This window comes from Delphinapterus leucas, chromosome 20 (genome assembly GCF_059928025.1).
Source record: "Delphinapterus leucas isolate spDelLeu-1000000601 "Yukka" chromosome 20, BTC_Dleu_Yukka2, whole genome shotgun sequence".
Lineage (NCBI taxonomy): Eukaryota > Metazoa > Chordata > Mammalia > Artiodactyla > Monodontidae > Delphinapterus > Delphinapterus leucas.
The window spans coordinates 17,176,395-17,320,573 of NC_143148.1; the positions used below are offsets into that span (position 1 = coordinate 17,176,395).

Consider the following 144,179-nt stretch of genomic DNA (forward strand, 5'->3'; position numbering starts at 1 on the left):
TTTCCCAGTCATCGTATTTATCTCACAAAACAGTTAAGTTTTGCCCCTCCTGGACTGTGAACTTCTATGATATTCATCTCATACCCAACTGTATCTCCAGCACTTGGCACCGCATATAGCAAACAGCAGGCATTCATAAAGTAACTTGCTCACTTATTCAACAAGTTTCTAAGCACCCACCAGGGGCCAGGCATGGTGCCAGGTACTGGGAATGGAGTGGTGAATAAGACAAAAGTGATCCTTCCCCAAACAAAAATGACAAAGGTAAAACATAGACATGCAAGCATAGTGAGAACATGTTGCATTGAAGAAAAATAGTCAAGGAGAACTTAACACATTCTGGAAGGTCCTGAAAATGTAATGTTTAAACTGACATTTGAAGAATGAGAAGCAATTAGTTGGGGAAGAGACCTCCAGGTGAAAGGAATTGCAAAGGCCTTTGGAATTTGACTCATTTTGGAATTTGGAACTAAGGGAAAGCTAAGGGTAGTTCCCCAGGGACTAGATCATATAAGGCAGGCTGGGAAGGATGAAACTCTTTCTTAAGAGAAACAGGAAATCACTGGAGAGTTTGAGGCAAAAATTTGTGTTTCCATAGCGCTGGGGTGGGGAGGGCAGAGGCAGAGGGAGTTATCAAGACACTCAGGGGTCTCTGTGTGGTCTCAGAGGGCAGAGCAATGGAGAGAATCTAAGGTCCCCTTCCATATATCTTTTATCTTGATGTTTAATTTACATAAAATACACAGGTCTTAAGTGCACAGTTCAAATTTTCACTTATGTACTGTACCCACCCACCCAATCAAGATATAAATACTTCAGCAGGCCCTGTCTCCTCCAAATATAACTACTAATCTCCAACACCAAGGTTACTTTTGCCTGTTTTTGAGTTTCATGTAAATGTAATCATACAGTATATACTCTTCTGTGTCTGGTTTCTTTCACTTATCATGATGTCTGTGAGATTTATTAATGTCGTGTAGAGCAAGTTTTTTTTTTTTTACTGTATTCCATTGATAAATATACCACTATTTATTCATTCTACTGTTGTTGGACATTTATTTCCAGGTTTTGGCTATTATGACTTACACTATGAGCATTCTTACATGTCTTTTGGTGGACATAAGCCAATCACTTCTACTGAGTATGTACCCAACAGTGAAACTGCTGGGTCATAAATATACATATTTAGCTTTAGTAGATCCTGCCCATTAGTTTTCCAAAATGGTTATACCAATTTACACTCCTACCATTAAAGTGTGGAACGCTCAGTTCATCCATGTCCTCACCAACACTTCACATTATGGTCTTTTTTTTGGCTGCGCGGCTTGTGGGCTCTTAGTTCCTTAACCAGGGGTCAAACCCGTGCCCCCTGCAGTGGAAGCATGGAGTCTTAACCACTGGACCACCAGGGAAGTCCCAACATCATGGGTCTTTTATGGCATCTCATTGTGGTTTTTTTTTTTTTTTTTGGTGGCACCCCTCAGCTTGGGGATATTAGTTCCCCAACTAGGGATGGAACCTGGGCCCCAGCAGTAAAAGTGCAGAGTCCTAACCACTGGACTGCCAGGGAATTCCCTCCTTGTGGTTTTAATTTGCATTTTTTGATGACAAAAAGTATTAAACACCTTTTCATATGTTTATTAGATATTTATTAGACAGAACTTATTGTCTGTTCAAGATTTTTAAAATTGAATTGTTGGTCCTTTAAAAAAAACTGACTTGTAATTCTTTATATATTCTGGATTATGAGCCCTTTGATGGCTAATATTCCATAATGCAAGTATCTTCTCCCAGGCTGTGGCTCCCATTTTCACTCTCTTGATATCTTTTGATAAAACAAATTTTTAGTCTTAATGAAGTCCAATTTCTCTTTCATGGTTATCACTTTTTTCATCGTTATCACTTTTTGTGTCTTCTTTGCCTACTCCAAGGCCTTGCATATATGTCCTTATTTTTTCTCAGAAATGTTTTGTAGCTTTGTAGTTTCCAGTGTAGAGGTCTTGCACATCTTTCATTAGATTGCTAGATATTTGAGTTTTTGGCGGGGTACTATTATAAATGGTAATATTTTAACTTTTCATTTTCTAATTACTTGTTGCTTGTGCATAGAAGCAAGCAATTTTTGTAGCTGTTGATAATTCACCTATTAATTGCAGCAGTTTGTAGATAGGTTTGGATTTTATACATACCCCACTGTGTCACGTTAAAAATGATAGTTTTCTTTTTCCCAATCTTTATACCTTTATTTCTTTTTCATTCCTTATTGCACTAGCTAGGACAGCCAATACAATGCTGAATATAAGTGATGCTAATTGACACCAGTCACGAGAGGAGTGTTCAACATTTCACCATTACATGTAATGTACATTACATTACATGTACATTTTTTGTAAATGTCTTTTATTAGATTAGGAAGTTCTCATCTATTCCCAATTTCCTGAGTTTTTAAAATCTCTTTTTGAAAGGCTGAAGACTGTGTGCACACCCAGTTTGTTCATGAGGTGTGTAGAGAGGATCCAATGTGAAAAGATGTCAGCCTGCTCCATTAGGTGCCCTGGGACTCATGCCAGCAATTTTTGGGATACTGCCAGCCTTTCCACCAACAGTCTCTGTGGCTCATCATTGCCAGGTCATCTGTAGCTGGCTGTTACAGACATTACTTGCACCCACTAGTATTGGTTCTATACTTCCCTGCCTCCTTAAGTGAGAACAAGGGAAGTTTAAGTTGGGATAATGCAAAAATGAGCATGTCTGACAGTTCCTTTCTATTCCTGGGAAAAGAAAAAGCAGCTATCTTCTGACTGTGCTAGGAATAGACACCAGGACAGTGGCCTATCTCCGTTCAATGGAAGTCTGAAGACTGCAGGATTTCCAGATTTAAACCAAGTAGCAGCTGAAAGAAAAAAGTAAGCTGGCTTAGACACTAGGTATGTTTTGAGCATAAGTCATGACCTGGGATGATGAAAGCTGCAGAGAAAATCCATTGACAGTCTGGAAACCAGACATAGAGAGGCATCTGACCAGGAACACATCCAGGGAGAGGAGATAAGTATGGACAGTCTTGGCATTTCTTGCTTTGTCAAGAAGCCCTTTTAGATATTTGCATAGAATAGGCCTGAGGTTCTGATCATTCACAACTACAGATAAACCCAGTGCCAGGTTACAAGCAGCTCCAAGGCCTAGTCCCTGTGGGAGCTGAGCTGGATCTCCAGGCTGTCTGGAGCAGTAGCAGTGCTGGACACAAATTCACTGCTGCTGAACACCAGCTAGCCACAGAACCAGAGGTGCGCTGCTGCCCTGCTAGCTCACAGCCCTGCGACTTATTTTTACATCTGTGACTCAGAGGTCTAGACCAGGACTGAGGCCTTGGGGAGAGAGAGGCCCTGCTTAGGGGTTGGCTCTTGCGAGCAGCATGGGTCTGGCTGTTTGACACCATGATCACATCCGTTTCAGACCGTAGTTGCAGTGATACCATTTCCAGTAGGACACAATCTCTTGAGGCCTCCATATTACATGCCTTCTCTAAGACACGTGATATAACCTGGCAGTCAGATTTGTATTCCCAAAAATTCATTCTGGCTACTGCATAGAAAATGAATTGGAAGAGTGTAGTATGGGTGGAGGGTGACCAACGAAGACGTTATTACAGTAGTACAGGCAAGAGTTGATGGTGCTGGACTTCCCTGGTGGCGCAGTGGTTAAGAATCCGCCTGCCAATGCAGGGGACATGGGTGCAAGCCCTGGTCTGGGAAGATCCCACATGCCTCTGAGCAACTAAGCCCACATGCCACAACTACTGAGCCTGCGCTCTAGAGCCTGTGTGTTACTACTGAAGCCCGCGCGCCTAGAGCCCATGCTCCGCAACAAGAGAAGCTACCGCAGTGAGAAGCCCCCGCACTGCAACGAAAAGTAGCCCCCGCTCGACACAACTAGAGAAAGCCCGCGCACAGCAACAAAGACCCAACGCGGTGGGGGGGTGGGGGTGTAAAAAAAAGGGTTGACGGTGCTTCACATTCGAGTAGAGGCAAATAGATTTCTGGCTCAAGACAGTAAACCAGGGCTTCCCTGGTGGTGCAGTGGTTGAGAGTCCGCCTGCCGATGCAGGGGACACGGGTTTGTGCCCCGGTCCGGGAAGATCCCACATGCCGCGGAGCGGCTGGGCCCGTGAGCCATGGCAGCTGAGCCTGCGCAACGGGAGAGGCCACAACAGTGAGAGGCCCGCATACCGCAAAAAAAAAAGACAGTAAATCAACTACAAATGTTCACCTTTTCCTTTAAGGCTACATTAAATTGTCAGTAAATGACTAAGATGATATTTATAATATAAATAGAATTGGGCAGGGAGGAATCTGTGAGGTATTTTTTCAACAAATTTCTAGACTGATTAGAGCAGATGAAAGAAGTACGGTGACCCAGGGCAGAACAGAGGGTGCTGCCACCTGGACCACACCCGGGGGTGCTATTGTACACGAGGAGCCACTTGCCCGAAACTCTGAAATGCTGCAGACTCTGAAGCAGGAGGTACGACAGAGGGCAAGCGTGAGAAGGGGGCTTGAAAACAGGAAAACTAATCTAAGGTCTGTCTGCACAACAAGCAGTGAACAATCTTGTTTCTCACTGGAGTTAGAATGACCTATAATTAGACAACACACTCCTAGGAAAAACAAACAAGTACAAGGAAGACTCTTTCCTGCAGGTACAGTGTTTCTGTGGATCTGGAAACATTGGCACCTCTGAACAAGTCCTCAGAGACCTCAAAGATAAAGATCACAACTTAGAGCATTTGTCAGATGACAAATCCTGGCCACACCCAGAGCTCCAGGGCAACTCTTCTGCTTCCTTCCAATAAGAGATAACCAAGAATTGTCAGATATTTGAATAAAGTCTACTACAGGAAGTCTACTACCAAGATTAACAACCTTGGTAAAAAAACTAAGAAACACAAAGCTTCGATTCAACAGCTTTTTTTTTTTTTAACCTTATTTATTAAAAAAAAATTTTCTGGCTGCACTGTGCAGCATGCAGGATCTTAGTTCCCTGACGAGGGATCGAACCCGTGCCCCCTGCAGTGGAAGCGTAGAGTCTTAACCACTAGACCACCAGGGAAGTCCTTCTCAATTGGACAGCTTTAACATTTGAGTAAGAGGGAGATCTAGTGCAAGAACAGGGTGGGTAACATCAAGAAGTTATCTAAGAAGTAATAAGAGAAAGAGCTAAAGGAAAGATACGAATCTTTAAGTCAAAAGGGTCTACATGGGAGTTCCCTGGTGGTCCAGTGGTTAGGGTTCAGCGATTTCACTGCTGTGGCCCAGGTTCAATTCCTGGTCAGGGAACTCCCACAAGCCATGCCGCACCCCTCCCCGCCCCCCCCAAAAAAGAGGAAAAAAACACGTCATCTACCATGGGAAAAAAAATCAAATTTGCATCAGACTTGGCACCACTGCATGTAAGATGAACAGTCAGCAATTGAGCTAAGAATGATTTTTATATTTTTAGAAGGTTGTTAAATAAAAAAAAAAGAGGAAGATGTGACAGAGAACTTACTATCTGGCCCTGTATACTTTTTTTTTTTTCCTGTATACTTTTTAAGAAAGCTCCCTAAGTAAGCATTCTAACAAGAAAATGGAAAACATCGCATCCAGGAAACTGTGACTCTAACCCAGGAGAGCAATGAAGAGAAATCCCAGGATCCTAAGTTTCCTGAAGATCTCGAAAGCAACATGTTTGTATAACCTTTCGCAGAATGGCGAAAGTTTATAGTACAATAGTCTCTAGGAAAAAAGTAGACTTCATAGACTAAATCAAATGTTAACAGTTTGGAAAAACTTTATTATATGATGAAGGCAACAAATACAAGCAAAAAAGAACATTCAGAAACTCCAGGAAAATCGAAAAGCTGTAGGGAAAATAATGGTCCAAGGAAAAAGTGGTCTAAATGAGATTTGAAAATTGGTGAGCTCAAGAAGAATGGAGTAGATTCCAATTAATAGAGGATATGTGAGAGAGCACAAGAGAACAAATACACACGTGCAAGAGCCAATCAGAAATTCTACAGATGGGCTTCCCTGGTGGTCCAGTGGTTAAGGCTCCACGCTCCCAGTGAAGGGGCATGGGTTTAATCCCCGGTTGGGGAATTAAGATCCCGCATGCCGCTAGGTGCAGTCAAAAGAAAAAAAAAATTCTATGGAAAAATATTGTGAACAAAAACAAAACCAAGATAAAATACAAACTTCAGGATAGTGGTTTCCTTTTGGGTGAAGCAGAAATGGAATAGGGGAGTGGTAATACATAGATACAGGTTGTTGGTAATGCTCTAGTTTTTGGGTTAAGTGACAGGTTCAGTTACTCATATTATGGGTCACACATCCTTTTGCATGTATTAAATGTGAAAAAGGAAAAAGATAAAGGAAAAACAATCTAAAAATTGAAAAAAGGCAAGGTCCAGTCACGAAGCAAATTAAAATGTAGATGATCTTAAGAAACTGATGGAATCCAGAAAAAGACAATCTATTTAATCTTGATCATAGTAATACATATTTTTGAAAGGTACAGTATTTATGGTTCTAGAACTGTAGAGAAGGCATATCACTTGGCTCTGTGCAGAAGAATTCTTATAAAATCATATCAGAATATTATTGGTTTTCAGCTTTTAAAGTCAATCAACATGTGGAAAAAAAGGCAATTTTTGGTGGCAGGAAGAATAAAACATTCTGTAAAAAGGAAACACAGACAGCGTCTGTGCTACTTGGCTCATCCATAAAAATTATTTACTTAGTTGTAATGAGTATTCCTAGCCGCAATTAAGTGTTATAGTAAGTATATTAAGAGGATACAGAGCAAGGATGTGTGAATTTCTGTGTGTGTGTATGGGGGGAATTAAGAGAGTAAATCTATATATCAGGAGGTCCGTAGTTGATAAACACATGAAAATAACAAAGTAAAGAACAGTTTACACAGGCTCTTCCTACTGACACATTAACAAAAGGGGGGATGTGGGTATGGTGCGCACACATATATACACACACGATCTGGAGAGGGACACTTTCTGGAAGAATACAGATAAACTGTTAATAGTATTTGTCTTTAAGGAAGAGAAGTAGACAAACTCTATACTATTTTGTTTCATTTGTAGTAACTATGCACAGGTATTATTGAATTAAAGAAAAACTTTTTTCCCTTAATAAAAAAAAGAGCTCCTGTAAATAACCAAGAACACTAACATCAGAGGAGACAAATAAAGAATATTTATACAAAGTTCACAGAGAAGGAAATATTAATACCAAACTCATTTAACAATGTTCAACCTCCCTCAAAGTGAAATGCGCGGGGTACTGAAATAATACTTTTCGTTCATCAGACTCGCAAACGTACTCAAAAGTTTGCTAATGCTGTACTGATGACCATATAGGGTAATAAGCACCCTGAAAAACCAGGTGAAGTGTAAATTGCTATAATCTCTGTCAAAAGGGACATAGGAATATTCATTAGAATTATGAAGTTATGTCTCCAGTTATCCAGAATCTCCAGTTATTAGTTTATCTCACAGATACGTTCATCTATTTATGAAATGACTCATGAAGGGTCATTCCAGCACTGCTTGGACTAGCAAAATTTGGAAACAACCTGGCTCCATGTGAAGAGGGTAACTGTAGGGCTGAGGGACAGTGAGAAAAGGGAAGCAGCTTTTCATTGGAAATCCTATTATTTTTTAACTGTTTGAATGCATACATTAAAGCCTCAGCCAGAGGAACAATCCACTGAGGAGACCAAACCACAAAGGCCTCTGCAGCAGATTCAGTACTGGAAGGCTAGGCTATTATGTTCTAACTATCAGGGGGCAGGGAGAACCACTCCGGGTTACTGCACTGGCTTCCTAACTGGCCTCCCTACTAATTTATTCTCAGCACAGCAGCCAGAGATTCTTTTTATTTTTTTAAATTTATTTATTTATTTTAAATCCAAAGATGTGCATTTGGAAGAGATTCACTGACAGTTGTAGCAGAAGTGCCAATTTTTGGGGGGGGGGCTGCACCTCGAGGATTGCGGGATCTTAGTTCCTCACCCAGGGACTGAACCCAGACCCACAGCAGTGAAAGTGCCGAGTCCTAACCATTGGACCACCAGGGAATTCCCCAGAGATGATGATGACGATGATTTTTTAAAATATTTATTTATTTATTTTGGCTGCACCAGGTCTTAGTTGCAGCACACAGGATCTTCGTTGCGGCATGCAGACTCTTAGTTGCAGCATGCAGGCTTCTTAGTTGCGGCATGCGGGCTTCTTAGTTGCGGCATGCATGCGGGATCTAGTTCCTCAACCAGAGATCAAACCTGGGCCCCTTGCATTGGGAGTGCGGAGTCTTACCCACCGGACCACCAGGAAAGTCCCAGAGAATCTTTTAAAATGTAAGTCAGATTGTCACTCTTCCATTCAAAACCCTACAATTGCTTCCCATCTCGGAACAAATGACAATCATTACAGTGGACTCCACTATTCCTTCCCTGTCCAGTCTCCACTGACACTCTAACCTCACATTCTACAAGCCTCTCCTCCCTCACTCCACTCCAGCAATACTAGGTTCACTCCTGCTTCAGGGTCTTTGCAGCTAAAATTTCTTCTGCTTGAACATCCAATCAGCTTCTTGTCATTTCTCAAATGTCAGCTTCCTAACCTATTTTAAATTCACGCAGCAATCCACCCTCAAGCCCACACACCCTTTCTTGTCCCCCGCTTCTTGGCTTTTTCTCCATAGAACTTAAGCATCTTTTTTTTGGCCACACTACACAGCTTGCAGGATCCTAGTTCCCCGACCAGGGACTGAACCAGGGCCCCTGCAGTGAAAGCGCAGAGTCCTAACCACTAGACCTTCAGGGAATTCCCTTAAAGCATCTTCTTAACATACTTTATATAAATTTTACTCATTTCTCTCCTCCCAGAATACAAGCTCCAAGGTTTATTTTGTTCACTGTTGCTTACCCTGCAAATGAACTATATCTCTTCTACATAAGGGCTCAATAAAGATCTGTTGAATAAATAGCTTCCCCTTTTCCACAGAAAATCAGTAAAACTAAAAACAAAAGACTAGGGGTAGCAAGGGATGATTGATTGTTAGCATGACTGAGGGCTTTCATTATAAGCCTTTGTGAAGCATTTAGATTAAAATACATGCACACACATCTCTTACCAAAATAATTAAACGTTTTAAAAATAAAAGAGGTATTAGATATATTGAGAAAGTAGAACTTGGGACTTCCCAGGGGCTTCCAATGCAAGGGACGCAGGTTTGATCCCTGGTCGGGCAACTAAGCCCACGCGCCACAACTACTGAGTCCGCGCGCTCTAGAGCCTGTGTGCTACAACTAGGAAGAAGCCTGAGTGCCACAACGAAAGATCCCACGTGCCACAATTAAGACCTGACGCAGCTAAAAATAAATAAAATAAAATAAAAGTTAAAAAAAAAGAGAAAGAATTGATAGAAGTTGGTAACAGGCATGAAGCTGGTGCAGAACTGAAGATAAATGGAGTGTCAAAGGTGACTTCCACATTTCCAGCACAGTCGGGTTAGTAGATGGTGTTGCTACATAACTGGATCAAGAACACTGGAAGAAAAGCAGAGGGAAGATCATCACTTCAGTTTGGGGAACATTACATTTGAGAGGCTATTATAAGACCTTCAAGCACAGGTATCAAGAAGTCAGATCCAGGGACTTCCCTGGCGGTCCGGTGGTTAGGACTCAGCGCTTTCACTGCTGTGGCCCCAGGTTCAATCCCTGGTCAGGGAACTAAGATTCCGCAAGCCTTGCGGCTCGGCCAAAGGAAAAGTCAGATCCAGACTCAGGAAAGATCTGTGCTAGATAAGTGAATGTGAGAATAACTCCATGTAGCTAAGGCCAGAGAGAGTATGCAGCTTAAAAAGAGGGGGGAAAAAAAGCAAACTTATCTGGCAGGAGAGATAACAAGAATGTGGGAAACTCCACTGCATAATTTGTGGTAGTGTTGTGTGTGGGGAGCAGCGGGGAGAAGGAAAAAAAGCTAAAGTTGAACCCTGAGGAACATTATTATTTCAAAATGGGGTGACTGACGAATTAGAATTGGGCAGACCGAGGATCTGGCAGCCAGGAAGACAAGAGTATTTTGAGAAGGGAGAGGCAGACTGCATGGAATGCTTCTGTAAAACAAGTAAGAGAGGAAAACTTTGAAAGGCTCACTGGAGATCATTAGTGACCTTACCAAGAACTGTTTTAGCGGTGTATGAAGTAGAACAAGTGGGTTAAGAAGTGAAAGGGAGATCAGGCATCTAGATAGTTCAAGAGCTAAGGAGGAACTGGTAGGAGGTAGGATCCTAGGATAATTTTCTTAAAAAAGAAGTCTAACATAATAAATGCTACATAGTTACAATTATAGGCATACTTCGTTTTATTGTGCTTTGCAAATATTGCGTTTTTTACAAATGGGAAGTTCTGTGGCAACCCTGCATCAAGCAAGTCTATCGGCACCATTTTCCCAACAGCATTGTTTTAAAATAAAGGTACGTATACTGTTTTGTAGGCATAATGCTATTATTGCACATTTAATAGACAAAAGTACAGTGTAAATCTAACTTTATATATACTAGGAAAGAAAAAAATTCGTGTGACTCACTTTGTGATATTTGCTTTACTGGGGTCTCGATCTAAACCCGCAATATTTCCAAGTTACGCCTGTATATATAAATATATGAATACTAACACATTAATATGCTATATAATATGCTAGCATTATAATTAAATGCGAATGGAAAGGATCCTTTATCAAGGAAGAAGTTGAAGACACAGAGAAAGAGGTAATTCAGTAACGGGAGCGGTGGGAATTAGGGAGCCAGAGCACAAGCAGTTTTTTGATACGTGATATTTTCTGTTTTTAAAGGACAGCCAGGAAAAGGCTGGATGCATATGCTAGAGAGTGTGCTAAGTGCCTGAGGCAGTTTCCATCCAATGTCTTCTAGTTCTCTTTGAAATGGATAGCAGGGCCATTTGCTGACTACAGAGAGGTGATTACAGAAAAGTACTAAGTTTTGCTGGCAATGTTGAGGGCCAGGAGAGAGCAGTAATCAGATTTACAGTGGTACTAATGTATTCAATTGTGATTCTCTTCTGTAGGACACAACCCTCTGAGTGAATACTGATCATGTGGGTGGTTGGATGCTTTCAGGGTTGAAGTTTCTCTAAACAAGAGCACAAAAAGCTCAAAAGAGGTGCAAGGGAGTTTAAGGTTATTTGTAAGATAATGATAGTTCAAGGAGTCTAGGCTGGTTGGAGATGGTGGTAGGGAAAGTAGAAGATGGAAGCTAACGAATCCAAAGTAGAAAGATTCCTGACCTGGGGGTCTGCACCAAGCTAAAAGCAGTTACTGAGCAAAGGAGTGGTTAGGTCACTCTATGTGTGTATGTACTTATTTATTATTTCTTGAGCAAGCCAGTTGGAAGATCAAAGCGTAGGGTGTCTAAATCCATGATTCAGAAATGATGCAGTTGAGGTTGATAGACAAGGTCCAGGTGTGTCTACAGGTTTGGGTAGGAGGAGGTGAGAAGAAAAGGTCACAGGGAAAGGAACAGGGGCCAGGGTGTAGGATGGGTCCAGGAAAGTTAACACAGCAGGCCTGACTCCTATCCTTTATAAAGACTGCTTACAAATTTGGCCCTTGGCTGACATCTGGAAACTAGGATTTGAGGAGGGTTTCCATCATTCCCAGAACTGATAAAAGAGTGGCTCACTGTGCCTAAACTGTACAGTCAATGATGTGTATTTGTGCTTTACTTCTGGGAGTCTGGGGTTTTAGTATGTGCCACGCAGAAGATGCCTGAATAACCAGACCCCGATCAAAACCCTGGGCCCTCAGCTGCTGGTGAGCTTCCCTGGTAGACAACATTCCACACATGTTGGAACAATTCTTTGCTGGGGGAACGAAGGACGTGACACCACTTTCAAAGTCCCCTCTGAAAGTCTGAGCCTGGTTCACTCTAGACTTCGCCCATACACCCTTCCCTTTGCTCAATTTTGCTTTGCATCTTTGTGCTGTAAGAATCATCGCCATCAGTATGATTATCTTGGGGACTCCCAACACAGATGGGTAAGCCACACAGATGAAGTCATATGGAAGGATGGAGGTATAGAGGAAGAGAAAGGCAGGAATAATTTTTTTAAGATGGGAGTAATCAGGTAACCAGGAGAGTGAGAGGATCACATAAGCCTGAATGGAGTTAAGTAGGGGTTTTACCAGAAAGGGAGGGAGCAAGGACACGAAGTCTACATCCTGAACATAGTTTGCAGGGCAAGAAATACTCCAGTGCTGCCACTGGGAAGGGTGGTAGGTGGAGCAGCGTCCTTCGGGAAAAGGCTAGGCCCACAGAGGAGGATTAACCCTGCATCTGCTCTAATACACACACCAATGTCTACATCTACAGCACATCATAGTTTGCTGGTACTTTTTGCTTCATTACAAATTCCTTGCAGCAGCACGCTAGTGTGGAACAGCTCCATAGCCGGGCACTACTATCTGTCACAATATTCAAAGTCCGCGTTCCTCTTACCCACTCTAACTTCAGCTTCTCTTGTGGAGGAAAAAACTGTGCCAGCATTTTTTTAACAGCCAAAAGCTAGAAATGATGCAAATGCGGTATCAACAGCAGAATGGGTAAAACATGGTCTGTTAACACAATGGAATACTATACTGCAACGAAAACGAACGGTCCGCAGCCAAATGCAACAATATGGATGAATCTCACAAACACAATGTTGAGCAAAGAAGCTAAGTACAAAAGCATATATGCTGTTTAATTCCATTTATGTAAAGAACAAACACAAGCAAAAGCAATCTAAGCTGTTAGAAGTCAGGATAGTGGTTACCCTTGATGGGGTGGGGGCTACCGGAAGGGAGTTTTGCTTTTTTTTTTGCGGTACGCGGGCCTCTCACTGTTGTGGCCTCTCCCGTTGCGAAGCACAGGCTCCGGACGCACAGGCTCGGCGGCCATGGCTCACGGGCCCAGCCACTCTGCGGCATGTGGGATCCTCCCGGACCGGGGCATGAACCCGTGTCCCCTGCATCGGCAGGCAGACTCTCAACCACTGCACCACCAGGGAAGCCCCTGGAAGGGAGTTTTAAGGGGGCTTCTGGGTACTGTTTACATAAGTAATCATGATATGTGTGCTTTTCTGTGTGCATAATCATGCTTTAAAACAAAACAGTGCTACTCAATACACGAAGTGAAAAAAGCAAGTTTCACAACAGTACGTATACTATGAATCTATCTTTGCTGAGAAGCACATGCCGGTACAGAACAATGCCAGGTTGAATATATAGCCAAATAGTGTTACCAATGGTTAGCCCTGAATGGTGGGATGGTAGATTTTCTTTCTTCTTTTATTTATCTATTTTTAAAAACCATCTTCCATACTGCCCATATCCTTTTTACAGTGTATTACTTATACAAAAATGAAACTATACCTCATTCCTCTGTAAACTGAAATCTGCAAAGCTCCAAAACCCATTCTGGGACAAAAGAAATGCTATTAAACACTGGGGAATGGAGTAAGGGATAACTGTCACCCAACTAACCCAGTAAAAGAAATTTACAAAACAATTTCAGCACAAGCAAAATCCTGAACTGCAATGTTGGGATTTGCATTCTCATCAACAATCCTGTGTGAGGCCAGCACCCGAGGATTATAAGGATTAAGTGAGTACCAGGATAACAGAAGCACACTCCAGACATCTAGTAAACATGTTCCTGTTCTCTGTGCTGGGATGACTGTAAACCATTCACTGGAATTCATTACAATCTCGCCTTGGCCCAGGCTTCTCACACCTCCTCAAACTGGCATTCTTGGCTCTCTGCTCTTCCACTCCCAGGCTGCTCTTCAAGTTTAGAGGCAAAGGCAAGACTTTCTGGGCCATGAGCTCCTTGCTGGCCGCTCTCAGTTGTTTCTGTGCACCTAAACTATGAGTCACTCTATGAAAGCCTTATTATTAAACTGAAATATGCTTTGGCCTCACAGAGCTGCTATGTTTCTTTATAAACCACAATACAGACACCAGTGCATTTTAAAGCATTTCCCTAAAAATCAACATTCATTATGAACTAGAATCAGATTCAGGTTGATTTTGATATGTTTATGAGCTAAACGTGAAAACACTTTTATCAGTCAGCCAAGTCTGTTAAAATACGAACCGAACTGGAATTTAAAGAACACCCATATAACGGGCACAGCTTGGCACCATCACTGAGAACAGAAACCACATTAGATTCACAGTCTCATCATGTGCTCTTGGAGCCAGATTTCAAACTGTCTCAAAAACCACAAGCTCGCTTTTACTAACCGTGGCTTTGAAAAACAGGATAAAAACTTCTGCGTCACTCCTCCTCAGGAGGTTGGTTTGACCCCCACAACAGCAGGGCCTGGGGCCTGCATCTTCAGCTTCCCAGTGTACACGCTAGCTGGCCGACAGACTGCTGCTGGCCTCCAGGGCTCTGCTGCTCAAAGCTACACTCTCCCTTACTTCCCTCACCTGACTAGCTCCTATGCCAAGAAGTTGTCCCAGTGTCTCTATACTGGGAGAAGCGAAGGCAGCCTGCTCTGAGCGAATCCCCATTAAGCACACCCAGATTCAGAGATTAACGGTGCTACTTTACTTCCTTAAGTTTGATTCCGATTGTACTCATACTTGTCATCTTTTAAAATCACAGTCAAAGGAGGTAAACTAAGCAAACTGGTTGACATCTGAGCTCCTCTAAGAGCTTACTCGCCTTCATTACTTTATTCTGTGACACTCTCCCCACTGTCACTACTTAAACCAGCTTTTAGTCTCTGAACTAATAGGGCAGGGGGATCCTGTAACAATGAATCCAGACACGATCAGATGTGAGCTATTACCACAGGGCTGTGCAGAAAGAGCAGCTTTTCTTTCAGACTGACAACCCATGGAGACAGGGACAAAAACTATGTAAAACTGAGACACAGAAACAACACACACTCATTTCCTACATGCTAGGAACGGAGCCTCGGTACTCAAAGCAGCCAAACCCTAGAGGAAACAAGTCTCAATTTTCCTGTTTCCCCTTAGATTCTATCCTGCAGAAATGCACCCCTGCTCCATTTAGTTCTTTCCCACTCTTCGTGCTGGAGTCACAACTTAGATATACTGAATTTGGAAGGACAGAGAAATGATAAAATAGTTCTACATGGAAACATCACCAAGACCCTTACAAGGAGGGGGGGCTAGATTAGATGAGTCAGCTGTGATGTTTTAAAATTGGCTTTCTAAACCTGGCTGATCAGAACTACTGGTGGGACTTAGGCAGATTCCCGGGTTTCACTGCAGAACTTCAGAATCAGACTCTCCAAGTGTGGGGCATGGGAATTTGTACTTTAAAAAATGCTCCTCAGGTGCTTCTGGTATGAGATTTATGAACTACTGACAGAGAACAGGATGAAATGGTAATTCCTATGTGATGATAAATGAGTTTCCAAAATGTTGACAGTACTCCTGCAAGTAAGGTCCTTTTCCTTTCATATACCATGTAAAGATTCTTTAGTAAAGTTTTATTAAAAATTTTTGGGGAAAAATTAATTCCCCACTCATTGTCTTTCCATGTAGAGGGACTTTAGTCAGTATTTCTCAAAGTGGAAGGGTCACTGCTGCACTTGGGCTGGATAATCAATTATGGCACTGTCTAGCATAGCACAGAACATTTACCATCCTGGCCCTTACTCTTAAATGCCAGTGGTGGTCCCCGAGTCATTGTGATAACCAAAACACCTGCTTTCTCATTCCTAAATGCTCCCTGGACGGCAGTTCACCCCTGATTAAGATCCATTGAGCTGAATTAACATTCCTGACCACTCTCCCTACCCCTCACATTAAGTCGTGCTTTTGGAAGGAGAAATGGTCTATCCAAAGACAAGTTTCAGCGGAATCAGCCCTTCCCTTTTTTGTCTTTTGCATGTGCTTGCCCACAGAGGGTGCATTCTAGCCTAAGGTTTCCAGCTTGGCCTGTGCCTGGTTGGCTTAGTCTCCTCATGTCATGGATGGTAACTCAGGAGCTTTCTGTACTCTAGGAGGGGGAGAAAGGGCTTCCAGCTTTAAACACAACACTGTATAAATCCTAGGAAAACAGAAATTTATTTAGCTATTTTAGGGAATATAAACATGACCATAATTCCATTCTTACATGTTAAAGATGCCCTTCACTATACTTCTTTCTACTGTAAGAAAATATTAGTGTTTAAAGAGAAAGAACTTTGACGAACATTTTTTATTGAACAGTTTTATTCTGTCTTAGAATAAAAACCTTTTTAATATTGTAAGGTGCACTGCAGGTATGTCACGCTGCCGGTTATTACTGGGGTACCAAATGCCCTAGTCAATGACGCAGAGGGCTTGGAAAATGCATGAATTCATACTTTCAGAGCGTGTAGAACTGGTATTTACAGTTTTTTTTTTTTTCAAATCAGCCCAGGACATCTCTAATAGTCTACACAGGTATTGCCATAGCACTTGCTTTGATGTTCAGAATGCCTCAGAAATGTGTTCAATGCCATGATTTATGGGTCCTCCAAAAGATTTTGTTGTTAACATGCGAGCAAACAGTATTAAACAATATTATCTAAACTATGGCTGCCAAGTACTGGACCTTAATAATGAAACCAAATTACAAAACATTTTCTTGTAGAGCTACACAAAAGATATAAAATTAAAATTATCAACCACCTTTATATACTCCAATTCTCCTACAGTGCAATTTTCCATATCTTTATCACTACTGAATATTTTAAGGAGAAAGTTAACAAAAATCAAAATAGATAAAAATATTTAATCTTTGGATGCCTTTATTCCACGGCCTTCATAAAAACACAAAGTGGCCAGATTTTTTTCCACTATAGCTTAAAATATCAAAAAGATTTACTAATAATTTTAGCAATTAACTCTATACTGAGTCATTTGTGGGTCACAGGCCTAAGGACCAGTGTTATGATATCTTATAGGTTGCCAAAATAATTTCTAACACTCTGAATCATCTTGAAATATAATGGAAAGAGTCAAGGTATCACAACAAAACTCCAGGCATATCAGGAAGAACAGGTTAATTGACACCTAGTTTTATTGTCTTAAAAAAGGGGGGGGTTACTTATTTGAAAATACAGCTAAGTACATTCTTATCTATGATTATTTACATTTGTATACTGAAAATATCTATTATGTGGATAAATCCTGTGATATGCCATTTGCTACAAAATAAAGTTCTTACAATGAGCATAAGTAATTTACCCTTTTTAGATAATGAAAGAATGTATCAAATCTTCATTTACGTTCCAAACATTTAAAAAAAAAATCAAAATCAACAATCTTAAGCCTGAAAAGCTATGAAAAAAAGACCCACCCATACTTCTGCTCCTCAGCACATCAACTTCTGCAAGGACACAGTATGTTTGCTGACTTTAAAATGTTTATTCTTTAAAAAATTAGTTGCTTTTTATACAGCTATACAAAGTTCTTAATGTTTCTTTGGCAATGGAATATAATGGAATTTTACAACTATATAAAAAAGTTACCTTTGCCTAAGAAACAGTATTTACTGTGTGTACATAGTTGACTGACAAAATTCTCTACCATCCAGCACCCTAATTAATTGACGAAATAAGCTACCTCAGAAGGGTTATTACAGGATTTCCAAAAAAAGAAAGAAAGAAAGAAAGAAAAAGAAAGATATAGACAGACACACAGACACATAGACACACAGACCCTTCCTTCTGTGGCTCAAAACAGTATCACGGCCCTATCTGCAGGCAACTCACAATAATTGCCAAATACAATTTAGTGATAAGAAAAATCCTTTCAGTGATGAAAAAATACTTATAAGTTCCACTGGAGTACTGCTTTAGTTTAACTATACATAAGAAATCACTTAACCTTCTGCTATTCCAAATATATTTAATGCTCATTTATTAAGATGAGCCTTCCCTCCCACCCCCAAAATTAACTGTATTGTATCTTTGAAATTAAGCAGAAAAACAAACAAACAAACAAACAAAAACCCAGTGCTGGTGACAAATATACAGCAAATTCACTTTCTCATTCTTCTCAAAGACTGAAACCAATTCTCAGGACCACGAAGAGCTAAAAATCCATCTATTTTCAAAGACTTGTTTGCAGACTATGCAGCAACTTTGTTGTCTTTCTAAAAAGGAAAAAAAAAATTAGCTCATGTTTCAAACTATTGGGGTTTATTAATAAGTATTTCTTTTAAATCTGCTTTATTTTAAGTATATTTTTCATAACCTTTAAATATATCCTCCTCTTACTTTCATGTATAAACTCGTTTCACTGATTTCCAGGAAACACTTTTTATAACTTACACACCCAGCAGTAGCTCATTATTTGTTAAGTATATTTTCCAGTTAGTAGAGGTTAAAGCAGTGGTGCTGTGGGCTTGTCCTAGCAAGAAGGCCCCCTACTAAGATATAGGCACACCCTACTACCTTTGGTGCTGTCCTAATAATTAAAAAAAAAATTAAGCCTTCATCATAGTAGTCAAACTCATCAAATACAACTGACAACATTTTTTGGAAGAAGATAAATAAAATTCCCGAGTCTTTGATATCTTTACTAAGCAATAAAATATCCAGGTGGTAAAATAACATTTCTCTTCTCCACAGTTTCATGTCAGGAGAAAGCAATGATTTGGAAATTCATTTTAAAAGGACAACTTTTAAATCTGAAATAAGTTCTGAAAATCAGAGCGCTGCCTGGGAAATGTTTTTAAAAGCAACCAGGGAGAAAGCAATAAAAATCTCAAGGAGCCTCTAGCTTTCCAGTGAGATTAATCCTAAACCAAATGCCTGTACACAGAGCCAAGGGCTTCTCTTTTCCTCAGGACTAGTTGCTACCTGATTTTTACTGCTGATTCTCACCCTGACTGTTAGAAATACACACTGCCTATGTTAAAAACTTAATTTTATCTGTGTATACAACACCAAACCATTTGTACAATGTTATTAAGTTAGAATACAAACGGCATGGTGTAAGTTGATACAGAAAGAAATAAGCTGAAGATGATCCTGATGTCTGTCCCCCACCAATGCCAACCTTCACATGCCCTGTGTTTTTTTTTACCTTTCAGAAAGCTGTATGATCAATCCAGACCTTTTAGGGTTCAAAAGCTGTGATTTTCTGAAAGGTAAAAAAAGAAAGCGAGATAGAAAGGGAAAGAGGGAGGGAAAGGGGAGAAGGAAACAGAGAAGTAGCAGGAAGGAAAGGAGAAAATAAAAGGGGAAAGGGAGAGAGTACCATGCTGAGTCATTTCAGATACCTTGTTGTCTCTGGACCCTCTCTGAAGAAACACAGACTCAAATGAAAGGCAACCTGTCTCACCCACCATGGCAGCTTAACCTCCTTAGCAGCAGCATATAAAATAGGAGTGGGCCACTCTCTCATTAGCCCCAGCCTGATCTCCCAGCCCCCAAAAAAGAAAGAAAAGAAAAAGCACCATAGGACCAAACTCACCACAAGTTTATGTTTCTAACATTATCCTAAGGAAAACTCAGAAGCCGAAGAGTAAATTTTGGCTAAGCTTATACCTAGATCAAGAGAGTTAACTCCTCTGGGTCCTTGGTTTCCTAACTATCTATTGGAGTAGGGTGGGAGAGAAGTTCTAGTTTGACTGATATTTCTAAGGAGTTCTAAAAAAATATATATGATCCTATCTTTACCCATGTTTTCATTAAACAACCAGATCTGCTCATAATGTTCATGTCAGTGGAGCATAAAGAACAAAGCTAACCCATTACATGAAGGCTGCTGCAAATGCCACTGTACTTCATCTCTGAGAAGTATTAGATGCTTCAGAAACAAGTATAATCTTAGAAGGTAAATTTCCTTTATGCAGTAGTGGTCAATCACTACTTCCACCTTTAAAGGTGCCAGATGCTATGATTTAGAAGGAACAGGCTGCTGAGAAGGTCTGGGATCTAGTGGCAGACAGAAGGATCATTCAACTTTGGAATGGACAAGCAATGGCTAGCCATACTGATGGACCTTCAGCCTCACTGAAGTAACTTATTCCTAATCAACATGCTAAGTACTTACTTCAAGCCCACTATGGCTCCATGCTGAGATAGGTGTTCTGGTGGAAAGAAAAGTAAAATACATATTCACTAATGCCAAGAGGCTCCCATCTAGTTGGCGATGCAGAACAAAACAAAACACATGAAATAGGGAATATAAGTATATGTAAAATGTGTGGTGATGAAAGCAGATACCACAGGAGGTCAGAAAAGGAAGAAATCAGTGGAGGAAGGAAGAGAAGTTTCTAAGGATAGAGCAAACCTTAGGCAAGATTGAAAGGAAGCCCCTGTCTTTCAGCTGGGTCTGTCTTCCCACTGGACCATAAACATCAAGAAGGCTGGGACTGCATGTGTTTTGTTACCACCAATGTCCAGCATAGAGCTTGGCATATACGAAGAATTCAATATATTTGGTCAATGAATGAACTCAGAGTTGGAATCAAGCAGTGTGTATAAGAGATGACCATGAGTCAACTGCTTGAATCGGACAGGTTAAAGGATAATAATAAATGGGGCTGGATATATCCAGTGGGACCCTTACAGAGTAAAACGAGCAGGCAGTGCAATGTCACATTAGAACCTTCTAGCCATCAGCCTGAGGTCTAGTGAATCTATCACTCCTTGAAACACCCAAGCAGAGGTTGAACTATCTGTCAGGGATACATTAGTGCGGATAAAGACTCATGCAGACAACCTCTACAATGCATTCTAATTCTACAGTATATATGATAGGAGTTTTAACTAAAGGCTCAAAATGGCTGAACAGTGAGACACGGCCTCAAAACGAAGGTTTGCATTAATAAGTGCATATTCTATGCACACAGTGGTTACTCAAAGGTTTACTGATGACTGCTCAGATAAAGGGAATTAATGATCCAGTCTTACACAACATGACAGCTAACTTTTTCAAATATATGAAAAATCATTATGAAGAAGAGTATATATTCTGTGTATAGACAAGGGTAGAGTTAAACTAATAAGTTTAGAAGGTAGAGGGAAAAAGATTTTGTTCAAATTATGTGTGTGTCTGTGAAATCCTAATAATTAGAGCACCCTTGGGGTGGGATGGATGCTCTTAGAAAGTGTAATAAGTTCCCAGCCCTCATAAAGGATACCAACAGAAGAGGTTTTTGGTTTGGCCAGGAGGTCACAACTCTCAGATGCTTTCCAACTCTGAGACTTTAATGGTGTGTCTGAAATAAAACTGTGCAAAACTGAGGGCCAGAAAGGTTTAACAACTCAACTGAGGTCATACTAGCAAAAATTACTAAAATTCTCATCAGGATCAAGGTCTAATTTAAACGTACTTTTTCTCAAACCAAGCTGACTCAATGTGGTCTTCAACAGGAGTTGCCATAGGTTCTTCAACAGGTAGCTGATATGCCTGAAGTGAGGTAAAGAGAAACTGAAGGTCTAAACACCAATCAGTGGGTTATTATGGTAGTTGGCAGAAACGCCTCAAAGGAATGAATGTGGTGATGTGGAAATGGCCCATGATCATGGATACCTCCACAGCCTGGGAGACAAAAGAATACCAAACTGAGATGATGGGAAAGTGAGAAGATGAGGAGGACATTCTGAGGAAGGTTAAGTTTAAGTTAATCACAGGACACAATGCAAGTAAATATAGAAAAATGTAAGTGAAAGCATACAAGGTCCACGTTGAAAAACTGATTAGAAGCTATGAATAGACAAGCTCAGAAAGGGGAGGGGGAAATTGCTGCAGGAGAGGAGAGAGGGAAAGCTCGAGCCTATGCTAGAGTGCAAACATGAACACAATGGAGCAAACTGAACATTGCAGGCAGAAGGAATGGGTAAAAAGGTCGTGAGATAGGAATAAGCTTGGCACTAAACAAGAGCAAGAAGACCCACATATGTGTAGCAGAATGAATGAAGAAAAGGGCAGTCCCACTGGCAACAAGATCTAGAGCAAGTACTAGACCTCTCATCTGGAGAAACAGGCAGATCATGAAGCACCTTATAGGCTGTGTTAAGGAACATACGTTATTTTTATAAAGAGAGAAATATCAAAAGTGTTAAAAAAACAAAAAGCAGGAAGAAAGACTCCACGTTGGGTGGGCAGTTATCAGTGTCAAATATTGCAGAGTAGTTAAGGGCAAATATTTGTGAAAAGGCTACTGAATTCTATAAGCAAAGGTCACTGGCAACCTCAAGAGGAGTAACAGTGGCAAGGAAGAGGAGTTCTGTAGTTCCTAAGACACAGTCCCCTAGCTGAAATGGCCATTTTGCAAGTTAGAAGTGCTGAAGCTACATCAGGCTGCATCCACCATGGCTGGGTACCCTGAGCTAACGACTTGAGGCTAATTTTCAGCAGCCTTGGATGTGATGACACAATATTAAAGGCATCAAAATTAACAGAACAGATCCAAAAGCCACTAACAATGACCCTTCAAGAGGGATCTCAACAATGACCAGTTTTAAATATTGAATAATGAAATTCCTGCTAGTAGGTCTTTTTGTTTCTTTTCCTTTTTTTTTTTTTTATTTTTTTTTTTAAATTTATTTTTGGCTGCTTTGGGTATTTGTTGCTGTGCGCAGGCTTTCTCTAGTTGCAGCGAGCGGGGTCTACTCTTTATTGCAGTGCATGGGTTTCTCACTGCGGTGGCTTCTCTTGCTGCAGAGCAGGGCTCTAGGGTGTGCGGGCTTCAGTAGTTGTGGTATGCAGGCTCAGCAGTTGTGGCGCACGGGCTTAGTTGCTCCGCAGCATGTGGGATCTTCCCAGACCAGGGCTCGAACCCATGTCCCCTGTGCTGGCAGGCGGATTCTTAACCACTGCGCCACCAGGGAAGTCCCGGTCTTTTTGTCTCTAGCTGCCCTATGTAATTCCTAGTAGACTTCTTTATGATAGGATTTTGATCGTTTCTTTGATTATATACTTTCCTCTCCACTATCCCTAAAATCGATGACTAGGATAGTAACACTGACTTAAAGACCCCTTTAAATATGTTCTTCCTAGATTCTCTTGGTATTGAAGCATACTTTGTAATATGAAATAAAGGTGATACAATATGGCTCTTTTCTGTACCGTATAATATCTTTTAGTGATCCCCTGTGCCTCCAACAACAACAACAAAATTTTTTTAAGGAAAAGAAATTAATCCTAAGTCAGTCTCTTAACAGGTTTTTGGAAGAAATTTTACCAGTCCATTAAATGTGAAACCATGGTTTTATAACAGAAAGATAAAAAAGAATATCACATTTCTATCTCTTTACTTCCTCCAACTGAAAAGAAAATAGTTAAAAAAGAATTAGATGCATTAACCAAGAAGTTACTGCTCCTTAAAATTATATAAATATCCTAATCAGGTACATCCTCCACTGAAAAGTCAAATGGAAGTTATACAAATGCCCTAAAAATATTCACCTCTAAGAGATAAGAGTTTAAAACATTTTGAATTTCATACAACTGCAAGCCAACCCCAAAGCACATAATAATACTTACCCTATATTCGAAATCTGCAAACTCCCTGCCCCCACGACCTCCTCTGAATCCACCACGAAATCCTCGAGGAGTGGCAAAGTTACCACCTCGGCCGCTACCACGTCCTCGGCCACCACGGAAACCAAGACCTCCCCTGCCTCTGTACCCTCCACGGCCACGGTTTGGACGAAGTGGGATTCCAAATGTTTCTGCATTTAATCTTCTTTCTTCAGCCCAGGTTGGTCTCCGTTCTCTATTATGAGAACAAATAATCTTTAGTGTATCAAGTTTTAAAGAACATTTTCCAGCAAAACTATGCAGCACTGATTCCCAAATTAAGGCTAAGTAATTCCTAAGAATCAAATAAAAATAAGCACCTTATCTAAGTCATCACAAGCTGTCCATGGCAATATGTTCCTATAATTCATGTGAAAATATGACTGGTATTAAGCTTCTTGCAAACGCAGTTGATAATACAAAGAAACTGACAACAGCCCCAATAAATGGGATTGGCAATTGACTCTACCCTCCAATCAGCCCCAAAGGAAGAAAGGGCAAAGCCAGGAAAGGAAACCCTGTCTCAGGATGTGAAGAGATGGAGGATAGATCCCTGAGTTCCTAGTACGCTCCTGGCCCAACCTCTGAACCTGACGCCTGAAGCGTCTGAATTGCTGCTGCTGGCCCACAGCCCAGATAATCAGAGGATTCAGAATCATCCCCGTCCACGTTTAAAGTGAAGTAGAAAACTGCCACCAGGTGGCACCAAACTGCAGCCTGGAGGACAATTAGGATCAGGCAGCAGAAACCCTGGAACTCTTAGTTTGTTATGTTGGATCCTTTAATTAACCAGTTTTCTGGATCCACATTTACTGCAATATAGCAGAGCTTTACTGTATCAGCAAACTTCATCTGAACTACATTGTAGAGGGGTAAAGTAAAAGGTGTTTAGGTGTTAGATGAACGCCTCTATTTTTATTTACTAATTTTCAAATGTGAATGCATCCCCAAACAAAAGTATATGATTATTTATTTTTCTCAAAGAGCAATATCATTTAAAATTTTAGTATAAATTATTTTCTTTTAGCAAAATAAATCATTAAACAATTGTAGTCATTAGATTTTTTTTTTTTTTGGCCACACATTGCCGCATACGGGATCTTGGTTCCCCGACCACGGATTGAACCCGTGGCCCCCCCACCCAGGGATTGAACCCGTGCATTGGAAGTGCGGATTTTTAACCACTGGACTGCCAGGGCAGTCCCTAGATATTTTTAAGTATTCATTAAACTTTGTGAATTTATAAGAATTCATTTCACACTTCAACCTCCTAAGAGCATAAGAGCAGCTTAAAAGACTGTACCTGTTATCATCACAAGAAATATTATCAAAGAAAGATTTAGTTTTGTCATAATAGCAGTTAGGTCCAAGTGGATCTTCTTCATCTGCATTTCCTTCACTGTTTTGGGTATCAACTCCTGAGTCTCCTTTATCTTCACCATTTACAGGCTTCTCCTGTTTCTCAAGTTTATCTTCTAATGAAAAACAAGCACATACCATAAAAGTCAAGACTTGTACTAAACATCCATAATTCACAAGTCAAATAAGAGTATTTTTTGAATAGAAAAATAAAAACTCACCTTTCAATTTAAGTTTATTATGAAACTCTCTGTCGATTTCCTCCTTGTTAAATTGTGCATTTGCACTTTCAAAGTCAAAGTCTTTCTCAAATTTCATTGGACCATCTCGTCGAATACCAAATCTTCCCCTGCCACCTCGATGACCCCCACGCCCTCTCCTTGGAGCTGAAGGAGCACCTGGAACTATATTAATAAAGAAAGAACAAGCTGGTTTAGAGCAGAAGCTATTATTGTGGTCTTTATGGTCAACAAGAGAAATGCTTACAAGTCTCTATACACATGACGATATTTGTATTTTTTAATATAAAAAAGATGAAGTTTCACAAACATTTAATACATAATAGACTGAGAAGAGCACATATAAAATTTATAAACATGAAATTTATAAATGGCACACATGAAATTTATATCTATGGGGTTTACACTCATACATGCTACTGATACAGTATACAACCAAACAATTTGGAAGACTTCTGTACTAAATTACTTTGTTCTTCTTATATCCCTAATACCTACAAAATGTCAAATATATATTGGGTTCTCAAAATTCAGGAAGACTTTTATGGAAAGGATCATAGAAATCAAGATTTATAGTGAGAAAAATAGATGAACATTTAGCAGCACAAATTGCAAGATAACACAAAAGACAAGAAGAAGTACATGGTCTCGGATTTCCCTGGTGGCGCAGTGGTTAAGAATCTGCCTGCCAATGCAGGGGACACGGGTTCTATCCCTGGTCCGGGAAGATCCCACATGCCGCAGAGAACCAAGCCTGTGAGCCACAACTACTGAGCCTGTGCTCTAGAGCCAACGAGCCACAACTACTGAGCCCGTGTGCCACAACTACTGAAGCCCACGCGCCTCGAGCCCGTGCTCCACAACAAGAGAAGCCACTGCAATAAGAAACCCGTGAACAGCAATGAAGAGCAGCCCCTGCTCACTGCAACTAGAGAAAGCCCGCGTGCAGCAATGAAGACCCAACGCAGCCAAAAATAAATAAATAAATTTATATTTTTTTAAAAAAAGAAAAGACGTACATGGTCTCAACCACTCCAACCACTTCCTGCTTCACCTTTACTGTCTCCCTCTAAATGGCTCCATATTTTTCAAGTCTTCCTGTATCTATTTTTCTCTACAATTTAATACAATATCAAGATTTATGAGGTATGATAAAGCAATACCAAAGTAGCATAAATTATAGTGAAAACTTGAGAACCCAAATATCCAACACAAGAGGAACAGTTAAGAAAAAAATTAAAAGAGAAACATGGAATAGTATTTGATGTTGGTTAACAGAAAAATATAGAGCACAAAGCACTATGATTTCAATGATTATAATTATGTGAAATGTTTAACACATACTGATAAAGATCAGAAGTGACTACAGAGTAATAGACAGGTTTGTGCTCACTGTTCACTAAAATTTGGCAAATTGTCTAAGTTTGAGAAAACAAACCTCAAAAACCCACAGCAGTATATCCAGACACTTAAATCTAGACAAGCAGGATGTTTAAATATTCAGCTCTACTACTGAAAATGTCTTGGCCAAAAGCCAGAAATTACAGCACAGTATTTCTGTCTTAAATTTTGAAGGGCAGTGAGAGATACTTTTATTTATTGCTTTACATGATTTATATTTTATTTTTTAAATTGAAGTATAGTTGATTTACAATGTTGTATTAGTTTCTGGTATACAGCAAAGCGATTCAGATAGACACACACACACACACACACACACCACACACATATATACACATATTCTTTTTATATTAAAATATGCAGTGCTTCATGAATTTGCATGTTATCCTTGTGCAGGAGCCATGCTAACCTTCTCCGTATCGTTCCAATTTTAGTATATGTGCTGCCAAAGCATGCACTACTTTACACGATTTTTGAATGATGGAAGCATGGCAATTATTTTATCTTGAGAAGAGAGGGGTTCTTTTTCCAAATTAAAAAAAGTGAAACATAGTAAACCAAACCAAAACCTGTGTAATTCTATGGCACACAGCACAAATAAAATACATATAGGGACTTCCCTGGCGGCCAGTGGTTAAGACTTTGCCTTCCAGTGCAGGGGGTTCGGGTTCAATCCCTGGTTGGGGAGCTAAGATCCCACATGCCTCATAGCCAAAAAAACCAAGACATAACTCAGAAGCAATATTGTAACAAATTCAATAAAGACTTAAAAAAAAAATGGTCCACATCAAAAAACAACAAACAAAAACATAAACATATAAAAATGTACAGAAGAAATAAAGTGTTTATACATTTAAAATTGTACCTAGCTTTCTAAAATTAAGTGAAAGAGCATCTTCCAATTATTATGTAATTAAAGAGATCACACACTGCTTTTATTTTTTAATTTGGAAGAGTTTATAATTATAATTTATTCTCTGCTAATAAATTTGAGAAGAATAAAATGGATGGATTTGGGGTAAATGTCATAGATTACAAAACAGATAAAGTATACAATCATATTAAATCAATAATAATGAAAGAAAGTTAAAGTCCTTGAATAATTACTTCAAAAAAAAAAGGAGCCCAGACCTTAATTTTAATGAGAAAACTTCTCAATTTTAAAGGTACAGGTAATTCAATTCTTTTTTAAAACATTTATTGTATTGAAGCATAGTTGATTTACAATGCTGTGTTAACTTCTGTTGTACAGCAAAGTGAGTCAGTTATATATATTCTTTTTCATATTCTTTTCCATTACGGTATATTACAGGATATTGAATATAGTTCCCGATAATTCCATTCTTTTTTTTCTTTTGGCCATGCCACGCGGCTTGCAGGATTTTAGTTCCCTGATCAGGAATTGAACGCAGGCCATGGCAGTGAAAGCACTGAGTCCTAACCATTAGGCCACCAGGGAACTCCCAATTCCATTCTTAAAAGCATAGAAAACAATTTTATAATGCTAACATGAAACTGACACAAAAACATAAAAAAATACAAAAGACAGTACAAAAGAGAAAGCCATAAAACAATGTAAATATAAATATACAAGTCCTACTTGCAGATAACATTCAAGAATATATCAATAGACAACTGCCTACCATCAAGTAGGGTTTATTCCAGACACGTGATTAAAAAAAAAAAATCTTTTGAAATAATTAGGTTAAAAAAAATTGAAATAAAAGTAGAGTGGTCCTATGTGCCTATCACCCAGCTTCCCCTCCAACAGTTACATCTTGATTATCTATTGTACATTATCAAAAACCGGGAAAAACCAGGACACTGGCACAATATAATTAACTATACTATAGATCTCATATTCAGATTTCAACAGTTTTGGATGTTCTCATTTTTTCATATGTCTTTATGTACAGTTCTATGACATTCTGCTACGTATGCAGATCCACAGTACCCCCACCATAAGATAAAGAACTGTCTGTTACCACAATGAAACTCCCCTGTGCTACTCCTTTATAGTCACCAACCCTTGCTATTCTTTCTTTATAGTAATTATGCATCATACATTTCAAATGTTCCCTCTATTGAAAAGCATAGGATAAGGCTTTCAGATCCAAATAACAACTTACCAATTTGTCTCTTGCTATCATTTCTGAGTTGCTCATTTTCTGGTCTTGAAACCTTGTGTACTTCAGCTATAGAACACACAGAAAGTGACAGTTAACTTAGGACACATAATCAAGAACTTCTGGAAAGTCAGAAATGGAAAAACAAACAAACCCAGAACAAAACCAAAAATCTATATATCCCCACCACCATCACTACTTTGAGTCAAATTTGAAAGACTGAACATTCTATCAAGTTCAGTTTAAACTGTCTAGGATCATTTACATAGAGTAAATGTTTTTAATGAAAGTAAGTTGAATGGAAGATGTCGACCAGTCAATTAAAAAATAGTAAATAGCTAAAGTTCTACCTCGCCTGTGCTCTTGATTCTCTATTGCTTTTTGGCTGGTTGATGGTAAAGGCCTGGTTGATGATACAGGGCTCCTTCTCCCAGCAGGTGCCGGAGCAGGTAAGTGGGCCGAGGCTGTCTGCACTGCTTGTTCCATGGTTGGGCTTTTTCTCAAAGGGTCTAACTGAGGGCTTGAACGACCTGAAACGTAACCAAAAGATAAGAAACTATCACTATCCTCTGGGGGTTTCAAAATCACCTAGATCCTAAAAATAGGTCTAGAGTTTTACTTCTACCAATTCAAATCCTCAGCACAATCTGAATCCATCTACTCATTAGACCAGAGTTTAAAACTGTTTATCTTTAGTGGGCTGGTCACTTGATCAGTAAAAATAAATAAAATAAAATAAAATAAACCCCAAAACAAACAAACAAAAAAACTCTGGTACAAAATCCCCCAGGAATATTATCAAAGATAATTTAGGCAGGTCAGATGTAGGCTTTCCCCAATAACCACAACCACCAGATTACACTGAGACTTTAGCCATTATTTCTAGAGGCTTTAACTTCTTTTAAAATTTATTTTTGGCTGCTTTGGGTCTTCCTTGCTGCGTGCAGGCTTTCTCTAGTTGCGGACAGCAGGGGCTACTCTTCCTTGTGGTGCACGGTCTTCTCATTGCAGTGGCTTCTCTTGCTGTGGAGCACAGGCTCTAGGCGCGCAGGCTTCAGTAGTTGTGGCTCCGGGCTCTAGAGCGCAGGCTCTGTAGTTGTGGCGCACGGGCTTAGTTGCTCCGCAGCATGTGGGATCTTCTCAGACCAGGGATTGAACCCGTGTCCCCTGCTTTGGCAGGCGGGTTCTTAACCACTGTGCCACCAGGGAAGTCCTAACTTTTTTAGTACTTTCTGAAGATATGTCTAAAGTGATACCCTTATATCTATAAGTATTATCTGCATTAAATTTCTATTATAAAGGAAGTAAAGAACTAGAAAGTCAGGTGAAGTTCTTCGATTCCTTAGAGTCTTGGGTAATTAAACATCAATACTAAAAGGCCAGCAACAAATAAACCCTTCAGATAATTACACAGTAGCCATACTCACCCTTTGCTGTTTGAATGATCACTTGGCAAATTTTTGCTTAATATGGGTTTTGTACTTACAAATTCCATTTTTTTCTTCCATGAGGTCAGAGCCTGGTCACAGTATGAACAGAAGAATGTAACACTGGGCGCTCCCATCATGCTTTTTGTCTCTAATGTTTGCCATAAATCTCCGCTCAAGATGCTCTCACATCCCATGATATTGCACCAAAATAGGTTTTGCTTTAAAAAATTGTCCTCATTTTATGTAAAAAAAAAATATTCCCAAATATGCTGCAAATGTTACTACCCACCTGTGCTATCTGCACAGGCTCCAAACTGGGGAACTGGTGAGTACTGACAGCACATTGGTTGTTGTGCACCAGGTGCTTCAGGGACTGTTTATTAGTAATACTCCCCAAATATATGGTTAACTAAAGTATGCAATTACAAATGTGTGTCACCATTTCCAGCATTAATGACAAAGTTTACTCTGCCATTAATAGAAACACTGTAATTTTCCCACTGATTATAATGGGAAATCATAGTGGTTTATACAAGTTTTGGTCTAAGAGAAAACATTTTGTAATCACTTATCACCTTATAAACAGATTTATTTGTCAAACAAGTGTTAAGTTTTTGGAAAAGCCTATTGTTTAGGTAATTTTATAATAGTACATTAAATGATCTTATAAACTTACAAAACTTTACTTCACTAAGGCTTTTCTTTAAGATCCTGTGACTCACAATATTACAGAACTGCAAGTGATAGGGCAATCACAGTAAGTAATAACTCACTGCTGTGTGTTTTTTTTTTTTAATATTTATTTATTTGGCCGCACTGGGTCTTAGTTATGGTATGCGGGATCTTTTAGTTGCAATATGTGGGATCTAGTTCCCTGACCAGGGATCAAACCTGGGCCCTCTGAATTGGGAGCACGGAGTCTTAGCCACAGGTAAGTCCCTGTATTTTGAAAACCTTTGTAATTAAAGTCTGGTACTACATCATGATGGCAATTTTGTTATAAATAGGGAAATACAGGTGATACTGGACATATTAGGAATAAACTCAAAAGCTCTTTTATAATAAACACACCCCCTCGAGTTATCTTCACATTCTTATTCTTACAGTTACAAGAAAATTCTAGGTGTTAAAATTTTATAAACTTCAAAAATTTTAGTTGGTGAAATCAAAATGCAGATTCCCAGGCCGCCTCTCCCATTGTTTTATTTAAACATACCTCTTTCTTCTAATAAATATGTAATTAAATTAAAAAAAAATTTTAATCTATTCAAAACTTATTTTAGCCTTAAGTATGAGGGAAGGATTCTAGAGTTACTTTTCCAAGTGATCAGGCAGTTGTCTGTTCACAACATCATTTATTGGACGGATCATTTAGTAGTCTTTCTCTACTAATTTAAAAATAATATCTTTATCATATACTAATTACTTATTTATACTTGGATCTATTTCTGACTTTTGCTCTATTCATCTCTAAATTTATTCCTGTACTGCTTTATTTTATGTATACTTTATTAAGGAGGTAAGCCCTATCTAATTACTTTTTTTTTTTTTTTTTTTTTTGCGGTACGTGGGCCTCTCACTGTTGTGGCCTCTCCAGTTGCGGAGCACAGGCTCCAGACGTGCAGGCTCAGTGGCCATGGCTCACGGGCCTAGCCGCTCCACGGCATGTGGGATCTTCCTGGACCAGGGCATGAACCCGTGTCCCCTGCATCGGCAGGCGGACTCTCAACCACTGCGCCACCAGGGAAGTCCTCATTACTTTTATTCTTAAAACATATCTAAGTATACTTGCATGCTTATTTTTAAGATAGTCTGTGTATCTGTTTTATTAGGTTCTCTTACTATTCCATGTAGATTTATTGAAAGTACAGTAAATTTAATTATTATGAGAAATAAAGTCTTCCTAATACTAAATCTTTTTATCTAGGAATAAGATATCTTTCTTTGATTACATGTAACTTCTTTTATGTCCCTCTATTATATTTTGTATCTTTCATCATAGAGACTGGCCATATTTCCTATTATGTATTTTACATATAATTTCTATTTCTCATCATTGTGAACATCTTCTTTTATCCCCATTAATAATCAGTGGGTTAGGTTTTAGGATATCTATTTTTTTTTTAATTTATTTAATTTTTGGCTGCATTGGGTCTTCACTGCTGTGCAAAGGCTTTCTCCAGTTGCAGTGAGCAAGGGCTACTCTTCGCTGTGGTGCACAGGCTTCTCATTGTTGTGGCTTCTCTTACTGCTGAGCATGGGCTCTAGGCACATGGGCTTCAATAGTTGTAGCATGCGGGCTCAGCAGTTGTGGCTCACGGGCTCTACAGCACAGGCTCAGTAGTTGTAGCTCACGGGCTTTGCTGCTCTGCGGCCATGTGGGATCTTCCTCGACCAGGGCTCGAACCCGTGTCCCCTGCACTGGCAGGCGGATTCTTAAACCACTGAGCCATGGGGTAAGCCCTAGGACATCTACTGATTTTTATACTTATTCTCTACATTTTACCTCTCTCTAATTTAAGTCTCATATTAGTTCTAGTTTTTCAGTGAATTCTCAATTCCAAGTAGGAAGTCAGCATTGGCAAATAATGCTATTCTAATATTAATACTTCTTATTTCTTTTTCATGTATTCCTGACATAGCTAAAAATTCCAGAACAATGCTGACTAGCAATGAGAAAGGGAATCCTTACTTATGATTTTAATAAGAATCCTTCTGGTGCTTCAATATTAAGGTTAATGTTGGTTATTAATTAAGATAGCTAACATCTACTGAGCACGTTCTATGTGTCAGGCATTATGTTAAGGACACTGATACATTTCAAAAAAATTTAACCCTTACAATAAGTCTGTTGTTTTATCAGTAAAGTCCTGTTTTATAGTATGGAACACTAAAGCTTAAAAAGATTAAATATCTTCTCTAAGAAGGAAATCTTAAAAAAATTAACAAACCAATAACAAACACACACAAATATACACTTATGTTAACCTAGATGAAAGTCTGGATGTAAATATTTGTTATTTCTGGGTGGTGAGATTATAGGTATTTTTATTTTCTTCCTATGCTTAGTGTATTTCTTTTTTAAAAAATTTATTGAAGTATAGTTGATTTACAAAGTTGTGTTAATTTCTACTGTACAGCAAAGTGATTCAGTTATACATATATGTATACACATATATATTTTATATATATATATACATTCTTTTCCATTATGGTTTATCACAGGATATTGAATGTAGCTTCCCGTGCTATACAGTGCGCTTAGTGTATTTCTAATTTACCTACAAAAAATCTTTAGAATGTTAAAAAATTAAAAATTAAGTTTTTTTTAAATCAATATGAATAAAAGTAACTACAACTATTTCAAAATATCTAAAGTGAGATACAAAGGATTATGTTTAGCATTGGCTTGATTTTACCCTCAAGTGCTTTAAAAAATACTGTCCTGATCATGATAGCATCTTTCTGAAATGACTTTACATTGTTTTATTTAAAAGTAAACATCCATATAAAGCAATGGGCCAGTTTCACCCACTTTAGCAGCAGATAAAGAATCCTGGGACCACTGAAGGTTATGAGACTGGTTGGTGGAAAAACAGAATTAAAAAGAAATGAAACAGGATCCTTTAAGCTTATTAAAATGCAGATCTCCAAGCTCCAGGGATTCTGATGTAGCAGTTCTCAGGACCTACATTTTTAAGAAGCATTCCAGATCAGATGATTTGATTGTGAGTGGTCCACACTGAGAGCCACTGCTCTAGATTCTATGAGGATGCTAGGAAAGATGCAACAGCATAATGAATAGTTTGTTTCCTCAGCTACTATTTCAAATTCATCAAGGATAGTTCATCCTCAGTGGTGAGTCTGAGATTGACCAGTAATATTTAAGTATTATATACAAGTAATATAATTGCTTTGTAAAAAAAAAAAAGGTCAAACTTAGACAATGTTCACCATTTCAGTTTTATGATCTAAGAATTATAAAAAGTCTGAACAGTGGAAGTCATTCAATAATGTACTTATTGAACAACAATTTAAAATTTTTTTTAAAGAACTAAGTAGAAATTATACATGTGAGTTACAAGCTGCAAAAGCTCTTACATTCAGAGAAAGACTACTATCTATAGAAATTTAGAATGGAAAATTTTGAAGGAAAAAACAGCTTACCTTGAGATAACTGTGTTTTTAGAGATCTTGTATCCTGTGTAAAGGCAGAACCAACTGCACTACTTTGGGATAGGGCACCGCTGTTTGATGCTTCTGTTCCAAAGGATGTCAAGGAGCTTCCAGCTTTAAGAAAATTTTTTGAATGACAAAAATTTTAAACCTTTCAATTATATAAAGTAACACAGCATTTTAATGATAATTGTCCCTCCCTATAGCACTTGTGTAAATTAATAATACTGGAAATTAATGAAACTGAATCAAAAAATAATTTGAGAAATTTTTGACAATATATAAAAAGCAAGCCCATATATACTCCAGCATCTTTGGATGCAAACAATTTTTTTAACATATGCAATACTCTCCTGGACAGTTATACAGATGGGACAGCAAGGATGTACATCAGATAGAGAAGTAGCAGAAATGGTACATTCAATACCAACATTAAGGTTCAATTATCTTCACACCAAGTATCTGCACAAATAGCCAAATCAGCAGACAGGTCTATGAAGAGCTTTTCCAGCATTTCCAAGGCAGTGGACAATGGACTCCAGTCCATTTTAATGCCTCCCCTCAGTACAGTATTGTGGGCTGCATTCTGCCTAAAGCAACCACAACAAGTTCTGGTAATATGAGGAAAGGACCTTTGCTATACTAGGTTATGTCAATCTTCTTTTCTACATTTCTTCAGAACTTATGGATCAATCACTTTCCATATGCTGTGCTCTCTTCTTAATATTTAATCTACATAGGTTTTCTCTAGCAGGAACTGTTTCAATAGCCCCTCTTCCCCCACCTCTAAATCCAATATGAAAGTGGTACTGAGAATAATCTTTTATGAAACAGAAAAATAATCACATCACTACAGTGCTTAGGGCTCTCTGATGGCTTTCCACTGCCCTCAAGAAAAAAGTTCAAACTATTTACCTTAGTTTATAAGGTCCTCCCCCTTATCTGCCTACCTCTTTTCTCATTACTCATTTACACCTCTTTGTTCCACAACAGAAGTTTAACTACCTGCTTTTAAATTACTTGAAGATTATGATCATGTTCCTCACATCTTCTAATTTCCAAGCTAAGCAACTCTAGTTCCTTCAACAATTACTCACCTTCACATGCTCTTTAAGCCTTGCCTCTTTTGACTTCTCCTAATTTAATGAATTCTAGTTGTTCATATCTCTCTTAAAACGGGGCATCAGAACTCAGCAAAGTACCTCAGACAATAAGAATGAATGGGACTCCTTTAGAGGTGTAATCCATTCAGGCTGCAGTCCCAGCCAGCTAAGGAGAGGCCTAACATAGCCTCCCACAGCATCCCCAGAAATGTTGAGGCTACTGCTCTCAATAATTCTGTGGGATGCTGAATCTATCCCATTATCCCTAGTATTTCTGGGTAATGACCAAGACATAAACCACTCTGATGATGTGTATTCAACCTCCATCCTGCTCTGACTCAACCTCCCACTGCTTGTGCCTGCTTCCCCACCGCCACCCAGCCCCATGAGCAAACTCTTCTACATCCTCCGTCTCTTTCCTGACTTCCCAGTCATACTACACCCACCTCCCTCGTGCCATTGCTGCTATTGATTTATCTCAAGTTATTTTTCGTGTAGAGTGTGAGGCAGGGGTCATTGTTAATTTTTTCCAAATAGATATCTAGCTGCTGCAAGATCATTTGTTAAAAAGATTTCCCCTTCTATCCACAGGAAAATAAAAGTGAAATTTATAATCATCATTCACACACACAAAAAAACAAAACAAAAAAGATTTCCCCTTCTCCACTTAACTGCACTGGCATCTCTGTCTTAAATCAGCATTTAAGTAGGTCTATTTCTGTACTCTCTATTCTTTACCCTGGTATATCTGTGTATTCTTATATCAATAATTCCCTGTTCTGAATCTTGAAATTGGGTGTATACCTCAAACTTCCTCTTTCTTCAAGAGTAGTTTGGCTATTATAGATTTTGTATTTCCATACAAATATTAGAATCAGCATGTCAATTTCTAGTTTTAAAGTGTGATGGGATTTTGATCAGGATTGTGTTCAACCTGTAAACCAATTCTGGGGAAAGTGTCATCATAAAAATAATATTGAATATTCTAACCCATAAGCATGGATTAACTCTCCATTTATTTAGATCTCTAAATTCTCTCAGCAGTGTTTTGTGATTTTTATTGTAGAGCAGAGTTTTCTCAACTTCAGCACTACAGACGTGTTGGGCCAGATAATTTTTTGTTGAGAGGGGTTGTCCCATGCATTGTAGGATGTTAAGTAGCATCCCTGGCCTCTACCCATTAGATGCTAGTAGTATCACCCAGTTGTGACAAACAAAAATGTCTCCAGGCATTACCAAATGTCCCCTGAGGGAGGGGGGTAAAATGAACTCCCCTCCACTGAGAACCACATAGAGACTTTCAAATACTATCTTTTGTTACATTCATTCCCGGGTATCTGATGTTATTGGTGCTATTGTAAGCTTTGTTGCACTTTATATTTCATTTACCAATAATTTGTTCTAGATCAGCAAACTTTATCTACAAGTAGCCAGATGGTAAATAAAATATTCTAGGTTTTTCAGGCCATATGCTCTGTTATAACTATACAACTCTGCCCTTGTAGTGTAAAAGTAGCCACAGACCACATGTAAATAAATGGGTATGGCTGTATTCCAGTAAAACAGGAGGCTGGTGGGATTTGGTCCACAGGCCACACAGTTTGCCAAACTGTCTGTTCTGAATACAAAAATACAGTTGATTTTTGTATATTTACCATGTATTCCCTTACTATGCTAAATTCACTTATTCATTCCAGTAGCTTGAATATTCCTTTGCATTTTCTACATACATAATCATGTCACCTTCAAATAATGACATTTTTAGCTCTGCCTTTCCAATCTCTAAATCTTTTATTTATTTATTTTTTTCTTGCCTCACTGGACTGACTAGGACCTCTAGAACAACACTACATGAAACAAGACAATTCTTTCGCTTTATTCCTTACCTCAAGGGAAAAGCATTCATTATCCCACCATTATGTGTGTAAGCTTTTTTTTTAAAAAATAAATTTATTTATTTATTTATTTATTTTTGGCTCTGTTGGGTCGTCGTTGCTCTGCGCAGGCTTTCTCTAGTTGCGGTGAGCGGGGGCTACTGTTTGTTGTGGTGCGCAGACTTCTCATTGTCGTGGCTTATCTTGTTGCAGAGCACGGGCTCTAGGCGCACGGGCTTCAGCAGTTGTGGCACGTGGGCTCAGTAGTTGTGGCTTGCGGGCTCTAGAGCTCAGGCTCACTAGTGGTACACCGGCTTAGTTGCTCCGCGGCATGTGGGATCTTCCCGGGCCAGGGCTTGAACCCGTGTCCCCTGCATTGGCAGGCGGATTCTTAACCACTGTGCCACCCGGGAAACCCTGTGTGTAAGCTTTTCATTTCACTGATCAGATTAGGAAATTCCCTCCTATTCCTTAGTTGTTGATAAAGGGGTTTGAATTTTACCAAATGCCTGTTCTGTATCTCTTGGGATTGCAGTTTTCCTCCTTTATTCTGTTAATGTGGTAAATTACTAATGATTTTCAAACGTTAAAACATCTTTGCATTCCTGAGATGTCATTATGTAACATCCTTTTTATGAACTGCTGGCTTCCACTGCTAATACTATGTTAAGGATTTTTACATATATGTTCAGGGAAATTAGCTGTAATTTTATTTTCTTGTATTGATTTCATTTAGATACCATTTAGGTTTTGGTATCTCAGCTTGCCTTGGTTATCTGGTTAGGAAGTGTTCTTCTTTTATTCTCTCAAAGAGTTTGTGTAAGATGGGTAAAATTATTTCTTCCCTAAATGGTAGAATTTATCAGTAAAGCAAATAGTCTAGAATTTTCTTTACAGAAGATTTTAAATTAGTTTCAACTTCTTTAACAGGGTGATACTGAGACTGTACTTCCTCCTGTGTTGGTTTAGGAAAGTTGTATTTTCAAGGAACTTGTCTATTTCATCTGTCAAATCTGTTGACATAAAGTTGTTCACAATATCTTCATATTATCCTTTTAGGATCTATAGTGATGCCTACACTTTCTTTTTTTTTTTTTTTTTTTTTTTGATTTTTTTAAAATTAATTAATTTATTTTTGGCTGTATTGGGTCTTCGTTTCTGTGCCAGGACTTTCTCTAGTTGCGGCGAGCGGGGGCCACTTTTCATCATGGTGCGCGGGCCTCTCTTGTTGCGGAGCACAGGCTCCAAACGTGCAGGCTCAGCAGTTGTGGCTCACGGGCCTAGTTGCTCCGTGGCATGTGGGATCTTCCCAGACCAGGGCTCGAACCCGTGTCCCCTACATTGGCAGGCAGATTCTCAACCACTGCACCACCAGGGAAGCCCTATTTGAGTCTTCTTTTTTTCCTTGTTTAGTCTTGCTAGGGGCTCATTAATTTTATGAAATTTTTCCAAGAACCAGCTCCTGGCTTGATGATATTATATACATATTTTTGACTTGTTTCTATTTCCTTGATTTCTGCTTTAAATTTTTTCTTCCTTCTAGTACTTTTGGGCTAATTTTCTTTCCTTTTTTTAGCTTCTTAATAAGCTGGCAGCTTAGAGCACTGATTTTAAAATATTCTTGTTTTGGGGGCTTCCCTGGTGGTACAGTGGTTGAGAGCCCACCTGCCGATGCAGGGGACACGGGTTTGTGCCCCGGTCCGGGAAGATCCCACATGCCGCGGAGCGGCTGGGCCCGTGAGCCATGGCCGCTGAGCCTGTGCTCGCAACGGGAGAGGCCACAACAGTGAGAGGCCCGCGTACCGCAAAAAAAAAAAAAAAAAATTCTTGTTTTCTTATATATGTATTTAAAGGTATGAAATTTCCCCTAAGCAATGCTTAAGCTCCACTCACAAATTTTGATATGCTGTACTTTATGATCATTATATTTAAAAATATCTTATTTCCCCTATGATTTCTTCTTCATTAGTGATTTTTGTAAGTTTGCTCAATTTCTATATTGAGCAAACAGAAATATACTATTTGTATATTTTTCAAGTTATCTTTATTAATTCCAAATATAATTTCTTTGTGGTTTGAGAAGATACCACATATGATTTCAATCCTTCTGAATTTAATGTAACTCATTTTATGGACCAGGATTTGATCTATCCCATTGATTGATCAATATTTACTTAAAAGAATCTACTTTCTGCAATTGCTGGTGTTGGTGTACTATTTTATAAAAGTTACATACACATCTAGGATTGTTACAGCTTCCTGATGTACTGTTATGAAGAATCCTTCTTTATCTTTGGCAGTACTCCTGATCTTTAAGCTGCTTTGTCTGATGTTAATTTTCCTAACATAGTTTTCTTGTTATCAGTGTTTGTATGGTATGTCATGCCTTTTTCTGTTCTTTAACTTTCTTTTAATTCATCTCTTATAAACATCACATAGCAGGGTCTTTTTAAAAAAAATTCAGTTTGATGATCTCTGCTTTTTAACTGGAATGTTTAATTCCTTTATACATTACCAAAGTAGATATATTTATTTATTTATTTAGGCTGTACCACGTGGCATGAGGAATTTTAGTTCCCTGACCAGGGATCAAACCTGTGCCCTCTGCAGTGGAGGCAGGGAGTCCTGACCAATGGACTGCCAGGGAATTGCCCCCAAGTACATCTTTAACAATCCTTTGTCTGTCATCCTTAATGCATGAAACACCCTCCTGGTTTATGCTAACTTTATTTATTTATTTTATTTTTGGCTGTGTCAGGTCTCAGGTGCAACACATGGGATCTTCGTTGCAGCATGTGGGATCCTCCGCTGCAGCGTGGGCTCCTTGTTGCAGCGCGTGGGCTCCAGAGCATGTGGGCTCTGTAGTTGTGGCATGCGGGCTCTCTAGCTGTGGCCCGTGTGCTCAGTAGTTGCAGTGTGTGGGCTTAGTTGTCCTGCGGCATGTGAGATCTTAGGTCCCTGACCAGGGATCGAACCCGTATCCCCTGCATTGGAAGGCAGATTCTTAACCACTAGACAACCAGGGAAGTCCCTATGCTAACTTTAAAGTTCATAAGCATGTTAAGTATTCATTAAACTCAGTGATTAAAAATTAACGTGTACAAAACACTAGAGACCTAAGAGAATCACTGTCCAATACAGTTCTGTTATTTAAGCAGCTAAAATGTACCCACTGGCTGAACCCATGTTCAGCCAATATGCCTCCATCTTGCCCACAAGAGTAGTATGAGACTTAGCATGTCACGGCTATTTTGATGCTTCAGTTTATTGTGAGATAATTAATTTTTCCTAATTAACATCAGTAATGACCTAATCTTTGTACATAAAAATTATTTGTGCATCTGCTTAAAAAAAACAAAGTATGAGAGTATCTCTTTCTTCACAATCTTGCCAAAACAGAATATATTCAAACTTTTGTGTTTTTGTCAAATTGATAGTGAGAAATGGTGTCTTGGTGATGACTTAAGTTGTATATCTCTTATCATGAGCAAGACTTAAGCATCTTTCCATGTTTAGGCGCCATTTGTATTTATTTTTTTCTGAAAAAGGCAAAGTCAGTTTCTAATCTTTACAAATTTTTCTGTTGGATTGTAGAGCTTAATTTTTAGAAGCTCTTTAGATATTCAGGATATTAACCCTTCATGATATAAATTGCAAATAAAACTATGAAAATTAAAATAGAAAAAATTCCCCCCAAACAGCAATAGTGTAATCTTGATTTATTTAAACTTTCTCTTTACATCAGAATATTAGGCACAGAAAATGAAAACAAGAGGCTTAAATTAAAATCTGGCTTAATTTTACCAACACAAATTATATCTGAGTTAATTCCGTTTCTAAAATACATCTGCCACCTTAATCAATGCTACAGTTTTCCTCCTCCTCGTTTTACTTCTTCTAAATACTATATATAGTTCTCTAATTAGCGACTCCAAAAATTGTTCTGCCAGTATGAAAATCAAACAATCAAAAATAATCTGTCAGGGCTTCCCTGGTGGCGCAGTGGTTGAGAGTCCGCCTGCTGATGCAGGGGACACGGGTTCGTGCCCCGGTCCAGGAAGATCCCACATGCCGCGGAGCGCCTGGGCCTGTGAGCCATGGCCGCTGAGCCCGCACGTCCGGAGCCTGTGCTCCGCAACGGGAGAGGCCACAACAGTGAGAGGCCCGCGTACCGCAAAAAAACAAAACAAAAAAATCTGTCACTGCAAAAATTAAGTCTACCCACATGGAAAGCACAAGCAAACCTTCTACCTTTTTGACACCCAAAGAACACTAAACCAGCAACCTCCAATATCAAAATTAGATAAAAGCATTTATAAGGAATATATATTTCACCACCACAAAATACTTTGATTAGAGGAGCAGGATGTGAAGAATAGCAGAAGCAGTATTTATTATGTAGATACTTTGTGCTAGACCCTGTTCAAATGTTTTATACATATTAAGTTATGCAAACTTCACAGTAATGTAGAAGGTAAGTACAATAATCCAAATGTTAGCTAACTATTCAACTTAGTGAAAGGAGTCTCAAAAGGATAATATAATTTGCAATTGTCCCTTATCTGAATCCTCAGAATAGGATTCTAACAGTTATAACTAACGTAGAGTATATCTTGATTAACATGTATAAGCAACATTGATCTTCACTTGACTAGTATTAGAAGGTACGTGGACCAAAGCTACCCTATTTCACCAATCCAACAATAAATCTGAAAGTAAGTAAATATTTAAATTTTGATTAGGGATGAATGTCTGGGTTACAACCCACCCCCCAACAAAAATAAATAAATTTGAAAAATGTCAAACCTGTGTCAAAATTGAAAGAGGAGTACACTGAATATCAATATATTCCTCCATCTAGCTCACCAACTACTAACATCTTGCCACGCCTATTCCATTTCTTCATGTTGTGATATACACAATTCTCTTTTTCCTATATAGACTACAATCAGTTTGCCTCTTCACCCTTAAATACTTCAAAATCATCTCCCCAAAACAGACATTCTCTTATATGGTTAACCACAATACCATTACCACATCTAAGAAAATAAACAATAACACCATCCAACATTTAGTCCTTACTCAGAGTTCCTCAGTAGTCCTAAAACATTCTTTGTTATCAACTTCTCCTAAAACTTGTGATCCAATCACATGTTATATTTGGATGCTATGTCTCTTCAGTCTTCCCAAGTCTAAAACAGTCCCAGGACTTCACTGGTGGCGCAGAGGTTAAGAATCCGCCTGCCAACGCAGGGAATATGGGTTCGGGCCCTGGTCCGGGAAGATCCCACATACCGCGGAGCAACTAAGCCCGTGCGCCACAACTACTGAGCCTGCGCTCTAAAGCCCACTCGCCTAGAGCCCGTGCTCCTCAACAAGAGAAGCTACCGCAATGAGAAGCCCGCGCACCAAAACGGAAGAGTAGCCCCCGCTTGCCGCAACTAAAGAAAGCCCACGCACAGCAACAAAGACCCATCACAGCCAAAAATAAATAATAAATTAATTAAAATAAAATAAAATAAAGATCGAATGCAATTAAAAAATAAACAGTCCCGCTGCCTCTGTTCTTTACAACACTGAATCCTTTGAAGAGCCTGGCATTCTGAATATATATCTCAATTTCTTCATGATTAGAGCCTGCATTTTCAGCAAGAATACCACAGAAGTGAAGTTGTTTACCCCCCTTCCCCCATATCATCACATCAGCAGACATATAATCATTAATTATGGCAATGCCAAACTTGACGACTTAATTAAGATGGTGACCATCAGATGTCTCCATTATAAAGGCACATTTTCTCCCTTTGGAATTAATAAGTAAACTGTGGGATGATACTTTTAAGATCGTTTAAATATCCTGTTCCAACACCATTCACCCAATGATTTTAGCATCCACTGATAATCCTTGTTAATTATTTCACTAGAGATTACAAAATGGTGATTTTCTATGTCCACCACTCTTTCTATTTATTAGCTAGTGTTATTCTAAAAGCATTGTTTCCTCTTTTTCCTCTTCTTTTTAAAAGGGACCTAGATCCCTTTTAGGGAGGAGAGGTATTTAGAAAGCAAGAACTGGGTTTATACATGTTCTTTGCTACTGGGTATCATTGCTTCCAGGTCCTTTCTATGAACAGTCAGGAAACAACCAGTTTTTAAAAAATGAGTTCACACCCATACCTCCAATTCACATTCACCACCACAGCATTCTTCTTTACCTTTCCCCATTCCATATTTATATCTCCCTTCTCCAAGGTAAGAATACCATTTCTCAACAACATCAATATATTACTCATTTGCCCTATCCTGTAATACATACAAAATAGTTTCAAAATTAAAACCACCAATACCACTACCAATAATAAACCCTAAGTCAAGTTTTTTTTAATAGTTGTATTTATTCCTACAATATATCTTACTAAGAGTGTAAAAATTTACTTGAGTTCTTATTTCTGTGTGGTTATGTTATCTGATATAGTTGTTTCTGTTTGTATTCATTCAATTTTTGGATTCACTTTTTTCCCATTGTTTTTTATTTTGTGAATAAGTAAAACATTTACATACTTGGAAAGTCACAACTATATAAAAAATATTCATAGAAAGGAATTAATTTTAACAAAACCTGTTAACATACTAATGAGTTTCAAGATAAACCTGAAACTGGATTTGTGATCAGTGAAATAAACTGATAAGTGATTATTTCAATGGAATTAAAAAAGATTAAGGGCTAGAGCTTGAGATTTAAAACTCTTCTTTATTGTGGAAATTTCAATGAAGGTGTACTTAAGAGCTAAAATGCACAATTATAAAAATAAACACAAAAAAATCTGATCTGATTATACCTAGCCTTTGTACATGATAACCTTTGTCCTCCAATCATAAATAGGACTGTTATTAGCCTAGTCCTCCTATATTTTCTCCTTATAGTGTTATATATTGATATTGCTCCCTAATAATGGCATTATCTCTACTTCCCTTTTTGAAAACCCACAATGTTGGAAAAAATGCTTATTTTAAATGGATATATCTTATGTAAATTTAAAATAACAGTCAATAAAATTTGGTAATTGGATATATCTAGATTTTTTTAAATGTTAGCATTCTAAGAGATGGCCTTTATAGAACCACTAATCATTAAGGACATTAAAATAAAGTCTTTAAAATAATAGGCTACAAAAGGAACACCAAACAATATGCCTGAAAATTTGTGGTTTTATGTATCTTTGTGGTAAAGACAGGGAAATATACAAAAAAGAAAGAAAAAAAAGGAAAAAAGCACAACATACCAACACCAACAGCCCCAAACTGCTGCCCGACTAATGAACTTGGACTGAATTGACTGTATGTTGGCATCCTGCCGAAAGGTCCATAGGAGCCCACTGACTGGAATGAAGAAGTAGATGAGCCTAGTGAAGACTGAAGAAAAGATCATGGGTTAATTTTCCAGGCTCTAAACAATATGTACATAATGGAAAGAAATTCGGATATTTACATTTTAAAGAAAACTATTAAATTACAACTACTAGACACAAAAGCAATTATAACAACTTGCAACATGCATTTAACGTTAAAACAGCTGAATAACCTGATTGCAGTATTTATATACATGTGTCAACTGTACGCAATGTGATTTATAAATGCTTTTTTCTACAATGAACTCCTCCTCTGAGTTCAGTTTTACAACAGATTTAGGAAAGAACCGAAGAAAAGTTACCCGAATAAGTAAACTAACTTTGCTTAAAGAAAAAATATGAGAACAACCAAATTTCGTTATAGTACTAAGTTTCAGTCTGGTGGTGACATAAGTAAGACATCTCACTTTTGATTTTACTCTTATTTTCAATCACTTGAGGTATATTATTAAATTTATGGGAAAGAAATGCAGAAACAAACTATCCTGTACAAAACCACTTACTACTTACACTTTTAAATACAGTTATTATTATGTTAAAGAGCACTTTATAAAAAGCTTCTTACTAAACCTAAAATACATATATATAAATATATTAATATATATACATATACATTAATTTATCTTAACATAAAATGTTGATAATATAAATATGAAGTGTACTAACAGCCACCAGGATACAAGTTCACTGATGGCAGAACCCTGTCTGTATGTTTGCTGCTAGTATCAGACACATGGCAGGTATTCAATAAATACTACTGAACGAATGAATCAAAAGATCAAAAGCCAAAATTTACAGTGGTTGGAAGAAGTTTTTAAAAATCATTTTGAATTGTGCTCTCTAGGTTATTGTCATTCCATAAAACTGACTGATTAAATAAGTTGTTCTCTGGAGAGTTATCAAAAGATATGAGAGTCCGATAACATCGCTCTTTGGTGTAGGCAGCTATTTCTATGAGAATGTGTCTCCTCTCCCTCCATTTAAGAAGTTCGCACTTTCTCAGGATTCTTTCAGACTTAATTCCTCAAAAGTAAGACTTAAAAAGCAGGGGATAGGTAAGAGTAGAGAATTTCTCCAGTTTATGTTGCAAGAACCAAATTTATTATTTCTTAAAAAGCTTATCTTATACTCAGAAAAATAGTAAGTAAATGTTAAAAGGTACTTTCTCTTTTTTTCCCCCATTTTAATTTTACATAGTACTTAATATTTTCTTTAGAAGAGTTCATTAGGTATTTCCTTTTAATAGCTGGAAGGCACATTCTATGCAAGATAATATATATTTTAATAGTCAGTTTTGTGAAAACCTAAGATTTTTATCACTCACAGCATAAAAAAGAGGAAGTTAAAAAAAACCCAACAAGCATATTTTACTGCAAATGACCAAAGACTTTTGACAAGAAAAAAACTTGAGAAGAAAATGGATTCAGCAGGAAAACCATATGGGGGCCACAAAGTTTTTAATCATCTATGCCAGTAACTAAAAACACTCATGTTAACCTGCTTCCTCTGCTGCTCTAGTAAAAATTCAGAGCTTCTATGTGCTTCCAATTAACATATAAACAGGTACTATAATGAACATCTTCTTTAATTCATAATTTACAATCTTTTAGACATCATGTGTTTCTGTTTTAAATAAAATACACAAATTTTATAATTCCTCAGGATTCCCTGGTGGCACAGTCGTTAAGAATCCGCCTGCCAATGCAGGGGACATGGGTTCAATCCCTGGTCCGGGAAGATCCCACATGCCATGGAGCAACTAAGCTCATGCGCCACAACTGCTGAAGCCTGTGCACCTACAGCCCGTGCTCTGCAACAAGAGAAGCCACAACAATGAGAAGCCCGTGCACCGTAACGAAGAGTAGCCCCCACTTGCCGCAACTAGAGAAAGCCCGCACACAGCAACGAAGACCCAACACAGACAAAAATAAAAACAAATAAATAAATTAACTGATTTAAAAAAAACTTCTCTTAATGAGAATACTTAGGATCGTCGTCTTTAATACTTTATTTGGGAATTGAACAACGTATCCGTACATGTTAAAATCCTTTTATGTTTTTGCATTGCATGTATACTATGTAACAAACATATAATATATAATGTGATTTAGCATTTTTTTCGTTAAACTTAGTCATCTTACCTAAGAGTAGCCATCACCACCCTGGTTTGTAATATGATCCACGTGTGAATAGTATAGTGGCATGGATCCTGGATTCTAGAGCCAGAATTCCTGGGTCTGTTCGAATTATGGGTCTACTTCAATTTCCTCACTTATGAAAATGAGGATTATAAAAATGAGAATAACTCTGGCACCAAGCTGAGAGGGTGCTGTGAGGATTGCCCTATTATATGTGCAGTGCTTTGAATAGTGCTTCTTATAAAGTCAGATCTCAATAAATGTTAGCTATTTTAACCATTGTTGAAATCAGAAAGTATCTTATGATAAAAATTAATTCCTCAGCTATTTCTTAATCTATTTAGTCCCAACTTATTATCTAAAGAGAAAAACCTGGGTGAGAACATTATCCAGTTATTTTGGGTATCCAGGTAACTAGAAAACAGTAATAAGCTTATATGAACATTTAATGGAGAAAATTTAAAAAACAAGGAGAGGCAAAATCCAAGGCTAGTTATGTGCATGAAATTTACTTGAACTCCAAGACAAATTTACTATGTTACCTGAACGATAGCTGGGTCCTGAGGCAAAGAACATTGTGGCTTTGGTGGCTCACAAACAGTGAGGTCTTTAATATCACTCCCACGGAATATAATGTATTCAAAGACTTCATCTCGAGGCGGTATTGGACGATCTGTTGGTCTGTCTTCTGTACCAAAGGACCGAACTGGTGAGAAAACAGAGGATATGAGATACATGTCTACTCACTGTATTCAGGTAGTGCCTCTTACAATGCACTGTTTCAAGTACTAAAGAGCAGTTCTTAAATGCCATCCATAAGAAAGTATTCATTAATTTGTAGCTAAGTAAATTCTTTTTCTTAAGTGGAAAACAGTGGGTTTTGCATAGAGCTAAATGTGTTCAATTTAAAAGACTATTGGCGGGGCGGCGGGGCTTCCCTGGTGGCGCAGTGGTTAAGAATCCGCCTGCCAATGCAAGGGACACGGGTTTGAGCCCAGGTCCGGGAAGATCCCACATCCTGCAGAGCAACTAAGTCCGTGCGCCATAACTACTGAGCCTGCGCTCTAGAGCCTGCGAGTCACAACTACTGAGCCCACATGCCACAACTACTGAAGCCTGCACGTCTAGAGCCCATGCTCCACAAGAGAAGCCACTGCAACGAGAAGCCTGCGCACCGCAACAAAGAGTAGCCCCCGCTCGCCGCAACTAGAAAGTCTGCGCAGAGCAATGAAGACCTAATGCGGCCAAAAACAAATAAATAAATAAATTTATATATTAAAAAAAAAAAGAATCTGCCTGCCAATGCAGGGGACACGGGTTCGAGCCCTGGTCCAGGAAGATCCCACATGCTGCGCAGCAACTAAGCCCGTGCACCACAACTACCGAGCCTGTGCTCTACAGCCCGTGAGCCACAACTACTGAAGCCCGCGTGCCTAGAGCCCGTGCTCCACAAGAGAAGCCACCGCAATGAGAAGCCGCGCATGGCAACGAAGAGTAGACCCCGCTCACTGCAACTAGAGGGAGCCCGCGCGCAGCGACAAAGACCCAACACAGCAAAAAAAAAAAAAGTTATCTTTAAAAAAACAAACAAGACTATCGGTATTATGAGGTTGTGCTCTTCCTACATTTTTATTTACTTATATCTTTGGTGGTTGTGATAAGAGGAGGTGTTAAAAATGTCCTTCATTGTTATTTATTTTTAATGCCCTCATTCAGCAAAATAAAAAACTGGCAGCATTTCGTGTGTGTGTGTGTGTAGTAAGTGAAGACGTGAAGACATTTCGTGTGTGTGTGTGTGTGTGTGTGTGTGTGTGTAGTAAGTGAAGATGTGAAGATTTTCCCAATCTACAAAAATCCCAAAGTTTTGGAAACTGAGCTTCGGGTTTAAGAGAAGAAAATGGAAAGAATATCCATCTTGGTGAATAGTACGTCCTCTAGAAGCCAAGGAAAGCAGCTGTCAAACTATTCAGCTCCATGGGATAGCCTGAAATGCCCTAGTTACCTGAAATATCTATCTCATAATTAAATCTGATTATTTTAACATTACTCAAAGGTGAACTGTGGACCACCTGCATCAGGGTAAGCTAGAAAGATTCTCAAGTCTACTGACTCAAATCTTCTGGGAAGAGGGTATAGAAATCTGCATTTTAAACCAATTCCTCAAGAGTTTCTTATGAATACTAAAGTTTCAGGTTCACTATCTTAGGAGACTTCTGATGTTGACATCCCTACAGAAACTCCAAATAAGAAAGTTTTCAATATCAGATATTATTCACTTAAAGAGTGTCCTAGAGGAAGTAAACACCTTAACATTGTGCAAAGTTTTGAATGTATGCATTTTTCTGCAGAATTGATCCACAGCTAGATAGAAAATAAAGATTTCAGTTTAAATAATGCCTTTTTTTAAATCCTAAAAATTCTTTCTAGTACTTATGAGACTTCCAGGAAAGATGATGGCATGGTTGTAGGTTTGCAGAATATGCCTCCCTAAAAACTAAAGAAAATTAAAAAGTTAAAATATCCTTAAACCAGGAAAATACCTCAAACCTATACCATAAAGCTTTATTAAAAACTATCATTCAGATACTGAATAAGTTAGTACAAACCAGAAGACCAACTCCAGAATCCACATGTAGCATGCTGAGCAATTTTCCCAGGCACCCTCCAACCAGGTGGACGGGGACACAGATGTGATAAAGGAAAAGATGTAGGACGTCCTAGCTGAAGCATCCCTTCCTCTGGTGGCCGACCAATACTTTATCAGGGTGGGAGCAAGTGACAAGGTCCTACATCTTGTCCTTTAACCAAAAGGAAGGCCAAAAAGAATTAGAAAAAGCAAGACTAATAAAATTACAAATAGGTCAATCTCACTCCTAAACTTAGCACCACCACTATCGCCAGCATACAATGCTTTATAAAGTCCCAGACCTCCAAAGTAACAGATTAGCTCATCCTGAAGCTGCAGGCAGGTGGGGTGGGGTTAAAGGTCTTCCATCTATTTACAAAACCAAAGAGAAGCTCTACTAGGCTTTCTAAGGCATAACAAAACCATTCAAACTATACCCATGTAGTCAAAAGAAAGATGAAAAATCCATTCAGGATTAATATTTATCACAGGAAACAGAAGAAAATTTCAGAAAGAACTGCTTTACATTCTCAAGAAAAATAAAACTCTTATGATCAAAATGATACTGAAAAGAAAAGGTAGCATAGTTAAGGAAAGAAAAAATAGACAAGGCAAATATAACAGCAGAACTAATAAAACATATCAACAATAAGCAGAACAGTCTCTGAGAAAGACAACAGAACAAATAAGAGAAAATATAACTAAAGATATAACAAGTATCCTGACATAAAGACCTAAATTTGATCAGGTTTCATTGTACTTCCAGGAAAAAAAAAAATTAGTGCACTATAAGCCATACAGACTTATCCTTTGCTACATCAAAATAAAGAACTCACAGAAACAGTGCCATCAAAAAATAAGAGATGGACAACAAATCCATTTAAGCACATAAATATACGTGACAATTTACTAAGGTGCTAGAATAGAATGTAAATTTAATAGTTCTGAAAAAGACTACAAAGTTACAAAGTGTTGCAAAAATTAGGATGGTACCTATTTCACACAGTATTCTAACAAAAATTGGGAGATGAAAATGACAAGAAACAGAGGAAACACAAAAGGAAATTCATAAATTAATACTCATCTTTTATAGTAGGAGTCACCTCATAACATTTTGGGGGAAGTTGATAAATTAACATATGTAGGCTTAAAAATTTGTTATTCGCAGTCCTAAAGGTAACCAACAATAGAGTTGAAAACTAAAGGCATACTTTCCAAAATATGGTATGAAGAAAACCGTTACCGGGCTTCCCTGGCGGTGCAGTGGTTAAGAATCTGCCTGCCAATGCAGGGGACACGGGTTCGAGCCCTGGTCCAGGAAGATCCCACATGCCGCGGAGCAACTAAACCCATGAGCCACAACTACTGAGCCTGAGCTCTAGAGCCCGCAAGCCACAACTACTGAGCCCTTGTGCCACAACAACTGCAGCCCGCATGCCTAGAGTCCGTGCTCCTCAACAAGAGAATCCACTGCTATGAGAAGCCCACGTGCCACAATGAAGAGTAGCCCCCGCTCACTGCAACTAGAGAAAGCCAGCGCAGCAACAAAGATCAATGCAGCCAAAAATAAATAAATAAAAATAAAAGTTCTCTTAAAAAAAAAAGCTACCATACAGCAAAAGAGGGAAAATGAAAAAGTATGAAAACAGAGACCATGAAGAATGATTTGCACACACTAAGAGTTTGAGAAACAGGCTCTAATGATGGAAACCGATTTGATCAGATTTAATGTTTTCAACAGACAGTTCTTGTAGCATTATAAAGAATAAGTTAATTAGAAGAGCAATCAGAAGGGAACACATGTCTGGAAGATAACAGAACAAATGAGAGGTGGTGAAGGTTAAAACCTGGACATTGTGAGTAGAAAGAGAGAAGGCCGGACAAACACAGAAAAGGTAGAAAATTACTAGTACTATTCTGCTACAAAACATTTCAATACATGAATTAGCTCATGTGCAACTGGTTAGTAAGGGAATTATGTCAGTACAGTCAAAAATCACATTGTTTCATCCCTAAGTTTTTTAACCTGTTATTTTTATTTATTTATTGCACTTTAGGGGGCAGCAGCTAAACACAGAAAGCCACAGAGTAACAGTATATGATGTTCAATCACCCCAAGTTTCCTCTTGGCTCAATTTGGCTATGTAATCAGTCTTATAAGTGTTTATTGCATGGTTCTCCCTGATCCTGATGCACTCTTTCATTGCCTCCAACAGCAGATTCAACTCTTTTTTATACCTTCTTCCATCAGGCTACCTTACATTTTTTTCTTTCAAGCTGGCAGACGACTTCATTGTTAGGTATACTTCACCAGCATTTTTGTTAATGCTATCATTTCCATTCATTTTCTTTTTCTTCTTTTCTTTTTTTTTGGCCACACCACTTGGCTTGCAGGATCTTAGTTCCCAGACCAGGGATTGAACCTGGGCCCCAGCAGTGAAAGCGCCAAGTCCTAACTAACCATTGGACTGCCAGGGAATTCCCTATTTTTCTTAATTGTGGTAAGAATACATAACATGAAATCTACCGTCTTAACAAAATTTTAAGTGTACATCACAGTATTGTTAATTATAAACAGAGCTCTACAACTTTACCACCTTGCTTAACTGAAACTTTATACCCATTGAACCACAGTGTATCATTTCCTCCTACCCGTAGCCCCTGGCAACCACTATCCTCCAGTATATTTTCTTCTGTGACTTGGAAAATAAAATCAAAAAGAGCAGTTTGGAAATTACTGGGCAAGTGCTGGTGAAAAGGTACCTAAAGAAGGAGGTCAAAATATAACATTATTTATCAAATGTAATTTCTTACTTAGAGTTCTACAACTCTGTCCACTTTTTTTCAAAATAGACTGCTATATTATTTGTTACATCAAATAATATATTTGATATACAATAATATATTGTATATTAGGTAAATATACAATAACATTAAACATGCTATGTATGAGGCTGATTATAAAACTATTATTTTCAAAAGATTACAACTATCAAAAATAAAAATATATATGTGAGTGACATCATGGAAGATGGTAGAGTAGGAAGATCCAGGAATTGGTCCCTCCACCCAAGCAACTATTGGGCTGGCAAACAGTCTGAATTAACCTTTGTGGAACTATGGAATCTAGTCAAATGCCTGTAGCATCCAAGGGAGCATCTAATGAAGAAAGAGGCCAGTAACCTTTGGTGAATTTTGGCATTTTGCAGAGCGGCTGGCTATTACCATTCATCATCTCCCATCTCTGTCAAGGGCAGCTATGGGGACAGTGGCCCATGTTTCTGGTGCAGCTTGCTGATGCCAGGTGGGCAACAGGGATCCTGTCCTCCAAAAAATTAGGGTTGTATGACATGATCTGCCTGAAAATTCACTGAGGGGCCAGCACAGAGGCTGGCCATTGTTTCAACCCTCAAGGGCAGGGCACAAGTGGCTTCCCTAGTAGTGCTGGTGAAGGCATTTAGAAGAGTTAGCATATCCTTTCCCACCTCAACAACAGCAGAATGTACATTATTCTAAATTGCACATGGAACATTTTTCAGGACAGACCAAATTTTAGGCCAAAACCAACTCTCAATAAATTGAAAAGGATTGAATTTTATGAAGTATTCTCTGACCACAGTGGAATGAAGCTAGAAATTAATAATAGAAGGGTAACTGGAAAATTCACAAGTACGTGTAAATTAAACTGACTCTTAAAGAACCAATAAGTCAAAGAAGAAATCACTAGGGAAATTAAGAAAGATCTGAAGACAATTGGAAAAGAAAATACCACCTGCCAAAATCAGGGGATGTAGAGAATGCCATACTCAAGCAGGAAATTTATAAATGCTATACTAAAAGAATCTCAAATGATCTTTATTAAGAAACTAGAAAAAGAGCAAACTAAACCCAAATCCAGCAGAAGGAAGGAAGGAAATTATACTGGATTAGGGCTGAGATGAACAACATAGAGAACAGAAAAACAGAATCATCAAAGCCAAAAATTGGTTCTTTGAAAAGATCAACAAAATAGACAAACCTTTAGCTAGACCAGACTGACTAAAGAAAAAGATGAGCAGATGTAAATAACTAAAATCAGATGAAAGCAAGGACATTACTACCAACCTTACAGAGATTAAAAGACTCAGGAGAATACTACAGACAACGTATGCCAACAAAATAGATAAACTAGACAAAAAAGAAAAATTCCCAGAAACATACAAATTACCAAAACTGACTCAAGAAGAAATAGAAAATCTCAACAGATCTTTAACAGGTCCAACAAGAGACTGGACCAGTAATCAAAAACCTCCAAAGAACCAGGTCCAGTTTCACTGGTGAATTTTACTAAACATTTTAACATCAATCCTACTCAAACCTCTCCAAAAAAACAGAAGAAAAGGGAACACTTCCTAACACATTCTATTAGGCCAGCATTACCCTGACACCAAGGTCAGACAAAGATACTGTAAGAAAACTACAGACCAGTATCTCTTATGAATACAGACACAAAAACCCTCAACAAAATACTGGCAGACTGAATCCAACAGTACATTAAAAGGACTATAAACCATGACCAACTGGAATTTTATTCTAAGAATGCAAGGGTGGTTTAACACACAAAAAAATTCAATGTAATATGCCACATTAATAGACCAAGGTAGGGGGGAACCCCACAGGTTTACTGCAATAGATGCAGGAAAAGCGGTTGTTAAATTTAACACCCTTTCATGGTAAAAATACTTAGCAAACTAGGAAAGGAAGAAAACTTACTTTACATGATAAAGGGCATATATGAAAAACCCACAGTTAACATCACATTCAATGGTGAAAGACAGAAAACATTCCCCTAAGAACAGAAACAAGACAAGGATGTCCACTTTCACCACTGCTATTCAACAACGTACTAGAAGTCTTAGCCAGCACAATTAGGCAAGAAAAAGAAATAAAAGGCATCCAAATAAGAAAGAAGTAAAACTCTTTTTGCAGATGACACGATTCCATATATAGAAAAGTCCATAAAATCTATTTTTTAAAAAACTACTAGAGCTAATAAATGAAGTCAGCAAAGTTACAGGTACAACATCAGCACAAAAATCAGCCGTGTTTCTACCTACCAACAATGACCAATCCAAAAAGGAAACTAAGAAAACAAGCCCACTTACAACAGCATCCAAAGGAATAAAATATCTAAGAATAAATTTAACCAAGGAGGTAAAAAACTTGTACACTAACAATTACAAAATGTTGCTGAAAGAAACTGAAGACCTAAATAAATGGAAAGTCATCGCAGGTTCATGGATTGGAAGACTTAAGATTACAATGCTCCCCAAAGTGATCTACAGATTCAGTGCAGTCTCTATCAAAATTACAATGGCCTTCCCCCTTCCCCCAGAAATGGAAAAGCTAACTCTCAAATTTATATGGAACTTCAAGGGAGCCTGAATAGACAAAAGAATTTTGAAAACATTGGAGGACTCATACTTCCTGATTTCAAAATCTACTACAAAGCTACAGTAGTCAAAATAGTGTGGTATTGGCATAATGACAGACATATAGATTTATGGGATGGAATACAGAGTCCAGAAATAAACCCAAACATCTATGACCAATTAATTTTAGACAAGGGTCCAAGACTGTTCAACAGGGATAATAGAACAGTCTCTTCAAAAAACGTTCTGGGCTTCCCTGGTGGCGCAGTGGTTGAGAGTCCGCCTGCCGATGCAGAGGATACGGGTTCGTGCCCTGGTCCAGGAAGATCCCACATGCCGCGGAGCAGCTGGGCCCGTGAGCCATGGCTGTTGAGCCTGCGTGTCCGGAGCCTGTGCTCCACAACGGGAGAGGCCACAACAGTGAGAGGCCCGTGTACAGCAAAAAAAATAATTACAATAATAATAATAATAAAAAAATAATAAAAAAGTTCTGGGACAACTGGATAAATGTGAAAGAATGAGGGTGAAACTGTACCTTACTCCATATACAAAAATTATCCCTAAGTGGGTGTGATATTAAGATATCATAAGAAATACATATATATATGTCTTTATCTCTAGCTCCTGGCCAGAGTGCCTAAAACTTCTGTAATTTCCTAAGAGATAAAGGTACTAAGAGCATCTTTTGCTCTAATGTTTGGTCTTTGACCCTGGCTTCTGACATAGAGCTCCTAAATCTCTTGGAATTTCCTGGGTGATATCAGAGCATCTTTTGCTCTAATGAGGAGACTCTTGGTGAACTCCTGGATAGCTTCAGGAAGGGGGCTGGACATCAGAAAGACGAAGCTATGATAAGGAGCTTGAAACTTTGAGCCTCACCTCCCACCCTCTAAGGAGGGAGAGGGACTTGAGATTGAGTTAATAATTGATCACGCCTATGTGATGAAGCCTCCATAAAAATCTGTAAACTATGGGGTTTGGAGAGCTCCCTGGTTGGTAAAGATGTGGAGGTGCTGGGAGGGTGATGTGCCTACAGAAGGCACGGAAGCTCGGCACCACTTCCCACATTTTGCCCTCTACATCTCTTTCATCCGACTGTTCCTGAGTTGTATCCTTTTATAATAAACCAGTAATCTAACAAGTAAACTGTTTTCCTGAGTTCTGTGTGCTGTTCTAGCAAATGATCAAACCAAGGAAGGGGTTGTGGCAACCCCCAATTTATAACCAGTTGGTTAAAAATACAGGTCACAAGCTGGGCCTTGAGACTGGTGTGGGAAGTGGGTGGGGGGAAGTCTTATGGAACTGAGCCCTTAACCTGTGGTATCTGACACTAACTTCAGATAGACAGTGTCAGAATTGAGTTAAATTGTAGGACACCCAGTTGGTGCCCAAGGAGTTGGAGAATTGATTGATGTGGGAAACCCCCCCACCCATCCACAATTTGGAAGCTAGAATGGAAGAGAAACACAGAATTTTTCTTTTAGTGGGTCAATGACCTAAATATAAGAGCCAAAACTATAAAAATATTAAGAGAACATAGGAGTAATCTTTATGACCCTGAATTTGACAACGGATTCTTAGATTTGACACTAAAAGCAACAGCAACAGAAGAAAAAAACAGATGAATTGGACTTCATAAAAATTAAACCCTTCATAAAAATTAAACCCCTTCTTAAACAGTATTAAGAATATTAAAAGACAAGCTATGAAATAAGAGGAATGTTTGTAAGTCATATATAAGCGTTTAATATGTAGAATATATAAAGAACTCAACAAATTGTTAAAGACAAACAATCCAATGAAAAATGAGCAAAAACTTGGAGACACTTCTCAAAAGAAGATATACAAATAGCCAACAAGATCATGAAAAGATGTTTAATATCATAAGTCATTATGGAAATGCAAATCAAAACCAACATGAAATACCACTTCACAACTACCAGGATGGCTTTAGTAATAAAATCAGAAAATAACAAATACTGACGAGGATGTGGAGAAATAGGAATCCTTGCACACTGCTGGTAGAAATGTGAAATGGTGCAGCTGCTGTGGAAAACAGCTTGGTGGTTCCTCAAAAAACTAAACATATAATAACCAAATGACTCAGCAATTTCACTCATATATAAAAAACCTATGTCCACACAGAAATGAATGTTTCAAGTAGTATTATTCATAATAGTCAAAAGTTGGAAACAACCCAAATGCCCATCAACAGATGAACAAATTGTGTTTTTTCACACACACACACACACACACACACAAACGAGTATTATCCAGCCATAAAAAGGAACAAAATGCTGATACAGGGCTTCCCTGGTGGCGCAGTGGTTGGGAGTACGCCTGCTGATGCAGGGGACACAGGCACACGGGTTCGTGCCCCCGTCCGGGAGGATCCCACATGCCGCGGGGCGGCTGGGCCCGTGAGCCATGGCCGCTGAGGCTGCGGGTCCAGAGCCTGTGCTCCGCAGCGGGAGAGGCCACGGCAGTGAGAGGCCCGTGTACCGCAAAAAAAAAAACAACCAAAAAACAAAATGCTGATACATGTTACAGCTAGAAAGAAGCTCCAAAGCATTATGCTAAGTGAAATAAGACAGACACAAAAGTCACCTATTATACAATCCCTTTTATATAATATATCCAGAATAGGAAAAGCCAGAGAGACAGAAAGCAGATTAGTGGTTATTGAGGAAAGGCGGGGAAATGGGGAGGGAATTACTTAATGGGTAAGGGGTATTTTCCCAAGGTGATGAAAAGTTTTGAAATTAAGGAGAAGTAGCGGTTACACAACACTGTGACTAAACTAAATGCCACTGAATCATACATACATTTTATAATGGTTAATTGTATGTTATATGAATTTCACATCAATAACATACACAGGGACTTCACTGGCAGTCCAGTGGTTAAGACTCTGCACTTCCACTGCAGGGGGCACGGGTTCAAGCCCTGGTCTTCCTGGTTCGGAAACTAAGATCCCACATGCCACATGGTGAGACAAAACAAAAACAAAAAACCACACACACACACACCCCTACAAATATAGCTGGTAAGAGAATACACAAAATGATAATAATAGTTGGATGAGAATGTTAAAACTAGGTGTGGTTGTCCTCTATATTCTCAACTTCATCATGTTGTTACCTTGCTTTAATAAGTATTCTAGTTTTTCTTATTCCCCAAACTAGAAAAGCCCAAATTTTAGGCCAGTGTTCAAAAGAGGGGGAAGTAGGGAAAATACTTTTTTTTTTTCTATTAGTCTTAAAAGAATATAATCAATTCCCCACTCTGGCTACAAATAGCAAAGATTTATTAATAAAAATGTATACCATGATACTCTTTTTTAAAAAAAGAGATAGGGTCAAAGTTCTGGCAAAATCATTTATCTAAAATATCTCTATCTCTAAATCAAGGCAAGCTCAAATATCACATTGTCAAACCTGGTTAACAGTATATTAACACCCATACCCATAGTCACAGTACATGACTACAGGGAAGAGCTATAGTGACCAAATTCCCAATACAATACGTCCATTATAAAATACCAAAGCTTTCTAAGTTTAAATGATAAATATGTCCATAGCTAAGTATGGTTACCATCCTCAAAATAACATTAATATTTTCCAAAAGCCTTAACTTTTTTTTCTTTAAGTCTTTACTGAATTTGTTACAATATTGCTTCTGCTTTATGTTTTGGGTTTTCAGCCCCCCTGAGGCATGTGAGATCTTAGCTCCCTGACCAGGGATTGAACCTGCACCCCCTGCAATGGAAGGCGCAGTCTTAACCACTGGACCACCAGGGAAGTCCCAAGGCTTAACTTTTGGACACAAACTAAAAATTATAAATTAGGCTCTAATACTGACTGATGAAGAAGAAAAATAAGTCTGTTGAATACTAAAATGGGAGAGCAATAAACAAAAGGTTGAATTATTCAAGAAATGTCCAAAAGTTAGTTGTGAAACTAAGGCTAAGTTCAAATGGAAATCTAGAATAACATTTATAGTGTAGTTTTTTAAAATATATATTATTTTTTAATTAATTATTTTTGGCTGCGTTAGGTCTTCATTGCTGCGCGCAGGCTTTCTCTAGTTGCGGTGAGCAGGGGCTACTCTTTGTTGCAGTGCATGGGCTTCTCACTGCGGTGGCTTCTCTTGTTGCAGAGCACGGGCTCTAGGCACATGGGCTTCAGTAGTTGTGGCTCACAGGCTCTAGAGTGCACGCTCAGCAGCTGTGGCACATGGGCTTAGTTGCTCCGCGGCATGTGCGATCTCCCCAGATCAGGGCTCGAACCCGTGTTCCCTGCATTGGCACGCGGATTCTTAACCACTGCACCACCAGGGAATCCCCATGATGTAGTCTTAAAGTTAAAACTCCTGTCAAGTATCAGTTGTAAGACCTGGTCCCAGACACTTACCCAAACTTAAGTTCCAACCAAGCTCATTATTCTCCATACACGGAGCAGGTTTTCTGTCCTCTACCAAAACTCCTCCCCACATCTGACCTATCCTAAATTTCAGCTTGGATACTACTTGTATTCATCATGGTTCTCCAGAGAAACAGAACCAACAGGATGCACGTATACACACACAGACACAGAGAGATTTATTTTAAGAAATCGGGCTCATGTGAAAATCCCAAATGTGCAGAGTAGGCCAGCAGGCTGGAGACATGGAGAAGAGTTGTGTTTGAGTCCAAAGGTGGTCTGCTGGCAGAATTCCTTCTTGCTCAGAGGAGGTCAGTCTTTGTTCTGTTAGGGCCTTCCACTTGACTGGATGAGGCCCACCCACGTCCCACATCATGGAGAGTAAATATGCTTTAAAGTCCAGTAATTTAAATATTAATCTGGTTTAAAAAACACCTTCAGAAAGGTCCAGAATATCTGACCAAATATCTGGGCACTGTGGCCCAGCCAAATTGACACAACACTAGCCATCACACAACTCCACCAGTGATATTCCCAGATGGAAGTAACACATTCTTCCTCTAAAAATCACACAGTATTCTACCATTGGATATACCTACCTCTTCTAAAAGTGAAAGATCTTCAGGACAAAGATCTGTATCTTTGTAACTACCACAGTATCTAACACAGTGCCCTACATATTGCTGACATTTGAATATTTCTTTTTTTTTTAAACATCTTTATTGGAGTATAATTGCTTTACAATGGTGTGTTAGTTTCTGCTGCATAACAAAGTGAATCGGCTATATGTGTACATATATTCCCAAATCTCCCTCTTGCGTCTCCCTCCCACCCTCCTTATCCCACCCCTCTAGGTGGACACAAAGCACCTAGCTGATCTCCCTGTGCTATGCGGCTGCTTCCCACTAGCTATTTTACATTTGGCAGTGTATATATGTCAATGACACTCTCTCACTTCCTCCCATCTTACCCTTCCCCCTCCCTGTGTCCTCAAGTCCATTCTCTATGTCTGCGTCTTTATTTCCTGCCCCTAGGTTCTTCATAACTTTTTTTTTTTTTTTAGATTCCATATATATGTGTTAGCATACGGTATTTGTTTTTCTCTTTCTGACTTACTTCACTCTGTATGACAGACTCTAGGTCCATCCACCTCACTACAAATAACTCAATTTTGTTTCTTTTTGTGGCTGAGTAATATTCCATTGTATATATGTGCCACATCTTCTTTAGCCATTCACCTGTCGATGGACACTTAGGTTGCTTCCATGTCCTGGCTATTGTAAACAGAGCTGCAATGAACATTGTTGTACATGACTCTTTTTGAATTATGGTTTTCTCAGGGTATATGCTCAGTACTGGGATTGCTGGTTTGTATGGTAGTTCTATTATTAGTTTAAGGAACCTCCATACTGTTCTCCATAGTGGCTGTATCAATTTACATTCCCACCAACAGTGCAGGAGGGTTCCCTGTTCTCCACACCCTCTCCAGCATTTATTGTTTGTAGATTTTTTGATGATGGCCGTTCTGACTGGTGTGAGGTGATACCTCATGGTAGTTTTGATTTTGAATATTTCTTGAATAAATTCCACAGTGGAAAAAGCTACTAAATAAGCTATTTCCAAAATTGCTGAGCATTGTTTAATACCAAAGGAATTGAATTAAGTTACACAATAAACCTACTTAGAATAAAATGGGAAAATGACTATTTACAGCAAAAAGAAATAGCTGGACATCAATAGGATGGGCAAACAGAAAAAACAGCACATGGATTTAAAAGCTGCACTTGGTATTTTTTTTCTCCTTCTGATATTTATCCTTAAGTACAGTTCTTGGTGCAAATCCAATATCCAGTATTTATCCTTAAGTACAGTGCTTGGTGCAAATCCAATATCATATATAAACTTTTGCTGAAACTATTTGAGATACTATATATTTGGAATAGCTGTTGTATAAGGGTTTAATACAAGGTTTAATTATTTAAATATTAAAAGATCTTCACTCATCAAGCTATCTCTTCTACAACGTACTACCCTGCACAGACCCTGACAGCAGGACAGTAGTAAGCAGGCTCTGGATTTTTTTTACTTGGGCGGGGAGCTTTAAAAAATAAGATTCCACAGGCCTGGACTTTGAATCACACCACAGCCTGTCACCACAAACCTCCGCTTTCTGCACACCTGCACTTTCTCCTTTGGTCCATTCTTCACACTACTTTCCTTCTATGAGGGAATATTACTGTGCTGAATAAAAACATCTGTCCCCAGCCTCTGTAATCTCTTCCTGTACCCACTATATACTTGTCATCCCTAATAGAGACATTACTACTGACCTCTCCACAATATTCTCAATCTCCTCAGCGCTGTCGCATGCCAGTCATTGGTGACTCTAAGATAACAGAGTTCACAGCCCAGATGACTTTCCTCTCACCTTTTCAAACATATTCTTAAAACCAACTCCTTATCACTCAATTCTAAAAGTAAACTCCTGTTTGACTAAAAAGACTCCAAATGGTCTTGTCTTTTTCATTAATACATTTCATTATCTTCACTCATCTTCTCCCCTCTTCCTTGCAGTCTTGGGGGAAGTAAGACCCATACCTTTCTTTTAACCCAATGTCATCTTCCACGATTATAGGTTTGAGACCTTGCTCAGTCTTACTTGCAACTTCACTTGCTTCCTCCTGTTGGATTACTAATACATGCAGATTTGCTCAGACATATCTTTGCTCAACCATGAGAATTTCAGACTGAGCTTAAGGGAATAACGACTAGTGAGAATAAGAATTTAGAAAGAGTGCCATGAAGAGAGAATTGTAAAACCAGAAAGCAATTTGAAAATTTAGATAGTGATGCAAAACAACAGTAATAATGCAAAACACACAAATAAGGACCTCTTTGAAATTGTAGATCCTGAAACATTTCTATAAAGCACAGGATGGCAAAAGAAAATTTGTTTATACTTATTATTACTAATCTGAGAGAATAAAATATTCTCAATACTGTCTTAATTTATCATACTGTCTTTTCCTATTAAATGTCAAGTTCAACCACACATTTTCTGACCGAGGAGAATTTTCAGAAATAATAATTCTTTATGTGATCAACAGTTAATTTGCTATGCACAAGGAACACAAGGGGGGGAAAGATGCTGAGGTCTAGTAATGAAAAATAAGAAAAGCTTGATAAGCACAAAAAGAAAATAGAAGGTAAAACACGAACACAGAAGATGCAATGAACACTTCCTGACTAGGGTAATCAAGGAAGGCTTTGCAGGGGTGGTGATACTGAAGCAGAATCTAGGAGTATAAACCTGATTCCCTCCTGATCCACTCCCAATTTTGGTCAATAGGAACCATTATAGGTACCATCATTCGATTCCTCCCTGTTCCTTGTTCAATTCTTTAAAGGCCAACCCATTCTCCTAATTTCTCATGCATCTGCTCTTTCTTCTCTATTTTAACTAGCTTAGGTCTGTATTTCTTCTTTCCCAAACTCTTAAAATATTCCAACTGAACTCAATATTGTCCACTCATATTGTCCCTCACCCTCAATTTTTGCACAATGCTGTCAGCATAAACTTCCTAAACCTGGACTCTGACACATCACTTCATTGGCCAAAAACTTTCCGTGGCTCCTTACAATCCACCAAGAAAACTCAGACTTGTTCGCATGTCATTCAAATGACAAACGGAATAAACAAAGATAAATGTAGCAGTGGAAGCAAAATAAAAGGGGACGGAGTGCTTGAATCTGTCATCTGACACATTTTCCTTGGGACTTGAGCCTTCCAGAGCAGTTAGTCCTTCTCTTTCGTTTGTGATTTCATTATCAATCTGTTGCTTTGTTCCATTTCTTCAACAGCCATGTAAGAAGGAAGAACATTCCAGTCAAGAGAACCTTGTGAAAAGGCCACAAATCTGAAGGAACTTGACTGACCTGAAGCCCTAAATGACAACTAGTGTGGTCCTACCTTAGGTGAGTTGCAAGGTGTTGTGGGTAAGGGTAAATCTTGGACTTTGTGTTGTAGTTGTCTCTGTTCACTTCTCTGACAGACTGCAAACCCCCTGTGACCAAGGACTGGACACTTCTTCCTAGATATCCTCTTCATGTGGCTAATTGTGACTATCTGTCAGGTCCTAACTTAGCTGCTGGGTCCTCAAGAACCTTGTCTCTGTTGCTCTCTTTTGTTTACTAGCACCTAGCACAGTGTTTAACATATAGTCATAGTAGGCGCTCAGTAATTCTCTTGAATAGATATAATAAGCACCAGGCAGATACAAGCTTCCCTTATGCCCCATGTGCTCCATGCTGTCTTTAGTGTGGTAGGTATCTCTGCTCCCATATGTGCTAAGGTTTCTCCAGAACCTCTAGTTTACCCCCACCAGAGAGCACCAGGGTTGGAAAGGAATGGCTATCCAGTTGTATAAAACGGGCTTTGGAAATCTGACCACTGTTGAAACAAATTTCAAGTTAATCTTCCAGTTTTTACCTCTATCTTCCCTAATTACTATAGTCCTTGTTTCCATTGCACATAATGATGCCAATTCCTGAGACTTTTAGGAGTTTGGATGCAAATCAGGTTTACTTTGTGGCTTTACCCACTGCCTACTTAGTCTGCAGCTTTCTAAATACTGCTAAGAAGACATTTAAACTCATCCATTTGTTTTCAGCCTCCAAAATTTTGTGGCTGTTGTCTCCTTTCCAAATCTACTTTGTCCTTTATGGGTTTATGTCTTTAAAAAAAGGCCTTCTCATGTAGTTTTAGTAGGACTTATAAACAGGAAGAAAAAGTAGAAGCATGTCCAATCTGCAGTCTAAATTTAATCTTGACTCTCTAAGCTTGCTTTGTTGGGCATTCTTCCTTGTGGTTGGTTTTTCTATTTTAATCTTCCAAACATATAACCCACAGACAGAGATATAAAAATATTTCTAAGAGCAAATTAATTGATTAAAAATAAATGTATCCAATAGGAATTAAAAAACAAAACAAAAAACACCGGGGTGGAAGAGAAACTAATCTCAGAGTCAGACAGAGAGAGTAAATTTATTAGATTACAGTAAATTTATTATGGTACAGATGAACCGGTTTGCAAGGCAGAAATAGAGACACAGATGTAGAGAACAAATGTATGGACACCAAGGGGGAAAAGTGGCAGTTGGAGGGGTGGGATGAATTGGGAGATTGGGATTGACATACATACACTAATATGTATAAAATAGATAACTAGTAAGAACCTGCTGTATAGCACAGGGAACTCCACTTCGCTGTACAGTAGAAACTAACACAGCATTGTAAAACAACTATACCCCAATTAAAAAAATAAAAAAGTTTTTTTTCAAGATTTACAAGATCCACAGAGAATCACTCAGGAAAGAAACATGCCAGTGTAGCAACATTTCTTAACTCAAGAATAAAGCTTCCAGAGAGAAAAGTGACCGAGAATCAGACTGGCATCAGCAACACCAGCATGTGAGAACACAACATTCCAATAACTTCAAAGTTTCATAGAAAAAAAATTCTGAATTTGTAACAATATAGCCAGCCAACCAAGTAATCAACAAAAAGATAGGTTCACTAAGAAAATTTTCCACCCACACATCCCCCCACCCCTGCCCTGCAATACTAGGGGAAAAAGAGAGTCAACTAAGAGGTCAACTTGGAAACAAGAAACAGGAATCCCTGAATGTCTCTGAATAGACTGGTGAGAGATAATGGAACAGAGTAAAGCAGTAGAGGTCGTAAGAAGTAAAATTCTGCATATATTTTGAAATTAGAGCTGACAGAATCAGAAACACGTATGAGCTGTGAGAGGCAGAGAAATTAAGGATGACTCAAAGGTTTTTGATCTTACCAACTAAAAGAATAAGTTGTCATTCGATTAGATGGAGAAACAGGTTTGGGACATGCTGAATGGGAGATGCCTAGTAGACATCCTTCCAGGTGGAGATGTTAAGGAGGCAGATGGATATACAAGTCAGGAGTTCAGAGGAGGGGTACAGGTTGGAAATAACAGTAATCTATAGATAGTATTTGAAGTCATGAAGAGAAGAGTCATCAAGAGAAGAGTGCAGATGATAAAATAAGGAAATAATTTGTAGACAACAGAAAAGAAAAAAGAGAGAGGACAGAGAGAACAGGAGAGTGAAGTTACGAACTAAGCCCTGGCATGCTCCAACATTTGGAGGTTTAGGAGTTGAAGAATCAGCAAAGGAGACTGAGATGCAACCAGTGAGGTATTAGAGAAAACTAGGATAATATCAAGTGAAAAAACTGTTACAAGAAGAGATCAATTGTGCCATATATTGCTGATCAGTCAAGTAGACTGAGAATAGGAACCAACCACTGAATTTAGCAACATGGAACTCTTTGGTAACCTTAATGTAGACAACTCCTTCAAGGAGTTCTGGTGCAAAGGGAAGGGGAGAAATGGGGCAGTAGATAACAAAGAACTGCATTAAGAGTAGTAGTGCTTTTTTGTTGTTGCTGTTTTTAAGATGGGTGAAATAACAGCATATCTGTGAGTAGACAGGAAGGATCTGGTAGAGAAAGAAAAACTGAATACATAGGAGAGAGAGAGTAGAGAACTGCTAGAGCAATGTCCTTGAATCATCAAGAAGGGATGAAATCTTGCACAAGTGGAAGGGTGGCCTTAGAGAGAACAGTTTATCTATATCGACCAGAGAAAAGGAGAGGTTTGGGGCAGATGCAGGTAACTAGGTACATGTGGGATGAGTTGATAAAAATTCTCTTCTGTTTGCTGTTCTCTTCTCAATTAAATAGGAAGCAAGGTTCACAGGCTGAAAGTGAAGATGGGGGAAGAGGTGGTGGAAGTCTGAGGAAAACAAGGAATGGAATAGTCATGCAGAAAAATGGAACGAATGGACTATGGAAATATAGTATATATATATGGGAAGTAGCCATGACCGCTGGGCTTAGTGAACATAAACGTACAGTGAAATTGGCCAGCATGTCTGTGTTGACACTTGTACAAGAAAGTGGGAGAGGGAAAGGGGGATTGACAGTATATGCTCTGTACTGACTGTAACAACTCCTTGTGGAATTAAAGCAGGAAGTAAAGTTATGAGGGGAGTGTGGGGCAGTGAAAGGTAGTAAGATCAACAGACTATAGACTACAATAGATCTGAATGACTGATGGAGTTGGGGTACCTAGACAAAGATGGAGACAGTGGTTGGAAATAACAATGAGATAGCTACTCTCTGTTAAGCACCTACAATAAAACAGTTAACTTTTTTTTTTTTTTTTTTTGCGGTACGCGGGCCTCTCACTGCTGTGGCCTCTCCCGTTGCGGAGCACAGGCTCCGGACGCGCAGGCTCAGCGGCCATGGCTCATGGGCCCAGCCGCTCCGCGGCATGTGGGATCTTCCTGGACCGGGGCACGAACTCGTGTCCCCTGCATCAGCAGGTGGACTCTCAACCACTGCGCCACCAGGGAAGCCCAACAGTTAACTTTTGATATTATCTCATTTAATTCTGAGAATGACTCTGAAAGATGGGCGTTATTATCCTTATTTAAAAGATGAAGTTAAAGCTAACGTTAAATTACTTGTCCAAGGTCAAAGAGCTTCTAAGTATTCCAACTGGCCTTTTGAGTCACATTTTCTTTCAGGCACAAACACCTCACAAAACTAGAATAAAATCCTTGTGAATAAAATATTTTACAGACTAACTCACACTTTATCCATTAAAAAAACTTACTTCAAGGATATCCAGTTTTTAAAATGGCTAACTGAAGTATTACTTTAAAGCATCATAGAGAAAATAAAAGGTAAATTGTTTCTATAGAAAACACCTTCTATCATGGAGTAATAAATTCAAGTTAAACTATCTACAGTTACTGCTATTATTACTTTGGCACTGAGTTAAATATAAAATTCTTGCTATGTGTCATGCACAGGTAAGATCTCTTTACTCTTAATATTTCCTTCCTTCTACTATTATTTTCTTCAGGCTTTACGTTGTTTTCTTTACTTCTGATTCAGAAAGTCATGGCTTATTTTACTCCACTGGAAAATGTACAGTTAGTTTTTGGCACTTGACCCGAGACTCCCAGAATTACCAAGAATTTCTGCGGACTATGTATGCAACAACAACAAACTGTTTCCAAGGCTCCAAGTTCTGGCAACCTCACTAAATAGGGCGACCAAAAGAAATTGCAGCATTAAGTTTCACTGGATCTTTGCTGTTCTAGGTAGTGATTTTGTGAATTGCTAGATTTGGATCCCCAACTCATGCGAGAATGCAAGAAATCAATAAAGCACTTCACAGGCATTTCATCCATCATACAAAACTCTCGCACTCTCTGAAGTTTATGACTATGTGGCTAATCAACAGTCAAGAAGTAGGTAAGCTATGCCAATGGGCAAGACTTAGCACATGAGTAAGGAAATAATCCATTAGCAATTTACCCACTTTTATATTCCTCCACCAGTCACTCGATTTTAAAAACAAATCATTTTTAAAGCAGCTGGCTTATATAATCATTCTTCTTCACAAAGTCTCTTTTCCTAATTCAGTGGCAACCTGGTTTTCACTTGAGGGGTATGTTATCCAGGTACAGCTAACTAAATATATATTACATAAGAATTTCATTTAATTTTATTTAAATACTTTTAAAATCTACGTATATAATGCTTATAGGAAATGTAAACTTCCTCCAACTTTGAGATTCCCATAATTAGAAACCTTCAATAACTACAAGTATCCTTTTCATTTATTCAAATATTTACCAAGGGTCTGCTATGTGCCAGGCACTATTCCAGGTACTGAGGATAGAGCAATGAATGAGACAAAACTCTCTGCCTTCACGAAGCTTCCATTCTGTGCAAAATCTCTTAGTATCCAGGATCTAGTATGTGTCTGGGCGTCATATTCACAAACCGAGGTGCAAATACAATTGGAAGTATCCCACAAACTATTGATGCATGTCATCACTTTGCAATTCCCTCAAATGTCCTGAACTGATTCTTCTCTTAAATTTTAAATGAAAACTATAATTGAGCTTGAGTCATAAGGTGAAACTCTGTCTCCCCAACAATGTCATTTAAATCATGTCATAAGATTTTTTCCTCTTATATCCCTATTCTCCAAAATTTCTTACTGTTGGGGGAGGGAACATACCTATGTATTTTAATTTTAAAGAGAGATACAATTGTGAACATGGAATTTGGAGATATCCCCAAGAGACTTCTATAAGATTAATAAACTAAAATGCTAATTAACTTCCATTTATTCATTCATTTAATAAATATTCGTTCATCCCAGGAGCTCAGACTCTACGTGGGGAGCGAAGGTGGAGACAATAAACACATGCAAATAAACAAAGATGATTATGTGTAGGTCATGATCAGTATTAGGAAGAAAAAAAATGCAGAGCTATGACAAAGACTATAAGAAACAAACTACAGCCCAGGTTATCTACTAACATACTTAGACCTACATTAAAGTCTTTCTAGGTTGCCTTTAAAACTTCCTGACATTGATTTAGAAGACTGAGTATTAAAGTTCATCAAACTTACCTCAATTTCACTTTATAGAACTAGAGCTAGTCTGTGAAATCTCTAGCAGAAAATAAAAGACATCACCCATTCAGCAGTACCTCTGGGATTGGGCTTTTGATTATATACAGTGTGACCATACAATTTATTATCCAAAATGCAACATTTTCAAGAGAGAAAAGGGATGTTTTAACCATTATGCCAGAATAACAGGCACAAACAAGGACTTTCCACGAGGGCAAACCAGGCCATATGGTCACCCTAATTACATACTACATCAAACAGAAATAGTCCAAAATTTCAGGACTATTTTATAGTTCCAGATGGATTTAAATTGTAAGTAACATCCAAGTAAAGAATCTAAATTATAATCTGGATCACATAAGCCAAGTGATGCCCTTACCAAATTTAAAGATTTAAATACCTCACAACATATACAAAATTAATTACAGGTATATTATAGACCTAAATGCGAAAAGGCAGAATAAAAAAGTTTTGAAAAGATAATCGAAGTAACTTCATGACTTGGGATAGGGAAAAACTCCTTAAAAAAAAAGGAAAAGAAACACTAGCCATAATGGAAAAGAGTGATAAACATGTCTACATTAAAAGAACTTCTATTCACCAAAAGAAACCATTAAATGGGAAAAGATACTTGTAACAGATACATCCAGCAAAGGATTCATATTCTAAATATTGAACTCTAGAAAAAAACATGCAATTCAATAGGAAAATGGGCAAAAGATTTCAAAGGCACTTCACGAAAAGATGAAATCCAAATGACCAAGATATGAAAAGGTGTTCACCTCATTAGTAATCAGGGAGATTAAAACCAGGTACAAATACATACCCACCAGATTGGATAGAACTAAAACATAAAATACCTTATACTAAATATTATTGTTGAAGGATGTGAAACAACTATAACTTTCATATACTGTACTAATAATTGAAATAAAAACTAGTAAACAACTACTTTGGAAAACTGTTTGTCATTATCTAATAAAGACACACAATCTCCATGATCCTGCAATTCAAAGTATACACCATAAAGACAATTACGTAAACATGCATCAGTAAACTCAAACACAAATGTTCACAAAGGCATTGTTCATAATTGCCAAAAACTGTAAACAATTTAAACAACTGCGGAATATCCAAAACAACTGCATTAATAAACATATCATATGCATGAAGGAATACTATCTCCCAACAAAAGCCAAAATAAATATATACAAGATGATTCCATTTATATAAAGTTCAAACACGGACAAAACTCTATCATTCAGAGATGTAAACTTAAGTGATAAAACTATGAATGTCAGAATAACATTTATATCTAGCTTAAGAGGGTAGTAGTTGATGGGAAGATGCAGGGGGTGGAAGGCTTGTGGGATGTTGGCAATGCCTGTCTTACCCTGGATGGTAGTTACAAGGATCTTTGTTTAAAGATCTTTGTTTATCTACTTATCTTTTCAACATGTGTGGTTGTATTTCACAATAAGAAAAAAAAAACAAAACAGCTCCCTAGAGGGGAAAAATATTAACATCCTAAAAAGAATTCTAAGAATGTTAAAGAGATTAACTCACTCCATAGTTTAAAAAGAGTTAACAAGGATCTCTAAATCCAAATACACACTGTATTCTAAACATACAGTATTCTAAAATCCATGAATAAACTTCTGGCTTCAATCTGTTATACTGCCACTCTTCATCCAAATTTTGAAAAAGGGGGAATTTCAGATATCAAATTACTCAACAAGTCATGTAAATTCTAAAATTTTAAGACCAAACACCCCACTTCTAATTTTGAAATTTGAAATAAGTGCCCGGTTGTTGACTGGACAGTTATAAAGTAGTTTTAGATTAGATACCGCTAGGTAGAATAATATCAAGATTTGATAACTCCAATTTTTTGCAAACACAAATTCCCAAACCTCTGTTACACATTAAATAACTCATATTTCTTAAGAAAAAAGAATATATTATGTATGTGGGGTTAAATATCAAAGCCATAAGTAGAGACATAAATTCAATGATTAAAAAAAATCTTTTCATTGCTGTACTTATATAACATATTTATCAAGTCATGATAAAAAAGACAAATTATGTTTTGCATATGATTTTAACTATTACAGACTAACAAAATGTTCACTGACCCTAGAAGCTGTTGAAAGGATAATTTGTAAAAATGTGGATCGTTATTAAAATACAGACTTTTTAGGTTCTTGCATAAAAGAGTATACAGATTTTTTTTAAAGACTGAAATGAATACATTAGAAATCTTTACAATGTACAGACTTTTTTCTTTGTGAGGAGTGAAGGAACTGGCAAGACACCTTAAAATTCAGATTAGGTAAAACAATGCCTTTTTAAAAAGCTATTAAACCACTTGAAAGAGAAATACTGTTTTCAGCTTGTATGTGGCTCTCACCAAGAACTTTAGAGGACCTTTTTCACAATTTCACAAAATCACAAAAATTAAAACATTATACAGCTAAATATGCACGCGGGGGGGTCGGTGGGAGGGGAGAGGAAAGAAAATTAAGATTAAAATAAGGCTCCCTACCCAGATATAAGATTTGTCCCAACACGAGTGCTATTAAAAAGGATGTACCAGAGAATCCAAAAAAAATGTCACTAAATACTTGTGTGATACCGCGAAATGACTCTCCTGGGTCAAAGATTAATCTTTTTTAAAAAAATAGATTTAGAAAAATTTTTTCTTATCACCGTACCTCTCTCCTTACCATGCTATTCATTCTATAATTCTACCATGTGCTGCGAAAATTATCAATACCTTAGTTATCTTGCTTCCCTCTCCTAAGTGTTCCAAAAACTTGTGAGGTTTCTTTCAAGATCAGGAGCTAAAGTTTATTTTCTTCCTGCTTTCCCGGCGGAGCTAAAGCCCAGACGTGTAAACGGAAACAAAACCCACAAGACTGTGGCGATGCTAAATATTTGGGGGAGAACAACTTCCTCCCCGACCCCAGAACTCTGTCCCAGGGAGCCTGCATGGGGGTCGGTCAGCGCCCACTGACCACTCAGATCTGCCTTGTGAACAAGGGTCCCGGAAAAAGCTTAAACACTTCTTCCCCCCGGGCTTCCAGAAACAAGGCCGAAACGAGAGCAGCAAACATTTTTAAAGAGATGGTTGCACAACAGGTTTGGAGAAGGATTCCGGTCTAACAGGTAAATACCACACAGGAGACAAGTGGGATGTGATCTGCTCCATGGTACCAATGGCATTTCGAGACTGTCTGCGTCGCAGAGGAAATCCAAAGTTTGGGCACATCACTTACAGTTCACCTGAGGGATATGCAGCGAATTGAAATTAAGAACGCGAGAAAATGGGTGCCGGAGAATCAACAAATCACTTTAAACTAAGACTAGGCGGAGAAATTCTTTGACTACTCAGGCTTTGTTTGATGCTAAGACCGAATTTCGGAGTCGGAAGACGCGTATCTCCGTGTTCTTCGGCCCGTTCTCGGACTTCAGGGCCGCCGTGCCCGCCCAGCTCCCGGTCCTTAGTCCCCGGATTGAAGGCGCGGACCTTGGGGCAGAAGCCTGGGAGCCCGGGGAAGGCCGCGGCCCGGCCCAGCCCGCGACGCCTGGGCCCGGAAGGAGGGAAGGGGGCGGCCCCGCTCGGGAGGACGGCGGAGGGAGTAGGGAGGGAGCGAGGAGGTTGCGGGCCGAGAGCCGGGCGCAACCCCGAGCGCCCGGCCCGGCTCCACACCCAGAGGCCCGGCTCCACACCCAGAGGCCCGCCCCGGCATACCTTTGGCGAGAGCTACAGTAGAGTTCTCGGTGTCGATAGTGTAGAGGATGCCCTCGTAGCGGATCTCCGCCTTGGAGATAAGGCTGATCTTGCTGCCGATGTAAGGGGTGCCCCCGCTCATGGCGCCGCCGCCGCCGCCGCTCCCGGCCGCTCGCAGAGAGGCAGATCCCGCGCCGCTGTGGCCGCTCAGCACGCCCGCTTGCTCCGTAGGCGCCTACAGCAGCCGCCTCAGACCCAACATGGCGGCAGCGCCGGCTCCGCTACCCTCCCCCAGCCTCCCGCCCTCAAGCCGCGGCACGGCGGCTGCAGCGGCGGCTGCGGCGGCGGCGGCTGCGGCGGCAGCACCAGCGGCGGCGGCGCGAGGCATGCTGGGCCGGGGAGGCCGCGCTCTCGCGATACTCGGCCGGCTGTGGGCGGTTTCGGACGCCTCGGCAGCCTCAGTAATTCTATCTTCGCCGCTTGATCTGGTCTGTTGCCACCGTTCCCGCGCGGCCTGAGAGGAGATTCACGGAGAGGCCAAGTTCCTCGAGACGCGAGGACACTGTGGGCTGGAGTGGCGGCGCGCGCGATTCTGTTGACCTCAGCTGCGGCCTCCGCCATTTCCAGACCCATTGTCTCTTGTCCTGAGTCCGGTGTCATTGCAAAAGAGGATCCCTCTACCTAGAAAGTTTCCAATCCGCCTCCAAGCTCCTGGTGAGCCCCTTTAAGACCCAGGCACTTCGTCTTTGAGGCAGCTGCGCCCCTCATGGAACCCTCATGGCCCCATTACAGCATGTTACCCAGCGAGTCTCCCCTCTTCTCCCCTTCGCTGCTCCTGGAGGTGGGATTCTGTCCAGCACTTTCAGATTGCCTCATCCAGGCTCATTGCTTTCAATGCCGTTGCACACAGACCAATCCCAAGTGTTTGTCTGCAATTTTGTTCAGTCCTGTGAACTCTGGATTCATGTAAGCCATAGCCTTGTTAACTAAAAAAAAAAAAAGCACAACCTAAAGGTTGAGAATTGTGTTTTATTTCGGGATTTTGCTGAGGATTTAAACCTGGAGACAGCCTCTGAGATAGCTCTGAGGGCCTACTGGGAAGAGGTAAGGGAGGAGCCAGGATATATAGGAGTTTTTGAAAAAACGAAAACAAAATAACAACCCAGGTAGCCTAACATCAAAAGATTACTCTTAACTGAAGAAAAACCAGACATCTCAAGTTAATGAATTTACCACTTTTCTATGTACGGGAAGATGTAAGAGTCTGGGCTCATTGAAATCATTCTTTTGATATGCACCTTAACTATCTAGGGTTAGTAAACTGTTTTTCTCCGTCCTGAACCCCCTCAGGGTGCACAGTTGGGGGTGGCTACTGTGACTGACGGCTTGATAGCTGTAAAATCCTTATGTTTACTTATACGGCAGGGGACGTCCACAGCCTCTTCAGCATCAGCGTCTCCAGTTGAATGTCTAATTGGCAACTTTGTGTGTCCGAAGCCATAATCCCGATTTCCCCTGTAAACCCAACCTTTCCACTCTACTGTTCACGCCCACATCTGTTCTGACTGCAAAATCATGTTCATTTCACATATAGAATATATCCTGAATCTGAGCACTTCTCACCATCTTCACCCCTACCCTACAATAAGCCACCCTTACTCTGGCCAGAATTATTGCAGTAGCCTCCTAAAAGGTCCTTCTACCTTTGCCCGTGTCCCCAATAGTTTATTCTCAACACAGCAGCCAGAGGGATCTTGTTAGAAAATCTAAGTCAGATCATATCCCTCCTCTATTCAATACTCCTCTCCCCAGTGATCTCATATCACACAAAATGAAAGCCAGACTCCTTACTTTGGCCTATAAGGACGTACATGATTTCGTCCCTTGTTACCTCACTTCGCCATTCTGTTCTAGCCACTCCTTTTTCACCCAGAACTTTCCCACTTTATTCAGATCTCTACTCAAGTGTAACCTCTAGAGATGACTTTCCTTACTGTTTTGTTTAAAATAATACCACCTAGGACTTCCGTGGCGGTCCAGTGGTTAAGACTCTGCACTTCCACTGCAGGGGGCACGGGTTTGATCCCTGGCTGTGGAACTAAGATCCTGCATGATCCCATATGCCGCATGGTGTGGCCAAAAAAAAAAAAAAAAGGTAAAATAATACCACCGTCATCACTTTACATACCCTTACTCTGCTTGCTTTTTCTTCATATCTCCCTCCAATATCTCTAATTATTTGTGTCTTTCTCCTTCACTAGAATGTAAACGTTTTGAGACAGGGATGTGACTTTGGTCACTGCTATATGATCAGAACCTAGTACAGAGGAGCTTTTCAGTAAATTGGATGAAGTTGGATAAAGGCAGAGCACAGGCAGGATGTCTGGTGAGCTGAGTGAACAAATGGTGAGAAGCCTGGCAATAAAGAGCGGGAAGCAGGAGAGAAGACTAGAGGCTGCGTTGGGTCTGGTGCACAATAGCTTCAAAGGAAGGCTGTGAAATACCTGCTTCAGTACAAAGTCCCTGCCAGGGAGCTGAACTCTTATTTCTGTTCTTTCCTCCCCCTTCCAGGCCTGGAACCCAGCTTATCTTCTCATGCTTCTTCAGTGAGCTCATGCTGTTCCATATATAAGCTGATTCCCAAATTTACATCTTCATGCCAGATCTCCTGATTTCCAGGGTCGCACTAACTACGTACTTACTAGATGCAGTTGCTTGGGTGTCCCTCAGGCACTTCCAATTCAACATGTTCAAAATTATCTGCCTCTACTCCCCTCCATCCCAAAAATAAACCTGCCCTTTATCCATGCTCCCTGGCCCTATCACTGGTCCCAGGACTCACTCAGGTGTCCAGTCTTGAAACCAGAGTCCTTATCTGGCTACATGTAATCGATCACCAATCTTGGTGATTCCAGTTTATGTTTTTCAATTCATAGCTTCCTGCACCCTAGGGCACCAGGAACTGTGCATAAATGCAGCTGATCAGTGTGGTAGTCCATAGTGTACTATGCATGTGAATCTCTAACTTAGGTGCTAGAAAAAGGTTGAGAAGGTGACAACTTTCACTACCATTGCTTCTGAAAACCAAAATCTCATGTTGCTCCCCTGCTTAAGACCATCAGTGATTTCTGGTAGCCTACAGAAACAAACAAACAAAACTACTTCTCCATTGAATGTTTTCAGCAATAGAAACTCTAGAATTTCTACATTGGAGGGCTTAAGGAGAGGCAATCAAGTTGAAAGAGGAAATGAAAAGGATGGGAGGCTTGTCCAAAGCTATGTTTCTAGCTGGTACACTGTTTTTTTTTTTTACATTTGTGTTTGCTTGGTGAGGCTGGGGAGTGGCTGATGGAGAATATGGGGGAAATAGACTCCTGCCACTCACCGTCTTTTGGTGTGGCCACAGTTATTCACTGTAACTCCCAACATACTCTCTGCATGCCTTAGGCTCTGGCCACACTGAATTCATTGCTTATCAGAACATATGTATCACTCTCCCACTTCTAACCATTCTTTCATCTCCTGTTTGATATGAAAGACTCTCTATTCCATCTCCTCTTGACAGGCAAGATTCAAAGTCACCCTCACAGTATAGATAAAAATTAGCTCAGAATAGATCAAAGATCTAAATGTAAGAGCTAAAATTATAAAGCTCTTAGAAGAAAACATTGGGGTAAATCTTCTTGACCTGGATTAGGCAGTAGTTTCTTGGCTATGCCACAAAAAGCTCAAACAACCAAAGAAAAAATAGTTAACTTAGATTTCGTAAAAATTAAAAACTTCTGTGCTTCAAAGGACATTATCAAGAAAGTGAAGCGACAACTCACAGAATGGGAGAGGCTATTTGCAAATCATAGATCTGATAAGAGATTCAGAATATGTAAAGAATATATTGATATAAAGAATTCTTAAAACATTAAATTAAAAAACACAAATTAAGTTGCCCAATTAAAAAATGTGTAAACCATAATGGAAAAGAATATAAAAAAGAATGTATATATATATATATGTATAGCTGAACCACTTTGCTGTACAGCAGAAATTAACACAACATTGTAAATCTGCTATACTTCAATTAAAAAAAATAAATTAAAAAAAATGTGTGAGGGATTTGTATAGACTTTTCTCCAAAGAAGATATACAAATGGCCAAAGAAGCACCAAAAAAGATGCTTAACATCATTAATCATTAGGGTAATGCAAATCAAAACCACAATGAGATGCCACTTCATACCTACTAGGATGGCTAGTAATGAAAAAGATGGTCAAGAACACGTGTTAGTAAGGTTGTGGAAAAATTGGAATCCTCATACATTGCTGATGGGAATGTAAAATGTAAAATAGTGCAGGCTGTTTGGAAAATAGTTTGACAGTTCCTCAAAAAGTCAAACATAGAGTTACCATGTTACACAACTGTTCCATTCCTAGGTATATACCCACAATAATTGAAAATAATGTCCCCACAAAAAACTTGTGCATAGATGTTTATAGCAGCATTATTTATAATAGAGTGGAAACAACCCAAATATCCATTAACTGATGAATGGATAAACAAAATATAGTATATCTATGGAATGGGATATTATTTAGCCATAAAAAGAAATGAAGTACTGGTACATGCTACAACATGGATGAACCTTAAAAATGTTACGCTAAGTGAAAGAAATCAACAGGAAAGACACATATTGTATGATTCCATTGATATGAAATGTTCAGAATAGATTAGTAGATTAGTGGTTACCAGGGGCTGAGGGGTATGGCTGGGGAGTAGGAATGGGGAGTGACTGCTAATGGGTGCAGGATTTCTCTTTCAGGTGATGAAAATGTCTGGAATTAGATAGTGGTGATTGTTACACTACATTACGAAGATTCTAAAAACCAGTAAATTGGGCTTCCCTAGTGGCGCAGTGGTTAAGAATCTGCCTGCCAATGCAGGAGACACGGGTTCGAGCCCTGGTCTGGCAAGATACCACATGCCGCGGAGCAACTAAGCCCGTGCGCCACAACTACTGAAGCCTGCACGCCTAGAGCCTGTGCTCTGCAATAAGGGAAGCCTGCGCACCGCAACAAAGAGTAGCCCCCGCTTGCGCAACCAGAGAAAGCCCTCGCGCAGAAACAAAGACCCAATGCAGCCAAAATAAATAAATAAACAAATTTATTGAGAAAGAAAAACAAGGGCTTCCCTGGTGGCGCAGTGGTTGAGAGTCCGCCTAACAATGCAGGGGACACAGGTTCGTGCCCCGGTCCGGGAAGATCCCACATGCCGTGGAGCGGCTAGGCCCGTGAGCCATGGCCGTTGAGCCTGTGCGTCCGGAGCCTGTGCTCTGCAACGGGAGAGGCCAGAACAGTAAGAGGCCCACATACCGCAAAAAAAAAAAAAAAAAAGTCTCCTCATATTATCATTCTATTACACTAAGGTTACATAGCCGAACGGACACATGCTTAAAAGAGAATAATTTTGTTTTATTGCAGTATAGTTGATTTACAATATTGTGTTAGTTTTAGGTGTACAGTAAAGTGAATCAGTTATACATAAGAGAATATTTAAGTTAAAAAGCTAAATACAAAATTGTATGAGTATAAAGACTTTTTTAAAGGAAAAAAACAGGCAGCATATGAAAATAAAGCAGGAAAGTAATAACTTCAAAATGCTATTGTATCAAGGTATTAGATATAAGATTTTATGTTAATTTTTTCTTTCTGTATTAGTTAGGAGACGTGCTCTGGTTATCTATTGCTGTATAACAAACCACCCTAAAATCCAATTATTTATTTATTTATTATTAATATCTTTATTTATTTATTTTATTTATTTATTTTGGTTGTGCCGGGTCTTAGTTGCAGCAGGCGGACTCCTTAGTTGCGGCTCGCTGGCTCCTTTAGTTGCAGCATGTGTTCTCCTTAGTTGTGGCATGTGAACTCTTAGTTGTGGTGTGCATGTGGGATCTAGTTCCCTGACAAGGGATCGAACCTGCGTCCCCTGCATTGGAAGGTGGACTCTCAATTACTGCGCTACCAGGGAAGTCCCTAAAATTCAATAATTTAAAACAATTACCATTTTGTTATATTTCATAATATTTAGAGCAAGCCATGACTAAGTAATTCTATTTCATGTAGCATCATCTAGGATCATTGGGTGGCCACTTGCCTGGTCTAACAGATCCAAGATGGCTTCATTCACATGTCTGGCAGGATAGAAGGCTGGGACTTTTATGACACTGTGAAGCCACCTTACCAGCTTGGACTGTCAACTATCTTATTTGTGTCAGTGTTTTATATATATATATATATATATATATATATATATATATATATATATATGCCGCACAGCATGAGGCATCTTAGTTCCCAACAGGGGTTGTACCCATGCCCCCTGCAGTGGAAGCAGAGTCTTAACCACTGGACCGCCTGGGAAGTCCCATGTCAGTGTTATTTTGTCTCTCTTAACTAGCAGTCAAATACATTTCCTAAGTGATGCAAAAAGAAAGGCAAATGATTGGGTCAGTCATTTTATATACATTGGAGGAGCCACATCTTAAACAGGGTTGAGTTCTAAACTCAGCATGTGTGTCAGCTGGTTCTCCTTAGAAGTAGATTCTGAGACATAAGTGAAAGAGGTTTATTGGAGGTAATGCCTGTGAAAGATAAAAGGGAGAGGAAGCAGGATTCAGCAGGTAGAGTTTGCAGATCTGACAAAGTCTCAGGCAACCTAACAGGGGGTCCTTGAGCAAAGATTGCTCTTTAGAATAGACCCACATCAGGCAGAAACTATCAGGCCCTAGGACCCTTGCTGTGCTCTGTCATTGGCCTGGGCTACCCAGGAAGAGCAAGGACTTGGATTGAAAGCTGTCCACTAACTTCACTCCTTGCAGTAGATTGCAAGTAAAAATTAGGTAGAGTCAAGTAAAAATTAGGTAGAGTCAACAATTCCCTAAAGTCTTTTTATGTGATCACATCTCACTTTAGCAAGTGTTAGTGAATTTGATCCCCGATTTAATAAGTTTCTCTTCTATAAAACTTTACATTCATAGACTAGAGTAGAACCTTTGAGATTTTCTATTTCTTCTTATGTCGACTTCACTAAGTTTTTTTTTTAAGGAATTTGATCTGAGTTGTGAAATTGTATTGGCATAAACTTATTCATAATACCCTGTTAATGTGCATTTAATGTTTGTAGGCTCTGTAGTGATATTTCCCCTATAATTTGAGTCTTCTTTCTGTTTTCCCTTGATCAATCTTGCTAGGGTTTATCAGTTTTATTAATCTTTTCAAAGAACTAGATTTGGTTTTGTTAATTTTATCTATTGTTTGTTTTCCATTTCATTGACTTCTGCTGTTATCTTCAATATTTCTTCCACTTATTTTGGGTTTAATTTGCTCTTCTTTTCTCAACTTCTTAAGGTAGAAGCTTAAATTATAGATGTTAAACTTCTTTTTTGTATAAGCATTTAAACCTGTAAATTTCCTTCTAACAACTACTTTAGCTGCATCCCACACAATTTAATATGTATTGTTTTTATTATTATTCTGTTAGAAACATTTTCTAATTTCCTGCTGTGACTTCTTCTTTGACCCATAAATTATTTCCAAGTATGTGGCATAATTCCAGACTTTGGAGAATATTCTAGATGTCTTTCATTAATAATTTTTCATTTATTTCCATCATGGTCAGAGATTATGCTCTGCATGCAATGCTTTGAATTTCCTGAGACTTGTTTTACAGCCCGACATCTTGATGAATGTTCCATATGCAATTGAAAAGAATGTGTATTCTGCAGTTACTGGGTTTAGTATTCTATAAATGCTAAGTCAAGTTGGTTGATAATGTTCTTCAAATATTTTGATTTTTTTGGTCTGTTTGATCTGTCAGTTACTGAGAGGGGTATGTTAAAAGTCTCTGTGATTACAGATTAATCTATTTTTCTTTTTATATCTATCAGTTTTTGCTTCATTTATGTTATGAAGTGCATGTGCTTTGGATTGTTACTCTCTCCTGATGAAGCAACCCTTTTATCACTATGAAATGTCTTTCTGTAAGGTGCTTTACCTGATACTAATAAAGCTATAACTGCTTTCTCATGACTAGTGTTGCTTGGCATATATTTTTAGTCCTTTTACTTTCACCTATCTGTATCCTTTTATTTATAATGTGTACTTTGTAATAGCATATAACAATGTTCTGTTTACATTCAGTTTGACAAGTCCTAACTTTTACTTGGAACATTCAGTCCGTTTATAATTAATATAATTATTGATATGATTATGTTTAAGTTTACCATTTTGCTATTTGTTTTCCTTTGTTCTACTTTTTGTTTGTATTTTCTTTTCCGCTTTCTTTTGTATTAATCAAATAATTTTTATTATTCCATTTTTTCCTCCTCTATTGGAAATTTAGCTCTACCTTTTTGCATTTATACTAGTGGTTGCCCTAGAAATTATAAAATACATCCACAACTTACTGTAGTCTAGACTGAATTAGCTTTTTACTACATGTCTCTCATGGTCTGTTCTATTTCCTTTTTTTTTTTCCTCTTTGTTTCATTTTGGGTAATTTCTATTGGCCTGTTTTTTGGCTCACAGATCCTTTCTTCTGCTGGTCCCAATCAATTATTCATCCCATCCAGTATTATATTTCTTCAGTTCTAGAATGTCCATTTGGATCTTCTTAAGAAAGTGTATTTTTCTGGGCTTCCCTGGTGTTGCAGTGGTTAAGAATCCACCTGCCAACGCAAGGAACATGGGTTCAAGCCCTGGTCTGGGAAGATCCCACATACTGTGGAGCAACTAAGCCTGTGCACCACAACTACTGAGCCTGTGCTCTAGAGCCCGTGAGCCGCAACTACTGAACACCACGTGCTGCAACTACTGAAGCCCACGTGCCTAGAGCCCATGCTCTGCAACAAGAAAAGCCACCGCAGTGAGAAGCCTGCGCACTGCAACAAAGAGTAGCCCCTTCTCACCACAACTAGAGGAAGCCCACATGCAGCAATGAAGAACCAACGCAGCCAAAAAAAAAAAAATTAAAAAAAAAAGAAAGTGTATTTTTCTGTTCAAAATTTGCATCTTCTTATCCACTCTGTCCAACTTATGCTCTGATTTCTTTAACATAATTGTGATAGTTATTTGAAAGTTCTTTCCTGCTTATTCCAGCATCTGGGTCATATGAGGATCTGTATGTATTGATTTTTCTTTCTCTTGACTATGGATCACATTTCTCTGCTTCTTTGCATCTCATAATTTTTTTAAAAATAAATTTGTTCATTTTATTTATTTATTTTTGGCTGCGTTGGGTCTTCGTTGCTGTGTGCAGGCTTTCTCTAGTTGCAGAAAGTGGTGGCTACTCTTTACATTACATTTGGGACTCTAGGCACGTGGGCTTCAGTAGTTGTGGCATGTGGGCTCAGTAGTTGTGGCTCGCGGGCTCTAGAGCACAGGCTCAGTAGTTGGGGCGCACGGGTTTAGTTGCTCTGTGGCATGTCGGAGATGCAAGAGGGAAGAGATATGGGAACATATGTATATGTATAACTCATTCACTTTGTTATAAAGCAGAAACTAACACACCATTGTAAAATAATTATACTCTAATAAAGATGTAAAAAAAAAAAAAAAGCCAAACATAGGGGCTTCCCTGGTGGCTCAGTGCTTAGGAATCCGCCTGCCAATGCAGGGGACACGGGTTCAAACCCTGGTCTGGGAAGATCTCACATGCCATGGAGCAACTAAGCCCGTGTGCCACAACTACTGAGCCTGTGCTCTAGAGCCCGTGAGCCACACTTCTGAAGCCCGCGCGCCACAACTTCTGAAGCCTGCGTGCCATAACTACTGAAGCCCGTGCGCCACAACTACTGAAGCCCTCGCGCCTAGAGCCCATGATCCACAACAAGAGAAGCCACTGCAATGAGAAGCCTGTGCACCACAACAAAGAGTAGTCCCTGCTTGCTGCAACCAGAGAAAGCCTGCGTGCAGCAACAAAGACCCAACGCAACCAAAAATAATAAATAAATTAAATAAATAAATTTATAAAAACAAACAAACATAGAACATAGGTGCAGTTAATTGATGTCCTACACAACTCATTTTAAGCCTTCATGTATTAAAATAGAATCTTCAAAACTACAAGTAGTTCCTTCTATAGCTTCTGTTTTTTAAAAAGTCACCTCCTACTGTATCTTTGTTGTAAATTCACAAAATACAAAAAAAAGAAAAAATCTATTAGTTCATCTGACAGAGAGGTTTTGTATGTCTACTCTGTGCAAGGTCCTGAGTTGGTGCTAAGAATGCAGTGGTGGAAAGGCACATATAGTCCCTGCTCTCAGCACAACTTACAGACTAGGGTAAAATGTGCATATGTAAATAGGCAATTTCACCACAATGTGACAGCACAAAGGACTTAGTACAGGTTGAATAGGATCGTTTAGGAGGAGCAACTATCTCAGGACAGCAGTGAGAAAGCTTGTGTACTAAGTTAACATGCAAATTTCAGTTGCCAGTTGAGTAGTTCTATATGGCAGACACCCATGGCTTTCTCATTCACCCCATCTGGGCCTCCAGTGTGGTCTAATTATCCTGAAGAGCCAAGATGTGTTAGAGCTGAGCTTGGTTACTCTAATGGCACACAATGTTTTTACAAATCTCCCAATTTCCTGAATAATTATCATTATCATGTATATGTGTTTAGCCAAAAGCTTAATCGGAAAATTCCAGAATGAAACAATGCTGCATGAGAAAAAACCTTCCAGTCATTTTCTTTGAAAAACAACCGTGTTTTTAAAATCAAAGTACCACTAATACGTGCATAAGTTTAAACCATCAAATCATGCAGAAAGGCTTATGATGCATAGCAGTTATTCCTAGCCTACCTCTCCCCAGCCATGGACCTATGGAGGCCTCCACTTCTAACTCTTTTTAGCTGTTTCTCCTGGTGGTTATCTTTGTCTCTAAATAATATGCTTACATCATCAATCTTGATTCATCTGTTGTAGACATTATCTATTAATTTCCAGCTATGATAAATGAAGATTTATCTCACAGGGCAAGTACTTAGAGATATTTTAAAGTTCTTTTCCTGAGTTGCTTTTATTTCCTCCATGCAGGATGGAGGTCCCTGTTGTGACTTTTACAGGCCTACCATTGTAAGGTAGGCCTGCTATGTCCTGGTGGTGCCTAGTTTGACTATGTATAAGCCCTTGCTGTACTGTCAGTTCCATAGTATGAAGATGCCCCTTGCCTCTTGGTCATGATTTTGTTTGCTTATCTTAGAGTGAGTCTTTCATGTTGGAGGCTTTCATCAGAGTATGGTGACCGTTGGAGCATATGTAAGAACGAGATCATAAATCATCTCTGTGATGGGGCCTTTGTGTTTACAGTGGACTCGCTGACTGAAGGACTTCCCTTATGGTGATCGGGTGGGAAGCCACTCATTTATTTATTTAAATCATTTTTATTTTTTTGTACAATTTTTAAAGCTTACTTTCCATTTACAGTTATTATAAAATACTGGCTATATTCCCCACGTGGTACAGTGTATCCTCGAGCCTACCTTACACCCAATAGTTTCTGCCTCCCATTCCGCATCCCTGTACTGCCCCTCCCCACCCCCATGGCAACCACTAGTTTGTCCTCTATATCTTTTTTTTTTTTTTTGTGGTACGCGGGCCTCTCACTGTTGTGGCCTCTCCCGTTGCAGAGCACAGGCTCCGGACGCGCAGGTTCAGTGGCCATGGCTCACGGGCCCAGCCGCTCCATGGCATGTGGGATCTTCCCGGACCGGGGCACGAACCCGAGTCCCCTGCATCGGCAGGTGGACTCTCAACCACTGTGCCACCAGGGAAGCCCTTGTTTTTGGTTTTATTTGCTAGTTTGTTGTATTTTTTAGAGTCCACATGTAAGTGATATCATACATTATTTGTCTCAGAAGCCACTGTTTAGATGTTTAATGGGTACACCTCTAAATGACAGGTTATGGAAGTTTTGAGGCATTCAATTCCTTTTTAGAGAACTCCTGTAGTTTTTCTGGGGGATGCATGTCAGGCCATCACGAGGCAGCTAGGTGAGAGTGGTGGGGAGAGGAGTGGCATTCAGCCCCATGTCTTGCTCCTACCCTTTGCTCTACTGCGCACAACACACAAGCCACTTGGGCGTCTGAGGGATGATTTGCTCCCACTGGGCTGCTGTTCTTCCTACTGTCCACCACATGCGTTCAGTCCTTGGCCTCCTGTACTTGGCTTCATCAGTGACCTCTACTCTCTATTTTTGTGTATCTGTGGTGAAATATACATAAAACTTACCATTTTCACCATTTTTTCCCTTTTATTGGTGTGTTTGCTTTTTGATTTACTTTTTTTAAAAAAATTGAAGTATAGGGCTTCCCTGGTGGCGCAGTGGTTGAGAGTCCGCCCGCTGATGCAGGGGACGCGGGTTCGTGCCCCAGTCCGGGAGGATCCCACATGACGCGGAGCGGCTGGGCGCATGAACCATGGCCACTGAGCTTGCGCTCCGTGACGGGAGAGGCTACAATGGTGAGAGGCCCGCATACCGCAAAAAAAAAAAAAAAATTGAAGTATAATCTATACTCATGCTTCCCTTCATAATCGAGTGAATCTTTTGCCTTTTACTAAGGATTCACGTGGGGAGGGAAAAGCACGACTGTTGCTTCAATTTTTTGAAGCCTTGTGGAAATTAAAAAAAATTTTGAAGTATAGTTGATTTACAGTGTTTTAGGTGTACAACAAAGTGATTCAGTTTTATATATCTATATCTATCTAGATATCGCTATCTATCTATCTACCTATCTCTATATATTTATCCTGCACTGTGTGGCATGCGGGATCTTAGTTCCCCCACCAGGGATCAAACCTGTGCTCCCTGAATTGGGAGCATGGAGTCTTAACCTCTGGACCACCAGGGAAGTCCATATATATATATATATATATATATATATATATGCTTTTTCAGATTCTTTTCCATTATGGGTTATTACAATATATTGAATATAGTTCCCTGAGCTATACAGTAGGTCTTTGTTTTTACCTATTTTATGTATAGTAGTACGTATATGTTAATCCCAAATTCCTAATTTATTCCTCCCCCCACCTTTCTCCTTTGGTAACCATAAGTTTGTCTTCTGTCTGTGAGTCTATTTCTGTTTTGTAATAAGTTCATTTGTATCATTTTTTTAGAGTTTACATATGTGATATCATATTTGTCTTTCTCTGCCTGACTTACTTCCATTTTCACCATTTTTAAGTACAATTCAGTGGCATTAACTACGCTCACATTGTTTGTAACCATCACTATTATCTACCTGCAGAACTTTTTCAGTTCTTTAAACTGAAACTCTGTACCTATTAAACAATACCTTCTCATTGCCCTCTCCCCACAGCCCCTGGCAACTACCATTCTACTTTCTATCTCTATGAATTTGACTACTCTAGATATCTCACATGAGTGGAATCATACAGTATCTGTTCTTCGTGTTCACCCTTTACTTTACATCCTTAATAAATCTGTTGAAATGTCTTATCTCTTGGTTGTTTCCCATCTCTTGCTGTACCTTTTACCTCCTTTGCTATTATCTTAGTGGGGTATTGGGAAGGCATGGAGATAAAAATGTGGGTTAAACAGCCATCTTTAACCAGTAGTTCACTCATTTTGAAAAGGGAGTGTTCTAACAAAAGGACAAATACTGTATGATTCCATTTACATGAGGTACCTAGAACAGTCAAATTCATAGAGACAGAAAGTTGAATGGTGGTTACCAGGGGTGGGGGCAGGCAAGGAGTAGCGGGGAGTTTTGTTTCATGGGTATGGAATTTCAGTTTGGGATGATGAAAAAGTGCTGGAGGTGGATGATGGTGATGGTTGTACAACAATGTGAATATACTTGGGGCTTCCCTGGTGGCACAGTGGTTAAGAATTCACCTACCAATGCAGGGGACATGGGTTCGAGCCCTGGTCTGGGAAGATCCCACATGCCACAGAGCAACTAAACCCGTGCGCCACAACTACCCAAGCCCGCGCACCTAGAGCCCGAGCTCTGCAACAAGAGAAGCCACCGCAATGAGAAGCCTGTGCACTGCAACGAAGAGTAGCCCCTGCTCGCTGCAACTAGAGAAAGTCTGCATACAGCAACGAAGACCCAACGCAGCCAAAAATAAATAAGTAAAAAAACAAAGAAACCCAATGTGAATATACTTAATGCCACTTAAAAATGGTGAAAATGGTACATTTTCAGTTATGTCTATTTTACCAGAAGAAAAACTAGAAAGGGTTTATCTTCACTGTATATGATTTTGTTACTATTAAGTGTCTAAGGAAAAGTAGCTCCTTTATTTATTTATTTTTAAAATCTTTATTAAAATTATAGAAGCACATAGATTTAAGAAGCAAATAATTCTACAAAGTTTCTACCAAGAATTCTACAAAACAAAAAACCTAAATGGACATTATACTCAGAGGCACTTCTTTTAGCCTTCTTCTCTTTTCTTTCTTTCTTTTTTTTATTTCCCCACAATTACCCCATGATTTTAAGTGACACGTTGTTCGTGAATTTTCAGTTTTAGTGTTGTCCATTGTCTCTCCACTATGGAGAATGAGGATTCAGCTTTCTTTCTTACCCTGTCTTGATTGGACACTGGTATTCAGCCTGCTTCCCATCTTTTCCAAGGGGCCTCCCTAAGGAGTTTTTAAGGGCTCTCAGGCGGCATGCCAGGGCAAGCTTCCCAGCATCTCCCCTGTTGTGACGCTCCACGCCGAAGCAGCCCCTTTAAAATGCTATGGAGGTCTTCCCTGGTGGCACAGTGTTTAAGAATCTGCCTGCCAATGCAGGGGACACGGGTTCAAGCCCTGGTCTGGGAAGATCCCACATGCCGCAGAGCAAGTAAGCCTGTGCACCACAGCTACTGAGCCTGCACTCTAGAGCCCACAAACCACAACTACTGAGCCCAGGTGCCACAACTACTGAAGCACGCACGCCTAGAGCCTGTGCTCCACAACAAGAGAAGCCACCACAATGAGAAGCCTGCGCACCACAACCAAGAGTAGCCCCTGCTCGCTGCAACTAGAGAAAACCCATGCGCAGCAACAAAGACACAACATGGCCACACACACACACAAAAATGCTATGGAAGGTGAGGTTTTAATTTTGGAAATGACAGTATCTTGTATTGAACTGACTTATCTGTTGATAATAATTATTAACCCTGGATCAAAAAATTCTTTTAAGTGCTATTATTTGAAGGCACCGGTGAGCAATCTAAATCAGGCAGGAATTGAAGAGAACATGGGTCTTGTAAGAAGGGAAGGCAACTGGGTTACTTCCAGTTTATCAGACTTTTCCTCCAAGGGCACTTCCATTTTTCAGCAACACATGACACATGGTAGAATAGAGCTAAAATAGAAAGTGGTGGGGAACTATACTCAATATCTTGTAATAACCTATAATGGAAAAGAATCTAAAAAAAGAATAACTGAATCACTTTGTTGTACACCTGAAACGAACGCAACATTTTAAATCAACTGTATTTCAATAATTTTTTTTTTAAGTGGTGGTCTTACTAGCTGAAGAGACTGAGGTTAGATTTTAGGGCTGCCAAAATAGCTGGAAATTGATAGAGGACATCCCAGAAAGGAGAGAGTCATAGAGAGAAACTACAAAATCTGCATATAAATTCCCCTCAAATCCCTGGCTGACTTCTAACAGGAACATGTGTAGGGCAAGACCTCAGCGAACCCAGCTGAAAGTTTTAGCTAGAATTTCAGCCAGAAATTTCTGTACTAGTTTGAAGTTCAAGTCTTGACAAATAAGAGGGGCTCACTGAACTCCTAAAGCTTTTTACTGAAATCCAAAAGGGCCATGTCTTACAAGTAAGCCCAGGATTAAGGATTATCAAAAACATCCACGGGATAGACTTAATAGCAGAATGCAACTGCAGAACACAGGAGAGTCAACTTGAAGACAGGTTGGTAGAAATTATTCAAATATAGGGAGAAAATTATTGAAAAAGATGAACAGTCTCGGTGACTTGTGGAACAATATCAAGTCGTCTAATACATGTGTGGTTGGAATTCCAAAAATAGAGGAAAAGATATATCAAAGACCAGTGGTCCAGAACTCCCCAAATTTGGTGAGATACATGAACCCACAGGTCCAAATTCAAAAGAGAATCTATAGCAGCGCTTCCCAGTCGCTTTTGCACTTTTTTTTTTCCTGAAGTGTATGTGCAGATGTAAAGCAGACTTAGACAAGATGGGACACGAAGTTAAAATCCAATGACTTCTAGGCCCACTGTGAGCCCAATGCAGAGGAATGCAGAGGGTCAATCCCTCTACAATGGAACTTCAGTACCAGAGCACAATAGGCCAGGAAACGATTACATTGGCTTATTCCTGCATCTGCAGGCTTTGGAAGTGTCTCCCTCCAAGGTATCTGGGCCAGGGATAGAGTGAGACAAGGTAGGCACCTAGTGTGCAAAATTTAAGGAGGTAATCATTGTCAGTGTACGCTTCCAGTAAGAGAGAGGACTGCTCCAGCACACTGCCACACCACTGCAGCATTAGGAATCATGATCTAATGAACAGATTTTGCATGCTGTGGGATGATCACAAATAGTGCATTAATGTACTGTTAACAGAGCATTTTTATCTGTTTATCTTCATACGACTTGATGTGTAGTAGAGCAGAGGATCCGTGTTATCATGCTACTCTCTTTACACTGGGAAAACCAAGGGCCAGAGAAGGTGATGGTTTTGACCTCAGGTGGACAATGGTTGAGCCAAGACTTGTACTCAAGTCTTTTCAGCTCAAACCTCAGCACCCAGCTAGAAGAGAAAGCAGTCTACTCAATAACTGATTCAGCTCTACTGCTTTGTTTGCAAAGTTCCTGTTTTGCTCTACTGCATATCTTGACTGATTTTGCGTTCTGATAGTTGACCAGAGTTATTGAAGATATAAATAAGTTATGATAAGTAATAGGCATAACTATTGGCAAATAAAAATGGAGTAACTAATCAATGTGTTATAGCAAAACACTTTCATAAAAATTGCCTTTTTCTGGAGATTCAAAGCATCATAAAAAGAAGCAAATTACAATGGAACAACTTTTAGAGTTTACATATATATATATACATATATATATATACGTATATATATATATATATATATATATATATATATATGCCACACTGTCGCAGCTTGTGGGATCTTAGTTCCCCGACCAGGGATTGAACCTGGGGCACCGGCAGTGAAAGCACTGAGTCCTAACCACTGGACCGCCAGGGAATTCCCCAGAGGTTATATTTATAGAAAGTAATTTTAGGACAAAAGTAAAAAAATTGAGCAAAATTATGAAAAGAACAGTGAATTATATAACAATAAATTATATGTTACTATATTATAGTAATTATGTAAATAATGTAGCAGTAATTCTTAAATTTGGATGTTACTGGCTGCCTTACCGACAGTATTATATTATTGGAGGTGATATTTATGTAATTTATCTCTAAAAAATATTAAAAGTTAGAGGCACTTACTGGGGTAACATTTTTAAAAAGTGCTTATTTTTCCAGATATACCTCGCTTCTAAGATCTGGGCACCATATTGGTGTTATTTACTCAGTTGGAATTCCAAGGTGTCTTGGACGTGAGTGTACACTAGTGTCGGGTAAGATGTAACTCCCTACAATATCTTTTGGCTTTGGAGAGTTCTGGGTAAGGGAAATGTGCCTTAAGGCCCTGTGCTGACCAGAGGCAGTGTTGGCAGTGTGGGTGGCTGTAGCCATGGTGGTGGGGTGGTAGCGGTGGCAGTAGTGTGTTAAATGAATGAGAGGGAGACACAGAAACCTCCAGAGGTCTTAAGTCCGTCATAGGGGATTTTGTTGGTCAAATATCAAGAGGTTCAAAGAAATTAGACAAATTCGAAAGAAAAGACATTCCAGAGGTAGAGGGTAGAAAGAATGAGGAAATGGCCAGTTTGGGGTCTGCCCTGAATTTTTTTTTAATATTTATTTTTTTTTATTTATTTATTTTGGCTGTCCCAGTTGCAGCATGAGGACTTTTAGTTGTGGCATGCTAACTCCCAGCGGTGGCACGCATGTGGGATCTAGTTCCCTGACCAGGGACTGAACCTGGGCCCCCCCATTGGGAGCATGGCGTCTTGTCCACTGGACCACCAGGGAAGTCCCTGCTCTGTATTGTTGAAAGACTGAGCACTAAGCCTGGGGCTTGTTGCCAAGCTGAGTGGCTGCAGGCAAGGGAGGCTGGGAGGCATTGCCACAGACTGCTCCTGATTCTCCCAGGGACAATAGGAGCCAGCTTGCAGATTCCCTTTGCAGGTGAATACCTGTGGGGACCAGTTCACCCTGAGATTGTTCTGAGAAGTGTTTGTGGTTTTTACCCAGGCTGCCTCTTGCATTATGGAGCAGGGGCAAATTACAAATGAGGACCACGTACCATATGTCTAAATGTTTAAAAATTGTAGTTCAAGTACTTCCCTGGTGGTCCAGCAGTTGAGGCTCCACACTTCCACTTCAGGAGGCACGGGTTCGATCCCTGGTTGGGCAAGTTCCACATACTGTGCAGTATGGCCAAAAAAAATTTATAATTCAAACAATAAACATAAGATATGTTATTTCCTTTTTCTCTGGATAAACTGTACCTTCAAACCAACCAGGAAGGCCAGGTCAAATGCAGACATCTCAGACTCCTTAGAGTTCCATGTCAGAACATAGTGAATGGGGAGACCCAGCCCCAACTGTGGCCTGGTCCCCCTTCTCTTCTCGCTCTCAGCTCTTTCCAACAGTATAAAGGCCCCATCTGTGTGGTTAAATCTGTCTACATTCCTCCAAACAGCCACCTGAGGTCACACTCAAGCCTAGGGAAATGCACACCCTAAGTGGCAATGTGCCAGGCCTCAGGATGGTGGACATGGGAAGAGAGGCCCATGGAGGCCCACCTAGAAATGGGCTCGAGGCTGTTTGGGCTTGGAATTCTGGAGTCCTGGGCCAGTGGGACCTATGGAAATTTTCATAGGTCTGTTAATTAGGTAATAGCATTGTACTGATGCTAATTCCCAATTTGAGAATTATACTGTAATTATGTACATAGACGTTTTATTTTTAGGAAGTACACAATAAAATATTTAAGGGATATGATGGCTGCGACTTACACTCAAATAATAATAATGATAATAAAAATATATATGCAGAGAGAGAAAAAAATAACAAAGCAAATGTGGCAAAATGTTAACAATTGGTCAATCTTCTGTGAAGTCTTTCTAGGAGTTCTTTATATTCTTTTTGCAACTTTTATATATGTTTGAAATTATTTCATAATAAAAAGCGAAACAATAAAATGTGGGGACAGGGCATTCCCTCTCCCCTTTTCACCCCTGCACCCCTCTCCCTCCCTTCACCATTATGCTCACTGTAATTCAGTGAATTATAACAAATAACAAATGAAAAGGAAATGAGCATAGTTACGGAAAACAAAAGTCATTTTTGGCAGCTGATATAATTACCTATGCAAGGCCCACCAGTGGTCTCTTAGGCTCATTCAGACTCACAAGATGACCGTAGGTCACACTCAGCCTCTTTAGAAGGAGATAGGGCAGGGGAGCTTCAGACTTTCCCTGCAGCTACAGCCAGTGTCCTTGCTATAGTTCACTCGGTAGGTGCAAAGATGCTAGATACACATTGCGCCTTAGTGAGAGCTGCTTTGATTTAAAAGTCCCATGCCTCACAAGAGACAATCTCACAATTCCATAGGCATAGTTTCCAGGGTTTCTGCAAGGAATGTGCCTAGTTATGAGTTCTACACTCATGAAGCCCAAAACAATGTTTTCCCCATCAGGTAGTTACAGGTCTGTCAGTCCAGATGCAAGTTACCAATGACCTTTTTTTTTTTTTTTGGTACGCGGGCTTCTCACTGTGGTGGCCTCTCCCGTTGTGGAGCACAGGCTCCGGACGCGCAGGCTCAGCAGCCATGGCTCACGGGCCCAGCCGCTCCGCGGCATGTGGGATCTTCCTGGACCGGGGCACAAACCCGCGTCCCCAGCATCGGCAGGCGGACTCTCAACCACTGCGCCACCAGGGAAGCCCACCAATGATGATTTTTAAAAAATTGAAAATAAATTTTTGGCTGCACCACACAGCATGTGGGATCTTAGTTTCCCAAACAGGGATTGAACCCATACCCCCTGTGTTGGTAGTGCAGAGTCTTAACCACTGGACCATCAGGGATGTCCCACCAGTGATCATTTTTACCATAATATAGCCTAGCAACATACTTAACATACATTCAGGGAAATAAACCTAAGGTTAGATTGTCATGCAGAAATGTTTTGTTAAATCTTTGCCTATAGTCCATCCCCATGTCTTTGGCCATCTGTTTTTTATTTTCTTTTTTTGGCTGCATTGGGTCTTCGTTGCTGCACGTGGGCTTTCTCTAGCTGCAGAGAGCAGGGGCTACTCTTCATTGCAGTGCGCAGGCTTCTCCTTGCAGTGGCTTCTCTTGTTGTGGAGCATGGGCTCTAGGCGAGCGGGCTTCAGTAGTTGCAGTGGCATGCAGGCTCAGTAGTTGTGGTGCACAGGCTTAGTTGCTCTGTGGCATGTGGGATCTTCCCGGACCAGGGCTCGAACCCATGTCCCCTGCATTGGCAGGCGGATTCTTAACCACTGCGCCACCAGGGAAGTCCCAAGGCCATCTGTCTTTACAGTGCCCACAATACCTTCTTTATTCTGGGATTTCTAGGCATTTTACATCTAACAATATTACATGATAGTTTTTAGGAAATGGAACCTACTACATTAAAATTTATTTAACTTTTTTAGAAGAAGAATCTGTTCCCTCTATATACCATTTGTAAATCAAAGTTTTTATCCAGTCTGAAAGTACAGCTTAGGCCTTTGAAACAACCTATTATTATTGCTTTAACAATCCCTTGTCACTTTAGAAAATGTTTGCATTCCCATCAAGTTTTCACTAGATGGCAGCAGAGGACACTGGTCAGGCTCCCGTGTAGCCTTAAATGACTTCAAGCATTCTCAGTCCACAGCTTTTACCAGACCCATGGATGATGTTCAGGTTGACCTGGGATTATCCCTTACCACTTACTTTAACCTTTTATTGATGACCCCAAATGCTATTACACTGTTGTTTCACGTAGCCCTGCTCGGACCTGATGGCCACCACACAGCCAGCTGTCTGCTTTTGCCCTCTACTGTCTTGGGTACTCTCAAACATTGCTCTGTAGATTAAAGTTTGCATGGAGTCCGTCTACTTGGCAGTTCCACCTGCTTTATCAGGTGGCAGCCCCATCACAAGCATGGTGTCTTCTGGTTCATTCTCTTGTCTCTGCCACCCCTATCCAACACCCACCCAGCCAATGTCTCTTAATCAGTTCCTGTGGCCCAGCTGCAGTGAGTCCCTTTAAGGACAGTGAGCAATTTCTTCTCTCAGTGTGAATTTGGTTTTACTCTAGCCCACATCTGCCCCCACAAGGGGATGATTTATCCCCTGTTATATACGGCAGAGTTTTCAACATCAGAGAATGGGTAGATGGCTTCTCTCACACAGACATTTAGCACCTCGTCAGAATTTCCTTCTTCCTTCCTTTATCTCACAGCCCACTGGTCAAACTGAATTGATGGTCTGAGAGTCTAGCCTACTGCTGCCGCCACTCTGCAATGCCCATGGGGGGGTCTTCTTAGATTTGACTAAATATTCAGACTCACAAGACTATCGCAGGCCACACATGACATTGGCCTCGTCAGGGACATAGGACAGGAACCACACGTGCCAGCAAACACGGTCAGATATTCCTAGCAGTGGGAATCTTTGCAGCAGTTCACTCAGCAAGATGGCTCTGGGTCCCTACCAGGGACCTTCAGATTAAAAAAGGAACCCAAGGCTAGGTGATTCTCAGTCCAGATAAAAGTTACGAACTAGGGGTCATTGTAATTATAAACAATGTTGCCTAGTTGACACATGCCATCTTCATCTGTTTCCAGGAAATCATTGTTAGAAAATTAACCACAAGTCAGATTCTCATACAAAGGAGAAAATGTTTTAACACTTTACTACAACCTAGAAATGGAAAGAATCAAACGAAAAACTACAAAAATGAATGAAGGAGTTCAATAAGGTGGCCAGATATTTAAAAAAGAAAAAAAGCCTTTTTATATACCAACAATAGAGAATATAATGGGATAAATATTTCCTTTATAATAGCAACAGAAACCATAATTGTGCAATTACATCATATACATATCAAAAAAATGTTCAAGCCCTACATAAGAACACTTGATTGAAAATTCCTCAATAAATGAACCATGTTAATTGAATGGAAAGACTCACTATTGTAGTTGCTTTACAAATAAACGAAATATATGGCATATTCCCAATAAAAATCATGATAGAAATTTTCTAAGGAATTTGAAAAATTGATCCTAAAATTCACCTGGAAGCATACATGTGCAAGAAATTTTTGAAAGAAAAGAGGTCGCCTTATTTTGTAGATTTCAAACCTACTAGAAAGTTATAGTGATCAAAAGAGTACAGGTTTGGCCCAGAAATAGGCATATGTATCAGTGGAATTGAATAATTATGTTCATAAACAGACACTTTAGTTTTCTTTTATGTTGATATAACTTACATACATGAAATATATATATTTTTACATGTAAAGAATAGTGAATTTTTACATCTGTCTATCTATCTCAGCTTAGCCACCACTCAGATCAAGATGTAGGGCATTTCTGGTACCCCAATAGGTTTGCTTGTACTCTCTCCCAGTCATTATCACTCCCTCCACCAAAAGTAGCTGTGGGTTAGCTTTGCCTGTTTCTGAACTTCATATAGATAGAATCATACAGATGTAATCTTTTGTACCCTGCTTATTTTGGTCAACTTTATATTTGTGATATTCACTTGTGTACTTGCATGTAGCAGTGATTTGTTCTTTTTCACTGTTGTAGTATTCCATTCCATACAATAGCATTCCATGATATGAATATAACACAATATAGTTAGTTACCCATTCTATTGTTGATGGACATTTGGGTTGTTTCCAGGTTTTGGTCATTATGAATAAAACTGCTATGAACATTCTTGTACCTGTCTTTTGGTGGACATAAGCGTTGATTTGTCAGGTATACCCTGAAATGGAACTGCTGGGTCACAGGATGGAATATGTATATTTAGCTTTTGTAGATACTGCCAGTTTTCCAAAGTGGTTGCTCCATGGTAGGGGTTGGGATGTTGGTTTCTAGTGATATCTCAAGTGGGGCTTTAATTTGCATTTTCTTCGATGACTAATGATGCTGAATGCTTTTTTCATCTGCTTATTGGCCATTTGGATATCCTCTTTTGTGAAGGTCAGTGCAAGTCTTCTGCCCCTCTGCTCCCCTAAAGTTGATTCAGATGTTTTCTTAGAAATTTATAGGAGTCCTCTGTCAGATATATGTTTTGCAAATCTCTTTTCCTGGGTGGTCACTTACCTTTCCACTTTCTTCATGGCATCTTTTGATGATTAGAAATTTTAGTAATTAAACTAATATGTAAATTAAACTTATTTAATTCATACATTAAGTTGGATTAATTTATTAATCATTTACGGTTACTGCTACTTGTGTCCCATTTAAGAAATTTTTGCCTACTCTTACCCATTAACATAGTTTCTTATGTTTTCTTTAATAGTATTATTGTCTTGTCTTTCACATTTAGGTCTATAATACTTCTCAAATTAATTTTTGTGTATGGCATGAGGTAGGGGTCAAGGTTCATGTTTTCTTATATGATTATCCAGTTGATCCAGTCTCACCTATTGAAAAGACCATCCATTCCTTACTGAATTGTACTGGAGGTTACAGCTAGTGCAATAGGTAAGAATAAGAAATAAAAGTCATCTAGATTAAAAAGGAAGAAGAAATTCACCTTTATTTACTGATGACTGATAACATGATTGTATCTACAGAAAATCCTATACAATTTATAAAAAGCTACTCAAACTCAAGCGAGTTTACCAAGTTTTCAGGATATAAGATCTATATACAAAAAATCAGTTGTATTTCTATATATTAGCAATAAGCTATTAAATATTTAGAAACAATACTATTTACAATAGCATAAAAAATATGAAATACTTCAGCATAAATCTGACAAAAGATGTGCAAGGCCTGTACACTGAAAACTACAAAACAATTCTGAAAGAAATTATAGAATACCTACATAACTGGAGATATATAACATAGTCATAGATCAGAAGACGTTATTTTTAAGGTGTCAGCGTGCCATAGATTGATCTACAGATTTACTGAAATACTAATCAAAATCCCAGCAGGCTCTTTTTCTGTTGTTGAAATTGATAAACTGATTCTAACATTCATTTGGAAATGCAAAGGATATAGAATAGCCAAGACAACTTTGAGACCAAAGAACAAAGTTGGAAGATTTAAATCACCTGATCTTGGGACTTCCCTGGTGGCACAGCAGATAAGACTCAGAGCTCCCAATGCAGGGGGCCCGGGTTCGATCCTTGGTCAGGGAACTAGAACCCATACGCATGCCACAACTAAGAGTTCACATGCCACAACTAAGCAGCCTGCGAGCCACAACTAAGGAGCCCGTGAGCAGCAACTAAGGAGCTGGTGAGCTGCAACTAAGGGAGACCACGTTCCGCAACAAAGACCCAGTGCAACCAAATAAAAAAAATAAATAAATGACCTGATCTCAAGATTTATTATAAAGTTTTGGTAATCAAGACCATGTAGTATCAATGCAAAGGCAGAAAAATAATTCAATGAACAGAATAGATTCCATAAATAAACTCACATTTATACAATCGATTCTCAACAAAGTGGCAAAGACAATTCAGTGGAGAAAGGATAATCTTTTCAACAAATGGTTGAAACAATTGGATTTCTATATGCAAAAAAATTAACTTCAATCCATATCTTGCACTGTATATAAAAATTAATATATCATAGATTATGGTCATAAATTTATAATTTAGGACTATAAAACTTCTAGAGAAAAAAATAGACAAAATCTTTGGAGCCCTGGGTTAGGCAGTCTTCTTAGATATGACACCAAAAAAAAAACTATAAATAAAATTGATTAAGTTAAACTTTATCAAAATTTAAAATGTCTGCTTCTGAAACATGCTTTTAAGAGAATGAAAGGACAAGCCAGAAGATTGGGAGAAAATATTCACAAATCACATTATCTGAAAAGGTATATCCAGATTATGTAAAGAACTTTCAAAATTGAATAGTAAGAGAATGAAGAACCTAATTTTAAAAAATGGGCTAAAGATCTGAATTGCCACTTCATTAAAAAAAGATATATTGATGGCAAATAAGCTCATGAAAGGATGCTCAACATCACTAGTCATTAGATAAATGCAAATTAAACCTACAATGAGATATCACTATGCACGTTTTAGAATGTCTAACAAGCGTTGGTGAGAATATGGAAGATCTAGAACTCTCATCCATTGCTGGTGGGAATATAAAATGGAACAACCACTTTGAAAAATAATTTGGCATTTTCTTAAAAAGTCAAATGTAAACCTACCATATGATAACCATTTCACTTCTAGGTTTTAATCCAAATAAAAGCACACTTGCATACAAAGACTTGTACATCAACGTCGATAGCTTTGTTTGTAATAGCCAGAAGCTGGAAACAACATAAAAGTCCAACAATGTGTGAATGGATAAACAATTTGTGGTATATCCATATAATGGACTATTACTCAGTAATACAAAAGACTGAACTGTTGATATACTCAGCAACATGGATTAATCTCAAAATAATTAAGCCTGACTCACCCCAGCCTCCCCCAAAGCACATAGTATGTGATTCCATTTATATTCAATTCTATAAAATGCAAACTAATCTATAGTGATCAAAAGCAGATCTATGGTTTTCTGAGGAGTAAGTATAGTAGGTTGTGACTGGGAGGAGGGATTACAAATGGGCAGAAGGAAACTTTTGGGGGTGATGGGTATGTTCATTCTCTTGGTTGTGATAGTTTCAGAGGTGTATACATATATACGTAAATATCAAATTGTACAATTCAAATATGTGCAGATTTTGAGTATATCAACCTCAAAAAAGCCGTTTAAAAAAGTGTGGAGAAACACAGAGGCCACGTGTGACCCAGGTATTGCCACCAAAGTTGGGTTGGTGTCCTTGGGCAAGTCACTGTAGAATCCTCAGCTGTGGAGATAATACTGCCCTCGCGGGACTTAAGAGACAGTGAAAACTTATGTATAGCATATGACACTTGGCTAGGCATTCTGTTGTTCCGCCATTTGAGGTGGAAGTGTGGTAGGCAGCCTGCAATAAACTTCAAGCTCCAGAACATTTTTGGGTATGTGACTTTAAGCAAGTTCTTTACCTTCTCTGTTTCACTGTCAGTTGCAGAGGGTATTAAAGTGACACAATACATGGAACTAGCGTAGTGCCAGGTACATAGGAGGAGAGGAGGCGTCAGTAGCGTTAGACTGGTTGCTAACTGGCTGGTTGCTGCAATCCGGCGGAGGGCCGCGGCAGGAATGTTCTGGGTTTGTGGCCGGTAATGCTGGGAGGCTCAAGACGGGTGGAACAGGAGCTGTGGCAAAAGCGACATCCAGAAGCCGCGGCGAACACCTGAGCAGCGCAACAAGCAACCCAGGCTCCGACCCAACCAACAAGCCACCGACACCTCCCAACCTGCCCCGCGGCTTCGGGCGCAGGCGCAGTGAAGTGGGCGGGGGGGGGGAGGGCGCAGTGAGGTTCGGCCCCGAGGGTAGGTAGGCGTGGCCTGAGTCATCTTCCCGCCTCCCGACCAGGGCAGCCGCAGGAGGCGCAGGTGCTGGCTTCTGACCGACAGCCCGCCCGCGGGTGAGTGTGGCGGGGCTGTTGTGGGCGCCCGGGGTTGTTCACACCAACTGGTTTGCTGAAGGGAAGGCAGGGTGTTGCCGGTGCTGAGTGGGATGATCTTCTCCGGTTCCCTCAGCTCAGTTAGGACCGAGCCCCTGAGTCCCGCCGCGAGTGGGACAACTACGCGGGAGGTGCTCTCCGCGGCCTCTCGCCGGCTTCAGGAGCACTGTTGAAAAAGAAGTGCAGCACTTGCGTGGTTTGCTTCTTCCTGGGTAGGGAGTTTTCGGTTTAAATACAGTTGTTCCTTCCCGACCTAATATAGTATGAGTGCGTGAGGAAACTGAGGCACAGAGAAGAAAGGTTGCCTCCCAAAGATTTCACACCTGTTAGTGGCAGAGTCAGTCAAGGTGGGAATCTCCACAGCCTGGCTTCAGAGCTTCTGCTCTTCTTGACTATTCAATATTGCCTCCAGGCTAGTTCCTTGTCAAGCTGTAGTTAGACATTTACTTCAATTGCTTAAAAAAAATAAATAAAATGTCTGGATCCTGGATGCTAATTTGCTTCACTCATAGATGAAGCAAAGGTTACTCAGGGCAACCTGATGTGTTCATTCATACTTGAATTAAAAAAGACATGGATTACAGGGAGATCAGCTGGGTGCTTTGTGACCACCTAGAGGGGTGGGATAGGGACGGTGGGAGGGAGACGCAAGAGGGAGGAGATATGGGGATGTATGTGTATGTATAGCTGATTCACTTTGTTATACAGCAGAAACTAACACACCATTGTAAGGCAGTTATACTCCAATAAAGATGTTAAAAAAAAATCAATAGGTTTCCATTTCCAAAGAAAGGGAGAAAAAATCATATTCACAATAATATAAAAAACCATAAACTTCTCAGCAATAAACTTAATGAAAAATGTGAAAGACTCTTACATCTAAATCTATAAATGTTATTGACTGAATAAATGGAACATCAAACTTTTAATGACAAAAAAAAAAGACATGGATTAGGAAATTGCTATTTTATTTGCCATCAAGCTATGAAAAACTTAGTGGTCCAAAACACTCCTCATTTCATTTTTGTCTTAAAGGAGTCAAATCTGTATGTGAGAATACCTGCAATTTTATGGTAATTTTTATCCATTCCTTAGAGTTACAGCAGCTCCCCTTAAAGAGGAGACCCATCTTCACTTCCGGCCGGCCCCGTGGTCCTCTCCAGGGCTGCACTGTAGCTGCTGGCCTGCTTTGTAGACTCGTAAGTAGCCATGACCATCAGACATCTCCTGATGCTTGGCAGGCTGCTGAGTTTTGTTTCTCCACTGTAGTACTTGTTGAACACTTTAGGAACAAGAATAAAAGCTCTCAATAGATGACAAACCAAAGCATAAACTTCCATTACAAAATAACATACTACTACTTTTCTTCTACATAGGCCAAGCATTGTAGATGGACTTTGGAGGTTCTGGTTATTTTCAGTTTCAGTGGTATATGTTTTGTATGTTGTCAGGAGTAGATACACAGTTTTATGGATGTGTTTTCTATTTCCTTCCTGCCTAGTGGTTTTATGGACATATAGTTGCTATCACATGTTGTTCCCTGCCCACCCCCAGCCCAGAACCAGATCTTCTTATGATATTTTGCTGTTCTTGTTTTCTGATCATATTTGGGAATCTCGGGTCCAGCTTGTCTTGAATTCTCTGTTCCTCACCTCCCCAGGCCCATGGCTACCTGTGACATCAGGACACCTAGCCCCAGTTGGCAGCTGTCTTTTTCAGCTTCTTTTTAAGAGGAAGGGCCTCAAGCCTCGAGTTTGGCTTGGGACTCTGTTCTTGCAGGGGGCATGACTTCTTTCCCCCAGTGGAATTGAGTGCCTGGCTGCCAGTGCTGGGCTCCATCCCTAGGCCCCAATAGCCCTGGGGCTGCCCTTCTGCCACCACTGTGTACCTATATCTGCACCTTGTCTACTGAGATACTTTTCTTATTCTTGAGCCCAAATGTGGCTTATTGATTTTCTCTTTTTATATTTTATCACTCATTTTAAGCTCCCAGAAGACAGGAACTGTCAGTTTTGTTCATCACTTCATCTCTAGCATTCAGAATGGAACCTGACACATAGTAGGTATCCAGTAAATATTCATTGGATAAATAAATGAATGAAATGCTTTGTTTTGAAAAAGCGTGAACTTAGCAGTCATCCAGAAGTGGAATTTGACATGTTCTCCCAGATGTGCATTCTGGAGAGCAAAATAATGGTAGAATTCCAATGTTAACCTCTCATTCTCTCTTTTTAAAAACAAACTTCCCACTTTTATCTTTGTATCATATCTAATAGATTTACTCTATGATTTCATAAAGATATCTGAAAAGTATAATCAGATTCTTTTCACTAACAGTATATTTCTGTAGAATGGAGAATTCTGTTTGAAACTTATAATGCTATCAGGTTTTTATTGTACCAGCTATCAATTTCTGGATAACAAACTACCCCCCACAAGTGAGTTAAAACAACAATCATTTTGTAATTTTTTTTGCAGTTTTGTGGGCCAGGGATTCAGACAGAACGCAGTGAGGAAGATTCCTTTATATGTACTCTATGATGTCTGAGACCTCGGCTGGGAGCTGGCTGGGCATCTCTCTCTACTGACGTAGTCTCACAGCCTCTTTACATGTGTCTCTAGCATAGTGACCTTAGGATAGTTGGAATTTTTACATGGTGGCTGAGGACTCCAAGAGCCACTGTTTCAAGACACAAGAAATGGAAATGGAAGCTGCTTGTCCTTAGGGGCTGGGCCCGGAAACTGGCATGGCATCACTCCTGCAGTATTCTATTGGTCAAAGCAGTTATAGAACTTGCCCAAATTTAAGGAGAGGTAACAAACATCCCACCTTTAATGGGAGGAATGTCAATTTATGATCATCTTTTTTAAAAAAATTAATTAATTTTTGGCTGTGTTGGTTCTTCATTGCTGTGCGCGGGCTTTCTTTTTAGTTGCGGCGAGTGGGGGGCTACTCTTTGTTGTGGTGCACAGACCTCTCATTAAGGTGGCTTCTCTTGTTATGGAGCATGGGCTCTAGATGTGCGGGCTTCAGTAGTTGTGGCACGTGGGCTCAGTAGTTGTGGCTCGAGGGCTCTAGGGTGCAGGCTCAGTAGTTGTGGCACATGGGCTTAGTTGCTCCATGGTGTGCAGGATCTTCCCAGACCAGGTCTCAAACCCGTGTCCCCTGCATTGGCAGGTGGATTCTTTTTTTTTTTTTTTTTTGAGAGGTGGGCATTTTTATTTCTGTTTTACTGATGAAGCCAAGTGAGACTAAAGCATTGAGCAACTTACCCAAAGGCACTCAGCTAAGAAACACTCAGATCCAGTCTGCCAAACACCCATGCCTCTGCTCACTGGCCCCTCCAGGTTTGCAGCTACCATGTCTTCTTTCAGTACCACTCTTGTCCCGGCAGGTGGATTCTTAACCACTGCTCCACCACGGAAGCCCTATGACCATCTTTAATTCGCCACATTGAATATTAGAAAAATATTTTAGGAAGAAGGCATCCCAGAAGTAATATCTTCTAATCTGCCATGCTCTGGACATTTCTTTTATAAATAGCATCCCCCCAAAAAACAGTTCAATTTATGTTTGAACATTTTCAGTGAGGTGAAAGTAAGCCTTTGTTTTGGTGTTAGATAAGCCTCTGATGTTAACTTTGAGATAAAGGGAATACTAAAAAAAAGGACAGTTAATTTAATTACTAAGAGTCCTCATTTTTTAGCTAATCGTTTTGAAGTTTGTAATACAAAACTCCAATTAAAGCAACAGGTATATGGTGATATCCAGGGAAAGTGGGAATCTCTGAGATGCTGAAAATCTGAAACATGCAGGGTGTTAATGTGTTGGATGTGAGTCCTCTAAGTTGCATTTACAGTGGAGAAAACCTGTTAAGAGGCAACAGCTGTAATCTTAAAGAGAGGTGACACAGTCCTGACAGTCGAAGAAGGCAGCCAGTGTGGACCTTGTCACCTCTCTTTAAGATTACAGCTATTGAGGCTGAATGGGCAGGACGTTTGTGCCTGAGTTCATGAGAGAGGAGGGGAAGGAAGAGCTGGTACCTCCAGGCTCTGAGTCCTGGTGGCTGGAAATGGAGACTCCTCTCAATGAGGCAAATAGGGAAGAGGATGAGCATTTGTTACTGGACTGAGGTGATTATGAAATCCAGGTTATCACAGGTGAAGCTGAGACATGAACACATAGTTCACCAGATAGAAAATGAGGACTGCCAGGCCTCTAATTGGGGATTAGATGACTTTGGACATCAAATCCCTTGGGCATATTCATAGACTAGACTGGGTAGCTCTTGGCTTGTTGTTCTCCCAGGGGTTTAGATATTCTTTTACAGGTAGTGTCAATCTATTGAAGAAGTTTTAGTGAGGGAGTGACATAATAAATTAAGAATTTTAGGAAGATCACTCTGTTGGCATGGTAGAGCGTTAATGAGGAAAGGCTAAGTACAGTTGTAGGTCTACTTCATTAGTCCAGAAGTATGAACTAAGCCTGGGTCTTTAGTGATGGAAATGAGGGGAAAAATTTGAGAGTTATTTACAAGATGGACTCTGAAGAGTTTGGATATAGAGTAGATGAAGGTGGCAGGAACAGGGAGAGAGAAATCTAGGATGAGTTGGGCTTGAAGAATACTAAATAGATGGTGATGTGTAAACTAAGATAAAAAGTAGGAGGAAAAGGTTTGGAAAGAAGAATGATGAGTTTGACTCTTAATCAGGGTATAATTTATATATAGTGAAATGCATAGATCTTAAGAGTACAGTTCAATCAAAAAAATTTTTTTTTGTCTGTACCACGTGGCTTGTGGGATCTTAGTTCCCTGACCAGGGATTGAACCCAGGCCTGTGGCAGTGAAAGTGCTGAGTCCTAACCTCTGGATCGCCGGTTTTGACAGATGCATATACTCATGTAACTCACAGCCCTATCAAAATACAGAGCGTTTCCATCACTCTCAGAGAGTTCTCTTGTGCCCCTTTTCAGTCAATCCCACCTCCAGAAACAACCGTTACTGGTTTCTATCACCATAGATTAGTTTTGCCTGTGTTAGATTTTCTGTGGAAATATGTGCTATAAACTATTCTGTGTCTGGCTTTTCTTACTCAGCATAGCGTGTTGAGATTAATCTATGCTGTTATGTGTATCAATTCATTCCATTTTACTCCTGAGTAGTTTTCTACTACTGCCTAAGTTTTTCAAAGTGTTTGTACCATTTTACAGTCTACCAGCAAAATTTGAGTGTTCCAGGTGTTTCTTATCTTTACCAACACTTGATGTTGTCAGTCTTTTTTTTTTTTTTTGCGGTAGGCGGGCCTCCCACTGCCGCGGCCTCTCCCGCCGCGGAGCACAGGCCCCGGACACGCAGGCCCAGTGGCCATGGCCCACGGGCCCAGCCGCTCCGCGGCATGTGGGATTCTCCCGGACCAGGGCACGAACCCGCGTCCCCCCCACTGGCAGGCGGACTCTCAACCACTGCGCCACCAGGGAAGCCCCTGGGTGGATTTCTTGATCCAGCCAGGAGTCTCAGAAGTATATTACATCTAACGCCCCACGTGACTGTAAGTGCTAGGCATGCTGTGGGTTTTAAGACCATTGGACAAGTCTTGTGCCCCAGAAAATTTTCTTTCATTCATTTATTTATTTCATTTTTATTGCATGTCTGCTATGTTTCAGACACTGCTGTAGGTGTTGGTGATTCAGCAGTGGACAAAGTCCCTACCCTGGTGGAACACATGTTCTAGAAGATATGTTCAAAATAAGGGAGGATGAAGGAGACAGACAATACTTAAAATAATTTTGGAAGTGTTACTGAACCAAACTTGGGTCTGATCACTTGTGTGCAGTAAAGCCAATTTACTGACCCTGGGTTGTGGTGAAAGAAAGTGCAACGTTTATTGTAACGGTGCCAATACAAGGAGAATGGGTGGCCCATGCTCTAAAACCTCAAGCCGCCCAAAGGGATTCGGCAAAGCATTTTTAAAGGCCAGGTGAGGGGACCGGCGTCCCAGGGTACGTGATCAGCTTATGCACCGTTCTCTGATTGGTTAATGGTGAGGTAACAGGGCGGTGTCACAGGGATTAACATGATCAGTCCTTAGGTGCCAGTAGGTCTGGGGGCTCATGATCATCAACTAGTTAATTTCTTCCAACTGGTGGTGGTCTTAGCATCTGTAAAACAACTCAGGAAGTGTGCATCAGATTCTATTATCCAGGTGCTTCAGAGAGGAGCTACAGCAGAGGATATGGGGGAGGGGTCTGTCCCGGGAAGGCCCCATAGAGTCCGCTCGGTTACGGAAGCAAAAAATAGGGTGACAGAATAGTAACTGGGTGGGGTGGAATAGGGGTAGTGGCTGTGGGTCTCCTTTAGGGCTAGGGTGGTCAACTACTTTTGTTAAGTATTGTGAAGTGAAGAGCTCCCTGAATTCAGGGCCAAGAAGACTTGGGCTCTGTTCAGCTCTGCCAGTGTGACTTCAGGTAAGATGCGCAGTATCTTTGAACTTTAGTACCTCATTTGTAACATGAAGATATTGATAATTGCCCTACAGTGTTGTGAGAATTAAGTGAGATGATGCATATGAAAGGAAATGTTTGGTAACTATAAAGAGATATAGAAATACAATGTTACTTTATTTCTCAGTTGACTGCGTGGATTTCATGCGGAAATGATGATTGTGGACCAACCCTTTGGTGGGACTTTGAAACAGAGACCTGGGCCTTATGAGCTTCTGGACCACTGCTTTTCTCAGGAGGGCACTGGGTGTCTGCTCCTGAGGAGGTGGATGCCTGCCTAGCTGCAGGAAGACAGAGGTCAGGCTAGGGGGACTGCCAAGGTGGGAGCAGAGTAGCCACCAGCTCTTCATTTAGTGTCTGCCTCCTGCCCTGGGTCCTTATGGGATCCATAATGGTTTTAATAAAAATCCTTTTGACCTTGTGGATCTTTTCCTTTTCTCACATCTAAACAAGTATAGCTGTTAAGAGCTCATGAACTCATACTTAATTTAGGCAAATTGAGTAGTAAGAAAAAAAGTATGTACGGATGTTTGCCCTGTTTGGAATTTGTAAACAAAATTAAATTTGTATAAATTCATACAATTTTCTCTTTTGATTCCAAATTATTATTATTATTATCTTTTGTGGTATGCGGGCCTCTCACTGTTGTGCCCTCTCCCGTTGCTGTGCTCCGGACGCGCAGGCTCAGCGGCCATGGCTCACGGGCCCAGCCGCTCCGCGGCACGGGGGATCTTCCCGGACCGGGGCACGAACCCGTGTCCCCTGCATCGGCAGGCGGACTCTCAACCACTGCGCCACCAGGGAAGCCCCCTAATCATTTTTGATGTTTGAAAAAAGACAGCAGTGTGACTGCCATTTGTGACCTAGAAAGGCAGGCAAGTGCTGCCATCTAGTTTTATATGTTTGACTATTGTCTTTGCTGACATTTGGAATGAAGTTGCTGGAGAAACTCTGAAACGTTAAACAGAGTTTTACATATAGGACCAAGCTAATTTTTCATTTGCAGCTGTTGGAGTTGATTTAACACTATTTTAACTATGTGACACATTTAATATCTTTAGTATAACCCTTTTACTAAAACTATCCTAGAACACAGGAAGGACTATGTTAGGAGGAAAGGCACTATAAGCAGGCTGAAGGTTAGAGTTGCCTTCGAAGTGCATTGCTTTGGCCATGGAGCTGAGCAGTGGACTCTGAAAATTGTTAATTTTTCAGTATTTAAACATTATTTTTAGTTGTGGGCTGAGGGTAGAAAGTGAAGTTTGTGGAGTAGATTAAATTTTGATCAGGGGCAAGCTTTTATATGACATTCCAGGTCTCCATTGTGGCTTGCAAGCTCTGCTGGTGGTTTTCCCACTCCTCTGCCTCAGCTTGTATGACTTTCTTTTCTACACTGTCCCGTTCTTAGTTCCTGGATGATACCAATCTCCTTCTTCTACTAGGTTCATGCCATTTCTTTTGCCAGGAACATTTTTCCCTCTGCTCCTATTTATTTGTTAATTTTTAGAAATTAAAAATGCACAGCAAAGAAGGAAACAGTCATCCACATTCCTTCCACGTAAGACTACACCACTGCTAACATCTTTGCATATTTACTTTAAATCTTTTTTTTTTTAAAGAAAAATCACCATCAGTTTGTGTGATATTGTGATTTATAAGAAATATATATTTTGTCATTCAGATGGTCAAATATGAGGTCTTTGTGGTTTGTGGCTCACAGCTCCCAAAACCCTTGGAATTTCCCAGGTGGTGAGAGCTTAAAGGTGTTGCTTATGTTATGTTAGTAAACTGACTTTTGGAAGTCACCTAAGGATGGGAACTGGTTGCTAGGAGAACCAACCAGGTGATTAGAGGGTTGGAACATTTAGGCCCACCCCCCTGACCTCCTGAGAGGGGGGAGGGGCTGGAGGTTGAATCAGTAGCTAATGGCCAATGATCTAACCAATCATGCCTACGTAATGAAACCTTCATAAAAACCCAGAAGGATGGGGTTCAGAGAGCTTCCAGGTTGGTGAAAATGTAGAGATTTGGAGAGAGTGATGCTCCTGGAGAGAGTGTGGAAGTTCTGTGCCCTTTCTCCATATCATTTTTTTTTAATTGCTTCTTTTTCTTTTCTTTCTCCATGTCTTATGCTATACATCTCTTCCATCTGGCTCTTCCTGAGTTATATCTTTTTATGATAGACTGGTAATCTAGTAGGTAAAATATTTCTCTAAGTTCTGTGAGCTGCTCTAGCACATTGATCCAACCCAAGGCAGGGGTCATTGGAACCTCCAATGTATAGCTAGTTGGTCAGAAGCCAGGTGATAACCTGGGCTTGTGACTGGCATTTGAAGTAGGGCAGGGAGACAAAGTCTTGTAGGACTGTGCCCTTAACCTGTGGATATGGTGCTGTCTCCAGGTAGAGAGTGTCAGAGTTTAGTTGATTTGTAGGCCACTTTGCTGGTATCCTGAGAATTGTTGCTGTGGAGGAACCTCCCCCCAACCCTGTCACCTGTATCACAATGGAAATTGGGACCCAGAACCCTTTTAGTTTGATAACAATGATATTTGTTCATTCTAAAGAGTTCAAATAATGCAGAAAACTGCATGATCAAATGTAAAAAATATATGTATATAACCCTCCCTAAATCCCACCACCCAGAAGTAACCACCATTAACATTAAATGACCATCCTAGCAGACACAAACACACCTGTCACACATTCTCTGCTTCAGCACACATTTCTGTGTGGTCTTCTGGCTTTGACTGCTGCTGTGGGGAAGTCTGAGGCCATCCAGATTCTTCTACCTGGTACCTGAGGAAGTTCTTATGATTGAACTTCAGTAGCTTTGGTACTGAAATTGAGCCTTTTGTATCCAATTTCTTGTTGTGTGGTGTGGACAAATTATTGTTGCTTGCCATTCCAGTAAACAACAAATGTTGCCCATCATGAGGCACTGCAGCGGCCCTGATAGTGCATCCTGAGAGGAATTCAGGATGGAGAAAAAGCAGGATACTGGCCCTAGATAGTTAAGATGCGTATCCAAGGAATAATTTTTTTTAAATAAATTTATTTATATATTAATGGCTGCATTGGGTCTTCGCTGCCTTGTGTGGGCTTTCTCTAGTTGCAGTGAGCGGGGGCTACTCTTTGTTGAGGTGCGCAGGCTTCTCATTGCGGTGGCTTCTTTTGTTGCGGAGCATGGGCTCTAGGTGCGCAGTCTTCAGTAGTTGTGGCACGCGGGCTCAGTAGCTGTGGCTTGCGGGCTCTAGAGCGCAGGCTCAGTAGTTGTGGCGCACGGGCTTAGTTGCTCTGCGGCATGTGGGATCTTTCTGGACCAGGGCTCGAACCCGTGTCTCCTGCATTGGCAGGCAGATTCTTAACCACTGAGCCACCAGGGAAGTCCCCAAAGGAATAATTTTAATGAGCCCAGACTCTTGCATCTTCTCCAACATAGAAAAGCACTAAAATCATTAGCTTAAGATGTCTATTTTTTGTGGTTAGCAGTAACCTTTTGATGTTCTTTTGATTTTTTTTTTTTTTTTCAGCAAAAACTCTTTTACATCCTGGCTCCTCCCTTACCTCTTTGGAACAGTTTCTTGGAGCTATCTGAGAGGCTGATTCCTGAGCTGTAGTCCTCAGTAATGTTCCTGAATAAAATATAATTCTCAGCTTTTAGGTTGTATGTTTTTTTCAGTTGACAGTGATATACCCTTTCAATATCCAGACTTTTTTTTTTCTAATTCAGGGAAATTATCTTGTGTTTCATCTTTGAAAATTTCTGTTCCTTTTGTTGGGTTTTTCACTGCACAAACACCAGTCATCCTAATACAGGACCATCTCCACCTGACCTCCATAGCCATGTTTCCTTCCAATTGCTTTAATTTTTTTTTTTTTTTTTTTTACTTTTGAATCTTTGTTCTTTGCCATTTCTGTAAGCCCATTTTCCCCATATGTCTTTAATTTGATCATCAGCTGTGGTGGAGTCTGTTTCTTGCCATTTCTAACGTGTTGATTTGTTCTGTAATGTTTTGGCCCTCAGTTTCACTGTCTGCACTCTTCCTTTTCATACCATTTTGTTGTTTTCCATCTTGTCCTTGAGTTTTATTGAACTCATGTTCTCTTTGACTTGCTATCATGAGAAGTCGTTGTAGGGAAGTGTTCCTCTGTTCTTTGAGTTAATCGTCTTCAGCGTTAGTTTTGTGTGCTAAGTTCCTGGGAGGTGTTTGCATAGTGCATTCTGTTTCCGGTGAACCTGCTCATGCTTGGGCAGCTATGCATGTGTGTAGGCCTCCCACTCTGCTCAGTGAGGTGACTCAGTGGGGTGACTTCTTGACAGTCTTTCTACAGTACCCGGGCAATTTGTTTTCCTTCAGGAGCCACAGAGTGAGGGCTGGATATTTCCTGTGCTATCCGTTTTTCTGTGCCCTGAAGTGGTGGCGGATGAGGGTAGCGTGGAGGTGTGAGTTGGAGGGATTACTCAGTTGAGGGCTTGACCTGTAAACAAGGTTAACTACATAATTTCTGGGGCCCAGTGCAAAATGAAGATGTGACACATAGGTCAATGGAACAGAATAGATAACCCAGAAATAGAACCCCACACATATACCGAACTTATTTTTGACAAAAGTGCAAAGGCAATTCACTGGAGGAAGTATAGCTTTGCAACAAACAGTGTTGGAGCAATTGGACAGACATAGGCAAAAAATAAATCTTGACCTATAACTCAAAATGTAAAGTACAAAACTATAAATTTTTTAGGAAAAAAACAAAGGAGAAAATCTTTAGGATCTAGAACGGTGGAAAAAGTTCTTATCCTTGATATCAAAAGCATGATCCATAGAAGGAAAAATTGATAAACTGGACTTTATTAGAATTAAAAACAATTGCTCTCCTAAAGCCCATGTGAAGAGGATGAAAAGACAAATTATAGACTCGGAAAAAATATTTGCAAACTACATATCCAGCAAAAACCGAGTATTTATAATATATAAAGAACCCTCTAAACTGAATGTCAAAAGAGAGAACTTTATTATTTTTATAACTGCATGTAAATCTACAATTATTTCAAAATAAAATGCTTAAATAACATCTTCAGAGCATCCTTTTTTCTGGCCCTCCAGACTAACATTCTTGTTGAACCCTGAGCTTTTCCTTTGGAACATTTGTCAGATTTAAATCCGTGCCTCCCCCACTTTCTTCTTTTTGAAAAAATGAACACCTTGTCCTCTTCCCAGGTTGCTCCTCATCCTTTCATCCTCTTGGCTGGGCCTTGAATCATCATCAACGTCTGTACAACATCTGCTGTTTCTCCAGGCTCTCCAAGTTGGACAGCTGCCGACAGTATCTGCCCCCTTGGCCTCCTCAGGGCTGCGTTTACCCAGTAATTAGTCTCATTACTCTGTATTGGAATTTTAGAAAGACAGCATGATGTTGTTATTATTTAATGAATAGCCACATCTAAATTGATCCAATGCTCAGTGAAAATGACATCTCTAGGTCTGTCTATAACAACCTAGTCAGACATTTTGACTTATCACTAAAAACAATTCAAGTGCCTTCGACTTCTCAAATGACAAGTTCTTTTCAGAAAATATATTGAGGGCAATCTCTCTGACGGGTCAGACCTTGTAACAAGTGACTTATTTGACAGGAAAAGTTAGTTTTAGAATTCTGTTTGAATTCTGAGCAGTGTTTGCCTGAGAAAGAAGGGACGGTTTGGGAGGTCACAGGAGGGCAGCATTCCTGTTTGCTGTTTTGAACCAGTCTGGTTGTTGAAGAAGTCAGCAGGATTTTCTTATGCAGTCTGCCTTTGCACAGCATTATTGAAGCGTGTCTGTATTCTCAAGACAACAGAGATATCCTGCTTTATGACTGAAGAAATATATTATCAATGCAGGAGACTTAGAAAATAGTAAAAAACCAAATCTCCCCCCCACCAAAATATCAACACCAAGAGATAATCACTCTTTTAAATTTAAAATGTTGAACTGATTTTAGTCTTTGAGAACAGTTGCAAATATAGTTGTGGTAGGAAAATTGTCCCTCAAAGATATCCATGCTCTAATCTCAGAAGCCTCTGAATATATTATGTTAGATGGCAAAGGAGACTTTGCGGTTGTATTTAAGCTTATAAACCTTAAAATAGGGGGACTGGCCTGGAATATCCAGGTGGGTTCAGTTTAATCACAAGAGCCCTTAAGAGCAGAAAACTTTTTCTGGCTGAAGTCAGAGAGATTCAAAGCATGAGGACTCAACACACTTCTGCTAGCTGTGAGATGGAGGAGGCCATGGGCAGGGACCAGAAAGAACCCTCTAGGAGACAAGGGTGGCCCCTGGCTGACAGCCAGCTAGGAAGTGGAACACTCTTCCTATAACTTCGAGGAACTAAATCTTGCCAACAACCTGAGTGAGCTTGCAGGAGGACCCTGAGTCCCAGATGGGAACTACAGCCTCTGTGGATACCTTGATTTTAACCTGCTGAGACCCTGAGCACAGAATCTAGCCATGCATGCCAGGCTTCTGACCTATGGAACTGTGAGATAATAATTGGGTGGTTTTTTTTTTTGCGGTATGCGGGCCTCTCACTGTTGTGGCCTCTCCCGTTGCGGAGCACAGGCTCCGGACGCGCAGACTCAGTGGCCGTGGCTCACGGGCCCAGCCGCTCCGTGCCATGTGGGATCTTCCCAGACCGGGGCACGAACCCGTGTCCCCTGCGTCGGCAGGCGGACTCTCAACCACTGCGCCACCAGGGAAGCCCTGGGTGTTGTTTTAAGCTGCTAATTTGTGGTAATTTGTTATGCAGCAATAGAAAACTAATACAATAGTACAAAGAATTCCTGTATATTCTTCACCCAGTTTCCCCTGATGTTAACATTTTACATGCCATAGTACAGTGATCAAAACCAGGGCATTTCATTGACAGATGAATGGATAAAGAAGATGTGGTACATATATAGAATGGAATACTACTCAGCCATAAAAAAGAATGAAATAGTGCCATTTGCAGCAACATGGATGGAGCTATAGATTATCATACTAAGTGAAGTAAGTCAGAAAGAGAAAGACAGATACCATATGGTATCACTTATATGTGGAATCTAAAATAGGACACAAATGAACTTATCTGTGAAACAGAAACAGATTCACAGACATAGAGAAGAGACTTGTGGTTGCCAAAGGGGAGGGATGGAGTGGGGGAGGGATAGAGTGGGAGTTTGGGGTTAGCAGATGCAAACTATTATATATAGGATGGATAAACAACAAGGTCCTACTGTGTAGCACAGGGAACTATATTCAATATCCTGTGATAAACCATAATGGAAAAGAATATATATATGTGTGCGTATAACTGAATCACTTTGCTGTACAGAAGAAATTAACACGACATTGTAAATCAACTGTACTTTAATAAACATACTATAAAACTCAACATATAAGAAAGTAAGCATGAAGTTAAAGTAAAAACAAACAAAAAAACAAAAACAACAACCTCCCCTCCCCTAGGACATTGATGTTGGTACAGTACTACTAACTAAACTACAGGCTTTATTTGAATTTTACCAGTGTTTCCACTAATGTTCTTTTGCTGTTCCAGGATCCAATCTAGAATTAAACAGTGCATTTAATCAGCATGTCTCCTTAATCACTTCCAATCTGTGACAGTTCTCTAGCCTTTCATGACCTTGACACTTCTAAAGAGTACTATTTATTTATTTATTTATTTATTTATTTTGCGGTAAGCGGGCCTCTTACTGCTGTGGCTTCTCCTGCTGCGGAGCACAGGCTCCGGACGCGCAGGCCCAGCGGCCACGGCCCACGGGCCCAGTCGCCCCGTGGCATGCGGGACCCTCCCGGACCGGGGCACGAACCCGCGTCCCCTGCATCGGCAGGCGGACTCTCAACCACTGCGCCACCAGGGAAGCCCTGACTAGCTATTTTGTAGAATATAATTTGATTTGAGTTTGTTAGATATTGCTACTTGATTGGAATGAAGTTAGATACTGTTGGCAGCAGTACCTCAGAAGTGTGCTTTTCTCATATCCAAGCGCCTATAGTCTTGATATATCTTATTAATGGCTTTATTAACCTTGATCACTTGGTTATGGTGGTATCTGCTGGGTTTCTGCACTATGAAGTTACTGTCTTTCCTTTTGTATTAATAAATATCTTTGAATCTATGCAAATCTTGTTCCTCTTTAAACATTTGCTCACTAGTTTTAGAATCCATTGATGGATTTTGTCAGTAATAAGAGGGGGAATGGGAGGACTATTAATAGTTTAATCAGTATCCTTCCATCTGCCTCCTGTGTTTGGTGAATATGTGTTTGTATAATTTATATTAGTATACATATATATATGTATATATGTATGGAGAGGGTGTGGAGAAAAAGGATTCCTCCTACAGTGTTGGTGGAATGTGAATTGGTTCAGCCACTAGGGAGAACAGTATGCAGGTTCCTTAAAAAACTAAAAGTAGAGTTACCATATGATCCTGCAGTCCCACTCCGGGGCATATATCCAGAGAAAACTCTAATTCGAAGAGATACATGCACCCCAGTGATTACTCAGCCATAAAAAAGAATGAAATAATGCCATTTGCAGCAACATGGATGGACCTAGAGATGGTCATATTAAGTGAAGTCAGAGAAAGACAAATATCATATGATATCACTTATACAAATGAACTTATTTACAAAACAGAAATACACTCACAGACAAAAAAAACTCCCAAACTTATGGTTACCAAAGGGGATAGAGGGAGTGGGGAGTAGGGAGGGATAAATTAGGAGTTTGGGATTAACATATACCCTCTACTATATATAAAATAGGTAAACAACAAGGACCTACTGTACAGCACAGGGAAAAAATCTGAAAAAGAATATATATATTCTCTTTGCTGTACACTTGAAACTAACAACACTGTAAATTAACTATACTTCAATAAATAAATAGGATATACTTGTTACATATAATAATAATGCTATTTTGCAACTAGCTATTTACCTAGCAAGGTATCATGAACATTTTCCTTATCATTAAATATTTTTTAGAACACCAGTTCTAAAAGTAGTTAATAGTAGTAGTTAATAACATTTTCTTTTATGGTTCTATTATTTTTCTAGCCAGTTTACAATTTTTGGATGATTGGTTTAAATCATTTTCTGTTATATATAGGGTGCAGTGAATATCTCTGTATACACATCTTTGCACTCGTCTCTGTATTTCCTAAGGATAGTTTTCTTGAAGTCAAATTGCTGGCTCAAAAGGTTTGTACATTTTAAAAACATTTGATACACACTGTAAACTTCCCTCTCTCTGACCAAAAATGCAGATGCGTGGCAGATTCTCCCATTCATCCTACTTTTAGCAGTGTTTTATGTCAGGATTTTCAGCATTCTTGCTCATGTGTAATCATTTAATAATAATTATATTCCCACAAAGCCAGCTCTCCATTTTCAGAACGAATGACTGTGGGTGGAGACACAGGCCACTGCAGACACCAGCCTATGGAGTGCTGGGGGTGAGCTGGGGGGGCTCAGTTCGCTCTGAAGTTAGTATTAGGAGTCTTCCCTGAGTAAGCCTGAGCTTACAGTCAGTGGGCTGCCCACTGGGACAGGCTGCTTTGGTGGTCCTCAGTGTCTGGTGGTATCAGAATCACCTGGGAGGCTTATTAAAATGTAGATTTCTGGGTTCAAATCCAGATCTAAAGATCAGAATTCTCGGGGGGAGTGCCCCAGGCATCTGTATTTTAAACAATCTCATCAGGGATGTCAAAAGAAGGGGGTGCTTGGGGCCATACTTTGAGAAACACCACTTTTGGCTGTAAGCAATCTTAAGAGATTATTCTTTGGAGACTCTTAAGAAAAATAAACTGGACATGTGAATTTATGCCTTCATTTTCACCACGTGCTAGGGCAGGCTTTCTCTAGCCTTCCTCTTATAAATATCCACTTTTCAGTTAGTCCTCCCTTTTTTTTTGGTCCAGGCTCTTTTTTGAGAAGGTGTACTTTTCCCGAATAGAAACCTTTTCTTTCTTTCAGATAAATAATCATCTCACTCCCACCATTTCATTTCTCCTTCGGCCTCTCCTGCTTTGATGCTCATGTTTCTTATATATGATTCCATGGGATGCTCACAGCAAGCCCTTCAGGGTAAGGGGAGCTGGTATTAGTAGCCATTGCATTTGCAAAGATTAGGAAACAGACTTCGGCGGATGAAGGAATAATAATAATTACATTCGCCGAGTCTCTGTTGTATCCCAGCACTCCTGCAGAGTGGAAATTAATATCCTCAGGCACCAACAGGTCATGAGACGGACCTAAGTGGGCTGGTTAGAAACAGAGCTGAAGTTCATGTCATAGCCTGGTCCAGACCAGATTCTCCTTGTCGTTTACCAAGCCCACTGCTCCTTGATGGCAGAACTGGGTTGAGAGCTCAAGGGTGCTGCTTCTGGCCCAGGATAGCTGGCCCTGAACCACAACATCTGCAGGTGTATCTAACACAGCCTAGGCTGTGAGTGTGTGTTGTGGAGGTGGCGGTCAGGATCCTCCGAGCTCTGGGTTCTGGGTTCTGGGTCTAGTGTAGTCTCTGTCTGCTGTATATACTTAAAATCTTAGTGTACGGATATGGTAGGGGAGTGGGAGCAGGATACATTTAGTTCCTTGGCTTTTAGAATGCCTTGGTTCCCTAACCCCAATACCAAACAGGGCAGAGAAAATCCACTCAGAAGCATCATATTTATGGAAGCTGTTCATACATCATACATAAGTGGGCTTCTAGAGGCCAGACTGGTGTGGAGGAAATGAACCTTCATGATTGATGATCAGAGGCATTACCTGCTCCTGAATCTCCAGGCTGTTATATAGTTTTTTTTTATGTGAACATGAAGCATTTAAAGGTATAATATTTAAAACATACTTGGCATTAAATCATAGTTCTGCTCTTAAAATACTTTATAGAGAACATGGGACATGCTTTCATTCATACAGATTATTAGGCTCAGTTCCTTAAAAGAGACGGGCTTCGTAAAGTAATGGGTTTGATGTGTACAAGGATAATTTTAGTGTAAGTACCTCCTAACTTATGCGGTTGAGAGCAGAGAGAGTGGGGAGTACAGTGTAATTATGTAAAGCGTGTTCATCACTTCTTTTATCTCAAGGTATAGATTAGGTATCTCCATTAAGTGTAATGTATAAACACATAAGAACCCTTTTCATTAGATAGTGTACTGAGAGCAGCTGGTCCTTAAAATGGCTTAATTTCTCTGAATACAGAGTTGAGGAAAGAAAGCAAGTGATTTCTCCTAGATGACTCTTGAACAATTTCTCCCTTTTCCTGAAACTTCATATACTTTCTCATTCTCACTTTCAACAATCAAAGAGAACCTGTGTACTTCCCATCATCACATCTATAAAATGACCACATCCCTCTGTGTTTACTTTGCTTCCCTCCTGTTACTTTGGGTACCACCTTCCTTTGCCTTCTCAAGCACTTCACTTCAGCCGTTTTTCCCTTTGCTCTATCATCAAGTTTTTCCCTATTTACTGGATCGTTCCCATCAGCATATACATTTGCTATAAAATCACCCATTTTAAGGTTAAAAAAGAAGCTTCTTTACTCCTTCCCTAGTGATGACTTATTTCTCTCCGCCCTTTTAGCAAAGCTCCTTGAGAAAGTTGTTATATTTTTTCTTGACTAGAAGCCAAATCAGGTCACTCCTGTATTCAGAACTCACCAGTGATTTCCTGTCTTTGAGTAAAGCCAAGTCTTTACAGTGGTCTACAAGACCCTACGTGATTAGGCTCCCTCCTGTCTCTCTGAACCTCATCCTCTTCTCCCTTTTTCTTACATCAGAACTGATCATGGACTTAATAAAATGAACGTGGTCCTACTGTGCACTGCCACAGCGGGGGGCTGGGGGTGGTAGAGTGAGGTGGGGCTGAAGATTTCTAACCAGATTGCTATGAGCTTGCTTCATCACTGCTTATCCCTGTGAGTGCCTGCACTGCATGGTGTGCAGTGTTAAAAGAACATTGTTTTTCCCCCCTCAATCATAATTTCTAGGCATTATCTTGTAGAAACCTAGGGTCCCACAAATCCCTAGTTGAGAAACCTGATTTACTCCTCCTTTCTTGCCCTCTTTGGATTTATCAGTTTCTTAATTATTCTGTCCTTTATTATCTTTATAGGTAAATATTCTTGTAATAATCCTTTCATGGTTACTCTGGAAACTACTGTATACATGCTTACTTATGATAGTTACTGTAGATTTCTTTAAATTAGTGCTTTTACCACTTTCCAAATAATATAAGAAACTTACCTCAATTTTGAATACCCTCTTGCCTTTTTTTTGCTATTGTTGTCATATGTTTTACTTCTGCATGTATTACACATTTTATGAAACATTATCATTATTGTTTTTAAAGTAAGAAATGTTCCTTTATACTTATCCCATATTTATTCTGTCTGGTGCTCTTCATTCTTTCCTGCAGTGTTGCTTCCATCTGAGGCCATTTTCCTTTAGCCTGAGGAACTCCCTTTATTTCATTTCTGTTTTTGAAGGATCTCTTTACTGGATGAATAATGTGTTTTTTTCCCAGCACTTTAAAGATGTTATCCATTGTCTCTGGCTTCCTTAGTTTCTGTTGAAAAACAAGCAATCATCCCATGGACTTCTGTGCTCATTGACCTGACCTGTGTCAAATGGTCACCCTTGGCTTCAAGGCTGGGAATTCTAGGGATTCCCTGGTGGTCCAGTGGTTAGGACTCCGTGCTTCTACTTCAAGGGGCATGGATTTGATCCCGGGTCAGGGAACTAAGATCCCACAAGCTGTGCAGTGCGGCCAAAAAAAAAAAAAAAAAAAAAAAGCTGGGAATTCTAGGATGCCCGTATATCCAGCCTGTACTATAGAGCAAGATAAGGGAGAAGGGAGTTGGACTTGGTGTTGTTGACATAAGTGACAATATGTGAGTGTTGTACTAGGTGGTAGCAGAAGGGATGTGGTCAAGAGGCATTGTCTGGGAATAATCCATAAAATACATTGGCTGTTTGGATGTGGAAGGAAAATTACAGGATAACTCTAAGGTGTGTGGACTGAGTAACTAAGAGAGTAATGATCAAATTCACAGAAATAAGAATATCTAGAATACTGCCTTCTTTTGGGAGAAAGATGAGTTTGGTTAAAACCTAATGAGTTTGTGAGATTGGCAGGTATAAAATAGGTACTGATTTTTTATTGTATCCAGACAACTTACTAGTTCTGATGGTTAGTTTTTCAGTTAATTGTCATGGATTTTTTAGGTAAGAAAATCATAGTATCTGCAAATAATGATCATTTTTTTGCTTTCATGTCAATATTTTTGTGTTAAAAGTTTTAAAAGGCATTGCTTTTTCTACTTTACAGTATTATGGTAAGAAGTCATTTTGATCCTTAATCCTTTTGTATGTTATTTTTGCCTCTCTGCAACCTATTATGATTTTCTCTTTATCCTTGGAGTTCTAAAATTTCACGACAGTGTGAATTTTAAATTATTCATTGAGATGAGGACTCAGATGGGTCATTTCAATTTAGAGATTTGTGTTTCCTGAACTAATTATTTCCTTCCTCAATTTTCTCTGAATTCACTTTCTGGAACTCTTCTTATTTGAATGTTAAACCCCATGAACTGATTTTTCAACCTTTCTCTGGTTCTCAAAGTCTGTCTGTCTTCCTGTCTGTTTCTCTTCTCTTCTTGACTTACCTTTTTAAAAATCTCTTCTATCGAATTTGAAGTGTTGATTTTCAGAAACTTTTCTTATTTTTTGTTTGAGTGTCTTTTCTCTATAATTCCTAATCTTTTTTTTTAAAGAGTTATTATTTATTTTTTTATTTATTTAATTTATTTTTGGCTGCGTCGGGTCTTAGTTGCAGCAAGCGGGATCTTTGTTGATGCATGTGGGATCTTTAGTTGCAGTGTGTGGGCTCTTTGTTGCAGTGCATGGGCTTCTCTCTAGTTGTGGTGTGTGGGTTTTCTCTTCTCTAGTTGTGGCGTACGGGCTCTGGGGCGCGTGGGCTCTATAGTTGTGTCCTGTGGCTTCCAGAGTGCGTGGGCTCTGTAGTTTGCGGCACTCAGCCTCTCTGGTTGAGACGTGCAAGCTCAGTAGTTGCAGCACGTGGGTTTAGTTGACCCGCAGCATGTGGGATCTTAGTTCCCTGACCAGGGATTGAACCCATGTCCCCTGCAGTATAAGGCGGATTCTTTACCATTGGACCACCAGGGAAGTCCATGTAATTCCTAATCTTGTTTCATGGATTAAATATCTTTTCTCTCGGAGGACATTAATTCCAATAAAAAATATTTTTCTGCTCCATGGGTTATCTCTTTTTTTCTGGGTTCCTTTCTTTCCTGGGTTTCAGTTTTTACAATTGTCATTCAAAGTTAATAATTCCTCCCTAAATGTAAGACCAGATACTATAAAACTCTTAGAGGAAAAAATAGCCAGAACACTCTCTGACATAAATCGCAGTGATATCTTTTTTTGATCCATCTCCTAGAGTAATGAAAATAAAAACAAAAATAAACAAATGGAACCTAATTAAACTTAAAAGCTTTTGCACAGCAAAGGAAACCATAAACAAGACGAAAAGACAACCCACAGAATGGGAGAAAATATTTGCAAATGAAGCGACCGACAAGAGATTAATCTCCAAAATATATACCTCATGCAGCTCAATATCAAAAAAACAAACAAGCCAATCAAAAAAAATGGGCGGAAGATCTAAATAGATATTTCTCCAGGGAAGACATACAGATGGCCAACAAACACATGAAAAGATGCTCAACATCACTAATTATTAAAGAAATGCAAGTCAAAACTACAATGAGGTATCACCTCACACCTGTCAGAATGGCCATCATCAAAAAAATCTACAAATGGGACTTTCCTGGTGGTCCAGTGGCTAAGACTCCACACTCCCAATGCAGGGGGCCCGGATTCGATCCCTGGTCAGGGAACTAGATCCCACATGCCACAACTAAGAGTTCATATGCCACAACTAAAGATCCCGCATGCCGCAACTAAAGATTTCGCATGCTGCAACAAAGATCCTGCGTGCTGCAACTAAGTCCGGCACAGCCAAATAAATAAATATTAAAAAAATCTACAAACAATAAATGCTGGAGAGGGTGTGGAGAAAAGGGAACCCTCCTACACTGTTGGTGAGAATGTAAATTGGTATAGCCACTATGGAGAACAGTATGGAGGTTCCTTAAAAATCTAAAAATAGAGCTACCATATGATCCAGCAATCCTACTCCTGGGCATATATCTGAGAAAACCATAATACAAAAAGATACAGGCGGGCTTCCCTGGTGGCACAGTGGTTGAGAGTCTGCCTGCCAGTGCAGGGGACATGGGTTCGAGCCCTGGTCTGGGAGGATCCCACATGCCACGGAGCAACTCGGCCCATGGGCCACAACTACTGAGCCTGTGCGTCTGGAGCTTGTGCTCCACAGCAAGAGAGGCCACGACAGTGAGGGGCCCGTGCACGCAATGAAGAGTGGCCCCCACTCACCACAACTAGAGAAAGCCCACGCACAGAAACAAAGACCCAACACAGCAAAAAATAAATAATAAAAAAAAAAAAAAAAAGAAAAAGATACATGCACCCCAATGTTCATTGTGGCACTATTTACAATAGCCAGGACATGGAAGTAATCTAAATATTCATTGATGGAGGAATGGATAATGAAGGTGCGGTACGTATATGCAATGGAATATTACTCAGCCATAAAAAAGGTGTGAAATAATGCCATTTGCAATGACATGGTTGGACCTAGAGATTGTCATACTGAGTGAAGTAAGTCATAAAGAGAAAGACAAATATCATGATATCACTTGTATGTGGAATCTAAAAAAATGGTACAAATGAACTTATTTGCAAAACAGAAATAGAGTCACAGATGTAGAAAACAAATTCATGGTTACCAAGGGGGAAAGGAAGGGAAGGGATAAATTGGCAGATTGGGATTGACATATACGCACTACTATATAAAATAGATAGAGGTTTCCCCGGTGGCACAGTGGATAGGAGTCTGCCTGCCAGTGCAGGGGACACGGGTTTGATCCCTGGTCCGGGAAGATCCCACATGCCATGGAGCAACTAAGCCCGTGCGCCACGACTACTGAGCCTGTGCTCTAGAGCCCGCGAGCCACAACTACTGAAGCCTGTGTGCCTAGAGCCATGCTCTGCAGCAAGAGAGGCCGCTGCAATGAGAAGCCCGTGCACCCCAACGAGGAGTAGCCCCCACTCACTGCAATTAGAGAAAGCCCGTGTGCAGCAACAAAGACCCAATGCAGCCATAAATAAATAAATAGAATTTAAAAAATTAAAACAAACAAATAAAATAGATAACTAATAAGAACCTACTGTATAGCACAGGGAACTCTACTCAATACTCTGTAATGACCTATATGGGAAAAGAATCTAAAAAAGAGTAGCTGTATGTATTAATATATGTAAAACTGATTCACTTTGCTGTACACCTGAGACAACATTGTAAATACAACATTGTAAATCAACTATATTCCAAAAAATCAATTAAAAAATACCAAAGTTAATAATTCCTCCGTGTTCATTGTAGACAATAGCATCATCTGACACTTTTTCCTTTGTGTCTGTCTCACTTCTCTTCTTCCCCTATCCCAGGCACTTTGAATTCTTTTAGTTGATATTTCTAAATACTGTACTTGCATCACTACTTCCTTGGTTTTTCAGTGTTAGGCACTATTACTGTTTTTGTTTTTTTTTTTATTTTTTGCGGTACGCGGGCCTCTCACTGTTGTGGCCTCTCCCGTTGCGGAGCACAGGCTCCGGACGCGCAGGCTCAGCGGCCATGGCTCACAGGCCCAGCCGCTCCGCAGCATGTGGGATCTTCCCGGTCCGGGGCACGAACCCGTGTCCCCTGCATCGGCAGGCGGACTCTCAACCACTGCACCACCAGGGAAGCCCACTATCACTGTTTTATTGAAAAATGAGAATTCAACCCTCCTTCCTATCTCTGCTGCCATACACATCCTCTCTTGTCATCCCTCTATACTTCCAATGTTACTAGGCTGTTATTGAGTGTGGACATCATTACTCTTTGCCGATTGCAAACTGGGTTCTTTGTCTTTTCTTATTGATGTGTTAAGAGTTCTTTATATAGCTGGGATATTTTTCCTTTTTAGTTGTATGTGTTACAGAAAGCTCCCATTCTGATCCTCTCTTTTTACTTTGTTTATGGTGCCTCTGTTACACAGAGGTGTAAATTCTAATGTAATCACGCTCAGCAGTCTTTTCCTTTATCGTATGTAGTTTCCCCCATCTTATTAAAGAAATTTACCTTGAGGTTATGAAACTATTTTCCCATATTCCCTTCTTAAAGTTCAAAGTCATGTTTTTCTCATTTAGAACTATGATTCACCTGCAAAATTAATTTTCTGTGTGATGTAAGGTAGGGATTCATTTTTTTAAGCTGTTACATCACTTTTATTTTTTATTTTAAAAAATTTTTATTGGAGTATAGTTGACTTACAATGTTGTGTTAGTTTCAGGTGTACAGCAAGGTGAATCAGTTATACATATCCACATATCCACTTTATTTTAGATTCTTTTCCCATATAGGTCATTACAGAGCATTGAGTAGAGTTCCCTGTGCTATACAGTGGGTCCTTATTAGTTATCTATTATATATATATAATAGTGTATATGTCAATCCCAGTCTCCCAATTTATCCCTCCCCCCCTTACCCCTAGTAACCATCAGTTTGCTTTCTACATCTGTAACTCTATTTCTGTTTTGTAGATAAGTTCATTTGTACCCTTTTTCTAGATTCCACAGGATTCATTTTTTATTGTTTTCCACCTGCTTATCTGTAGTCCCAATGCCATTTATTAAATATTGCATATTTTCTCCACTGATTTTTTTAAAACAATTTAAAAATATTTATTTATTCTTTGGTTGTATCAGGTCTTAGTTGTGGCATGTGGGATCTTCTTGGCAGCGTGCGGGCTTCTCTCTAGTTATGGTGCGCGGGCTCTAGTTGCCTTGCGGCATGTGGGATCTTAGTTCCCTGACCAGGGATTGAATCCATGTCCCCTGTATTGGAAGGCAGATTCTTAACCACTGGACCACCAGAGAAGTCCTGTCTCCACTGATTTTTAATGCCCTCTCTATCATTTGTCAAGTTCACAATGTGTTTAAGTCATGCTCTTTTTATCGTATTCCATTGGTCTACTGCTTCATTAGCACAATGTCTTAATTATTATAGTTTAAACATAAGTCTTGATATCTGGGTATTCTTGTTCTTCTTCAGTAATTTCTTGGCTATTCTTGCCCTTTGCTGTTACATATGAATTTTCGGATCAGCTTATCAAGTTCCATGAAGATTTAGGATTTTATTGCATTTATATATTAGAATGGGGACTTCTCTTATTTCGGTTATGGCATTAAGTATTCCCATCCATGAATGTGGCATATATTTTCCACTTATTCAGGTTTTCTTTCAATAACGTCTTATATTTTTCTCCATAGAAGCCTGGCACATATTTTGTTAGATTTATTTATTTATATTTTAATCGCTATTATAAAATGATATTTTAAGTGAAAATTTCTGATTGTTATGGACACACAGGGATGAAATTGATTTTTGTATATTGATTTTATATATAACACAACTTTGCTGAATTGTTATTCTGATAATTTATCAATAGATATTTTTGGATGTACTGTCTAGACAATTTTACCATGTGTGATTAATGACATTTCTGACTCTTCTTTTTCAGTCTTTATTCCTCTTATTTATCTTCCATGTTTTACTCTGATGACTACCCTCTTCAGTACAGTGTTGAACTGAAATGAGGATGCATGTATCTTTGTTGCTGATTATTAAGGGAATTCTAATATTTCAATATAGTATTTCGTTTGCAGTGGGATTTTGACAAATTTCTTTTGTGTTCCCAGCTTGCTAAAGAGTTTATAAGAAGGTCTTGAATTTTACCAAGTGCTTTTGTGTGTGTGTGTGTGTGTGTGTGTTGCACACACCCATAGAATCTTTGAATCATGCTTTTTATTCTTCAATCTGTTATGTGGTAAAATACTTGACTTTAGTTAGTCTTTATCTTTAAAACTATATTCCTGGATTTGGTTTGCTAGCATTTTATGAGGTTGACCTATAATTTTCCTTTCTCTTATTGCCTTTTCTTGTGTTGAAATTATTCTAGTTTCATAAAATGGGGTAAGCAGTGATTCCTTTTTTTTTTTAACAGAAGAGGTTTATAAAGTTGAAGTAATTTCTTGACTGGCAGAATTTACCTTCAAAACTGGTTTGGACATTTGTTTTTTCTTTTTTCTATCTGGGTTTGATTTTTTAAAAATAAATTTATTTATTTATATTTGGCTGAGTTGGGTCTTCATTGCTGTGCATGGGCTTTCTCTAGTTGTGGTGAGTGGGGGCTACCCTTTGTTGCAGTGCGTGGGCTTCTCATTGTGGTAGCTTGTCTTTGTTGAGGAGCACGGGCTCTCGGTGCGTGGGCTTCAGTAGTTGTAGCACGCAGGCTCAGTAGTTGTGGCTTGTGGGCTCTAGAGCACAGGCACAGCAGTTGTGGAGCATGGGCTTCGTTGCTCCGCGGCATGTGGGATCTTCCCGGACCAGGGCTCGAACCCATGTCCCCTGCATTGGCAGGCTGATTCTTAACCACTGCACCACCAGGGAAGTCCTGTGGGTTTTATTTTATTTTTATTTTTGTAATGTATTTTTTTTAACATCTTTATTGGAGTATAATTGCTTTACAATGGTGTGTTAGCTTCTGCTGTATAACAAGGTGAATCAACTATACGTATACATATATTCTCATATCTACTCCCTCTTGCGTCTCCCTCCTGCGTCTCCCTCCAGTCCTCCCTATCCCACCCCTCTAGGTGATCACAAAGCACCGAGCTGATCTCCCTGTGCTATGCGGCTGCTTCCCACTAGTTGTCTATTTTACATTTGGTAGTGTATATATGTCCATGCCACTCTCTCACTTCGTCCCAACTTACTGTGGGTTTGATTTTAATGACTTATTAAATTTCTGCAATAGTTATAGGACTATATAAATTTTATTTTTCTTCCTGGGTAAGTTATATTTCCCTGTGAAATTATCTATTTTGTATAATTTCCAGATATATTGGTATTAAATTGTAGATAATAGTCGCTTTGAATTTTTTGAATCTCTACTTTTTTCCAAATATTATTTGTGCCTTTTTTTTTTTGGTTAGTTGTCAGAGTTTTACCCATTTTATCAGTACATGACAGAACCCAGTTAAGGCCTCCATATAAACTTCTAAGATCCTGACGGATAGGTGTGGAGATCTACTCATCAAGACAAGCCTCATATGTAAGTTCCCTTGCTTGTTAAACCTGCCACCTACCAATCTGGAGTGGCCTACCTTTTTCCAGTCTCTTCTTGCCCTCCGTGTACAGGGGCCAGTTTGCAAACCACCACTGTTTAAGTCTTTTGCCCATTTTTAATAATTGGGTTTTGCCTTTTTATTATTGATTTATAGTTCTTTCATATGTTTTCTGGATATGAGTCCTTTGTCAAATATTATGTGCTACGAATTTTTTCTTCCAGTCAGTGGCTTGCTTTTTCTTTCTTTTAATGGTAACTTTTGAAGAGCAGAAGTTATTAATTTTAATGATATCCAGTTTATCAATTTTTTTTATGTTTGGTGTTTTCTGTGTCCTTTTAAGAAATCTTTGCCTACCCCAAGTTTGCCAAGATATTCTCCTATTTCTCCTAGAAGCTATATAGTTATAACTTAAATTTTGTTCTATAGTCAACCCATTTTACCTGAAAATATCTTTATTTCAACTTTATTCTTTAAGGATATTGTCTCTGGATATTAAATTCTGGGTTGGCAGGGTTTTTTCCCTTTCTTTTAGCACTTTAAAGATGTTATCTCTGTGTCTTCTGACCTCTGTAGTTTCTGATGAGAAGTGAGTGGTAATTCGAATTATTGTTCCACTCTTTTTCTGGCTGCTTTCAAGATTCTTTGTTTATTACTGGTTTTACCAGTTTGACCATGATATGTGTAGGGGTGTTTTTTGTTTTGTTTTGTATTTATTCTACTTGTGAACTTCTTGAATATGTGAATTTATCTCTTTTACCAAATTTGGGAAATTTTCAACCATTATTTCTTCACATATTTATTTTGACTCTTTTTCTTCCTCTTTGCCTCTGGTGCTCCAATTACACATATACTAGACATTTTAAAAATTGTTCCATAGGCCCTGAGGTCCCACGCATATGCCTCAGAGAGTGTGTCTGGCAATTCTCCTGTCCTATCTCCAATTTTTCTCACATATACTTAGTAAATGCCCAAGGAACAAAGGTGGCCATAGGTACAGACTCTGCGCATGGTTGCTGTTAGGGATTCTAAACCATCATGCTGACTTTTGTTTAATCTCTAGAAATTCATTAAAAGTTCAGTGCTTTTCTTATCCATCCGTGGCAGCCTCCTCTGCCTTCCTCTGCTGTACCAAAGATGAAGGCAGCCATGCTTGTCTGTTTTGGATTTTATTTCATTAGGTTTCATTGCATCCTCAGCTCTCTGATGTACCTGAAAAGACTATGATTTTGTGGCGAATCACCTTTCTCTCGCTTTTAGGGTGGGAGAGGTATTCTCTTGCAACTTTCTACATCCTAAGTGGAAGTAGAAGTATCCTACTCGTTTTGACATGCTATATTTAAATTTAAAAAAGTATCTTTCCATTCTGAACATGTTCTAATTTCCATGATGGTTTTTTTCACTGACTTCTGTGTATCTTTAAATTTGTAAATATACAGTTATAAAAAATTGTTATTTTTATTATTGATTGCTAACTCAGTTATATTTGATGAGATTAAGCCAGGTATGCTTTGGAGTGTTTAATATTTGTTACCTTATATCTTTGAGTGGTCAGTTTTTATAAATGTTGCATGTGAATGAAAAGAGTATGTATTCCTTAGTTATTGGTTCATTAGACCAAGCTGTTGTTGAAATGTTCTTTCTAAACTTTATTAATTTTTGTCCTCTTGATTATAAATTGCTGAGAAAGGCATGTTAAAAATCTCCTGCTATGACTGTGGATACACCAGTTGCCCCTTGTAATTCTTTAATTTTTGCCTTAGATATTGTAAGCCAAATGATTAGGTGTGTATAAGTTTAACCTCTTGTTATTGCGTGGTGACCCACTTTAATCTCATAAAGTGTTTTTTGTCTTCAAGGTTATTTACGTTTAGTTTATGCTCCTCATTCTGGTTTCCTCTGTCTCTGGAATGCAGGAATTTCCCTTTTTTTTTCTGTTGAACTCGATTATATGTTAAATTTCCCCCCTCCCATTTTGTCTAGCATGTCAGTGTGGTCAGTGTGTGTTTGTGTGTGCGTGTGTGGTTGCAGTTGCTACACTAAGTCTGTTTGCTCTCTAGCCCTGCTGTCCATCAGGGCCTCTCTCTTCATCATGACCTTTAACCTTCTGTCATCATGAACTGCTTTTTTTTCATGTCCCCATTGACATTCCCCAGCAACAGACTCTGATTGGCCTAGCTTATCCTTTTCCTCCAGATCCACCTTAGGAGACCTGGCCCTCTTATAAGTTAGCTGCCCTTGGGACACATGCCCATCCCAATTCAACTGGGTCTGTGAGCTGGACAGCTTCACGTACAGAGGACTGTGGAATGGCATACTGGCCAGTTTGGCCCTTCTGTCTATGGGCTCTTAGTGAACTGGGCTTTGTTTGGTTGTCAGCCTCGGTTTCTTTTTTTTCTTTTTAATTTTATTTATTTATCTATTTATTTTTGGCCTCACTGCATGGCATGCAGGATCTTAGTTCCCTGACCAGGGGTCGAACCCATGCCCCCTGCAGTGGAAGCGCGGAGTCCTTACCACTGGAGTGCCGAGGAATTCCCCCAGCCTCAGCTTCTGTAGCAAGGAGTGTTCTGTCCGGGATCTGCTGCCACCCTGCAGTGCTGCTTGGTGCCTCATTGAATTGCACAGCCCCGTCTGGAAGCCAGGGCCTTTTGCAAGGCTCTGAGGAAGGCTGGAGATTCATATCTAGGGATATAATCAGTGTCCTTGCCTCTCAAGCCAGCTCAATGTTCATTATCAGGCCTTCTCCCCCATCACTCCAGTCATCTGCCCCAAAGTCCCTTTTATCAGAGATGAAGGTCATGTTGGGAAAATGGTTCTGAAATTGGCTGCTGGGCAAAGTCTTATAAAGCAGAGCATGGAAAACAGACTCTTATGATTTTTTTATGGAAGAGTAGTCTAGGCTGTCTGGGATCAGTGAGGTCTTTAGTCAGAGCTATTCTGATCTTGAGGACCTGTACAAGTGTGGGAAATTTTCCCCATTGAAATAATAGAGTCTAGTATTTACTTCAACTCTAAGACCCTCTGGGAGCAAGTCTTGGATATTCATCTTCTTGACCTGTTCATCAGCATCTTTGGTGAGTGATACGGGAGGTTTACTGACAGCGTGATAGGTTATCAGAGCTGGAAGGAATCTCAGGAATCTCCTCCAGCCCTCTCACTTCACTGTGACATAACTGAGCTCCAGAGAGAAGAGGAGGCCGGTCCAAATTCTCACATCAGATGGTGGTAGAGATGGGACAAGGACCCTTGTACCTTGACCTTCCCAATCCAAGGCCTTCTTCCTCTTATCTCACTCTCCTCAAAGGCAGAGCACTAAATCATGCTTGATGTTTTAATATTGTTTTGACAGAGCTGACTTAGAATCTGCAGTGACAGGAATGTCTAGAAATTAAAACATAGGAAGACCTGTGGTCCCTTGATGTGTAATTGTGGACAGAGGTAAATGGCTTGAGTGGGTAGCTGGGGGTGAGATCTGCGCACAGGGCCTTTGAGGTGTGTAGAAAATTATAAATGCTGCTGTAAGCCTTGTGTTGTGTCACCCTGCTCAGAGGAGGGACAGTGGTACTCCCATCTCGTTTTCAGTGTTCTGTGTTTCCCTTTTTCCTTCTTTTTTCAGTCCATTCCTGCCTTTCTCTTCTCCCACTGCTTTCTTATATACCAATAACCCCTCGTTTCTGCAATCTTTGTTTCTTTCCCTACTAACCTCTGACATAAAGTATTAATTTTTGGCATTTTTTCCCTTTCTTTGAAGTGCTCCTGCTGGCTACAAAAACTTCCAATTAAGTTTTTTAAATAAAAGATAGAAGTTAAAAGCAACTGCGGCCTGGGGTTAGCAGGATAGAAACTTGTAGTTGCTTGAAGCTGTACTTCAAAAAGAGAAAACTCAATTTTAAAAGTGTAGAATTCTATTCATATAATACCTTGTGTTCAAAAAATGACTCTGTGGATACTGTAGGCTGTAGAGGAGTCAGATGACAGGTCACTTGTTCTGTTGTATTTATTTACAGAATATTCTTTTTCTGTGTAATGTTTTCCTTCTAAATAAAAGTAAAAGGAGGGCTTCCCTGGTGGCGCAGTGGTTAAGAATCTGCCTGCCAATGCAGGGGACACTGGTTCAAGCCTTGGTCTGGGAAGATCCCACATGCCGCGGAGCAACTAAGTCCGTGCGCCGCAACTACTGAGCCCACGAGCCACACCTACCGAAGCCTGCGTGCCTAGTGCCCGTGCTCCGCAACAAGAGAAGCCACCGCAATGAGAAGCCCGCGCACCGCAACGAAGAGGAGCCCCCGCTCGCCACAACTAGAGAAAGCCCATGTGCATCAACAAAGACCCAGTGCAGCCATAAATAAATTAATTAATTTTAAAAAAAGGAAAAGGAAATTTTTGGGCATCTGGATCCTTGTGTATTCTGTTCTCAGTAACATTAATTTAATATTGAGATTCTCATCTTTATTAACTGAAGAACTTTTACAAAGTTCTTACATAAAGTTCCTTTTATGTGCTATCGCATACATACAAAAGAATGTATGAATGTATCTTAAACCTCTTCCTTAGCAATTCCTCTTATTCCTAAATTCCACTTACAATAGACTCCCCAGAAAGTGCAGGTGTATTCTGAGAGAAATCACAGGGGTGAGGAGTCAATTATTCAGTTTTACACGGGCAGCTTCCTTTATGGGCACGTGTCCAGCGTGCTGTGCACACTCTTGGTTGCCAGGAGGAGACATCCGCCCAGGCCTCTCTTTCCCTCTGCCTCAGGGCTATTCTAGCCAGAAAGTTCTAGCCATGCCTTTAATTCAGCATTCAGAGGCCCCAGCAAATCAAAGTGCAGCTTCCTAGAAAAACTGGAGCTGACTAGCAACATGGACAAAAGAGGGGAAACTTCTGAAAAATCACTTTTTTTTCTCATATTCATCCTAAATCCAAGGAAGGTCAAGGAGGAGAAAAATAAGCAGTCATCATTAAATGCAGTGTTTTTCAAACTGCAGGCTGTTTCCTGTTGGTGGACCATGAAATCAATTGAAAGGCTCATGACCTGCATTAAAAAAAAAAAAAAAGGCATGAATGGAAAATAAAAATATGTGGCACAGTGAAGGTCAGTATTGTTTCAGTGAATCTTTATATATGTGTGTAGCCACAGACACACAGACAGTTAGACAGACAGACAGACACAGAGGAACAAGATACAAAATTTCTTACCAGGGGTTGATATGAAAGAAGATGGAGAAGCAGACTGGCTTATTAAAGAGTGTGGAGCTTCTCCTCTGTGTCAGGCCCTCTCTCTGGGCAGGAGTCCATGGTACCATTTTTTAACCTGTGACCTACCATCCTACTGACATCATGCTTTTTGAAGGATACTGTCATCTTTTGCTCATTTCCTTGCCTGTGTGCTACCATTACCATTCTTTCTAGATCTTGCCTCTGGAGCTCCGTGCCCACCCACCTTTCTCTACATCCATACCCTCCCTCTCTAGCCTAGCCTTTGTCATCTATCATCTGGGAGACTGCCTCCTGTAGGGTGTTGGGGGTTTGGGGGGACTAGTCAAGGAAAACGATATGACCGTGAGGTGACAGTAGCACACACAAGCTTTATTGGGCAGTGCTTTGACAGTTCCCAGGTGAGGAAGTCCCTCTCAGTGGGGGTCTATCCAGAGGCCAGAGCATGGGGGTTGCTGTTCAGAAGGGGAGGTGACAAGGGGACTCTCGGTGGGGAGAGAGCATTTATGTGTCTAGGTGGAGTCCGTCAGCGGCACAGTGGGGAGGCTCTGGGTCAGGGCGCTCTGAAGGACAGTGGCAGCTTGAAGTCTTATAACCACAAGCCTCTGCCTCATCAATGGACTTCAGATGCTGGGTGTAGTTTAGTGGACCATGCAAGACAGGGAGGCCCTAAATGGCTAAAAATCTGCTTGTTTGGGTTATTTTCAAACAATTCATATGTAAATTTTGAGCTTGGTGTCCGTGGGCTCTTGAGCTAACCATCTCAGCCTGCAGTGAAGCAATGAACAGCTGAGGGGCCAGTATAGAGAGGCCATTTCAGGCGTGTTTACGTAATACCCCTTCAATCCATTCTCCACACAGAAGCCAGAGCCATCTTTTAAAATTGCAAATCAGGCCTTGTCACTCCACTGCTCTCTCATTGTTTCGATTTGCCTGTTAACCTTTGCTGATCCCTTTATTTTCAGCCTTTCTCAATCATTTCCGTTCATGTTTGTCTCTTGTATACAGCATATAGGTGAGTCTTGCTTTGGGAGCCAAATTGGAAATCTTGTTTTAATAAATCAGTTAATCCTCTCGAGGGCTTAATCCTATTCACATTAATTAAGGTCTCTGCTCTGTCATATTATTTTATAATTACTGTGTATTATATTTGCTATATTTCCTTCTCTACTTGATATTTTCATTTTTTACATTAATTTGGGTATTTATGGAGGTTGATATTTTTGTTCTAGTAATTACCTCTGTACTTAATATTATCTAACCTTCAAATATCAGGTTTGTTAGTTTTTTATTTTAAAGCCTTATTGACATCCAGTTTACGTATCATATGATTCAGTCATTTAAAGTATGTCCATTTGTTCTTAGTATATTCACAGATATGTGCAACCATCACCGCAGTCCATTTTAAAACATTTTCATCATCTCAAAAAGAAATCCTGTATCCTTTACCTATCACCCCTATCCCTCCTCCCCCAGCCATAGGCAACCCCCAATCTACTTTCTGTCTCTATAGATTTTTCTGCTCTGGACATTTCATATGAATGGAATCATATAATTTGTAGTCCTTTGTGACTGGCTTCTTTCATTTAGCATAACGTTTCAAGGCTTATCCATGCTATAGCATGTGTCAGTTTTTCCTTCCCTTTTATGGTCGAATAATATTCCATTGTATGGATACGATATATATATATATATATATATATATATATATATATATATATATATTTTTTTTTTTTTTTGTGGTACGCGGGCCTCTCACTGTTGTGGCCTCTCCCGTTGCAGAGCACAGGCTCCGGACGCGCAGGCTCAGTGGCCATGGCTCACGGGCCCAGCCGCTCCACGGCATGTGGGATCTTCCCGGACCGGGGCATGAATCCGTGTCCCCTGCATCGGCAGGCGGACTCTCAACCACTGCGCCACCAGGGAAGCCCTTCCCTTTTTAACTGAATGGCATCTTTGTCAAATATCAATTGACTACACATATGAGTATTTACTTCTGGACTCTCAATTGATCTATATGTCTGTCCTTAGGTCAGTACCCCACTGTCCTGTTACTCTAGATTATAGTAAATTTTGAAATGGGTAAGTGTGAGTCCTCTACCTTTGATCTTTTTCAAGATTGTTTTGGGTATTCTAGGTCTTTCCACATCCATATGTGGATATTTTAGAATAGCTGGATAATTTCTGAAAAAAGAAAGCAGCTGGAGTTTTGATATGGATTGCATTGAATCTATAGACCAATTTGGGAAGTATTGCCATCTTAACAATATTAAATCTTCTGATCCACGAACATGGGATGTCTTTCCATTTATTTAAGTCTTCTTTAATTTCTTTCAATGTGTTTTATATTTATATTTTTTGTATTTATATTTTCAGAGTAAGAATATTATACATCTTTTGTTAAATTTATTCCTAAGTATTTTATTATTTTTGATGGTATTACAAATGTAATTATTTTCTTAATTTCAATTTTGGATTATCAGTTAATGCGAAAATTACAATTGGTTTTCTATATTGATCTTGTATCCTGCGACCTTGCTAAATTTGTTTATTAGTTCTAGTACTTTCTAGTGGATTTTAAAGGATTTTTCTATATGCAGTATCATGTCATCTGTAAATAGAGACAGTTCTACTTCTTCCTTTCCAGTCTGGTTACACTTTATTTCTTTTTATTTTCTAATTGCCCTGGCCAGACCCTCCAGTATAATGTTGAATAATAGTGGTAAGAATAGACATCCTTGTCTTGGTCTTGATTTTAGGGGGAAAGCATTCCATTTTTCACCATGTTAGCTATGGGTGTTTCATAGATACCCTTTATCATTTTGAGGAAGTTACTTTCTATTCCTAGTTTTTGATGTTTTTAATCATGAAAGGGTATTGTATTTTGTCAACTAAATTTTATGCATTTATCAGGATGATCATGTGTGTGTCCTTTGTTCAACTGATATGGTGTATTACATTGATTGATTTTTGGATGTTAAACCAACCTTGCATTCCTGGGATACATCCCACTTGGTCATGGCGTATTATCAGTTGTATAAATTGCTGGATTTTGTTTGCTAGTATTTTTTGAGGATTTTTGTATCTATATTTTTAGGAGACTTTTTTTTTCTTTTCTTGTGATGTCTTTCCCTGGTTTTGGTATTAGTGTAATGCTGGCATCATAAAATGAGCAGGAAAGGATTTTCCTTTCTGCTATTTTTTTTGAATAGTTATGAAGAATTGATATTAATTCTTCTTTAGATCTTGGGTAGAATTCATCAGTGAAACCATCTGATTCTGAGCTTTCCTTTGTGGGAAGTTTAAAATGACATTCAGTCTCTTTTTTTAATAATTAGGTTTAATGTATATGCTATATGCACCCTAATTAAAAGGCAGAGATTGCCAGATTAGGTAAAAAGTAAGACTGAACTATATATTGCCTACAAGAAACACATTTGAAATTTAAGGATGTAAATAGGTTAAAAGTAAAATGATGGAGAAAGATAGGCTATGCAACACCAATCAAAAGAAAGCTAAAATGGCTATATCACATGCTGCCATGGAGGCCTCCTGACTTTCACGGCATGCTCTGAGTAGATAGGTGGCTGACCTGAACTTGTCATTGAACTCTTTGGTTCAAAATACCCCTTGTTCATTGAGTGGACATTTTTCCTTTCCTAGAGCTGTTTTAATGGATATTGACTCTCAGTCACTGATATATGATTTTCAAGTTTATTCTGAAAGTATGAATCAGGATCACATGATAGCAGAACTGGATTTTTTAAATATCTGAAGTTAAGGGTGTACATGAGTATATTATTAGCAAATATTTTTCTCTTTAGACCTAACTGGATTCTTAGGGGTTATTTGGTAGTCTTGGTTCACAAAATTTCAAAATTAAGGCTTTTAAACATTTGTTCTTCAAACATTAACTGGGTGCGTGTTACATTCTGGGCAGTGTATATACAGGCTTTGGAGTCAGGGAGATGTGAATTCAAGTTCTGGTTCTTTATTTGCAGCTACTGTGCCTTTGGGCAAATCACTTAACCGTCTGAGTCATGATGTATAAAATAGGCTTCATAATGTGTAGCTTGTGTGATGTTGTAAGGGTTAAATAAGACACTATAAAACAGTGCTGGATTTTAGGCGCTTAATAAATGTTAGTTTTTCCTTTCACTGAAGGATTTCAAACTTTAAAAATTACTCTTTTTAGAAATTTAAAAATCGGACTACTTATCAGCATTAAAAAAAATTAGTTACGTGAAATGAGTTTGCTCTTGGGAATTCCCTGGTGGTCCAGTGGTTAGGACTCTGTGTTTTCACTGCTGAGGGCCTGGGTTCAATCCCTGGTCGGGGAACTAAGATCCCGCAAGCTGCGTGGCGTGGCCAAAAAAAAATGAGTTTGCTCTCAGTAATTTTTAATTTTTAGAAACATCCCTACACATGCACACACATGTGGTACATTACATAACTGAGTTCTTCTAATTGATTCTGAGTTAGAAAACCCCCTTGATATGAAAAATATGATTTCAGATACTCATTTTCCCAAATATATGTTGTGTTTGTGACTATTGTGTAAGTATAACGTAAAATGCAGATTAATCTAGCCAATATTTGCTTAGCATGTGAAGGAAAAAACTGTGTTCCTTTGACTTTAGAAATAACTGAGAATAAGACTACAAGGTGCAAGGTTTAACCTTCTAGTAAACTTAATACAGGCCTCGCTAGGAATTTGCTCACTAGTATTTTCTTGTCATTTGCAACTGGCAGCACAGGGGAGATCTTAAAGGAATGACGGCAGGCTTCACGGTTATTACAATTCCCTGTTGCCTGGGAAGACAGAGTTTTTCCTACCTTTATCACCATTTCATACTTTCTGATTTTCCAAACTTGCCCTCTTTTTGTAAATCCACATAAATGTCATGTGACATATTCCTGATAAACGCTATAAATATATTTGCTTACTTGTTAATTGACCCACCTGAGCCCCTCTTTTCTTTCTGTAGTCTTAAAAAAATCCCTCTCTTTTCCATGTTTATCTCTTACCTTCATTCTGTGGATGACCTCTCCAGATGCTGAAGTCTGGACACTCTCCAAGGGGTTGATCCCTGCTGTTCTGGAAGTCTCCAGGAAGTTTTTTTGAGAGCTCGAAGCACTGTGTGCTGTGCCAATTCCTGATAAAATGGAAGTCTAATTCGGGCAGTGTCTTTGAGTCTGTAGAGGGAGGAAACAGTAAGCAAGCGAACCACTGAGTTAGGAGTTTTTACTTCAGGCTAATGCTAAATTAGAAACTCAACAGTTCAGGTCTAAACATGGAATATCCTTGATAATCCTCTATATGAATTGCCTTTGAGATATTTTTCTTTTGCCCAAAGGAAGGACTACAATTTCATAATTTCCCTTAAAGTTACATAAAGTAAAACTTGGAATATTTTAGAGTATGTCACAGTTCAGGATAGGAAGCAGGTAAATAATGGAAAAATGAGAACACTGTGAGCTTTATTTGGGAGCCTACTTCAGAATTAAAGCTTTTGGGGAAAAAAGTATACAAATCATATATTTTGAAGCTGTGTTGACAGGTGTTGATAAGATCAGGATGTTCTTCTGGCGAATTAAGTAATGACTATCTTTACTGTTAATAATGCTTTTTGCCTTAAGCATTTTTTTTACCTCCCATTTAATCTTATGTTATACTAACTTTAAGTGGGTATTTGCTTGGCATTTGTTTTCCTGTCTCTACTTTTGTTGTCTCTTTATCTCTCTCCTTTTTGAAAAATAAGCTTTATTTTTTCGTGCAGCTTTAGATTTACAGAACAGTTACAAAGAGAGTTCCCAAATACTCTACACCCAGTTTCCCCTATTAACATCTTACATTAGTATGCTGCATTGGTTACAATTAGTGAACGGATATTGCTACATTGTTATTAACCAAAGTCCATACTTCATTTAGCTGTCCTCAGTTTTTACCGAATGCCCTTTTTCTGTCTCAGAATCCAGTCCAGGATACCACTTTAGACTTAGTTGTCATGTCATCTTGCTCTTCTTGGTGGTGACAGTTTCTCAGACTTTCCTTTTTTTTTTTCTTTTTTTGATGGCCTTAACAGTTTTGAGGAGTCCTGGTCAGGTATTTTGTAGAATATCCACCAATTGGGATTTTTCGGATGTCTTTCTCATTATTAGACTGGGATCGTGGGGTTTAGGGAGGAAGATCACAGCGGTAAAGTGCTATTTTCATCACCTCATATCAAGGGTCTATACTACCAATACGACTTATCACTGTTGATGCTGACCTTGATCACTTGGCTTAGGTAGTGTTTGTCAGGATTCTTCACTGCCCACCCCCCCCATCCTTTCCATACTGTACTCTTTGGAAGTAAGTCCTGATGTTCAGTCCACACCTAATGAGTGGGGAGTTATGCTCCACCTCTCTGAGGGTGGAGTAGCTACATAAATTATTTTAACTTCTTCTGCGTGGAGATTTGTTTCTTCTCCCCCATTTATTTATTTAATCATTTATTTATTTATTTTTATTTTTTGGCTGCATTGGGTCTTCATTGCTGCGCACGGGCTTTCTCTAGTTGTGGCGAGCCGGGGCTACCCTTTGTTGCGGTGCGTGGGCTTCTCATTGTGGTGGTTTCTCTTGTTGCGGAGCACGGGCTCTAGGCACGCCATGGGCTTTAGTAGTTGCGGTGCGTGGGCTCAGTAGCTGTGGCTCATGGGCTCTAGAGCACAGGCTTAGTAGTTTTGGCACATGGGCTTAGTTGCTCCGTGGCATGTGGGATCTTCCCGGACCAGGGATCGAACTCGTGTCCCTTGCCTTGGCAGGTGGATTCTTAACCACTGCACTACCAGGGAAGTCCCTAATCATTTATTTCTATCAGTATAGACTCCTGGATATTTATTTTATACTTTGGGTTATAATCCAATCTACTTTATTTTATTGCTCAAATTGTTCCAGATTTGGCCACTGGGAGCCCTTTCAGTTGTCTCCTGTGTCCCTTTGACATGCTTTCTTTGATTTGGGATTTGTTTTTTCCTGCCCAGTCCTAGAATCAGTCATTCCTCGAAGGAACCCATGGTACCTTTTGCTGGAGGATAGTATTAGAAACCAAGATCTGGGTGCTAAGTGTGCTCATTACTACTGTGATGTCATTGCTTCTAGGCCCTCTCAGCTATCAGAGCAAGGAAATGTGTGTATATATAGGTATGTCTCTTTTTAAACAGCATGTAAATGGAATTTTCTTCTTTAAAAAAACCCAATCTGAGGACTCTGTTTTTATAGGCAATTTAAATCTATTTACATTTATTATGAATACTGATTACATAGGAAGCTCTGGGATGCCCTGTCTCATCATAGCTGTCCATGGCAGCATCTGTCTCCTTGCCTGAAGTTTTCTCTAACTGCTGGAGTGTACTCAGCCACAAGCAGTCTAGGGTGAAAGTGTCTGAGAGTTAATACCCAGCAGTATCTCTCAACCATTGACTGATAAATATGCACCCCAGTCTCTTTACTCTTTTTTCACTCTGGGTTCCAGTTCTGCATTGGACTTTATTCAGGTCTCAGAAATCTCCAACAGGACTAAGCTACAGTTATCCACAATGGGAACTTGCTTCACAACATACCCTTTTGTGACCGCCTTTCCTTCCTTGTTTCACTTTTCCATTCCCCAACCAGTGTTTCCTGGGATCACTTCCCAAATAAACTACTTGCATTTGAATCTTTGTTTCAGGTTATGCTCCCAGGGGAACCCATACTAATACACTGACATATGTAGATGTATTTCTATCAGGTAATGCTTTCTCTATATAATTGTGCTTCTCCCTCCGCTACTCCTTTCCTGTCTTCTATTTGTCTAGTTTTCTTTAATTTTTCCTTACCCTGCCAGTAGTTTAGAAGTTTTACACTCTATTTCTCTTTTTGAGGTTACTTTTATCTTTTTAACATGCTTAGTGAGTAATATCTCCACTTCCCTGTAGAATAATGGAAGGACTTCAGAAAACTTTTAAGCTGATCCATCCTATCATTCATACCATCATTGAGTAGTTTTAAATTCCACCTTCTTTTTTTTTTTTTCCCCCCGCTGTGAGATCTTAGTCCCCCAACCAGGGATTAAACCCAGGCCCTTGACAGTGAGAGCACAGAGTCCCAACCACTGGACTGCCAGGGAATTGCCCCAATACTGACTTCTTTTAATTAATTCTTACCCTAAGTTGGACATTACTTTTAATAATATGTTTTATAGTCAATACTTATTTAAATACATTTATGAATTTCTTTGCTAACTATTCTTCTTGCTTGCATCTGCTTTTGGAGTGTACTTTTCTTCCCAAAGTACAGCCGTTTGTAATTCTTCACCAATGGTCTGTCTGTCTGTCAGTAATACACTCTCTCAATCTTTTTTTGAAAATGTCTTTATTTCACTCTTACTCTTGATAATTTCACAATTATCTCACTGATTATTTAGTAGAGTATAGATTATTTAGTAGAGTATAGAATTCTAGATGGACAATTATTTTCCCTCAATACTTTTATACTACCTTCCACTGATTTTTATATACACTGTTTTGATAAGAAATGTGCTGCCAGCCAATATATATGGCAATCTGACTTTTCTTTTTGGTAGCTTTTAAAGATTATATTCTTACATTTCATATGTTCTCCAGTTTTACTAGGGTTTTTGATGGGTTTGTTTTTACTTATCCTATTCAGCAGTGAGGACCCATAACTTCATAATTTCAGCTATTATATCTTAAAATATTGCCTTCTCCTATCTCTGTGAATTCTTAATTTGTCATCTTCTTATTATATATAATATCATGTCGTCTGCAAATAGTAATAGTTTTACTTCTTCCTTTCCAATTTAGATGCCTTTTATTTCTTTTTCTTGCCTAATTGCTCTGACTAGGATTTCCAATACTGTGTTAAATAAAAGTGGTGAGGGTGGTCATCTTTGTCTTGTTCCTGATCTTAGAGGAAAAGCTTTCAGCTTTTAACTATTGAATATGATGTTAGCTCTGGGTTTGTCACATGTGGCCTTTATTATGTTGAGATACGTTCCCTCTATACCCACTTTGTTGAGAGCTTTCACCATAAATGAATGTTGAATTTTGTCAAATGATTTTTCTGCATCTATTGAGAAGGTCATATGATTTTTATCCTTCATTTTGTTAATGCGGTGTATCACACTGATTGATTTGTGGATGTTGAATTTTCCTTGCATCCATGGAATAAATCCCACTTGATTCTGTCGTGTGATTCTTTTAATGTACTGTTGAATTTGGTTTGCTAATATTTTGTTAAGGATTTTTGCATCTATGTTCGTTAGGGATGTTGGACTCTAATCTTCTTTTCTTGTGATGTCCTTGTCTGGTTTTGGAATCAGTAATACTGGCCTCTTAAAATGAGTTTGGAAGTGATCCCTCCTCTTCTGTTTTTTGGAAGACTTTGAGAAAGATTGGTATTAATTTTTTGAATGTTTGGTAGAATTCACCAGTGAAGCCATCTGGTCCTGGACTTTTGTTTGTTGGGTGGTTTTTAATTACTGATTCAATCTCCTTACTAGTAATTGATCTGTTCAGATTTCCTTTTTGTTGTTGTTGTTTTTGGCCATACCAGCATGTGGGATCTCAGTTCCCTGACCAGGGATTGAACCTGTGCCCCTGTATTGGAAGTGCGGAGTCTTAGCCACTGGACCACCAGGGAAGTCCCCAAATTTTCTGTTTCTTTGTGATTCAGTCTTGGTAGGTTTTATGTTTCTAGAAATTTATCCATTTCTTCTAGGTTGTCCAATTTGTTGATGAGTAATGGTTCATAGTAGTCTCTTATGATCCTTTGCATTTCTGCGGTATCAGTTATAACCTTTTCTCTTTCTTTTCTGATTTTATTTATTTGTGTCCTCTCTCTTTTTTTTCCATGATGAGTCTATCTAAAGGTTTGTCAGTTTTGTTTATCTTTTCAAAGAATGAGCTCTTAGTTTCATTGATCTTTTCTATTGTTTTTGTTCATTTGTTTTTTTAGTCTCTAATTTATTTCCGCTCTGATTTTTCTTTTTTTTTTTTGCGGTACACGGGCCTCTCACTGTCGTGGCCTCTCCTGTTGCGGAGCACAGGCTCCGGACGCGCAGGCTCAGCGGCCGTGGCTCACGGGCCCAGCCGCTCCATGGCATGCGGGATCCTCCCAGACCGGGGCACGAACCCGCGTCCCCTGCATCGGCAGGTGGACTCTCAATCACTGCGCCACCAGGGAAGCCCTCTGCTCTGATTTTTGTTATTTCATTCTTTCTACTAACTTTGGGCCTCATTTGTTCTTCTTTTTCTAGTTCCTTGAGATGTAAAGAAAGGTTGTTTATTTGAGATTTTTCTTGTTTATTGATGTAGGCATTTATTGCTATGAACTTCTCTCTCAGAACTGCTTTTGCTGCATCCCATAAGTTTTGGTTTCTATTTTCATTTATCTCAAGGCATTTTTAAATTTTTTTTCTCTTTTGATTTATTCTTTGACTCACTGGTTGTTCATGTGTTCACAGTTAGATAAATGTTGGATCTTATTTTATTTTTTATGTATACTAATTACATTTCACACTCTCTGTGTCTTTACCCTCATCTACCATATTCTACGTGAATTTTTTGTATGTTTTCCGTTTGTTTATTCTTTCTTCAGCTTTGTCTAATCTATTTAATCTAATTATCAACTTAAAAATTTATTTTTATTTTTGGCTGCATCGGGTCTTCATTGCTGAGCATGGGCTTTCTCTAGTTGCGGCGAGTGGGGGCTACTCTTTGTTGCAGTGCGCAGGCTTCTCATTGCAGTGGCTTCTCTTGTTGTGGAGCATGGGCTCTAGGCACGTGGGCTTCAGTAGTTGTGGTGAGCGGACTCAGTAGTTGTGGCTCGCGGGCTCTAGAGCACAGGCTCAGTAGTTGTGGTGCATGGGCTTAGTTGCTCTGCGGCATGTGGGGTCTTCCCAGTCCAGGGAATGAACCTGTGTCCCCTGCATTGGCAGGCGGATTCTTAAGCACTGCATCACCCGGGAGGTCCCTAAATTAGTTTTTTAAGAAAGGTTTTCTTTTATGCATGGATAAAATAACATTAATATTTGTATAATATTTAAGTATTCTAGAGCCTTTATAGAAATTATTCCCTTTTGTATAAATCTGCTGGTTTATATGTGTATATTTGTAGATGTATACATATGTGTTATGTGTATGCAAATATGTTTAAATTTATATGTTTGAAATACACACACATACAGAGCCCATTGCTGGGAGTGAGAAACTCTCAGTAATTTGAAATGCCACTGTACTGGATTGAATTGTGTCCTCCCAAAATATATGGTTAAGTCCTAACCCCTGATACCTGTGAATGTGACTTTATTTGAAAATAGGGTCTTTGCAGATGTAATTAAATTAAGATGAAGTCATACTGGATTAAGGTGGGCTAATCAATGGCTAGTGTCCATTTGGACTCAGACAGACAGATAGAGGGAAGAAAGCCATGTATGGATGGAAGCAGAGACTGGAATTATGCTGCCCCAGCCAAGGACCACCAAGGATGGCCAGCAACCACCAGAAGCTAGAAGAAGCAAAGAAGGACTCTTCTTGAGACTTTGGCAGGAGTGTTGGCCTGCTGACACCTTGAATTTGAACTTCTCGCCCCCAGAACTACGAGAGACTAAAACTTCTGTTGGTTTAAGCTACCCAGTTTGTGGTACTTTGTTATGGCAGCCCTCAGAAATTAGTATAGACACCTTACATAAGTTGTTGGCAGCTGTGCTAAAGCCATTCAAGTGGAGAAAGCCAGTAGGCAAGTGAATGTAGACCCTTGGAATTTAGGGGACAGGTGAAGACAAGTGATACATATATTTCCTTATTTTTCTGTTGGATTGTGTTTCCTATTTATTTGTAGTAACTCTATAAATTCTGGATATTAGTCTTTTGTTATACGTAAGTGTAGACAATTACCTCATTTTGTTTTGTACTAAACTTGGGTAACCAGTTTGTACAAATACATTCCTTAGTGATCAGTATAGCAGAGAATTAAGAACATGGCTTCTGGAGTCAGAATCCCTGTGTTTTAATGTCACTTTTTAGCTGTATGATCTTGGAAAAGTTATTAACTTCTGTAAGTGTTGCTTTCCTCCTCTATAAAATAGGGATATACCTACCTTATGGACTTATGGGTGATTAAATGGGATAATTCTGGCAAAGTACTTGTTAGTGTCTGTTAAAAATTATATATTAGAGAAATATTAGCTATAATTTCTCCTACAAATTTATGTCAGAAATTCCTTTGGTAAATATTATTTTTATTAATTTCAGTAAGCGTTTTGTTTGTTAAACATTTATTAACAAGTTCTAAATAAAAAATGAGTAGAATTCAGGAACAATTTGTTTGTGAAATAGCTCCTTCAAAAATGGTGAAATTTAGGTAAATTTTTTTCTAATAAGTATTACAATACCTACAAATTCTAAGTCTCAGATCTGACAAATTAAAAACGATAGCTATTTGAGCTTATTATGTATATATGTATATATATATGTATATTCAGACTGAGAAGTATGCAGTGTAAACTCT

General features: G+C 39.5%; 1 protein-coding gene and 2 non-coding genes across 13 annotated transcripts; 1 reads left to right on the forward strand and 2 right to left on the reverse strand.

Moving 5' to 3' along the window:
• Positions 1–2,827: 2,827 nt before the first annotated feature.
• LSM14A (LSM14A mRNA processing body assembly factor) lies at positions 2,828–72,861 on the reverse strand. Of its 11 annotated transcripts, XM_022585804.2 has the most exons (13): positions 72,608–72,861; positions 47,397–47,560; positions 44,591–44,720; positions 34,322–34,444; positions 29,075–29,254; positions 28,728–28,793; positions 25,180–25,362; positions 24,903–25,074; positions 23,564–23,795; positions 21,408–21,484; positions 20,123–20,159; positions 19,151–19,207; positions 17,115–18,215 (listed from the first exon to the last, which is right to left on the reverse strand). In XM_022585804.2, exons 1-12 carry the CDS (start codon positions 72,726–72,728, stop codon positions 19,184–19,186), a joined length of 1,509 nt encoding a protein of 502 aa, XP_022441512.1. In that variant the 5' UTR covers positions 72,729–72,861; the 3' UTR covers positions 17,115–18,215; positions 19,151–19,183. The 11 variants fall into 11 exon arrangements, 10 of the variants coding, with proteins under 10 accessions (XP_022441514.1, XP_022441512.1, XP_022441510.1 ...); XR_016390945.1 differs by lacking the exon at positions 21,408–21,484; XM_022585802.2 differs by lacking the exon at positions 20,123–20,159.
• On the reverse strand, positions 26,950–27,056 carry LOC115802603 (U6 spliceosomal RNA). The gene has a single exon (XR_004023105.2). It is a non-coding gene; the product is annotated as a U6 spliceosomal RNA (small nuclear RNA).
• A 12,292-nt stretch (positions 72,862–85,153) lies between the features above and the next one.
• Positions 85,154–85,271, forward strand: LOC115802614 (U5 spliceosomal RNA). The gene has a single exon (XR_004023115.2). It is a non-coding gene; the product is annotated as a U5 spliceosomal RNA (small nuclear RNA).
• Positions 85,272–144,179: the final 58,908 nt, after the last annotated feature.

Excerpts from the sequence above, each read along its gene's own strand:
- LSM14A (XM_022585802.2), bottom strand. The coding sequence starts at position 72,728 with ATGAGCGGGGGCACCCCTTACATCGGCAGCAAGATCAGCCTTATCTCC. Across the intron at positions 44,721-47,396 it reads AGGACCCAGCTATCGTTCAG|TCTTCACTAGGCTCATCTAC; the intron begins GTAACATAGTAA and ends TCTTTTCTTCAG. Across the intron at positions 25,363-28,727 it reads TGATAGCAAGAGACAAATTG|TTCCAGGTGCTCCTTCAGCT; the intron begins GTAAGTTGTTAT and ends TTATTAATATAG.